Raw genomic sequence first — 116,597 nt, forward strand, 5'->3', positions numbered from 1 at the left:
TTCTAATCTGTTCCTGGCAAAAGCATCACACAGACAGACAGAACCCTTTGTTTCCCCCTCTCCAGATTTGAAAGTATCTTGTCCCCTCATTGGTCATTTTGATCAGGTGCCAGTGAGGTTACCTGAACTTCTTAACCCTTTACAGGTGAAAGGGTCTTGCCTCTGGCCAGGAGAGATTTAAAAGCACGGTATACAGAAGGTGGTTACCCTTCCCTTTATATTTATGACACAGGTTAATGAATGTTTCAGATCTTACCCAAATACATGATACAGCCAATTCTTATTAACTAAACTAAAATTTATTAAAAAACAAAAGAGAGAGAGAGTATGTTTAAAATATCAATATACATACAAGCGGCAAAGAGTCCTGTGGCACCTTATAGACTAACAGACGTATTGGAGCATAAGCTTTCGTGGGTGAATACCCACTTCGTCGGATGCATGTAGTGGAAATTTCCAGAGGCAGGTATAAATATGCAAGCAAGAATCAGGCTAGGGATAATGAGGTTAGTTCAATCAGGGAGGATGAGGCCCTCTTCTAGCAGTTGAGGTGTGAACAGCAAGGGAGAAGAAACTGCTTTTGTAGCTGGCGAGCCATTCACAGTCTTTGCTTAATCCTGAGCTGATGGTGTCAAATTTGCAAATGAACTGAAGCTCAGCAGTTTCTCTTTGAAGCCTGGTCCTGAAGTTTTTTTTGCTGCAGGATGGCTACCTTTAAATCTGCTCTTGTGTGACCAGGGAGGTTGAAGTGTTCTCCTACAGGTTTTTGTATATTGCCATTCCTAATATCTGATTTGTGTTCATTTATCCTTTTACGTAGGGACTGTGCAGTTTGGCCGATGTACATAGCAGAGGGGCATTGCTGGCACATGATGGCGTATATTACATTGGTGGACGTGCAGGTGAATGAACCGGTGATGGTGTGGCTGATCTGGTTAGGTCCTGTGATGGTGTTGCTGGTGTAGCTATGTGGGCAGAGTTGGCATCGAGGTTTGTTGCATGGATTGGTTCTTGAGTTAGAGTTACTATGTTGTGGTGTATAGTTGCTGGTGAGAATATGCTTCAGGTTGGCGGGTTGTCTGTGGGCGAGGACTGGCCTGCCTCCCAAGGCCTGTGAAAGTGAGGGGTCGTTGTCCAGGATGGGTTGTAGATCACTGATGATGCGTTGGAGAGGTTTTAGCTGAGGACTGTATGTGATGGCCAGTGGAGTTCTGTTGGTTTCTTTCTTGGGCTTGTCTTGCAGCAGAAGGCTTCTGGATACATGTCTGGCTCTTTTGATCTGTTTCCTTATTTCCTCGTGTGGGTATCGTAGGAGAACACTTCAAACTCCCTGGACACTTCAACCTCCCTGGACACACAAGAGCAGATTTAAAGGTAGCCATCCTGCAGCAAAAAAACTTCAGGACCAGACTTCAAAGAGAAACTGCTGAGCTTCAGTTCATTTGCAAATTTGACACCATCAGCTCAGGATTAAGCAAAGTCTGTGAACGGCTCGCCAGCTACAAAAGCAGTTTCTCCTCCCTTGGTGTTCACACCTCAACTGCTAGAAGAGGGCCTCCTCCTCCCTGATTGAACTAACCTCGTTATCCCTAGCCTGATTCTTGCTTGTATATTTATACCTGCCTCTGGAAATTTCCACTACATGCATCCGACGAAGTGGGTATTCACCCACGAAAGCTTATGCTCCAATACATCTGTTAGTCTATAAGGTGCCACAGGACTCTTTGCCGCTTTTAGACATCCAGACTAACACTGCTACCCCTCTGATACAATATACATGCAGACATGAGTTCAATTCATTGAGGTGCAGATTCATAGTAGAGATGGTGAGCTTTGCAGTTGCAAAGAGTTCCTTTAGAATTCAGTTCATAGGTCACAGTCCAATGTCCAAATCTCATTCAGGGCATACCAGCATAACTGGGACCTCAGTCTTGGGACTCAAATTTCCCCTGATGAAGTCTAAGCAGATCTGAGATGACAGAATCAGGACCCGGGATCTTTTACAATTTCATGTCTTTTTGACAAGTTGGAATTCCTCAGGGAACAAAAGGTAATTAGGATGACTTTGAAGGAGGACCATCACCAGTACTTAGCTATATGAATTAACATAAGGCCATTTGCTTGTTTCTCCACCATTCACAGTATATTTCAAAGAGAGATGAATACTGAGATATCCCATGTTTACAATTCATTTACATGATGATGTTCTTTTGACGTCTGAATTATCAGAATACAGCATAGACAGGGACTATTGATTACATTGTCCACCCTACTGATAATGTTTGTGGTTTTATGTATTTACATATGTATCTCCCCACATGTCTTTTGAGGATTATTTATTTTGCAGGATGTTTAACCCTTTCTAGCCACAAGTCACAGCCCCAATGTGAGACTGGTGCGGAAGGGCGAAATTAAAGCTCCTGGATACACCTTAAGTACCTTCCAACATAGATATGAGCTGTGTTTATATTGAATTCTTTGTAAGGCCAAATTATTGATGCATGCTTTGGCCCCAGCCAAAACTTAGTACATACTTTGTGAAACACTTCAGTGATTCCAGGGTTTGGTCTATGTGTTAACTTAACATAGCCATTAACATTCTTCAGAGAGTACTTACTCTGGCATTCAGCCATAAAGGCTGTGAGGTGTTGTACCTCAGTTTCCCTTTGTGCACAGCAGTTTAAGCTTGTATTGGTTTTTCTGCTGTGGAAAGTTTTGGAAATATGTCTATTCATCAGCTGTGAAGCCTCAACATCATTAGGCTTTTTAACACAAAGTGTGTTCTTGTTGAACCAAACAGCATAATCATAAGGGTTTCTATTATGTACCACTCTTAACATGTTCAAGTACTTTTCCAAAACACCATGCACATTGTACATTTTTACAGTTCTTGGTATCAGCAACAAATTAGTTTCAATCATTAGCAATAACATTAACATCAGTTCTATCACAAGTGTACATTTACAATTATTTTTGTCATGCCAAGCCTTTGGTTCAGACAAATCATTCTTTAGGTCAGCTTCTTCAATATCCCTTTTGAATCTTTGTAGCTTTTTCTTGACCTCAGGGTCTTCCTTAACAAAGGCTTTCAGTTTAACCCCTTCCTTGGTGTTTTGGTATTTTAGAGTTAACATGTGGTTTTTATTTGCAAGGGTTAATCCTTCCCTTCCTCCCTTTCCAGTAGGATCAAAATCTGAACTCGTTTGTGTAACAGAATCCTTTGACTGGCTAGGTGCATCCTCTTTGCTAACAGCTACAGGCAAGTCTTTCTCCCCACAGTGAGTCAGGTAATTTGCATCAACACAAACACGAGCTTGTTTACTAGTTTTCAAATCCTCAAGCTTTACCAATTCCAAGCCTGTCTTAAAGAGATACCATCCATTTTCACTACCATGTTAGACTCAAGGTTCTTTTGTCCTTCCATTACCAACCTCTGCTTCTACATGGAATCAGATGTCAACAGGGGTGGCAGGTTTGTAGAAATGGTGGTGCCCAGAACCCGCCCCTGCCCAAACTCCACCCCCCCAACTCTGTCCCCCACCTGCCCAAGGTGCTGGAAGGGAGTTTGGGTGGGGGAGGAGGTCTGGGGTGCAGGCCCTAGGCTGGGGCAGGGGATTGGGGTGCAGGGTTCAGGCTCTGGGAGGGAATTTGGGGATGGGAGGGGGTGCAGAGGGAGGGGGTGCAGGTTCTGGGAGGGAGTGTGGGGATGGGAGGGGGTACAGAGGGAGGGGGTGCAGGGGTGAGAACTGTGGGGTGAGGGCTGTGGGGTGTGGCTGCAGATGAGGGGTTTGGGGTATGGGAGGGGCTCAGGGAAAGAGTAGGGGTGTAGAGGGTGAGGGCTCTGTCTGGGGCTGGGAATGAGGGGATTGGGGTGTGGGAGGGACTCAGGGTGAGAGTAGGAGTGTGGGGGGTGAGGGCTGTCTGGGGATGGGGGGCTTGGGGGTTAGAGAGGCTCAGGGCTGGGGCAGAGGGTTGGGGTGTGGGGGGATGAGGGCTCTGTCTGGGGCTGGAGATGAGGGGTTTGTGGTGTTGGAGGGGGCTCAGGGCTGGGGCAGAGGGATGAGGGCTCTGGCTGGGACTGGGGATAAGGTGTTTGGGGTGTTGGAGGGGCTCAGGGCTAGGGTAGAGGGTTGAGGGTGTGGTGGGGGGTTGAAAGCTCTGGCTGGGGGTGTGGGCTCTGGGGTGGAGGCAGGCTGCTCCGGGACAGGGGCCAGAGAAGAGGACTCCCCCCAGCCTTTCCCTGCCAGCAGCAGCGAGCTCTGGGGGACGAGGACCCCCTTTCCTGCCCCCCCCCAGCAGCACACTCACCCCCACCACTGTCACTGCACATGCTCCTAAGGCCCGTCTCAGGTCCAGGAATCTCCCTCGCCTCCCCCATGGTGGGTGCCGGGGAGTGCTTCATGCGCCTCCTCCCCTGCTGTTGCCCCTGACTGTAGCCTCACTGTGGGTGAGGGATGGGGCTGCCCCTTGCCCAGCATGGGGCAGGAGAGGTGACTGCAGGCAGGGGGGGCCCCTGTGCTGGTGGAGGGTCCTGCCGGAAAAGGGGAGGGTCTGAGGTGGAAGGGCAGGCTCAGTCAGTCTGCCCTGGCAGTCGAGATGGGAGGCACTAGGACCCTGCGGCAGCAGTTGCTGCAGGGAGGCAGCATGGAGCTGCACGGAAGAGGCAGAGGCAGGGATGCTCTGCTCCGGGGCCTGGGGGAGGAATGGGGGGGGGGGCGGCAGGTGGGGCCAGGGGGGACACCCGGCCCCAAATATTGGTGGAGCTGGGCTCCTGGGCTCTGAATATTGCTGGTGTAAGGCACCACGTGGAGATATAACTCACCGCCCCTGGATGTCAAGTCCACTAAGAGACTACAAATCATTTCCAAAATATCTAGAGATTAGAGTTTGCCTGCTCTCGCCTGCATCCTTGTAACCCAGTAACCTAATCTTTCCTCAGTACCTGAGTCAAAGACTGCTTACTTAAAGAATCAACATGGAGACATTCATGTTCCAACAACATTGTCTCCCCAACAAACTGGTTAAGTTTACAGGGCTGTTTAAATTCCCTAACAATTTTTATTTTGTTTGAAACCTTCTCAAAGCTATCCACACTAGGTCTTTCTAAAGCAAAGTCAGTGGATCTATACACATCAGAAAGACTCTGGCAGTTAGGAACTGGAACAAGTCTTCCAAACAAACTCTTGCTTTCTCTATGCAGTGATTCACCCTGATTGAGTTAATCAGATCACTTCCACACCCATCAGTTGCTGCAAACTGCTTGCAAAAATTACCCTGAAGATTTTTCTCTTCAGGAATCTTTCTAATCAACAACCTATTTTTCACAGAAATTCTTCCCTTACCCTTTTCACCTAGGGCTTGCTCTAAAGGAACATTTTCCTGAGCAACAACAGACTCTTTCTGGGTTTCATTTAAATCCAGAATCACCTCTGTCCCATCAGGAGGATTTTCACAAAACTCCCCTTCAGGTAAACTGCTAGACTTCATAGTCACACGATTAGAAACATTCTCTTTCTTGTTACAAGTTTCCACATTGTCAGTGAGTAACAGTCAAATCACCTTCATGCTTTCCTTGAGCCCTGGCTATGATATCACCCTGATCAGACAAGGTTGTCATATCTTTACCCAGCAACATACTAGCAACAGGCAAAATAGAAGCACCACAATCGCTTGGTCTCTGGGAACTATTTATGACATTGACTGAATGCAACCAAGTTACAATGTCATCATCCCTAGCCGACACAAATTTAGAACAACTTCCTTCCTGGGCTTTAGTTGTATCCAGAATCAACTCTGGGTCAACTGATAAATTTTCATCCATCATAGGCTGACAGGCTTTTTCTGTCTGCTCTACCAGACAGGCACTCAGAAATTTCTTCCACATATGCACTACTTCTTTGCACAGCTATCTTCCTCATACAAACATTTGGAGAAACCCTCCATAGGCAAATCCTTGGCCCTAGTAGACATAGGTTCAGGATTATTTCTTTCCTGTGACTGGTTTATGTCATCAACTTGACTGAACAAAGTTTTAATATCATCCCCAATCAAAAGATCCTTAGGCAATAACTTCCTTACACCAGCTATACCTTTATGTTTAACACCATTCCATTCAAGATGGATTCTGGCTAAAGGCACACTTACGGTAAAGTAAACTCATAAAGGATTGTGACGTTCCTGCCTGGTGTTGTCTGAACCAGTGATCTGTTAGGCCACTCCAATCCTTGACTCCGGTAGCCAGCCTTACCCTGCTCGGCTGCCAGAACCCCCACACCTGGGCTGTTCACGCACAGCCCCTGTCTTGTAAGCTGCTCCCAGCTATTTGCAACCAAATGACACTAGCCAATATCTCCGGTCCCAGACACAACCCTAGGAACCTCCATCTTGTAGTGTCCAGTTATACCTGCTGGATGCTGCAAGCTTATATAAGTTCATCAATTTAACAAAGAAATTGATATGTACCAGGCTTGTTATCCCAAGGGGAGTCTCTGACACAATTCAAACCAAATGCACTGCTTTAGGTAGAATAAACAAACACATTTATTAACTACAAAGGTAGATTAAGTGATTATAAGTCAAAGCATAACAAGTCAGATTTGGTCAAATGAAATAAAAGAAAAATGCATTCTAAACTGATCTTAACACGTTTAGTGCCCTTACAAACTTAGATGCTTCTCACCACAGGCTGGCTGGTTGCTCTTCAGCCAGGCTCTCCCCTTTGTTCAGCACTTCAGTTGCCTGGTGGTAATGTCTGTAGATGGAGGTGGAAGAGAGAGAGCATGGCAAACTTCTCTCCCTTTTATCATATTCTTTCTTCCCTCTTGGCTTTGCACCCCCCCCCTTCAGAGTCAGATGAGCATTACCTCATCACAGTCCCAATCTGACCAAAGGAAGGGGAGTGACTCACTTGAGAGTCAAACAGATCATTTTGTTGCTACCGAGGCCAGCGTCCTTTGTTCCTGTGAGGCTGGGCTGGGTTTGTCACATACATGCCCTGATGAGGTGAGAACTGCGTCTCTGCTCTTGGAGAGTTTTTGCCTGGGTTTATTTTAAGCCATGAAGACACATTTTCAGCCTCATAACTATATACATGAATTTATAACCTATCACATCACTATAACAATGCTCAGTGCATCATGAGCCTTCTGAAGACACCTGACATGACAAACTTTGTACTGGATATCACACAATCATTTTACAAGGATGAACAGGGGGGTGCTGGGTGTTCCCCTGAGGTACAGAGCTTCACAAGGATTAAAATATTCATACTCTGATTTGATGAATAAATCTTCCTCTTTGACAAAAATCTGCTTTAACAAGAGTGATGTTAGAAGCTGTAATTTGCCCTAAACAGCTTTTACCATTGACTTTTACATTCTCTGCATAAGTTATGGGGTTACCTTCACCTGAGCTCACAGTAAAAGCATTTACATAAAATGTGGCACTGTTGGGGTAAATTTTGTTACACACAGACAACTGCTTAGGGCTTGGCTACACTTGCAAGTTACAGCGCTTTAGAGGAGCCCCGAGTGCACTAGCTCACTACCTGTCTACACTGGCAAGGCACGTAGAGCGCTCTGACTCTGCAGCTGGTCTGCTTCTGGTACTCCACGTCAGCGAGTGAAATAATGTTCTGTGCGCCCTCGCTGGAGCACTGCGGCACCAGTGTGGACACCCTGGTCTGTTAGTGTGCTCTGATCAGCCTCCAGAAGTGTCCCACAATGCCTGTTCTAGCCACTCTCGTCATCACTGTGAACTCTACTGCCCTGCCTTCAGGTGACCAACTGTCAGACCCATCCTTTAAATTCTCTGGGAATTTTGAAAATCCCCTTCCTATTTGCTCAGCCAGACATGGAGTGCTCTCAGCAAATCTTTCCAGGTGACCATGCCTCCTCATGTGAGGTGATCCCCAGTATGGAGCAGTGGCGAGGTGCTGGACCTCATCAGCGTTTGAGGGGAGGAAGCTGTCCAGTCCCAGTTGTGCTCCAGCCGTAGGAATTATGATACCTTCGGGCAGATATCAAGGGACATGATGGAAAGGGGCCATGACCGGAACGCACTGCAGCGCAGGATTAAAGTGAAGGAGCTGCAGAATGCCTACCGCAAAGCCCGCGAGGCAAACAGCTGCTTTGGTTCTGCTCCTGCAACCTGCCTTTCTACAAAGAGCTGGACATGATACTTGGGGCCTACCCCACCTCCACTCCGAGTACCACCATGGACATTTCAGTGCCCAGTTCAACAAGGCAGGAGGAGCAGCAAAGCAGGAGCGAAGGTGCTGAGGCGGAGGAAGACACCCCAGAATCCCTAGATGCATGCAGCCAGGAGCTGTTCTCAAGCCAGGAGGAAGGTAGCCAGTCGCGGCAGCCAGTGCTAAGGGAAGGACAAACACCAGAGGAGGTTCCCGGTAAGCGGCTTTTATTTTGGGAAGGAGGTTATTCGGTACGGACTCTTGGGGTGAGGAGGGTATGCACTGCATCCATGCCTAGATGCGGAATAGGGCGTTGATGTGCTCTCTCACATCGCGGTAATCGGCCTCAGTGATCTCTTCAGAGGTCTCATCCAGAACTTGGGCAATTCGCTTGCGCAGGTTTCTCAGGAGAGCCACTGTGTTCCTTGTCCCAGTAAGGCTAACGTGTCCACGCCACTGTGCCTTGAGGGGCGGGAAGACCATTGCTGCACACAGGCAAGCTGCATATGGGTCACGGCAGAATCTGCATTGCGGTAGAAGACCCTCCCTTGCTTCCCAGGTCACCCTCAGCAGCGAGATATCTTCCAGGACGAACTCCTGTGGAAAATGTAGGGACAGTGTTCAGTATAGGGGCCCCCTGCCGCTGTTGGCTCTCCCCAAGGCACAGAAACCCAGAGGACAGTACAGCCGTGAAACAATCAGTTACGCTTGACCCTGTGCTTACTCACCATTTTGGGGCTCCCGTGGGTTATGTGCGCTCGCTTTGGGACGGGCAAATTATGCTATTGTGTAGACTGTGCTTGCCCTTAAGTACGGGGGAATCATTGCTCTGTCTGGTGTGAACAATGCTGCCTCTGTTAAGTGTTGCATTTTGCCTTTACAGATGCAACCTTGAGATCTCAGCCGTCCATGTTATCACCGGCCGAAAGACCCCAAAGAATCAGAAAGAGGCCACGTAGAAGCAAGGAAGACATGTTGCATGAAGTAATGCAGCATTCAAGTAATGAAAATTGAAAAGTGCAGGAGTGGCGGAACAGTGAAAGGAGGATCCGCCCGCAGAAGGAGGAGCGCCGGCACAAGAGCGTGGTGCTCCAGCAGCAAAGCATGGATCGGATGATAAGCATAATTGAGTGCCAAGTGGACTCGATCCAGGCACTTGTAGCCATGCAGGTGGAGCACTACCGTACCCGAGCCCCCCTGCAGCCCTTGTCCCAACACTCTTTCCCTTGTGCCCCCATGTCACCTGAACCCACTTTCCCCAACATCTGGGTTCTTACCGCCACCAGCTGCCTCCAACACCTGTAGCTTCACCACCCAGCCCTGGAAACTACGGCCCTTACCCACTGCACTCAACCCCCATCACCACGCAGTATAGCCATCCTGAAGTGCAGCACTCATTGCACAGCACTCCAGACAGGAAGGCTGAGTATGACAACAGGACATACGCAAATCTGTGATTGTACCATTCCCCATCCCACCCCCTTGCCCTTTCTGTTTCCCAAGCAGTTATGTTTCTTTTCAATAAAAGGATTTTTTGGCTTTGAAAACATTCTTTATTATTGCATAAAGTAAAAGATACCTTAGCCCAGGAAAGAAACAGGCACTGCAAGTCAGCATAGCAAACACAGATTCCTACTAACATTGGAACCATTGCACTTCACTCCCGTGCAGGGAACCAGACATTACTGGTGGCTTTCAGCCTCAAATTGCTCCCTCAAGGCATCCCTAATCCTTGCAGCCCCGTGCTGGGCCCCTCTAATAGCCCTGCTCTCTGGCTGTTCAAATTCAGCCTCCAGGTGTTGAACCTCCGAGTTCCATGCCTGAGTGAATCATTCACCCTTCCTTTCACAAATGTTATGGAGGGTACAGCACGCGGCTATAACCGCAGGGATGCCATCATCAGCCAGGTCCAGCTTCCCATACAGAGAGCACCAGCAGCCCTTTAAACAGCCAAAAGCACACTCCACAGTCTTTCTGCACCGGCTCAGCCTGTTGTTGAACGACTCCTTGCTGTTGTCAAGGCTCCCTGTGTAGGGTTTCATGAGCATTAAAGGGTAAGCGGGGTCTTCAAGGATCACAGTGGGCATTTTGACTTCCCCTATGGTGATCTTCTGCTCTGGGAAAAAAGTCCCGGCTTGCAGCTTCCTGAACAGGCCAGTGTTCCAAAAGATGCGTGCGTCATGCACCTTTCCAGGCCAGCCTGTGTTAATGTCAATGAAACACCCATGGTGATCCACAAGCGCCTGGAAAACCATAGAGAAATACCCCTTCCAATTAACATACTCTGAGGCTATGTGGGCTGGTGCCAGAATTGGAATATATGTGCCATCTATCGCCTCTCCGCAGCTGGGGAAACCCATTTGTGCAAAGCCATCCACAATGTCATGCACGTTATCCGGAGTCATGGTTCTTCTGAGCAGGATGCGATTAATGGCCCTGCAAACTTGCATCAAACACAATTCCAGCTGTCGACTTCCCCACTCCAAACTGGTTAGCGACCAATTGGTAGCTGTCTGGAGTTGCCAGCTTCCAGATTGCAATAGCCACCTGCTTCTCCACCTTCAGGGCAGCTTTCAATCTCGTGTCCTGGCGCCACAGGGCTGGGGCGAGCACCTCACACAGTCCCATGAATGTGGCTTTTCTCATCCGAAAGTTCTGCAGTCACTGCTCATCATCCCAGACGTGCATCACGATGTGATCCCACCACTCAGTGCTTGTTTCCCGAGCCCAAAAGCAGCGTTCCACGGTGGTGAGCATGTCTGTGAATGCCACAAGCAAACTCATGTCATATGCGTTATTCAAGTCAATATCATCGTCGGAGCCCTCACTGTCACTTTGGATCATAAGGAATAACTCGACTGTCAAATGTGATGTGCTGGCGAGACTCACCATCATACTCCTCAGCAGTTCAGACTCCATTCCCGCAGACCGAAAGGGAAGCCAGAGCACGCAGTACAAGAAACATTGAAAGATGGCGCCAAATGTTAATGGAAGCACAGGGATTGCTGGGATGCGAACCGATGCATCATGGGGTGTTGGGACAGGACCCAGAATGCCCCGCAGCCCCCGCCCCCTTCTCACAAGCCACAGCGCCAGAATGGGAAGAGGTGCTCTGTGGAATAGCTGCCCATAATGCACCGTTCCCAATGCCGCTGCAAGTGTCGCAAATGTGGCAATGCCAGTGCGCTTGTTCCTGTCAGTGTGGACAGATTGCAGCGCTTTCCCTACTGCGCTCTCCGAAGGTGGGTTTAACTCAAAGTGCTCTACATCTGTAAGTGTAGCCATGCCCTTAGAGTCAAACAACATACCAACATTGTTACAACCTAGATAGATTTTATCTCCATCTTTGCTGTTGAGAGGAGCTGGTTTTTCAGGATGATACAGTTCCTGTTGTTCCTTTATTCTCTTGAGTTGGAACTTAAGTCTGTGCACTTTTGCATTAGCTTCTAGTTCCTGCAATCAAATATATGCCATTCTTTGTTCATGTTCAAAACACAGGGGTTCTCTTTCAGCAGCTTCTCCTTCCATATCAGCTATCTTTTGCTTTTGTTCAAATTCTAGCTGCTGATTTCTCACTGCAAGCATTTTCGCTGGGTCTGCTTCCTTATCACTGGCAATTAGATTTTTCAGTTCCTGCTCTGGGGCGTTTTTCTTAAAAGACAACCCCTTCTGTGAGCACAATTCTTCCAGGCTTTTTGTCAGGATCTTGATCATGGGTCACTCACTGTAACTGATTTTTAACCCTTAAACTCTCCAATATGAAAATTAAATTTTGACAAGTGTGTGGTTCTGATACAAAAACCCAGTTACCTGTGGTAATGTGTATCCAAGCACAACTACACCACTGTGACCGGGGTCCTAGTGGGGAGCCAGCTGTGATCACTCAATTAGGGTGAACTGCAAAGAATGGGACAGACAAACCCTCAAAAGCTGGTGGATATTCCAATACTTAGATTCACCAAGCCAGCGTAAAACAGCTTCTTTATTATCTTACTGGTTACTCAGAAACCCAAACAACACAGTTCCCTTAAAGTGATCCAGCCTCAGGCCTCCATCCAGGTACCCACGTCAAATGTGATGAAAATTTCTGTAAACCTTATTTCATCATATAAAAGAAAAGGTTGTACCAATCCCAAAGGATCGGATACATGACCTCCCAGGTCAATGACAGTTTCAGATCTTACCCAAATACATGCTACAGCCAATTCTTATTAACTAAACTAAAATTTATTAAAAAACAAGAGAGAGAGAGTATGGTTAAAATATCAATATACCTACAGACATGAGTTCAATTCACTGAGGTGCAGATTCATAGTAGAGATGGTGAGCTTTGCAGTTGCAAAGAGTTCATTTAGAATTCAGTTCACAGGTGACAGTCCAATGTCCAAATCTCATATTCAGGGCGTACCAGCATAACTGGGACCTCAGTCTTGAGACTCAAACTTCCCCTGATGAAGTCTAAGCAGATTGGAGATGACAGAATCAGGACCCAAGGATCTTTTATACAGTTTCATGTCTTTTGACAAGTTGGAATTCCTCAGGGAACAAAAGGTAATTAGGATGACTTTGAAGGAGGTCCATCACCGGTACTTAGCTATATGAATTAACATAAGACCATTTGCTCATTCCTCCACCATTCACAGTACATTTCAAAGTGAGATGAATACTAAGATATCCCTTGTTTACAATTCATTTACATGATGATGTTCTTTTGACGTCTGAATTATCAGAATACAGCATAGACAGGAACTGTTGATTACATTGTCCACTCTACTCACACATATGTAAACATCCAAAACCACAAACATTATCTCCCCACATGTCTTTTGAGGGTTACTTATTCTGCAGGATGTTTAACCCTTTCTAGCCATGTGTCACAGTCTCTCACGCAGCGCCACTCAGCTGTTCGGCAGCATGGGGGAGGTGCTGGGGGGAGGGAGAGGAGTGGGCAGAAAGAGGTGGGGCAGGGGTGGGGCCTTGGGGGAAGGGGTGGAGTGGGGGCAGGGCCTCAGGGCCAAGCAGGGATGGAGCACCCCTGGGGAAAGCTGAAAGTCAGCGCCTGTGAATGGGGACAAAAAAAACCCCACAAAAACAACCTTTACTTTGTTTCAAGACTGAGCTTGATAAGTTCCTGGAGGGGGTGGCATGTGCCCCATCCTACAATGGCATGTGCACCATCCACAATTGCTATTACAAATGTCTCCAACAGCTGGAGATAAGACATTAGAGGGGGTGGGCTCTGAGTTACTATAGAGAATTCTTACCCAGGTGTCTGGCTGGGGGGTCTTGCCCACATGCTGAGAGTCTAACTGATTGCCATATTTGGAGTCTGGAAGGAATTTTCCCCTAAGTCAGATTGGCAGAGATCCCAGGGAGGTTTCACCTTCCTCTGCGGCATGTGGCACAGGTCACTTGCAGATCTGAACTAGTGTAAACGGTGGATTCTCTGTAACTTTATGGTTTGAGGACTAGAGGTACTCAGCCAGAGGGTTGGAGCTATTACAGGAGGGGTGGATGCAAGGGTGGCGAATTTTATAAGCCCGTGGTGCCTGGGCACTAGGAATATTCCTGGCCCACAGGGCTCCAGCAATATTTGAGGCCGGGTCTCTCCCTCAGCCCTGCCTTCCGCCCCTGGGCTCTGCCCCTCCCCCCCACGCATCTCCCAGGTGATTTAAAACGACCTGGGGCCCCTACCCACCTCCAGCAGCACAGCGGAGCTGAGCGGCTTCCTGCCTGCTTGCTCCACATGGCTGCTGGCACCTCCCTGCGGCCCCTGGGCAGGGTGGGTCTGTGTCTATGCACGCTGCTTCCGCCCCGAGCGCCTCTGCGGCCAATAGGAAGCTGCGGGGGCAGTGCATGGGGGTAGCTCCGTGCAGAGGCCCCCCGGCCTGCCCTGCCTAGGAGCCACAGGTAAGTGCTGCACCTCCACACCCCCTCTCAGAGCCTGCACCCCCACCTCCTTTCCACACATCCCCCTTGCCCCCTGTCAAGGTTCCTTCCCCACTCTGAACTATAGGGTACAGATGTGGGGACCTGCATGAAAGACCCCCTAGCTTATTCTTACCAGCTTAGGTTAAAAACTTCCCCAAGGTATGAACTTTGCCTTGTCCTTGAACCCTATGCTGCCACCACCAAGAGTTTTAAACAAAGAACAGTGAAAGAGCCCACTTGGAGATGTCTTCCCCCAAAATATCCCCCAAACCCTACACCCCCTTTCCTGGGGAAGACTTGATAATAATCCTCACCATTTGGTATAGGTGAACACAGACCCAAACCCTTGGATCTTAAGAACAATGAAAAATCAATCAGGTTCTTAAAAGAAGAATTTTAATTAAAGAAAAGGTAAAAGAATCACCTCTGTAAAATCAGGATGGAAAATACCTTACAAGGTAATCAGATTCAAAACACAGAGAATCCCTTTAGGCAAAACCTTAAGTTACAAAAAGACACAAAAACAGGAATATACATTCCCTCCAGCACAGCTTATTTTACCAGCCATTAAACAAAAGGAAATCTAATGCATTTTCTAGCTAGATTACTTACTAACTTAACAGGAGTTGGAAGGCTTGCATTTCTGATCTGTTCCTGGCAAAAGCATCACACAGACAGACAGAACCCTTTGTCCCCTCCAACCCCTCCAGATTTGAAAGTATCTTGTCCCCTCATTGGTCATTTTGGGTCAGGTGGAGGCAAGGTTACCTTAGCTTCTTAACCCTTTACAGGTGAAAGGGTTTTGCCTCTGGCCAGGAGGGATTTTATAGCACTGTATACAGAAAGGTAGTTACCCTTCCCTTTACATTTATGACACCCCCAAACTCCTTCCCAGAGCCTGCACTGCCTCCCTCTGCACCCCCTCCCATCCCCAAACTCCCTCCCAGAGCCTGTAGCCCCAGCCCAGATCCTGCACCCCTCACCCCCTCCTGCACCCCCAGCCCCTGACCCAGCCCAGAGCCTGCACCCAGCACCCAAACTCCATCCCATATCCTGCATCCCAAACCCTTTCCCTCACCCAAATTCCCTCCCAGAGCCCAACCTCTCACCCTTTCTGCACCCAAACTCCCTCCCAGAGCCTGCACCCCTCCTACACCCCAATCCCCTGCCCCAGCCCAGGGCCTGCACCCCAGACATCCTTCCCACACCCAAACTCCCTCCCAGAGTCTTGGGCAGGTGGGGGGGGGGGTGGAGTTTGTGTGGGGCAGGCTCTGGGCATTCTGGGCACCACCAAAATTTCTACAGACCTGCCACCCCTGGGTGGGTGAGATTCTCTGGCCTGAGACGTGCCCAGGATAATCATGATGGTCCCTTTTGACCTTAAAGTCTGTGAAATTTGTTCACAGGACTGGGAAGTAATTCAACTAGACTGACAATATTCTCAGCTAGCAGATGGAGTTCCTAGGCAAAGGGAGATGCAAACCAGAAAACAGCCCCACAGTACCCCCACCAGAAAACCCTGCCCCTGTGCCTGCCTAACAACGGTGACACGTATAGGGAAAGAAAGAGACACATCACAACTTCATTTCATTCAGTCCCACAAGCCCCTCACCTGTCCACTGCATAGGTGTCCATGACACCTATTACACAGGCAGGCAGGCATATTAGCCTTGTGTCCGACCATCTTCACAGTATTTCACCACAGGGGCCGCGTGAGATTTCTGCCGAAAGCTACGAAGTAGCTGATTGTCATGGTTATTGTGAGATGTTTGTATGTGAAACAAGTTAAGAGCTATGTAACATGTAGGATATTCTGTTCCTCATCTATTGGGAGGGAAACCTGAGGAGGGAGAGTTGAGAGCTGACCCAATCAACATAAGAACAATGAACATCCTCAGAGACACCCTAAGTTTACTGTTTGGACTAGATGCAGACTGGAGATTTACAAAGACAAACAAACCCCAGCAGAGTTCTCAGAAGAGGGGGCCCCCTGGGCTAAGAGACAGTCGCTTGTGACTGCATAAGAGGAGAAGAAATAGCCCAAATGGTTATCCATTACAGAGGAGTGACTGCCAGTGGGGGTGTCTCATGAACAGTGGATCCCAACTCTCTAAACTGGACAAGAGCTGCAAGAACTAACCAGCGGGTGAGAAATGCCTTATTCGACTTGTTAATAAGTACAGGCCATAGAGAGCATTTTATGCTTTTCTTTTACCTCTAACCTTAGGTCTCCAAATCCTTTTACCTGAATCTTTATCTCAACCTCCTGCTGTGTCTACACTGCCACATTCAGTGCTAAAACTTTAGTCATTCAGGGGTGTGAAAAAACACCCCCCAAGCGACAAAAGTTTTAGCACTGAAAAGCACCAATATAGACTACCACCACTCGTTCGGGGTGGTTATTTTTTAATCGCTGGGAGAGCTCTCCCCCGGTGACAAAGAGTGACTACACAGCCCACGTCACAGCGCAGCCGTGCTATAATGTGGGCAATTCGGTTTTACTATAAACCCGCCTAAGGTCATGTCTACACTGGCAGAGTTACAGCACTGGGAGTCACAGTGCCGCTGAGAGAGCGCTGAAGGGAAACACTGTGTGTTCACACTATCAGCTGCCTGCGCAATAGCGTGTTCACACTTGTGGCACTTGCAGCGCTATTCGGAGCGTTGCACTCTGGGCAGCTATCCCACCAAGCCCCTCTTTCTCTTCCGCCACTAAGAGTTGCAGGAAGAGGGAGGGAGTCGTGGGACATCCTGGGTCCTGTCCCAATGCCCTGTGATGCATTGCTTCGCATCCCAGAAATCCCTGTGCTTCTGTCTGTATTTGGCGCCATCTTTCAATGGTTTGTGTACTGCGCGCCCTGCCCTGCCTCTTCAGGCTGCAGGAATGGATCCCGAGCTGCTGACCAGAATGCTGCTCGCTCTGACTAACATCACAGGTGGCAGTGGAGTTATTCCTTACACTACAAAGGCAAGAGGAGTGAGACATTGATCTTGCCACGCGTACAAGCTACAACACGAGATTGCTTGTGGCATTCACGCAGGTGCTGACCACAGTGGAACACCGCTTTTGGGCTCGGGAAACAAGCACTGAGTGGTGGGATCACATCGTGATGCATGTCTGGGATGACGAGCAGTGGCTGCAGAACTTTCGGATGAGGAAAGCCACATTCATGGGACTGTGTGATGAGCTCGCCCCAGCCCTGCGGCGCAAGGACACGAGAATGAGAGCTGCCCTGCCGTTGTAGAAGCGCATGGCGATTGCATCATGGAAGCTGGCTACTCCAGACTGCTACGGATCGGTCACTAACCAGTTCGGAGTGGGAAAGTCGACTGTTGGACTCGCGTTGATGGAAGTCTGCAGGGCCATTAATTGCATCCTGCTCCAAAAGACTGTGACTCTGGGCAACGTGTGTGACATTGTGGATGGCTTTGCACAAATGGGCTTCCCTAACTGCAGAGGGGTGATAGATGGCACACATATTCCAATTCTGGCACCAGACCACCTCGCCACTGAGTACATTAATTGCAAGGGGTATTTCTCAATGGTTCTCCAGGTGCTTGTGGATCACTGTGGGCGTTTCACAGACATTAACGCAGGCTGGTCTGGAAAGGTGCATGATTCATGCATCTTTCGAAACACTGGCCTGTTCAGGAAGCTGCAAGCAGGGATTTTCTTCCCGGAACAGAAGATCACTATAGGAGAAGTCAAAATGTCCATTGTGATCCTGGGAGACCCTGCCTACCCCTTAATGCCGTGACTTATGAAGCCATACACAGGGCAACTTGACAGCAGCAAGGAGCTGTTCAACAACAGGCTGAACAAGTGCAGAATGACTATTGCGTGTGCTTTTGGCCGTTTAAAGGCCCGCTGGTGATGCCTTGATGGGAAGCTGGACCTGGTCGATGACAATATTCCTATGCTTATAGCCGTGTGCTGTACACTCCATAATATTTGTGAAGGGAAGGGTGAAAGCTTCACTCAGGGCTGGACCACAGAGGCTCAGCGCCTGGAGGCTGAGTTTGAACAGCCAGAGACCAGGGCTATTAGAGGGACGCAGCGCAGGGCCATAAGGATTAGGGATGCCTTGAGGCAGGAATTTGAAGCTGAAGGCCATGAATATTTGTTGCTATGCTCAGGAGTGCAGTGCTTGTAATGCTAGGAGGTGATTGATGCAGACAGTGCAATATGAATGCTTAACAATTGTCTGTTGCTTTTCAGGGCTCTGTTTGCTTTCAATTAATAGAATAAAGATTGCTTTCAAACCAGCACAATTCTTTTATTAAAAAACAACAACCAGAGGAGAGAGTCTGCTTTGCGCTCCATAACGTTTAAGAGCCACTCTAGCTTCATTCTGGTGTGCCATGTTCTCCTTTTGGTCCCTCTTCTCGCTGTCCCACTGATAAAGAGGGAGGCTAGGCTCCCAAGGTCTTCTCTATGAAGTTTAAACGCAACATTTTACAGAAGCAGTATTGTTTGCAACACACAGAACACTGATTCAGTGATTTAAAACACAGCCAGTACTCAGACACCTGTCACTAACTGGCTGACCCCACATGAGCCACAAGCCCCCGAAAATGGTGAGTAGCCACAGAGGCAGCGTAAATCAGTCTTCCCAAACCCTACTGTACACTGGGCATGTGGCTGTTGGGGAGAGCCAGCACTGTAGGGGGGCCTGATAATCATTCCTGTCCCCACACTTTCAACAGGATGTAATCATTATGGAAGATCTCGCTGCTGAGGTTGAGCAGGAATCAAGGGAGGGTCTTCTCCAAGCCTGCAGCTTCTGCCCTGGCTCCTGTGTGGCTCACCTGTGTGCAGCAATGATTCCCCCCATGCCTCCGTGACGGCACAGTGGTGCGGGAAATTTATTGTTAATGGGGCAAGAAACAAAGCTGCTCTGCCAAAGAATCTGCAGCAGTGGATTGCCCAATATCTCCATGACAGTTTCCTGGAGATCTGAGGCAGATTCCCATGAAGTGAGGGAGTCAATCAACAGCCTGCTCCGCTGCTCAGACTCGGCATGCGGTGGGACACAACCCTGCTTTCTGCAACCCTCCTGCCCCCAACAACTCGCTTCAGCAATTCCCCAAATCAAATCCACTTATCTGCGCCTCCTCCCCTGTTTGCACTTTGCCAACATCCGACAGCTGTGACTGGCTAGCCTCCTCCGGGGTAGAGAAGAGGTCCTGGCTGAATGCATCTCTGACCTCCGAGTCATCCTCTGCCTCTGTGTCCCCCTCCCCCTCCCCCTCCTCATCCAAGTTTTCCTCCTCCTGGCTCGGTCCACTCTCAACTGGCACGCAAGCCACCAAAGTATCCACAGTGGTCTTTGCAGTGGAGGTGGGGTTGCCGCTGAGTATCACGTCCAGCTCTTTGTAGAAGCGGCAACTCATGGGTGCAGCATCGGAGTGGCAATTTGCCTTGTGGTAGGCGTTCTGCAGCTCCTTCACTTTGACCCTGCACTGCAATGTGTCCTGGTCATGGCCCCTTTCTGTCATGCATCGTGAAATCTGTCCGTAGGTATCATAATTCCTATGACTGGAGCACAGCTGGGACTGGACAGCCTCCTCTCCCCAAATGCCGATGAGGTCCAGCAGCTCAGCATTGCTCCAAGCGGGGGATCGCCTGGTGCATGGAGCAGGCATGGCCACCTGGAAAGATGTGCTGAGACCACTGCATGCATCACTGAGCAAACAAGAAGGGGACTTTCAAAATTCCAAAGGAATGTATGGGGTGGGGATGATGGTTGGTCACCTGAGGGCAGGGCAATAGAGTTCAAGCCAATTACCAGACAGGCGAGAACAGGCATTGTGGGACACCTCCCGGAGGCCAGTCGCAGTGCTGTAATCAACCAGGGTGTCTACACTGTGCTGTAGCCCCGGTGCAGAAAGCTGCACACCTCTTGTCAGGGTGGTTTTTTTTACAGCGCTGCAACTGCACAGTTTCTGCGCACTAAGTGGCTTGGCAGTGTGTGCACCTCGGGAGTCACAGCGCAGACAGCTGCTTTACTGCGCAGAAACTTGTCAGTGTAGACAGCGCCTAAGTGTCGTGCTGTCATAAATATAAAGGGAAGGGTAAACACCTTTAAAATCCCTCCTGGCCAGAGGAAAAACCCTTTCATCTGTAAAGGGTTAAGAAGCTAGGATAACCTCGCTGGCACCTGACCACAATGACCAATGAGGAGACAAGAGACTTTCAAAGCTGGAGCGGGGGAGAAACAAAGGGTCTGGGTCTGTCTGTGTGATGCTTTTGCCGGGGACAGAACAGGAATGGAGTCTTAGAACTTAGTAAGTAATCTAGCTAGAGATGTGTCAGATTCTGTTTGTTTAAATGGCTGAGAAAATAAGCTGTGCTGAATGGAATGGATATTCCTGTTTTTGTGTCTTTTTGTAACTTAAGGTTTTGCTTAGAGGGATTCTCTGTGTTTTGAATCTAATTACCCTGTAAGGTATTTACCATCCTGATTTTACAGAGGTGATTCTTTTTTACTTTTTCTTCTATTAAAATTCTTCTTTTAAGAAACTGAATGCTTTTTTCATTGTTCTTAAGATCCAAGGGTTTGGGTCTGTGGTCACCTATGCAAATTGGTGAGGATTTTTATCAAACCTTCCCCAGAAAAAAAGGGGTAAGATTTGGGAGGATTTTGGGGGGAAAGACGTTTCCAAACGAACTCTTTCCTAATAATGATAATACCAGTGTTAGACGTTTGGTGGTGGCAGCGAAAGTCCAAGGGCAAAGGGTAAAATAGTTTGTACCTTGGGGAAGTTTTAACCTAAGCTGGTAAAAGTAAGCTTAGGAGGTTTTCATGCAGGTCCCCACATCTGTACCCAAGCATTCAGAGTGGGGAAGGAACCTTGACATGTGTCATGGAGAGCGTTGGAATGAGGGGAAACCAGTGAATTGATGCAGTGGCTCAGTGGACACAGCAGGTGTCCAGAAGACAGAGGCCTGGGTGCTTGGAGTGTAACCACGTGAGGTGTGTACATAGCTAGCCTGCAAAGGCAAACTGTGGTGGCTTGAAGCTGAGCACCTCTGTGGCCAGTAGCTGGTGGCAGGGGAGAGTTTCCCCTGCAGGGGCATAGACAGGGCTCTCTTGCTATAAGCAGCTGGTACTAATTCACTCCAGACACCTCCGGTAACCCCCAAAACAATGTCACAACACTACACTGTGTTTATCCAACTGCCAGACTGGATCTTTTTCCAACCCCCACTTGCCACAGCTTGTGCAACATGGCTCAATGTGGGGGAGAGGCCAGACAGCAGGGACAGGGACAGTAACAATTTTTTAATCTTCCAAGGGAGAAAGGACAGATGTGACTAACTTTTCCTCAGAACTGAAGTGCTCCCTTCCCCTTCCCCTTCCCCCCTCCCCTCTTCCTGGACCTAAATTCCTCTTCTCTCCGCCTCCCATCCCTCCTCTCCTCTCAGTAAGATCGCTGGGGTGGGGAGAGGGAAAGAATCACTGAATTGCATAACCTTCCAAGGAACAAGAGACAGCTATTACTAACTTTAGACAAAACTATAAAAAACTTTTCTTCAGCTGTGCCATCCCCAGCTGGGGCCTTTCTAAACCCATCCCCTCCCTTCCTCCCGTCTGCGTGGCCATGGGACCATCACTGCCAGCCGGACAATAAATGCAAACAGAGGGGTGGAGATTGCTTGGTGATCTGTTTTATAGCCTCTGCCAGATGCATAATAGTGGCTCATCAGAAATTAATAAAAAACATTGATTTATAGCCATGCCTTGCTCAGAAGCCATTTAAGGGCTGAAATGGAGCAGGGGCTGGCTGAAAACCAGGGATGTGGCACTGGAGGAGTGAGATTGGCAGGTAGGGTGGGGTTTCATTGTAATTTACCATCCTGGAGTTCCGGTTCCTGCTGAGGCTCAGGGTCCTCGGGTTTGTCAAGGAGGCTTCTGCAACCACTGCTCTGGGCAGAGGTGCAGAATTACATGCTTCTCATTTTCTGGGTCTTCTGGGGCATCTCCATGGTCCCTGCTGCATCCTCACACTGGTCTTCATTGGCTTCCCATTGGACAATCAGGCCAGTCGGGTTGAGGAGGAGGATATGAACCACTCCAGGCTCTGTGCTGGGAGCACTTGGCAGCACCCAATCCAGCTCATCACAGAATGGGCATGTACAATGAGCCCTCCTGGAGCAACTGTTTGAGTCTTTGGCCTTCTTGTGCAGGAGCCTCAAGTGCTTGATGCATTTCCAGCATTGGACTGGAGTCTGCTCCAAGCTTGCCTGCTCCAGCTTCCATGACATTTCCCAGTAGAGGTGAATGGTCCTGTGACCCCACACACTGATCAGCACCTGGCTGTGGTCAGCAGGCCAAGCAGCTGGCCTGCCTCATCTGGCTCCTGCAGCAGTGTCACATCTTAAACTGGGGGAAGTGGCCAAAGAGAGCAAATAGATCAGGTTCTGCCCTTCGTAGTGTAACTCCCAAGGAGCTCACCTAGTTCCTGGGGCTTTGTGTGGGTGTAACTCAGGGAGGGGCACTGTCCCTGGGACGAAGGGGCCAAAGGCAGACTCAGAGTCTGCTGGGCAGCCAAGCTCCCCTCACCCCCCATCCCACCTCCACCTCCTCCCCCTCCCCTGAACACACCACGTCCCCGCTCCTCCACCTACCTCCCAAGTGTATCCCGCCCAGATGCCGCCAAACAGCTGTTTGGCAGCATTAGCATGCTCTGGGAGGGAATGGGGGAGGAGCGGGAACCTGGCATGCTCGGGGGAGGAAGCGGGGAACAGGTGGGGCCGGGGCAGGGATTTGTTGAAGGAGTTGGAATAGGGGCAGGGAGGGGGTGGAGTTGGGGCAGGGACTCTGGGGAAGGGGTGGAGTGGGGGCGGGGCCGGGGCAGAGGTGGGCGTCAAGCACCCACTGGAAAGAGGGGAAGTCAGCACCTATGCTTAGGACGGAAGAATCCTACGCACTGCTACAGGCTGTGGACCAACTGGCTAAGCGGCAGTTCTGTAGAAAAGCACCTGGGGGTTACAGTGGATAAGAAGCTGGATATGAGTCCGCAGTGTGCCCTTGTTGCCAAGAAGGCCAATGGCATATTGGGCTGTATTAGTAGGAGCATTGCCAGCAAATTGAGGGAAGTGATTATTCCCCTCTATTCGACACTGGTGAGGCCACATCTGGAGTATTGCATCCAGTTTTGGGCCCCCCACTACAGAAAGGATGTGGACAAATTGGAGAGAGTCCAGTGGAGGGCAACAAAAATTATTAGGGGGCTGGAGCACATGATTTATGAGGAGAGGCGGAGGGAACTGGGCTTATTTAGTCTGCAGAAGAGAAGAGTGAGGGGGGATTTGATAACAGCCTTCAACTACCTGAAGGGGGCTTCCAAAGAGGATGGAGCTCAGCTGTTCTCAGTGGTGGCAGATGACAGAACAAGCAGCAATGGTCTCAAGTTGCAGTGGGGGAGGTTGAGGTTCAATATTAGGAAACACTTTTTCACTAGGGTGGTGAAGCACTGGAATGGGTTACATAGAGAGATGGTGGAATCTCCATCCTTAGAGGTTTTTAAGGCCCTGAGGTATCTTCCAATCCTAATCTTCTATGATCTAGGAGAGACACTGTTCAGAGTGACAGGGTCCCCTTGGCATGGGGAGGATCGCAGGGCACCTGTTCCAGGAAGGGGCAGTGCCTGAGAGAAAGGAGGGAACAGAACCTAATGACTGACAAGGGAAAGCCTGAGAAGAAGAGCTAGTCTGACCAATAGGGAGTAAGATGCCTGCCTTGGGAGCTCCGGAGAGGGGAGAAGTCAGTCTGGAGGAGCTGGAGCCAGCCCCAGAAAGCGCACGGGCAGAGCTGGCTGTGGGGGCTGGTGAGGCCCAGGCTTGCCTGCAGGGTCCCCCTGGGAACCAGCCTCTGGGGCCCGGCAGCAACATCCCTCAGCTTGGACCCTTCCCTCTCCAAGGCGACTCCCAGTTTGTGAAGCCTTGTTGGGAAAACTTCCCCTGCCCAGCCCGGCTGGATTAGCCCTGCAGCTCCCTAGGCGAGACCAGTCACCACATGGCGATCTCTGCTCTGGCTGCGAGTGTCTGAGCGCTGGGGTAGGAGACTAATGCTAGGATTTTAGTAGAGTTTTGTAACCTGCACCCTGAGCCCTGCACCGCTTTGTGGGGAGGGGAAATGCTGGCACCAGAAGCAGCCTGACTCCTGCCAGCAGAGATCAGCCCCTCTGCAGTGACTGAGGAGCCCAGAGCCATCTCTGAACCTGAGGATCGTTCGCTGAGTTGTGACTCACCATCCTTCAGCTAGATAGTCCGAGAGATTGTTCGGGAGACCCCCACACCTTGAACTTTGTTCTCAAGCCAGGGGTGAGGGTTTGGGGATTTTGTTACCTGCTGCTTATTAAACTTGTGGAGGAACTGACCACCTTATCCCCCGTTTGAGTCTATTGTGCTGTACTGAACCCAGTCAGCCATATCGTTAACTGCTGCACATGTAAGGGGACTGTTGGCCCCTTACTAAAACTCAGTGGAGGTGTTTTGTTTGGCTAGCTCCCAGTACCAAAAGAAAGGGGAAGGGTCGATGGGAAACCAGGACCCTGAGACTGACAGTCCCCAGGAACAACGGGGAGAGGCCAATGCTCTGGGTCAGCCTGATTGACAGGGTGGGCAGGCTAATGAGGGAGTCAGGAGGTTGGGGAGGGGGGCGTGTCCCATCCTCGGTAGGAGCTGGAATTGCCTGGGTCAGACAAAGTGGGGCCAAGCTAAGGAGACAGCAGGGGTCTGGAACTGAGCTGGGGGGCAGGGCCGTGCCAGCCAGAGAGAGCCAGAGAAGCAGCCTAGGGAGCAGGTCAGTGCTGGGAGCAGAGTTAGAGGCAGCCCACAGAGCAGACCTGTGCTGGGAGCAGAGCTGCAGCAATCAGAGCCAGAGGGGCCAGAGAAGCAGCCCAGGGAGCTGGGGGCAGAGCAGCAGCCGTGCTGAGCCAGAGTGGAGCTGGAGCTGAGGCAGAATGGCGTGGGCCCAGCACAGGGAGACGCCCCAGCCAAGACGCCTGGCAGGCCAGACATGGAGGGGGATCGTAACCCTGACACGGGGGGCTGATGCTGGGAAGAAGTCACCCCATGCCACCTAGAGCCTGAGGGCATGTGGCCACCGCCAGAGCAAGTGTTCAACCCGCAGCATCCCTGCAGCACAGCCAGGGCCTGAGAAGGAGGCCTGGGACTTGTGAGGAACAGACTGAACTTCCCTTACATTCCAGAGACGCTGGTTGTGATGTCCCCATGCTGCAAAGCAGGGTTATGTGTTTTCCTTTAACCTTTCCCATTTTTTCCTTTTTTTAATTGATTGCTGTTTTATAAATTGTATTTGCTTTGAATTGTCTGTAATGATCACTGGGTCAGGGAAGTGTCCAGTGCGGAGAGAGCACCCTGGTGTGGGGACACCCTAGCCCAGCCTTGTTGGGGTTACGAGGACTCTGCCACACAGGCGAGTGGAAGGGGAGCCCTTGAGGTCAGGCAGGCCTCTGGGTAAAGGAAGTGGGAGTGAGGATTCAGATCCTTTCGCTAGCCCATTTCGCCAGGATAGTGTATAAGCCAGAAGAGTTCCCCACAATAGCGGGACCATTCCCCTGCTTACACACAAAAGATTCATGGCCACAGACCATCAAAGGGCCCCCTACAAAGTGAATGTACCAGCAGGACACTAATGGTATGTTTGCTATATCAGGTCATGTGACTGGGGAACTTCACAGGTATTATCAGCGTGGGCACCGGTAACCCTGAGAGTAGTGTTTTACCCAGTTATATTTATCTCCTGTTTAAAATAATGACTGTGTTTAATATATTGTGTGTGTCGGTTATTTCTTGGGAGTCTCCAACTATCCAGCAAGTTAAGTGGGGGTTACCCTATGGTCAGAATTTTCCTCCCCAGCTGCCCTGGTGACACTGCCAGGAAGGAGCAAGGGGGGTGGAGTACTGCCACATAAATTCATGTGGGAGGAAAATAAGGAAGTTACACCTTGCGGAGAGGGAGGCAGGATCCAGAAGAACCCGTAAGGAGATTGGTGCTAAAGGAGGTAATTCAGTGGATAGCGGGTGCTACAATGGCCATCCAATCCCTCAATCAGGTGTGTCCCTAGGAGCCTCAACACATACGGGAGTCCTACCAAGTGACTCCATTGCTAGGCAACCTCTCCCCTGCTAAGCAAGGGTCCTTTGGGAAGAGACCAGAAGGGACCTTTTTTCTGGAGTGATTACATTCCAGTGGTCAGACACTTAAGCTAACACCCCTCCATCACTAACCCTTTGCCACCCACCTCTGGATTCCAGTCCAACAGGGAGGCACACAGACAATGCAGAAGGCAAAGGGGCTGCACATTTGAAATGGAGGTTGCATCTTAGTAAAGATACATACAGAGAATTCATAATCTCATCCAAGATTCATGGATTGTCCAAGCAGATTCCCCAAGCTTTCACATGTGGCCACAAGGAACTGTACAGGTGCTCTCCTGTGCCCTTCACAAGCCCATGCAGTCTTTGGCCCTGTGGTGTCTTACCCCTTGAGCCCAGCCATCACTAACTATGCAACACAAAAGGACAGTGATATGAAATGCCTGCCTTGCTTTGTGATTGTTCCATCCCAGGTGTCAAGATCCCAACAAGGGCAGTCAGGGCCAAAGGTCAGACTAGGGGCAAACCTGATTCTGGGAGTAGCAGAGGAGTTCATAATCAGGGTTGATGCCAAGGTCCAAGTCAGATTTCATGGTCTGGGTCAGGAGGCAATGTCAAAGCCAGGAGTTCAAGAGCAGGCATAGTCATGGCTGCTACAGGATAGTCACACAGTTGCCCAGACACTTCCTGGAATACTCCTGGGGTTTATATAGGGAGGGGAGCCAATCAGGAGCTAGGAGGCTGCTACCTGTAAGACCCCTTGAAGCGGGACTTCCCCTGGTTAGTGTCCACAGCAGATCATAAGCAGTGGAGCACAAACAGCTCCTTCTGGATGGCAGCCTGGTGATGTCAGATGTCTAGCAGCTCTGCAGGCCTGGGTTCTAGACCTGCAGGGCCTTACATTACACCCTTCCCCAGGAGTGCCCCCTGCCAGCCTGGGTTTGTTTGGATGGATTGCATAGAAGGCTACCATGAGATTAGGTGCATAGACTTGGGACACAGGCTCCCATGTTTACTCTTCGTAGCCCTCCCAGTCAATGAGGTACAAGAGGGAGTCACATCTGATTTTTGAGTCCAGTATCTCGTGGACCTCATACTCATCCTTGGATCCACACCAGAAGAGGCAGTGGTTGAGCCCAGTGAGCTAAGGGGCCATTGATGTAGGGTTTTAGCAAGGGTACGTGAAACACTGGGTGTATTTTGAGGAATCTGGTTAACCAAAGCTTTCTGGTCACTGGGTTGATTACCGAACTGATGGAATATGGCCAAGGTATAAGTAGTCCAGTTTACAATATGGGCAGTTGGTGTAAAGGTTTTGGGCTGAAAGCCACACTTTTTGCCAGATGGTGAATGCCAGGCCTTCCTGGCACCAGCAGTTGGCACACCATGTGTAGTCCTCCTTATCCTTGTCCAAATGGGGCTTGAGTTCTTCTTGGACTTCGTGGATCTGCTGCTCCCAATTAGCAGCCATGGGATTGGTGGAAATGACAAGTATGGCTGGGTGGAAGCCACAGGTTTCATAGAACAGACTGCCCAGGGAGGATGTGGTTGGTGTTGTAAGCAAACTCTGCTTGGGGTAGGAGGCTCGACCAGTTGTCCTGGTGGAAATTCTTGAAGCAGCACAAGTACTGTTGTAACACTTGATTTGCTCGTTCCGACCAACCGTCAGTTTGTGGGTGATGTGCGATGGATGTGTAAGTCCAGACCCCAAACAATCATAGGGTTCATGCCAAAACTGCAACACAAACTGTGAACTCCAATCAGTTGTGACTTGCTGTGGGAGTCCATGGAGATAGGTGACATGAGTCACCAGGAGCTGGGCCATTTCTTCCGCACAGGGCAGGTGTGCAATGGGCATGAATTGAGCAATTTTTGTCTACTGGTCAACCACAGTGAGCACTAGAATGTGCCAGTGAGAGATGGGAAGCTTGTCTATGGAGTCTAGGGTAATGGCCATTCAGGGTCTAGATTGGGTTTTGGAATGCATTAGGGTGCTCAGGGGTTTCAAGCACAGTCTATTGGTGTAGGTGCATGTCTTACAGGAATCAGCATCTGAGTGCATGGTCATGCGCATTTGGGGCCACCAGAAGGAGCAGATGGCCAAACAGAAGGTCTTGAGGTGCCCAGATGGCCTGCTAATGGTGAGTCATGACAGAGCTGTAGTATCTCTAACTGTGGGGGTCCTGGCAGAACATACAAGGGGCCTTTGACACAGAGCAAGCCATCCTGGACCTCCAGATAGTGGCATCACTCTTTAAAGGCCACTTTGATGGCTAGAAGCTCCTTATTTAGAATTTCATAATTCTGTTCAACTGGAGTGAACGTCTGTGAATAGTAGGCACAAGGGTGGAGGTGCTGTTGAGAACCATGCCTTTGAGAGAGTATGGCCGCAATTGCCACATTGGCAGCATCGGTCTCGACAATGAAAGGTCGTGCTGGGTCAAGATGGACCAGGATTTGGGCACTGGTAAAGGTCATCTTGAGCTGGCTGAATGTTTATTGGGCCTCCGGAGACCAGGTGAAGGTGGCGTTTTTGCAGAGAAGCTCTGTAAATGGGGAGATTTGGCCTGACAACCCTGAGATGAAGTGTCTATAAAAATTAGCAAACCCCAGGAAGCATTGTAGCTCCTTGATGTTTTGGGGGGACACCGAGGTCAGTATCGCTTCCACCTTCTTGGGGTCCATTCAGAGGCCATCGGGGGACAGGATATAGCCCAGGAACATGATGGACACTGGTCAAAGCTGTGCTTTTCCAGCTTTGCCTACAGGCCATGTTGACAGAGCCATTCTAAGACCAACCGGACATGCTGAGTATGTTGTTTGGGATCCTCAGAAAAGATGAGGATATTACAGGTAGACTGTACTGGTCTAGGATGCTATAGAAGACCTCATTCGCAAAATGCTGGAATGTTGCAGGTATCATTGTAAGGCCTAATGGCATTACCAGGTATTGGTTGTGGCTGTACCAGGTTTGAAAAGCCATCTTCCACTTGTCCCCAGCTCAGATCTGAACCAGATTGTAGGGCCCCTGCATGTCGAGTTTTGTGAATACCTAGGCCAATCATACACAGTCCAGTAGCTCCAGGATTAGTGGAAATGGGTGTTGATTCCTGATGCTAACCTCATTGAGGGCCCAGTAATCCATGCACATAGGCACAAGATTCCATCTTTCTATTTTAATGAACAGAACTGGGGCCCCAGCAGGAGAGGCAGATGGCCGTATGAAACCCTTGGGCAGATTCTCCTGGGATAGGAACGCAGGGCTACCAGCTCTGGTTCTAACTTTGCCAAATATGGCCAAACAACACATATGGCCAAACAGCACCCTGGCCCCTTGTTGCAGCTCAGTTGGGCAGTCATAATCATGGTGTGGTGATAGAGTCTCAGCATTCTTCTTTTTAACGATATCACTGTACTCTCTGTACTGGAGGGAGAAGTGCTGGAGTCAAGTCTAGTGACTGCCCACCTGACCCATGGCCAGGACCACGGGGGCGTATCTTGGTTCTCGGGTTCATCAGACAGTGCAAGTAGGCAGACTTGCTGGCAGAACTTGGAGCAGAAGCTAACCTCATGCTCATGCCAAAGGATGTGTGGATCATCAGTCACCAGTCATGAAATGCCAATGATTTTGGGGAAGTGTGGTGAGCAGATCATTCCGAACTGAAGGACCTCCTGATGGTCCTGAACAGCAACTCCCAGAGGAACCATTTCCTGTGTAACTGGCACTGATGACAGGAGAGAGCTATCTACAGTCTCCATTAGTTTGGGGACAATCTTTGGTTGAACCAGAATACCAGGGCTTGGGCCATATCGGCATCTATGAAGTTGTCCACTGCCCCAGAATCTACCAGTGCCCACTGTGGGGCAATTCAGCAAGGCTCCCCGGAACATGCAGTCAGACCAGGACTTGAAGGTGCAGGAAGTGCTCACCATACATGGCATGCCTTGGTGAGGATTAGGGGGGCATTATCTTGGGGCTCACCCAGGCCAACCTCCTGTACCGGGCCTGGGCATGGTGATTTCCTGTGCCAGAGCTCCTGTGCTAGAGGTGGCCAGTTGGCAAGAGTATGGCCGGACCCTACACAGTAGAAACACAGCCCATGGGGCCACATGGCGGCGGGCTCTATCTGGCTACATGGGTTTGAGGTCTGGGTTGAAGACAAGTATTGAGGGGCACTGGCCAGGTGGTAACACAGACCCCTTACTTTCCTCGCATTGTTCACTAAGCCTATTGTCAAATGCATATGACAAGGTAGACAAAGGCATCTAGGTGGGTCAGGGCCTCCACACGAGCTTAATCTCCTTGTGTAGTCCCCACTGGAACTGGTAGAGCTGGGCTGCTTCAGTGCACTGTGTCGGAGACTAGTCACTAAAAGTAGGCAGCGTAAGAGGAGATCCACACCACAGACACCAACTTTCATTTTTCCGGTGGGTGCTCCACCTCTGCTCCACCCTGAGGCCCCGCCTCCACTCCCCCCTCCCCTCCAGAGCCCACCCTTGCTCCGCCTCTTCCCACCCCTACTCCACCCCTTCTCTCCCACACTGCCAAACAACTGATCCTCAGGGCCCTCCGAACAGCTGATTGGTGGGTGGCTGGTAGGTGCTGAGCACCCACTATTTTTTTTCTGTGGGTGCTCCAGCCCCAGAGCACCCATGGAGTGGGCACCTATGAGCCACACAGTTTCCTGGGACACTTTCTGGATTGCCCCTGGGATTTATATAGGGCAGGGAGCCAATCAGGAGCCATGAGGCTGCTGCCTGTCAGACTCCTTGAGGCGGGATTTCCCATGTCTGTGTCCACAGCAGTGGAGTGCAAATTGGCTACAGCTGCTGCTGAGTGTCTGCTGCCTGGCAGCTCTGCAGGCCTGGGTGCTAGACCTTACACCAGCTGCCCCACTCTTGGCATGGATGAGACCACTGCAGGAGTCCTGAGGGCAGGATGACTGCAAGGCAGGACACGTGCTCTGAATCACTGCCCCTTCCATGCACAGTGGCCCTAGAGGAGTGTGTGCAGGAGGCACTCCAACTGTGCAAGGAACAGAGCCGCACACTGGGGATGGCCAAAACGGCACTGTGCAGAACACGGGGGGGATTATCTGCATTCATGTCTATGAATGTTCTATAGCTGTGAGGCAGGTGGTTATTGTTTCACAGGCTGAAAGGTGACTAAGGTTAAACCCTGCAAGAACCCAAGCAATGGTTGTGGACAGAATTCAACTGCCTGGTGCTCATGTGGACAATACCAGGAATGCACTGCGTGAAGGCTACCTCCAGCCCCTCTGGAGAAATGTATAAACCAGTTTGGAGCCAGTTCAGGGGAGGTACCCCCCAGAGGGATCTGTGCAGCCAGTGGTGGGGAATGCACTGGTCATGAACATCTTTAGCAGTGTCTGCTGAGAGGGCACGCAAAGGATCCTCTGTGTCCAGGCACGTGGGCAGTGCCCTCCCTGGCACACAGGACACCGGGTTCCATGGCAGGGAGACTGTTCCCCAGCTACTTCCTTCTTCCTCCCCCAGCACCAGCTGCCCCGGAGCAGCAATTGCCGTAAGTGCAACTCATGTGACGCCACGGCTTCCTGTGTATTTCCCAGTGTCTACCTCGGCTGCGGGTGCAGTAAGCGACACGCCGGGTGCTGTGCTCCTGGGCTCAGCCTTCCCCTTGCTTGTTGTGTGCCAGCCTTTCTGGAGAGAGCACCATGCTGCGCCGCAAGCCATCCAACGCCAGCGACAAGGAGCAGGCGCAGAAGAAGAAGGTGAGTGTGAGAAGCGCCCTTGCCCACTCCAGCAAAGGGCGGCCCACAGCTCAGCTGTGACGAGCCCACCAGGTGCAGGCTCTCTCAGTCTCTCCCCTCCCCCAGGTCCCAGCTCTGAGCAGCTCCATGCTGCCTTCTGGTTCATGGCCCAGACACTAGATGCTGGCAGAGCTGACTGATCCAGCCAGTTCCACAGAGGGATGGTCTCTCATCAGGCCCTGATAGGGTGGACAGCGCCAGCCTGCGCCCCCCCCAGAAGGACTGTGCTGAGAGCAGACCTCCCCCATGATGGTGGGTGGGAGGGTGACTAGTCTGGACAGAGACCCTGTACCATGTCTGGGGCTGGCAGTGTATTGTGGAGCTACAGGAATTAGAAATGGCAAAGTCCTCTCGGCCCTTGGTGCCACTCATCCCACTTCCTGGGCGCTGCAGGAATGTCGAGAGTTTGGTCCAGCCTAGACTGCTTAGTGGTAAGCCATGGCCCCCATCACCTCTCTGGGGGAACGACACTATTCCAGTGCCAGCAAAATGTTCCTGATATTCAGCCTACGTTTCCTCTGCTTGTGTCTCTCCATTGCGTCTACTTAGCTGCTCTCCGCGCATCTCCCTAGATCCCCCTCCCCCACCCTTCCCTTCCCCATCAGGTAGCACTCAGCTGCACTGTGTGTCTCCTTGGCCACCACTCCCGATTTCCCAACCCCACCTGATCACTGGGGTTGCTCTTCTCTGAGCTCACTTTCATTTTCCAAGACCTGCATGGGGCTGAAGAGATCAGAACTGACAACAGTGCGGGGTGAAAATCCGATGCTTGGCTTCTTGCTCCAGGGGCCAGTGACCTGGCATTGGGATCCCACAGTGACAGTGATGCAGGAGGATGAATCCTGCTGCTGGGGCCCTAGATTGTGGAGTTTGCCTTCACTTGCTGGTCGGAGGTGGCCACTGGCACCAGATGAGCTGGGAAGGTGAATCGTACAACGAGTTGGAGCTGGGAGTTAGCAGATCCCAGCACTAGTGCATTGCACTGTAGGCACTGCCACATTTCAAGGCTGGGGGGGCCAACTTCAGCTGCCTAATGTCGCTGATGTCCACGGAGATCCCCTGGGTTTGCAGGGTGAGTGAGAGCAGAGTCCAGTCCTGGAACGATCCTGGCAAGAGTGCATTGGAATGTGGCTCCGGCCCAGCACTGAGTACAGGGGTGTAAAACCCCCTGCTTGTGCATTTATGGGTGGGGGTGATGGCACTTGTCATTTCCTTCCTGTGAGGGTGCTGAAAGGCTGGGCTGCGTCTGCAGAGAGCAATAGCTGCTCCGCTCTCAGGCTGGTGAGAAACTTGTACAGAAACATCACCAGGGTTTTAGCTCATGGATCAAAGCCCTTCAAGGTGTTTGTGGTTCAAGCAATTCTAGGCTGAGCTGATCACGTGCTGCTAACCACTTCCTCTGGCAGCCTGCAAGGACTGGCTCCAGCAAGCACTCAACACCAGCTACTAGCACTGAGCAACCTTAGGCAAGAGGAGGCTGAAGGAGACCGGACTCCTGGCTCTGGCCATTGATAGGCACCTGGACCCCTCCCCCAACACTTCAGGGTCAAGCAGCAGAGTCCCACGGGGTGCAGTGGCCATGCTAGGCCGGTCATGAGGACAGGCCAGGGGGCCTGTTGTGCAGCCAGCACAGGCCTTTCATATTGGCTCCAGGGCCTGCCTAGAGCACATACACAGCACCAGACCCATCTCCATAAGGGGCGGCTACAAGCATCGCCACAAGCCATTAGAGTGATACAAAGGATTTTCCCCAGTACACACCTCCCCAGTGTTGTTCATGACCTACACACAGAGAAGTTAGATAAAGACATTAAATACTCCTGCTGGAAGGGTGCAGTGTAGCACTACTTTTACTCTTAGATGCCAGAAGGATCTCACACAGTAATCAAAACCAGAGAGAAAGAAACCAGGATGCTCCCTAAGGCAGGAGGCACTACTTACCCCACCTTGTTCTAAGCTGGCTTTTTCCAGAGTGACTCTGATCACAGGCTTCCCTAGAGAGCCCATTAGACTACAAGCAATAGCAAGAAAACCTCCACTCTTAAAGTGATCATTTGAAATTCCAACACAGTCCTCAATACACCACAGCTAACTCCAGGATTAACCTTCCCAGGAACCTGCCCCCGATTAACTTCCCCAGGAACCTGTCCCCTACCTAATCTCCCCAGACACACTGCCCCGAACTGCACTTCCCAGGAACCCCAAACCCTGACTAACCTCCCCAGAAACCCTCCCCCAATTAACTTCCCCAGGAACCTGTCCTCTATCTAACCTCCACAGCAGTGGTTCTCAAACTATTGTACTGGTGACCCCTTTCACACAGCAAGCCTCTGAGTGCAACCCCCCCCCCTTATAAATTAAAAACACTTGTTTATATATTTAACAGGATTATAAATACTGGAGGCAAAGCGGGGTTTAGAGTGGAGGCTGACCGCTTGCGACCCCCCATGTAATAACCTCGTGACTCCCTGAGGGGTCCTGACCCCCAGTTTGAGAACCCCTGCTCCACAGGAACCTGGCCCTGATAAACTTCTCCAGGAACCCAGCACATATCTAATTGCCCTAGGAACCCACCCCCTAAGTATCTTCCCCAGGAACCCAACCAGCCAATTAACCTCCCCAGGAGCCCCACCTGTATCTAATCTCCCCGGGCACCCTGACTCCGACTATGCTTCCCAGGAACCCCAAACCCCAACCAACCTCCCCAGGAACCGCACCCCCACCAAGGTGTAATCTCCCTCAGTCTTCCTCCTACTCCCCACACCTCCAATTTCTTAATGCATTCCCCCTTCCTGGCTGCAATCACAGGCTCATTCCTGGCACCTCCATATTTTTATATCTCCTGTCTGGCCCTCGTTGAGGGTCTACCATCTTCTCTGAGGGCAGCCTGGCTTCAGCTCCATTGGAAACAATGGGGGATAGTGGCCATCTTTACTAGGGGAAGTCCAGGGCTAGCATTAGGCTGGTTCATAGTACTGCAGTGTGTCCATCTTCCCCAGTCTTCCCTCTTGTTCTTCAGAGTCTCAGCTTTCAATTTAAACAACAGTGCCTTTCTAGCAATTATGGTTGTGACATAAAAATTGACCTGAACAAAACCAATGCAGCCATGTCTGCCGGAGTCTGCAGAGAGCCTGAGACAGTAGCTCTGAAGTATGATCTGACCCACTTATTTCAGCGGGTGCTAAGTCAGATGTCAGCGTCAACACTGAACTATTTCAGTGCCCATGCAAGGAGAGCAGCCAGTCCAGTATGGAGACTTGTGCAGCATGATAGCTCATTCTGGCTCTAGGAGCAGGTGGGGTTCATAGATCATAGAATATCAGGGTTGGAAGGGACCTCAGGAGATCATCTAGTCCAACCCCCTTCTCAAAGCAGAACCAATCCCTAATTTTTGCCCCAGATCCCTAAATGGTCCCCTTAAGGATTGGGCTCACAACCCTGGGTTTAGCAGGCCAATGCTCAAACCACTGAGCTATCCCTCCCCCACTTGGGTTGGGAGATACCACCACTTCTTGTTTCCTCCTGCCACAAGGGAGCCCAGCACAAGGGTCCCATGGAGTGCAGAGAGCTCACATTATAACCTTTTGGTAGCGTCTGAGAGCAGCGTCTCATTCTGGCATCGTGAGTGGGTGGGGCTTATTGTATGGGCAGAGCTTGGTAGAATACCCACTACATCCACCTCCTCCCTGTAACCCCTGTAGGAGCCTCTCTGTCATCGGCAAAGACGGTAAGGAAACGGCAGCTATCTTGGCTGAGGGGAGCTTGGCTTCAGTCCCATTGAGAGGAATAGAAGAAGGCGGCCATTTTGGATAAGGGCAACATTTCACAAGTTTGAAGACAACAAATCAGGAGCTAATGAGAACCCAAATCTGTCCTCCCCCAACATTGTGAGAGTGGGCAGCTCTGCCAGGGAGAGGATGAGGAAGAGGAAGCCACTAACCGTGGTGACCTCAGCCAGCTGAATGTGGGCATCGCCCCACTTTGGAGGTGATATATTGAGGACATGCGGTGGGCTCAGGGGTGTCTGTGAAGGGCTGAATGAGGGTTTGGTTTCCACATGGCATGGGAGGTTACAAGCCTTGTGCAATCAGCAGCCCTTGGAAATATGTGTCCCCCCACTGCTGTCCTGGCCCAGGAATGACAACCCACCCCTGCATGTGCTAGACTCCCCTGCTACCTCTGGGGCGCTCTGTTCCTCCAGTCTGACGTAGCAGGCCCTTGCAACAGTTCTGCACAGAGTGAATGAGACATTGGGAAGTACCACATCCTTCCTCCTCTCACCATGGAAACAGGCCGTCTCTGAGGAAGGCAGGGCAGGCCAAGGCAGCATTATAGCAGCAGACCTCGCTGGGCATCCCCTCCCTACTCACTGCCCCACCCTCCACTCTCACTTCCCCTCCTCTCTGGGGCCTGGGCTCTTAGTCCTCCGGCCCTACTTTCCTTCTCTAGCTCTTGACACCCTGCGTTCCACCACCCCCGCCCAGCCTCTCACTGACGCTAGTCAGTCACTTTCCATTTCCCCATTGCTACTGGCATTGAAACTCCTGCCTGACCCGTCTTTACTTCCAGTGAGCGCCAACTCCTGCCAAGGCTTTCTCCAGCTGCTTTCCCCATAGTTAGGGACTATGACGTGATTGGAATAACAGAGACTTGGTGGGATAACTCACATGACTGGAGTACAGTCATGGATGGTTATAAACTGTTCAGGAAGGACAGGCAGGGCAGAAAAGGTGGGGGAGTAGCACTGTATGTAAGGGAGCAGTATGACTGCTCAGAGCTCCGGTACAAAACTGTGGAAAAACCTGAGTGTCTCTGGATTAAGTTTAGAAGTGTGTGCAACAAGAGTGATGTAGTGGTGGGAGTCTGCTATAGACCACCGGACCAGGGGGATGAGGTGGATGAGGCTTTCTTCCGGCAACTCACGGAAGCTACTAGATCGCATGCCCTGATTCTCATGGGTGACTTTAATTTTCCTGATATCTGCTGGGAGAGCAATACAGCGGTGCATAGACAATCCAGGAAGTTTTTGGAAAGCGTAGGGGACAATTTCCTGGCGCAAGTGCTAGGGGAGCCAACTAGGGGGGGCGCTTTTCTTGACCTGCTGCTCACAAACCGGGTAGAATTAGTGGGGGAAGCAAAAGTGGATGGGAATCTGGGAGGCAGTGACCATGAGTTGGTTGAGTTCAGGATCCTGACGCAGGGAAGAAAGGTAAGCAGCAGGATACGGACCCTGGACTTCAGGAAAGCAGACTTCGACTCCCTCAGGGAACAGATGGCCAGGATCCCCTGGGGGACTAACATGAAGGGGAAGGGAGTCCAGGAGAGCTGGCTGTATTTCAAGGAATCCCTGTTGAGGTTACAGGGACAAACCATCCCGATGAGTCGAAAGAATAGTAAACATGGCAAGCGACCAGCTTGGCTTAATGGTGAAATCCTAGCGGATCTTAAACATAAAAAAGAAGCTTACAAGAAGTGGAAGGTTGGACATATGACCAGGGAAGAGTATAAAAATATTGCTCGGGCATGTAGGAAAGATATCAGGAGGGCCAAATCGCACCTGGAGCTGCAGCTAGCAAGAGATGTCAAGAGTAACAAGAAGGGTTTCTTCAGGTATGTTGGCAACAAGAAGAAAGCCAAGGAAAGTGTGGGCCCCTTACTGAATGAGGGAGGCAACCTAGTGACAGAGGATGTGGAAAAAGCTAATGTACTCAATGCTTTTTTTGCCTCTGTTTTCACTAACAAGGTCAGCTCCCAGACTGCTGCGCTGGGCATCACAGAATGGGGAAGAGATGGCCAGCCCTCTGTGGAGATAGAGGTGGTTAGGGACTATTTAGAAAAGCTGGACGTGCACAAGTCCATGGGGCCGGACGAGTTACATCCGAGAGTGCTGAAGGAATTGGCGGCTGTGATTGCAGAGCCCTTGGCCATTATCTTTGAAAACTCGTGGCGAACGGGGGAAGTCCCGGATGACTGGAAAAAGGCTAATGTAGTGCCAATCTTTAAAAAAGGGAAGAAGGAGGATCCTGGGAACTACAGGCCAGTCAGCCTCACCTCAGTCCCTGGAAAAATCATGGAGCAGGTCCTCAAAGAATCAATCCTGAAGCACTTACACGAGAGGAAAGTGATCAGGAACAGTCAGCATGGATTCACCAAGGGAAGGTCATGCCTGACTAATCTAATCGCCTTTTATGATGAGATTACTGGTTCTGTGGATGAAGGGAAAGCAGTGGATGTATTGTTTCTTGACTTTAGCAAAGCTTTTGACACGGTCTCCCACAGTATTCTTGTCAGCAAGTTAAGGAAGTATGGGCTAGATGAATGCACTATAAGGTGGGTAGAAAGCTGGCTAGATTGTCGGGCTCAACGGGTAGTGATCAATGGCTCCATGTCTAGTTGGCAGCCGGTGTCAAGTGGAGTGCCCCAGGGGTCGGTCCTGGGGCCGGTTTTGTTCAATATCTTCATAAATGATCTGGAGGATGGTGTGGATTGCACTCTCAGCAAATTTGCAGATGATACTAAACTGGGAGGAGTGGTAGATACGCTGGAGGGGAGGGATAGGATACAGAAGGACCTAGACAAATTGGAGGATTGGGCCAAAAGAAATCTGATGAGGTTCAATAAGGATAAGTGCAGGGTCCTGCACTTAGGATGGAAGAATCCAATGCACCGCTACAGACTAGGGACCGAATGGCTAGGCAGCAGTTCTGCGGAAAAGGACCTAGGGGTGACAGTGGACGAGAAGCTGGATATGAGTCAACAGTGTGCCCTTGTTGCCAAGAAGGCCAATGGCATTTTGGGATGTATAAGTAGGGGCATAGCGAGCAGATCGAGGGATGTGATCGTTCCCCTCTATTCGACACTGGTGAGGCCTCATCTGGAGTACTGTGTCCAGTTTTGGGCCCCACACTACAAGAAGGATGTGGATAAATTGGAGAGAGTCCAGCGAAGGGCAACAAAAATGATTAGGGGTCTAGAGCACATGACTTATGAAGAGAGGCTGAGGGAGCTGGGATTGTTTAGTCTGCAGAAGAGAAGAATGAGGGGGGATTTGATAGCTGCTTTCAACTACCTGAAAGGGGGTTCCAAAGAGGATGGCTCTAGACTGTTCTCAATGGTAGCAGATGACAGAACGAGGAGTAATGGTCTCAAGTTGCAATGGGGGAGGTTTAGATTGGATATTAGGAAAAACTTTTTCACTAAGAGGGTGGTGAAACACTGGAATGCGTTACCTAGGGAGGTGGTAGAATCTCCTTCCTTAGAGGTTTTTAAGGTCAGGCTTGACAAAGCCCTGGCTGGGATGATTTAACTGGGAATTGGTCCTGCTTCGAGCAGGGGGTTGGACTAGATGACCTTCTGGGGTCCCTTCCACCCCTGATATTCTATGATTCTATGATTCACTTGATATTTCCAGCACCCGCCCCCACACCTCACTCACGGACGGGTAGCCTAGTGCCAGCACCATGTGTCCCCTCCAACTCACTAACAGACTCATCGACCGACGGGTCACCTAGTGCCGACTCCACATGCGTTGCCTCTGACTCAGCGATAGATGGGTCGCCTACCACTGGCCCTGTGCTTGTCCTCTCTGACTCACCAACGGATGGGCTGCCTAACTACTGGTCTACACATGTCTGCTCTGCCTCACTGACAGACACCATCTCCTAGTGCTGTCCTCCTATGTGTCCCCTCCAACTCATTGACAGACACCACCCTGTAGTGCCAGCCCTGCACGCATCCCCTCCAATTCAACAATGGACACTGTCCCCCAGTGCCAGCCCCAGGCACGTCCCATCTGATTCCCTGACAGATGCTGATCCCTAGCGCCGACCCCGTGCGTGTCCCCTTTGACTTGCTGACAGATATGTCACCTGGTGCTGGCCCCACATAGTGCCCAGCTTATAGGGAGCTGCTCAGCCCAAGAGGCTAGACCTTAAACTCTTGTCACCATAATCAAATTGTGGCCTGACCCAACCCTACTCACTCACCACATCCCACAAACAAAGCCAGATGAGGCTGCAGGGCCATGAATTCCCAGGAACTGCTGGTTGCTGGAGGAAGTGCACTCAAAGGAAAATACAGGTTTCAGAGTAACAGCTGTGTTAGTCTGTATTTGCAAAAAGAAAAGGAGTACTTGTGGCACCTTAGAGACTAACCAATTTATTTGAGCATGAGCTTTCGTGAGCTCATGCTCAAATAAATTGGTTAGTCTCTAAGGTGCCACAAGTACTCCTTTTCTTAAAGGAAAATACAGCTACTCACTACGCTGGTTTTCACTTTCTAAGGCTCAGGTTGTTTAGTCCAGTGTGTAAAATGCCCCCAGTGCTCTCGGCACACACAGACTCCTTCCAGCAATGATGGAGAGGCACATTAGCTTGATACTTTTGCTAAAAAGAGGGCTGTAAAATAGCCAATGTGATTGAAATTGTTATCTTCTAGCTTCAGTGTTAAAACCCCATTGAGATGAATGGGGTGATTCCCTCCTCTCAGAGTTCTCATTTAAGACTATCCACAAACTCCAGGAGGCAGCTGTGTGTTAGTGTAACACAGGGATGGTTTTTTTGCAATCAGATAAACTGGAAATGCTATTTGCTGGTCCCCCCCCCCACCACCCATTAGATGCTTAAATTCTACAGAAATGAAGGGCTTACTCCTGGGCTGCAGGGTGGGCCCGACCACCATGCACCCCCACTGTCCCCTTCCCATCTGCTTCTCTCCCAGTGCTAGAGTGTTGTTTGCTCTTGTGCCTGCAGCTGGGCCCTGAGCTGACAGCTCACTCCTCCCTTTTCCCCCCACTCCCCTCTCCAGTGCACCCCAGACACTGTTCCTGGACCAGGTGCTGCACAGCTCCATGCAGCCCAGCTTACAGTGTTATTTATAGTAATACACCAGATGCTTGATAGCACTGTGTGTGAGCCAGGAATATTTCCACACAACTGGAAATACCATGTCACTGGGCGGACCCAGCTAGAGTTTTTTTGGGGGGCGCTGGTGTTAAAAGCAAGTCTCTAGCCTTTATGGTTGCGCTGATCGGGCATGTACCCCACACTGCCCCTGAAAGGGTTAATGAAGGTATGCTAGGCCAGTTATCTGGCTGCACCTGGAGCTGGCCTAGGCTCACACAGGCAGGAAGGTGAGAGTGGAAAGGGGCTGGGGCACTAGAGAGTGAGGAACTCTGCAGTCACTCCATGGGGCCAGTGGGGTGACCTTGGGCTCCTCCCCTGAGGGGGTGAAGCCTGGCAGGAGGCCAGAAGAGAGAGAAAGCAGCCCCTGGGAGTAAAGCAGCCCCAGCAGCAGGATTTGGACAACTAGGGATAGAGCCCTGGGAGGTGCCCAGTGGAGGAATGGCGCAGCAGAGAGGGAGACAAGGCCCAGGAGGGCTGAAATTGGTTTGTATCTGTATGTTTAGTTCGGGATTTTCATTAGGCGACCCAGAGGAGAGCCTTGGGAGTCCTGAGAAGGGATAAACCGTGGCGAAGGTTGTGAGCACCACGCAACCCAGAGTAAGCCAAAGACCCTTCAGTGAGGACATTAGACTGTTGGACTTTCTGTTACTCTAGAAGGAGAGGACTGAATTGTGACCTGGCCGGAGAGCTGAGTGGCAGGAAGAGGCAGAGTATCAGAGGACCAGGGCAGCTGTCTGCAGGGAGGCGTTAGGTAGGGAGAGAACTGCTACACAATGCCCTGCCACGAAGAGGCACTGTAGTGGTGAGGGATCTGAAACCCATGGCCTCCAGGCTGTCTTCACTACCTCCCTGCAGGAGCAAAGTTCAGCGAGAACTGCTGGGTATGCTCCATGGGCTGAGCAAACCCAGGGGTTACAGCACAGCTGTCAGCCAGGAGGCTCACTATACAGCCAGGATCGTCACTCCAGGCTCACCTCCCGCCCCTCATACATGCTGGCAAAGTCTTGTTTTCCGGTACATACACATTACAGAAGGGAACAAGGACCTTTGCTCACACCTGCCGGGGACCGAAGCCCTTTATTGCCGGCTGCCAGGATTGTGGGCTTTTTGATCGCAGCAGCCAGCCCTTGGAGGGGACAGCCCAGCAGATTGGCTTTCCCAGGTGCTCCCAAACAGGCAGGATCGCGGAACATCAGGACAGATCAGGCAGCTTTGGGCATTGTAGATCACCAGTGCAGATATTGTCCAAGGGGTGAGACCAGTAAGTGTGGGCTTACAGCAACCAACTGACTGACTGCGCTGGCACCACACGAACCTGTGGTTTGTGAAGGCAACCACCCTGCGGCCAGGATTTCCACGGGGTCCCCGGGGTCCCTGCCTGCGGAAGTGACAGCAAGTGGGACGGGCCTAAGGCAGCAGCTGTTGCACCAGCCTCTTTGGAAGTGCTTGCGTTTGTGACCAGCCCTTTCCCTGTGCTGAATCTGAACAAAATCACTGTGTTCCCCTGCGGACAGCCTTCCATACTCTGTTGTCGTGCAGAGACGTGGCCTGACACCGGAGTCAGCCCAGCCCTCCCTTTCTCCCCATGGATGTGCCTTCCCCTGCCATTCCCACAGTCTGTTCTGCCAGGTGGGTTCAGTACAGTGCGGGGCTCGCATACAATGCGCTAGAGAACAAGAACTCCCTTGGCAATCCAGTGTCACTTTGCAGGTACAGCCGTTGCAGTGCTGCCAACCCCACGCATTCCAAATCAGGGGGCAAGACCCCAAAATCATGAGATAGGCTTAAAAATCCTGACACTTTTAAAAAATTATGACGTGTATGTCTGTGGTTTTCCCTTTCTGGTTTGTGGGCCTTTGGGAATCATGTTTTCAAGCTTTTCTCTATAACCAAGAAGGCTAATGGAGCATATGGGAATAGGGTCATACCCCTTTAAATAGTTTTTGCTCTCTACTGTTGCTATGTTCTTGAAACTGCCAGTCACCAGCCAGAGCTGCGAGGCGTGTGTAGGGAGGCCTGGCATGGTGTGGCCATTTGGAGCCCACCATGCCCAGCTGGCTCGTTCTTATGACCAATGTTGTATAAAGAGCACAACCCGCAATGACTGGTGGTGAGGATGGGACCCTAATCCAGGAACACAGGGCACTAGGGGCTGAGTGACAGTGAAATTGCAGCTACTGTGACTGTGAGTGACCGGCTCATTTAGGGGTTAAAGGCTATTTGGGGAAAATTGACTTGTTTGGGAGCTCAGCAAAGTCCTGGTCCACCTATAATGAGAGATTGGAACAGCCTAGCATAGCTCATGGGATAACTGATGAAACAAGGTGGGGGTTTCACTGAGTGCAATGGGGCCAAAACATATCACATGCTGCATAGCCTAACAGCTCTGCTTAAGCCTGCAGCCAAAGCAGTGGTTGAGATTCTACAAGATCCCCCGTTCCCCAAAGCCACTGGGCATTGCAGAGTGTCTCTGCTTTTATTAACAGAATCAAAAGGGGAAGGAAATAATTCCAGATTCCGTGGCTGAATAAAGGCTATTAACAGCATTGCTGCTTTGGAGCGAGTTTCAATGATGCATTAAGGGGCTGGCTAGTGTGTGGGATGCACAATGAAGCAATCTGAGAACAGCTATTGACGGAGACTGAATTGACGCTAAAACCTGCAGTAAAAGTTACTGTATGAATGGGCACAGCTACAAGGATGCCAAGAAGCTGCTACAGCCTCATATCATCTATGCAGCAACTAAAGTGGGGGACAAGGAGGACGTACAACCTGAAGAGCACCCAGACCCTATTATTTCTTTGCGTGAAAGAGTCTTTCAGTGACTGTTGGGTCAAGAACAAACCTTGCAAAAACTGCAACAAATTGGGCTCCACAGAGAAAATATGCAGGTCAACACAACAGCTCCCTCCTGAGGGCCATGCCAGAGACTTGAACATTCATCAGTTTGCAAATGACCGCCTGGAGTCCAGTGAGAACGCTATAGCATCACTACAGCTGTTAAATGTGGAAGACCATAACGGATAGATTCCTTTACAAGTGGAAGGAATAGGACTCGAAATGGAGCTTGGTACAGGGGTCTGCGGTGTCTAATTTTAGAGCAGGATTATTAGTGACAATTTAAAGAGGTGAAGTTGTAGGAAATCTCGGTGCTACTAAAAACACACAGGGGGAAATCCTCATTTCTTGGATGTTATTAAAGTGAAGGTAACAGCTTACTGTAAACAGCATCCGCTAAACTGCCGAGTTTAGGAGGAGGTCCTGCGCTGTATGCCTGACAGAGCAACAACCCCTAAGTGCACTCTGACACAATGGACAGAGAAGGTGCTGGTCCCCAGACTGCCCCACAGCTTTTGATGAGGCCATAAAGCTTTTAGTATCCAAAGGGCCCTTCCATAGTGGTGTGCATCGTTGCCTGTAAAATCAGCTGGTGACGCTTCCCTACACAAAAGAGGAGAAGGGATTTCTCATTTGAGAGAAGATCAGAGGGGGCGGAGCAGGGGCGGGAAGAGGCAGAGCGAGAGCAGGGCCTCAATGGAGGGGGCGGAGCGGGGTCTCGGGTTGGCGAGGGGGCACAGCATCCACTGGTGAAAAAAAACTCAGCGACTGTGGTTCACACTGGCCATTGGAAGTTGCAGGTAGGGATAACGAACTGAACCAGACAGTTGGTATGTTCTATATAGCACAAAGTGAAACCTTGCCTGCAACAAATGCCAGGGTACAGCAGGAAAGTGTCTGACATTACAATGGGTAGATGGACTCATGCACAAAAACATCTGTGTCCAGCTTTCTTTGCTCGCAGGGAACAGTTAAGGGTATCTCAAGGTTGCCTAATGTGTGGCACCAGAGTGTTATTCCTACAAAGCTCAGGGCCTGTGTCATAAATATAAAGGGAAGGGTAAACCCCTTTAAAATCCCTCCTGGCCAGAGGAAATCTCCTCTCACCTGTAAAGGGTTAAGAAGCTAAAGGTAACCTCGCTGGCACCTGACCAAAATGACCAATGAGGAGACAAGATACTTTCAAAAGCTGGGAGGAGGGAGAGAAACAAAGTGTATGTGTGTCTGTCTATATTTTGTCTTTGCCGGGGATAGACCAGGAATGAAGCCTTAGAACTTTTAGTAAGTAATCTAGCTAGGTACGTGTTAGATTATGATTTCTTTAAATGGCTGAGAAAAGAATTGTGCTGAATAGAATAACTATTTCTGTCTGTGTATCTTTTTTGTAACTTAAGGTTTTTGCCTAGAGGGGTTCTCTATGTTTTGAATCTAATTACCCTGTGAGGTATCTACCATCCTGACTTTACAGGGGGGATTTTTTTTTTATTTCTATTTACTTCTATTTCTATTAAAAGTCTTTTTGTAAGAAAACTGAATGCTTTTTCATTGTTCTCAGATCCAAGGGTTTGGGTCTGTGGTCACCTATGCAAATTGGTGAGGCTTTTTATCCAACATTTCCCTGGAAAGGGGGGGGTGCAAGTGTTGGGAGGATTGTTCATTGTTCTTAAGATCCAAGGGTCTGGGTCTGTAGTCACCTAGGCAAATTGGTGAGGCTTTTTACCAAACCTTGTCCAGGAAGTGGGGTGCAAGGTTTTTGGGAAGTATTTTGGGGGGAAAGACGTGTCCAAACAGCTCTTCCCCAGTAACCAGTATTTGTTTGGTGGTGGTAGCGGCCAATCCAAGGACAAAAGGGTGGAATATTTTGTACCTTGGGGAAGTTTTGACCTAAGCTGGTAAAGATAAGCTTAGGAGGTTTTTCATGCAGGTCCCCACATCTGTACCCTAGAGTTCAGAGTGGGGGAGGGACCTTGACAGCCTGTGTATTCCAAGAATTACACGAGGCCATTTAGGACTGTAAGGAGAGTCTTGGCCAGGAGTGTGTGGTGGCTGGGAATTGATGCACAGAAAGAGGAAATGGCAACACGGCGAGATGTCTAAACATGCTCCATTGCATCCTTGGAAGTCGTCAGCTATGCCATGGCAGTGATTCCATGTTGACTATGCTGGATCACTTATAGAGCATACGTTTGCGATTGCAGTAAATCACGTCATCTTCTAACCTTAGTTCTTTCTATATGGGGTCAGTTCTTTGATCCTTCTTCTCTATTTCAGCCTGCCTTGAAGCAGTTCCTCGGAAACTCCACCGTTAATCAAATCATTTTGTAGAATGTTCATCCATCTAGTCTTGGGTCTTTCAACCCTTCTCCAACCTCCACTTCTCAGTTTAATACCCTGTTTCCTATATATTCTTCTTGTCACATGCCCAAACCACCTAAGTCTGGATTCCCTCAGCTTTTCTATAACTGGGATCACCTTCACACTTCCCCTAATTACATAAGAACAGCCATACTGTGTCAGACCAAAGGTCCATCTAGTCCAGTATCCTGTCTTCTGACAGTGGCCAATGCCAAGTGCCCCAGAGGGAATGAACTGAACCGGTAATCATCAAGTGATCACCCCTGTCACCCATTCCCAGCTTCTGGCAAACAGAGGCTAGGGACACCATCCCTGCCCATCCTGGCTAATAGCCATTGATAGACCTATCTTCCATGAATTTATCTAGTTCTTTTTTGAACACTGTTATAGTCTTGGCCTTCACAATATCCGCTGGCAATGAGTTCCACAGGTTGACTGCATTGTGTGAAAAAATACTTCCTTTTTTTTGTTTTAAACCTGCTGCCTATTAATTTCATTTGGTGACCCCTAGTTCTTGTATTATAAGGAGTAAATAACACTTCCTTATTTACTTTCTCCACACCACTCATGATTTTATAGACCTCTATCATATCCCCCCTTAGTCATCTTTTTTCCAAGCTAAAAAGTCCCAGTCTTATTAATCTCTCCTCATATGGCAGATGCTCCATACCCCTAAATATTTTGTTGCTCTTTTCCAATTCCAATATATCTTTTTTGAGATAGGGCGACCACATCTGCACGCAGTATTCAAGGTGTGGGCATACCATGGATTTATATAGAGGCAATATGATATTTTCTGTATTATTATCTATCCCTTTCTTAATGATTCCCAACTTTCTGTTCGCCTTTTTGACTGCCACTGCACATTGAGTGCAGTAATTAGTTCGTTCCAAACACACCATCCTTGTAAATTCCAAGCATCCATCTTAACATTTTCATTCCCACTGTCTTCAAGATCCTTTTGCAGTGATTGCAGTAAAGATGCCCATCCTAAATGGCCAGACATATCCTGTATGAATCCAAGTAGTTCAGCACAGATGGTGGACGTGTTAAAACTCTTGTTTTCAGCTACAGGAGTTCCCAAGCAGTTTGTAACTGACAACAGAACTCAGTTCATAGACAGAGTTTGAGTTTTTCCCCCCAAAGAAATGGTATCAGACTTGTCACATCAATTCATCACCATCCTGCCATAAACGGGTTAGTGGGAAGGTTTATCCAGACACTCAAATAACTGCGTCATGCTATGCCCCTGTATAAAGGTCGCTGACAAAACAAAGATTATGAATTTCCTGTTGTTCTGTAGGAACGCAGCTGATGCTGTTAAAATCAGACATCAGCAATGTTGTTTATGGGGCATAATTTATGCCCTAGCCTGGACTTCTTAAAGTCCAATCTACAGACAAACATTCCTAAGGAATAGGGTGATCAAATGGGCACACATAGTCACACCCTACAGCTCAGTTTTCACATGGGAGAAAAAAATCTCCATAAAGAAACACCTATAATAATTGATGGAGACTTGAAGTGACACATCACAGATTGATCCTCTGCCTTGTCTGGTAGATGTGACTCAGAGCATGCCCTGGAGTTGACATGTAAACCAGCTCTTGAGCACACATTCTGCAGGACATACCACACCAGTGATACCTGTTGAAAATACAGAGCTACAACACAGCTCCAGTAACTTGTGACTGCCCCAGTGTGTAAGGGACCAGGTATAAGCAGTCTGGCCTAGCGGTCACAGCTGGGAAGCAGTGATCAGCCAGGGTAGAGAGGCTGAGGCTGAAGGGACAGCAGAATTGACATTAACTGTATTGTACTGTGCAGCCACGAGGTGGCACCATGGCACATGCCGTATCTGAGCACACTACCGCTGCACCTGGCCGCGCCTTGCGGGCTGGCCTGGAAGACAGTGCCTCTGCCCTCCAATAAAGGGAGCGCTGAGGCCAGGTTGAATCTGGTACCAGTCAGACCAGCCAATTATGGCCCTGCTACCCCCATGTCTGAGCAGTTCCTGCGGGAAGGGAAAGCCCTCCAGCCAGGGTGGGACCAGGAAGGGGAGGGACGACATGCCAGAGGTGGGAAAGGGCCTTGCATGATGGGGACAGATCTGCTGAGCTCTGGTCTGTTCCTGCCCTGTGCTGGGGGCCAGGCTCCAGAGAAAGGGCAGAGTGTAAAGGAGGGGGAGGCCCCTGCCCAGTGTCATGCCAGGGCGGGCGGGCCCTAGCCAGCAGGCGGCTCTCAGTGGGATGGGGCTTGCTGGCTCATGCTGTCCCTGCTTCCCCACAGCTCTCCCTGCAGCGCTCCAGCAGCTTTAAGGATTTCGCCAAGTCCAAGCCCAGCTCCCCCGTGGTGAGCGAGAAGGAGTTTAACCTGGAGGAGAACGTGAGTATCTGCACACTGCACCGCAGGGAGCAACTGACTGCACTCACGGGCTGCTGCTCCCACCCTAGCCATACGGCGTGCCCACTCCCTGCCCTCAGGGAAACCCCTTTAGCCCCACTCACACAGGGGGACTAGCTCCTGCCCAGTCCCAGCTCCACATCAGTCTGTGCCTGACCCAGGCCCATATAGCCCCAGTCCGGCCTCACCCCACCCACAACCCACTCGCCCCTTGGGCTCCTACAGCCCCAGCTCCACCCACCGCTCCACACTCAGATGTGTATGGTCCATACACTGCACCCCTGTTCTAGGTAGACAGCTTCTCAGAAGAGTCGGAGGTGCCCATGACACTGACTGCTCTCTGCGTGGCACTGTTCCCCAGGCTGGCACTCACCTGCCGGCGCACCCCCATCATCTCTCAGCTCAACACAGGGACAGTGTGTGGCACAGGTGGACTCCTGGTGTTCACCGAAGACATGCCTCTTCCCCACAATCAAGTGCTTGGGCTCGCCCGTGTGGGGCAACTGCGGTTTCCCTGCAGAGAGTTCTGCTCAGGGCATCTTCCCAACCCCCATGCGGCAGCCCAGCTGGCTCATCCTCCCTTGGTTTGAGGGGCAGAGAGAAGTGCAGGGCACTTGCTTCTCTGGCTCTGTCCCCCCCCACACTTCCAACTGGCTGTGACTGTACCTGCAGATTCCTGAGGATGACCCAGCCATTGCACCTCCTGATGACACTGGGAAAAGCAGTGGCATGAAGCTGGGCAAGAAGTGGAGAGCCGTCATCTCCCGCACCATGAACAGGAAGATGGGCAAGATGGTGGTGAAGGCGCTGGCCGAGGGGAAGGTAAGGAGCAGGGTGCCAAGTCTCTGTGCTCAGATCCCAGGGTGTCAGCACAGGACAAAGGCCTGGAACTCAGAGAATCCACAGAACAGAAAGGACCAGTGCCCAGAGCGAGCTAAGATGGAGCTGGTGCCAGCTTGGCTGCCAGCCCAGCTCTTCCCTGGTGGCTCCTGTACAATCGAGGTTTTCATTTCCCAAAGCAGAGTTCCCAGCCCTTCTGATTGCAAAGAAAATCTTGTGAACATGACCTGATGCGCTAGGGCCTGCCTGAGCCTGCAGGGGGGGGCAGCCCACCCAGCAACTCCCTCCCCAAGGGTAGTTAACTCTGGTGCCTACCGGTGACAGTGTGATGGCAACACTTTCACTGCTGCTCCTTTTAGGAATTGTGGGATCCTGAGCGAGACTTGAGTATGAACGTTCTTGCCTGTCTGACCTCTAAACCCCTGCGGGGTGGGGTTCCTCTCTTAGTTATGCCTCTAGTGCAGGCATATGGAAATAAACGCCTGCCCTGCCCTGGTGCATGAGAACAAATAGCACCCGAATGCAGGTGGTGGTGGGCGGGGGACTCCCCGCTGGCTCAGGCTACACAGTTATCCTGTAGTTGGGGCAGAGGGTGCTCCAGCCAGCCTGTATCTCACCATTCCTGAACCAGTGTCCCATTCATTCACCCCACCAGCTCCTCTGAGGCAGGGCACGGGCTGGTGGCTGCATGGCAACGGGGTAGCTGTTCCCGGGGTCTGACTCTCCCCTTCCAGAGAGAGTGCAACAGTTTATTTGATCACTCAGGTTCTGCTGCTTGCCACCCTTCACTGGACAAGCACCCGTCAGATGAGCTGGCTTTCCCCCCTCCCCTCCTCTGGCTCGCCTGACTGGCTTAGGGTTAGCAGGTTCCCCATGTGGGGTGGGAACCTCTGCCCCCACCTCTGGAGCTTGTTTCATGCCAGCCCCTTTTTACCTTTGTCCTCTGCCCCGGGCTGGCTTCCTGCAGCTCTGTGCCCAGCTTTGGATCAGGTTGGGGTTCCGCTCGCTAAGCCATTCTTCCAACTCTGAGAGCAGTCTCTACATCCTGGAGCGTGCACTCCCCATACCAGCCATCCCCACCCTGAGATACTCGCCCAGCTCATTGCAACTTTAGACTAGTTCTTATCAGGCCTTCTCTGAGCCCCTCGCTGTCCCTTTCCATAAGCAACAAGGGTGAGCTCAAACTTCTGTAGCAAAGTGATTTTAAACTTACCCCAGCACTCTTCATCTCCCGCATGACTGGCACGTGTCCACTGAAGGCTGGGTGGACAGTGTGAAGCAGCCAGGCCACAGCAATCCGAACAAAGGCAGAGGAAATGGAATGACTAGACGAGAAGGCGGGGAAGGGGAGCTGACAGCTCTAGGTGGACACTTCCCATCCACTGACCTAGACCCCCCCCTCCAAGCAAGTGAAACAGGAAAGTGAGCCCCTGGCCCCTCTTTACTCCACCACTCAGCATCACTTGCTGCCAGGAGAACCCCCCTCTGATATACCTGGACCCAGTTTTCAGACCCAGGAGTCCCAGGTCTGTGGATTCCAGATGGTGATCATGCTTGGAGCTCTCCCATTGCTCCTTTCTGTAGCAGCTAACCCATGTGCTCAAGGCGGCACCCAGCATCTGTGCCCACTGGACACAGACAGCCAAGCTCAGGCCCTTGTTACATTGCTTTTGTGACTGTCTGAGTACCAGCCCCTCTGACACAGCCATGCTGCAGCCTTGCAGCCCCTCTGCCCCAGCCTGCACTAATTGCCTTGGCCTCTGCCTGCAGGGAGAACTGGGGGAGGAGGGGTCCATGTCCCCCATGTTTCTGGACAGCAGCCTGGAGGAGCCAAGCCTCGAGAAGATGCCCTTGTCGTACGTGGAGCTGGAAGAGGACGTGCACATGCCGCTCAGCCGCCAGACATCCAGTGGTGAGCGCAGGGGCCGTGCTGCTCAGTGGGAGCGGGCGGGGAGGGGCATTTTCACATGCCACCATCCTCCCAGCTCCCCTCCCAGGGCCAGCTCTCTCCAGGCACCTCTGGAGACAGGAGAGGGCCCACCCCCAGCAGGAAGGGCAGAGGCTGGAGCAGTGTCAGCCTAGCCCACATGGACACAGCACCCTGTCACCCTCTGGCGTTGCCACTTGACTGTGCTCCCAACCCAGGAGGCGTGAATCCTCTTGACTGTTCTTCCCCCCTTTCCCTGCCAGCTCAGAGGGCAGCCCCAGGCCCCTGCTGCTAGGATGACCAGATGTCCTGATTTTATAGGGACAGTCCAGATTTTTGGGTCTTTTTCTTATATAGGCTCCTATTACCCCTCACCCTCTGTCCCGATCTTTCACATTTTGCTGTCTGGTCACCCTACCTGCTGCCTGCCCCAGGGACAGTGCGGCACAAGGGCCGACAGGGCTTCGGTGATTGCCAGCACCTCTGCCACACTTTGGCCTCAGCCTCCTTGGGGCAGAGCCCTGGCCAGGGAGATGCCCCAGGCGAAGGTGGGAGAAGCCACCTTCACACTACCATGGCTGCAGGGGCTTGGGGCTGGCTCAGTTCATCTGGACAGAGTGCATCTCCCATGCGTTTAACCTGCTGTAACCAGGCTCAGAGCCACACGCTCAGGCTCGCATTTAGACCTTGCGGCTCCCTCACCACCGCCAGGCTGCAGCGCCCTGGCTGCAGCCGGCACCCGTCCATGCAAACAGGTGGCCTTAGAGCTGTGTGCAGAGCCGGGCTCAGACTTGGTGGCACGGGTTTGTAAATGCAGCACGTGTACATGCACTTTGGGTTGCCAGGTGTCTGGTTTCAACCAGAACGCCCGGTTGAAAAGGGACTCTCGTGGCTCCAGTCGGAGCTGCGGGGGATGGCGCCTGCAGGAGCAAAGGCAAAGCTGACTGGCTGCCCATGTGCCTAGAGGCTGCAGGGACCTGGTGAGCATTTCCTCAGAGCCACAGTAAGCGCTGCCGGGACCCCGCATCCCTTCCTGTACCCCAACCCCCTGCCCCAGCCCAGAGTCCCCTCCCACACTCCAAACCCCTCATCCCCCACCCTACCCCACCCCACCCCAGAGCCCACATCCCCAGCTGGAGCCCTCACCCTCCTCCGCATTCCAAACCCCTGGCCCAGCCTGGAGCCCGGAGCCCCCTCCCGCACCCCAAACCCCTCATCCCCGGCCCCACCTCCAGGCAAAGCCCTCACCCCCAACCCCAACCCCCTGCCCCAGCCTGGAGCCCCCTCCCCCACCCCAAACCCTTCATCCCTAGCCCCACCCCAGAGCCCACCCCCCAGCTCAAAGCTCTTACCCCATCCTGCACCTCAACCCCCTACCCCAGCCTGGTGAAAGTGAGCGAGGGTGGGGAAGAGCGAGCGATGGAAGGAGGGGGATGGAGCTAGCGACGGAAGGAGGGGGCCTCGGAGAAGGGGCGGGGCTTCAGAGAAGGGGCAGGGTGTTCGGTTTTGTGCGATTAGAAAGTTGGCTACCCTACGTGCCCTACACACTGTTCATGGGGTTGTGGGGGAGATGTCGGGCAGCAGAACCTCACCTCAGGCCCTCAGCAGCCTCGTCCTGCCTCCTGACCCGGTGTGGCGAGAAGTAGCTGCGCGTTCCTTCACAGTGCAGAGAACAGGCAGCAGCAGTGCCCCGGCGGTGACGGTCCCCTGCGGAGCAGGGGGAGCCAGCTCTGCCCACCGTGGGGGAGGGGCACCCCTGAGCCTGTGTTAGGTGCGGATCTCACACGTGTCACTGGGGCTCTTGCTCGTTGGCAGCTGGAGGGTTGTGGCAGGCGCAGCGGAAACAAACTCCTCAGCCCAATGCAAAGGACAGAGGCACAGTCACTTACCCAGTCACAGGCTGCCCTTGGGTGGGGCCAGCTCTCAGGAAAGGGAAGCAAAACCCCTGGCCTGGCTGGCACAGCGGGAGAGGCTGACATCTTGCCCCTGCTGCAGGAAGTGAATTGGGCTGCACCAGCCCCTGCACCACAGGCAGCAACCGCGACAGCATGAGGCTGGAGGAGCCCAGCCTGCCCTACAGCGGTCCTTTCTGCGGGAGAGCCCGGGTCCATACGGACTTCACACCCAGCCCCTACGACAGGGACTCGTTGAAGCTGCGGGTGAGTAAGGCCTGACCGGCTGGGGCAGGAGGAAGGCGGGTGCAGAGAGAACGATCTATTACTGAACACACACCACCGGGTCCACACGCGCTTGGCCTCAGCTCTCCCCCGGCTCTCCCTGGCTCAGCTTGAGGAGCTACTGGGTTTGCTGGCAGCTCAGCTGAGTGGGTGGGGGCTGGGCCTTTACCATAGCTGGCCATTCTCCTTGTGCGAATGGAAACAGAGTACAGGAAGGGCCCAAGACTCCTTTGGCAGTGCTTCGTGTGTCATTCCCGCGAGACATGACTCCCATGCTGCACAGGTGTAGGTCATGCCACAAGGCGCCAGGCGGCGTGAACTGGGACTAACACCCCCTTCCCGGCTCAGCTGCTCTCCGGGGCCTGGCCCAGTGCATAGACACCCCATGGCTCAGGGGCTGGACAGGCCCAGCTTCTAGGAGAGCCTTCTCCAGCCTCACCGGGGCCTGCATTGCAGCAAGCAGGATCACCCCCCAGGCCCACTGTAGCCATCACAAAGGCACAAGCCCAGGCTGTCCCCCGTGGCAGGCCCCTCCTGGCAGCTCCCTGGGCAGAGCAGAACTCCACTGCTGGGAGGCTGGCTCTGGTGCTGGCTCTGCTGCCCCCACCAGTCCAGAGCCCCACCAGCCACCACCACTGGCTAACAGGCTATAGAAAGCTCAGCCTTGTAGACTGGGGCCAGCAGCCCCAGCACCCAGCCCTGTGCCCTGCAGCCAGGCCCCGCTATGTCAATCCTGCAGCACAACGGAGTCAGAGAACAGCTGGCTCCCCAAGCACACAGGGTCCCAGAGCAGCACAGAGCCTCTGAAATTACCCTAGCCTCTCCCCCTTCCTCCCAGTGCCCAGAATAAGGGGGGAGGGGCTGGGTCAGGGGCACACCTTACTCTGCCCCCTTTCATCACAGCACCTGAGCATCATGGGTTTAGGCCTCATGGGTTTCTCCTCCCACCCTCCAGGCAGCAGGGCCATAGCCCCAGTGTACATGGGGGGATCAAAGCCCAGAGAGGCTAATGGGCCTGTCCTAGGTCACACAGGGCCTCTGTGGCAGATCAGGGAATTGAACCAGGGGCTCCCAGTTCCTAGGCCAGCCTAGTCCAGGGTGCTGCATGGACTCTTGGGAACACTGCAGCCTTGGCATCAGGGCAAGCAGCCCCAAACCAGTCTCTCACTCCCAGAGGCAGAGAAGAGGCTTAGAGCCACCTCCCACCCATGGATACCGGGCCTCAGCAAGACTCTTCTGCTTCAGTCTCTGCTGTGTGCTCTCACTGGCTTAGCTCCTCAGGTCTCCCCTGGCGCTCCCACCCCCCTGAGCAGCTGGCTGGTAGGGTACTAAAATGCCAGCACCTGGCTGAGCCCCATCCGGCACTAGAGGAGCTGACCCAGCAGGTGCCAGTAGGGAAAATGTGGGGCAAAAAAGCTTGGCAAAGGCAGCCCCAGCCCTCGCCTTCCTCACTGCAGGGGTAGGAGAGAGGACGACACCCACCCCCAACCGTGGGAACGGCTACAGACGGGCTCCAGGGAACAAATGCCAGTGCCTTTGCCTGGCTGTCCCCCGCAGCACATCAGCTGTCCTGTGGGGGGCCAGGCTCCCACCCAACTCCTACCAGTGCCACTGCTAGGGGAGCCCATGGGCACAGACCCAGCAACAACAGCGCAGGTGGGACAAGTGCAGCCCTGTCCCACCTGCCAGGGGTAGAGATTCTCAAAGGGATTCCTCTTTGTGTCTGGCCCAGAAAGGGGACATCATCGGGATCATAGAGAAGCCCCCCGTGGGCACCTGGACGGGGGTGCTAAACAACAGAGTGGGCTCCTTCAAGTTCATCTACGTGGACATCATCCCCGAGGAGCCAGTGCCAGCCCGCAAAAGCCGGGGGCAGAGCAAGAGCAAGCGGCCCAAGCCCAAGACCTTACACGAGCTGCTGGAGCGCATAAACCTGGAGGTGAGAGCCTGGCCACGGGCTCTGGGGAAGGGGAGGACAGGCGACCTGCACAGACAGGCACCAGCGGTAGGGTGACCATACTCATAGACAGACTCATAGATATTAAGGTCAAAAGGGACCATTATGATCATCTAGTCTGACCTCCTGCACAATGCAGGCCACAGAATCTCTCCCACCCACTCCTGTAATAAACCTCTCACCTATTTCTGAGCTATTGAAGTCCTCAAATCATGGTTTAAAGACTTTAAGGTGCAGAGAATCCTCCAGCAAGTGACCCATGCCCCATGCTACAGAGGAAGGCGAAAAACCCCCAGGGCCTCTTCCACTCTGCCCTGGAAGAAAATTCCTTCCTGACCCCAAATATGGCGATCAGTTGAACCCTGAGCATGTGGGCAAGATTCACCAGCCAGATACCCAGGAAAGAATTCTCTGTAATAACTCAGATCCCACCCCATCTAACATCCCATCACAGGCCATTGGGCCTATTTACCATGGATAGTTAAAGATCAATTAATTGCCAAAATCATGTTATTCCATCATACCGTATCCTCCATAAACTTATAGAGTTTAATCTTGAAGCCAGATAGGTCTTTTGCCCCCACTGCTTCCCTTGGAAGGCTATTCCAGAACTTCACTCCTCTGATGGTTAGAAACCTTCGTCTAATTTCAAGTCTAAACTTCCTGATGGCCAGTTTATATCCATTTGTTCTTGTGTCCACATTGGTACTGAGCTTAAATAATTCCTCTCCCTCTCTGGTATTTATCCCTCTGATATATTTAGAGAGAGCAATCATATCTCCCCTCAGCCTTCTTTGGTTAGGCTAAACAAGCCAAGATCCTCGAGTCTCCTTTCATAAGACAGGTTTTCCATTCCTCGGATCATCCTAGTAGCCCTTCTCTGTACCTGTTCCAGTTTGAATTCATCCTTCTTAAACATGGGAGACCAGAACAGCGCACAGTATTCCAGATGAGGTCTCACCAGTGCCTTGTATAACGGTACTAACACCTCTTTATCTCTACTGGAAATACCTCGCCTGATGCATCCCAAGACCACATTAGCTTTTTTCACGGCCATATCACATTGGCGGCTCATAGTCATCCTGTGGTCAACCAATACTCCAAGGTCCTTCTCCTCCTCCGTTACTTCTAATTGATGCGTCCCCAGCTTATAACTAAAATTCTTGTTATTAATCGCTAAATGCATGACCTTACACTTCTCACTATTAAATTTCATCCTATTACTATTACTCCAGTTTACAAGGTCATCCAGATCCTCCTGTATGATATCCCGGTCCTTCTCTAAATTGGCAATACCTCCCAGCTTTGTATCATCCGCAAACTTTATTAGCACGCTCCCACTTTTTGTGCTGAGGTCAGTAATAAAAAGATTAAATAAGATTGGTCCCAAAACCGATCCCTGAGGAACTCCACTGGTAACCTCCCTCCAGCCTGACAGTTCACCTGTCAGTATGACCCGCTGTAGTCTCCCCTTTAACCAATTCCTTATCCACCTTTCAATTTTCATACTGATCCCCATCTTTTCCAATTTAACTAATAATTCCCAATGTCGCACCATATCAAACGCCTTATGGAAATCTAGGTAAATTAGATCCACTGCGTTTCCTTTGTCTAAAAATTCTGTTACTTTCTCAAAGAAGGAGATCAGGTTGGTTTGGCACGATCTACCTTTTGTAAAACCATGTTGTATTTTGTCCCATTTACCATTGACCTCAATGTCCTTAACTACTTTTTCCTTCAAATTTTTTCCCCAAGATCTTGCATACTAGAGATGTCAAACTAACAGGCCTGTAGTTACCCTGATCACTTTTTTCCCCCTTTCTTAAAAATAGGAACTATGTTCGCAATTCTCTAGTCATACAGTACAACCCCTGAGTTTACAGATTCATTAAAAATTCTTGCTAATGGGCTTGCAATTTCATGTGCCAATTCCTTTAATATTCTTGGATGAAGATTATCTGGGCCCCCCGATTTAGTCCCATTAAGCTGTTCGAGTTTCGCTTCTACCTCAGATATGGTAATATCTACCTCCATATCCTCATTCCTATTTGTCATGCTACCATTATCCCTAAGCTCCTCATTAAAGACTGAGGCAAAGTATTTGTTTAGATATTGGGCCATGCCTAGATTATCCTTAACCTCCACTCCATCCTCAGTGTTTAGCGGTCCCACTTCTTCTTTCTTTGTTTTCTTCTTATTTATATGGCTATAGAACCTTTTACTATTGGTTTTAATTCCCTTTGCAAGGTCCAACTCTACTTGACTTTTAGCCTTTCTCACTTTATCCGTACATGTTCTGACCTCAATAAGGTAGCTTTCCTTGCTGATCCCTCCCATCTTCCACTCCCTGTAGGCTTTCTGCTTTTTCTTAATCACCTCTCTGAGATGCTTTCTCATCCAGCTTGGTCTACATCTCCTGCCTATGAGTTTTTTCCCCTTTCTTGGGATGCAGGCTTCTGCAGCTTTGACTTGAAGTAATCCCAGGCCTCCTCTGCCTTTAGATCCATAAGTTCTTCAGTCCAATCCACTTCCCTAACTAATTTCCTTAATTTTTGAAAGTCAGCCCTTTTGAAATCAAAAACTCTAGTCGCCGATTTATTTTTGTTAATCCTTCCGTTCAGTTTGAACTGAATTAGCTCACGATCACTTGAACCAAGGTTGTCACCTACAACCATTTCTTCTATGAGGTCCTCACTATTCACCAAAACCAAATCTAAAATGGCATCCTCTCTAGTCGGTTCAGCAACTACTTGGTGAAGGAATCCATCAGCTATCGCATCTAGGAAAATCTGAACCCTATTATTATTACTAGCACTTGTCTTCCAGTCTATATCTGGGAAGTTAAAGTCTCCCATGATCACGCAGTTCCCATTAGTATTTACTTCATTAAACACATTAAAGAGGTCTCTATCCATATCCAAATTAGATCCCGGCGGTCTACAGCACACCCCAAGCACTATCCCAGGGGAGGCTCTAGTAGTTTTCTTCCCCAATGTAATTTTTGTCCAGACAGACTCGGTCTTATCCATTCCATCGCCTCTTATTTCTTTACATTCTACCTCATCATTAACATACAATGCTACTCCATCACCTTTACTTCTGTTTTTCCTGAATAGCATATACCCTTCAATACCTGTACTCCAGTCATGGCTACTATTCCACCATGGTTCTGTTATCCCTATAATATCTGGTTTCACTTCCTGCACCAGTAGCTCTAGTTCCTCCATTTTGTTACCGAGGCTCCTCGCACTGCGGTACAAACATCTTAACTTTTGCTGTTTGGCCTCGTTCACATTCTTTTCCCGATTAGGCACGGACATTCTACAGCCAGTATGACCTATTAGACTGGTATCCACACTGCCCTTCCTCCTTATGTCCATTCTCCCACCCACGACTGTATCCTTTCTTACTTTGTTTTCTTCCCTCTCAGTGCTAAAATCCAGCGTGGAGATTACGTCCTGTTTTGGCTGGGACAGTCTCTTTTTTTTAAGCCCTGTCCCAGCCAACCTGACTTTTTTTGGCAAAAGCAGGGAGCGCAGGAACAGGGCGGGCAAGCGGGTATGCCAGCCCCGCCCAGGGAGGGAGGCAGGGCTCAAGGGAGCAGCGATACTGACACCAGCCCCAGCCTCGTTCATCTCTCATATCAGTGACAGCTCTGCCAACCTGCTCCATAGGATCCCTGCACCATTCAGTGCAGCCACACCAAACACGGGGAATGAAGCTGCAGTGCAAGGCATCAAAATGCTGCAGTTCTTATCTATAGACCACAATACAAACTATGGCACGTCTACTTAATCATTTGTTCCTCATTATTATCATCACACACACCCCATTACTGAACCCTTCTCAGTGGATATTGCCAGCTCCAGGGAGCAGAGTTAAGGTGGCCTGGGGTGGTGTGGGGGGCGGTGTACCTTTAATTTTGTATTTCCTGATTTTCAGAGGTTTAAGTTTGTGTTACCTTAACTCTTCATTTGCTGGTTTATAGAGGTTTCAATTTAACCATTATTGATATACTGCGGGGGACACTAGGCAGCCTCACCTCTGCATTAACTGATTAAGTAGTTTATTTAGTGTGTAGATTAAATTCAGTTTTCACCTGCCCCCACATTTTCAGCTCTCAAGCTGCCACCAGATATTAGATTGATAGTGAGTAACAATGCAGTAGAAACTGCTAGGAGATAGCTGGAGGTTTGGGTAGCCAGGCAGAGACAGCTGGAAATTCTGGCACCTGAGAAAGAATGGGAGGCAGTTGGGATTGTGGAATAAACACATCAGCTTGATCTATAATATATAACTAATGGAAGAAAGGGGAAGTTGATAGAAATGAATTTAAATAAGAAGTTACACGTTGTAGAAAACTGATAAGGGAAGCAAAGGGACACAAGGTGAACTCAATTGCCTTCAGAATTAAGGACAATAAGGAGTTTTTCAAATACATTAGGAACAAAAAGAATCCTGATAATAGTATTGGTCCATACTAGATGGAAATGGTAGAATTATCAATAATAATGTATAAAAGGCAAAAGGTTTCATTATCTAAGGAAAAATAATGATATAGTCTCATCATATTGTGACAATAGCGCTCTTTCCATTCCAGTAGTATCTCTGGAGGATATTAAATAGAAGCTATTAAAGTCAGACATTTTAAAATCAGCACGTACAGATAACTTGCATCCAAGAGTTTTAAAAGAACTGGCTGAGGAGCTCACTGGATGTTAATGTTGATTGTAATAAGTCTTAGAGCACTGGGGAAGTTCTAGAAGACTGGAAGAAAGCTAATGTTCCAATTTTTAAAAAAGAAAAATGGAATGACCTGGGTAATTATAGGCCTGTCAGCCTGACATCGATCCCACCAAGATAATGGAGTGGCTGATACAGGACTTGATTAATAGAAATTTAAAGTAGGGTAATGCAAATCAACATGGCTTTATGGAAAATAGATCCTGTCAAACTAACGATATCTTTTTTTGATGAGATTACAAGTTTATTGGTCAAGATAATAGTGTTGATGTAATAGACTTCTGTAAGGGATTTGACTTGGTACCACACATTTTTATTTTAAAAAAAGCCCTAGAATATCATCAAATTAACATGGCACACATTAAATGGATTAAAAACTGGCTAACTGATAGGCCTCAAAATGTAACTGTAAACAGGGAATCGTCATTGAGCAGGTGTGTTTCCTATCTGACCTTTTTATCAATGACATGGAAAACAAGTATAAAAATCACTGAAAAAGTTTGCGGATGACACAAAAATAGGGGTAGTAGTAAATAATGAAGAGGAAGGGTCACTGATTCAGAGTGACCTGAATTGCTTGGTAAACTGCGCACAAGCAAACAATACATGTTATATTCATCTGGGAACAGAGTGTGTCAGCCATACTTACAGATGGGGGACTCTGGCCTGGGAAGCAGGGATTCTGAAGGAGATTTGGAGTTGTGGCAGCTAATCAGCTAAACACAAGCTCCCATGATGATGCTGTGGCCAAAGGAGCTAATGTGATCCTGGGATGTATGAACAGGGAATCTCAAGTAGGAGCAGAGAGGTGATTTTTCCTCTGTATTTGGCACTAGTGCGACCGCTGCTAGAATCCTGTGTCCAGTTTTAGTGTCCACAGTTCAGGAAGGATGTTGGAAAACTGGAGAAGGTTTAGAGAAGAGCCACAAGAATGACTAAGGATATAGCTACACTGCGCTAAAAGACCCATGGCACCATGTCTCAGAGCCCGGCCAATTGACTGGGGCTGTGGGGCTAAAAAGAGGAAGGTAGATGCCTCCCCAGCTCCCAAGTCTACTCTGCTATTTTTAGCCCTGTGTGCCCGAGTCAATTGAGCCAGGCTCTGGGATTTAGTGCCATGGGGTATTTTATTGCAGTGTAGACATACCCTAAAAGCTTAGAAAACCTGCCTTAGAGTCACAGATTCAGAGAGCTCCATCTGTTTAGATTAACAAAGAGAAGGTTAAGGAGTAACTTGATCCCAGTCTGAGTATCTCCATGGGGAACAAATCTTTATAATAGGCTCTTCAGTCTCACAGAGAAAGGTCTAACACGATCCAATGGCTGGAAGTTGAAGCTAAACAAATTCAAGCTAGAAATAAGTTGTAAATTTTAACTGTGAGAGTAATTAACCATTGGAACAATTTAGCAAGGGTCATGGTGGATTCTCCATCATTGACCATTTTTAAATCAAGACTGGATGTTTTTCTAAAAGATCTGCCCTAGGAATTATTCTGGGGCAGTTCTCTGGTCTGTGCTGTACAGGAAGACAGACTAGATGATCACTGTCAGGGTTCCCTCCCCACTCTGAACTCTGGGGTACAGATGTGGGGACCCGCATGAAAGACCCCCTAAGCTTAATTCTACCAGCTTAGGTTAAAAACTTCCCCAAGGCACAAATCCTTTCCTTGTCCTTGGACGGTATTGCTGCCACCACCAAGTGATTTAGACAAAGATTCAGGAAAAGGGCCACTTGGATTTCCTATTTCCCCAAAATATCCCCCCAAGCCCCTTCATCCCCTTTCCTGGGGAGGCTTGAGAATAATATACCAACCAATAGGTTAACAAAGTGAGCACAGACCAGACCCTGGGGTTTTTAGGACACTAAAAACCAATCAGGTTCTTAAAAGAAGAACTTTATTATAAAGAAAAAAGTAAAAGAAGCACCTCTGTAAAATCAGGATGGAAAGCAATTTTACAGGATAATAAAAAGATTTAAAACACAGAGGATTCCCCTCTAGGCTCAACTTCAAAGTTACAAGAACAGGAATAAACCTCCCTCTTAGCATAGGGAAAATGCACGAGCTAAAACAAAAGATAATCTAACGCATTTCCTTGCTATTACTTACAATTTCTGTAATTTTAAATGTATCATTTCAGTAGGAGCTGGGTTACCTGTGCTTGGTCTCTCTCTTTGTCCCGAGAGGGAACAACAAAGAGAGCACAAACAAAACCTCACCCCCCCCAGATTTGAAAGTATCTTCTTTTCTTATTGGTCCTTTTTGTCAGGTGCCAACCAGGTGATTTGAGCTTCTTACCCCCTTTCAGGTAAAGGAGGGATTTTATGCTACCCTTAGCTGTATGTTTAGGACAATCACAGTGGGCCCCTCTGGCCTTGGAACCTACATCTGTTCCTGTTAATCAAATTGGCAACAAAATAGTTAATACTGACAAGGGTTAAAGGCCATGATAAGACTAGCATCAGCCCTTGGAGTAAGAGGGCCATTCAATACCCAGCTGGCAGATCTCACTGCAGTGGTCACACTGTTCCTCTTTGCACAGGGATTTTTGCAACCTCATGTGCTAGGAACAGGGTTTTTAAATGAAAGTTGAGATCCTGGAGCCCGAGTCTGCCCAGGGTGAAGCTCTCGGCTGAGGGATACAAAGGCTAGATGAGCGTCTCCAAGGATATATGCTCTACAGGCTTAGCTGTGGTGTGAGGTTGATTGTCTCTGTCCCCAGGAGCACATCTCCACCTTGCTACTGAATGGCTACCAGACCCTGGATGACTTCAAGGAGCTGCGGGAGACCCACCTGAATGAGCTAAACATCATGGACCCCCAGCATCGTGCTAAGTTGCTCACAGCTGCTGACCTGCTGCTGGACTATGACGGTAAGAGGCAAACACCCGCTCTGCTACCTTCCTGCACCCAGAGACCTCTCCCCTGTGGGCAGTTGCTCTATAACAGCCAGTAAGCTCCAGGCCAGGTCTGGCCCTTCCCTGGAATCCACCTGCTGCTATGGGCACAGACATCCACCGTTCAAGGGCATGGGAAGCAGAGGAGTCTGCAGGTGGGCTGTATCCACTGACTCTTAGCCACTAGGACAGACTTTCCCTACAGGGCCCCAGCTGGCAGCCAGAGCCAGGAGTGCCCTGCATTTTACCACAGCCAGTGTTCAAATTACATCCCACATGGCAACTGCTCTGCCAAGGAGCCACCCCAGTGCCAAGCAAGGGCGAGCCACCAGGAGACATCCCAGCTGCAAGCTGCTCTGTGCGCCTGGGGGAGAAGCAGCACAAGTGACAGAATAAGCCAGGGGGCCTCACCCAGTGCAGCTGGCTAGACTTACAGCAAGTCATATCTCATTACCCAGAATGCCTCTGCACAGCCCCTGAGCATGCAGGGAGCAGCCTCACCCTCCCACCCCCAGCTTGGCCCAGCCAAGGGCAGGCTGGGCCCCGCTCAGAGCTCCCTGGGAAGCAGCCCATGCCCTTTAGCCTCTAACGCTTTGGCTTCTCTCCCCCCTGCAGCAGCCAGTGAGGCTGAGGAAGGAGAGAGCTCGGAGCCGCAACCTTCCACCTCAGACCCGAAAGGAGACATTCCCCGCGACTCGGGCTGCTTCGAAGGATCTGAGACACTGGAGAGTGGCCGGGATGAGATGGAGCTGAACAGCACAGAGGAGCAACTTCAGACCCTCTCTCTAGAATAGTCCTCCTGAGCCTGCCCCCTCCCTGCCCCAGCACTGTCCTCCCAGCACTACACCACATCAGGGACTGAGCCTGCAGAGCAGGGAGGACAGGACACGACACCCCAGGGGCACACTCTACCCCGACCAACATCTGGGGAGATTCCTGGACCACAGGTGACCACCGCCACGCTGGGAACACTCATGTGAGCCCTGCAGGGGAAGACACTGGGGCTATTTTATGGTTCCATGGGGCAGCTGCCTAGGTCCCCACCCCAGGATACATCTCCCCTTTGGGAGCTGCACGGGACCCCTCTCTGCGCTCCTATCAAAGACAAAGGACCTGCTTCTGCAAATAGCTCAGCCCTCATCCTCCAGCATCTCCGTTAGAAACTCCAGCCTCAGAGCCTGTGGATTAGCCATGAACAGGTGTTTTCCTGTCCCTCTGCCTGGCACCCACTGTGGTCTGCCCACACCCTCTGCCTGGCCTTACCAAATGGCCAAGGCCTCAGTCAGCAGGACACCCTTTGAATGGGAAGGATCCAGGAAGCTCCTGGGCAATGCAAAGCCACACAGTTTATCCAAGAGGGTGTCTGAGACTATGCAATGGGAGATGCCCACTTGCAGCTGAAGCTCTCTGGCGTCAGAGGCTCTTTGCAAGGGAGGCTACAGGTAACCTAGGAGCTGGTGCTAACAGGGTGAGGGAGCCGGGAACTGAACAAGAAGTGAGACCATTGTGTTTCTAATGCAACTCTCAGGGTGGTGGAGGGGGACAGACAGCAGAGCAGGGCGATGGGTGCCACGCAGGATCCTCGCCATCAAGGCTCAGCAAGCGCTGGGAGCAGAAGTCTGTAGCCTCCCAAGCTGGCATTCCTCAGAAAGGGGCGAGTCCCTTGCAAGGCAGAGCCTAGCCATGTGGCGACCAGCTTGGCCAGAAAGCAGAGGGTTTGGCTCCAGGGGCTTTGCCATTCCTCATCACAGGACATTGAGTTATTAGAAATATGGCCAGGCTGCAGCAGCTCCCCCAGCCAAAGGCGCGGGCCAGCTCACTGCAGCAACAGACCAGACCATCACTCCAGCCTGCCACACATGCCCACTGAGGCCGACCTGGCTCAGGCCAGCAGAGACTTGTTTGGGAAGCTGGTAGGAAAGACAGCACCTTGTGTCGGAAAGGCCCTGCATTGTGCTCGCAACATTCCCCAGTGTGTGGCCATTCTGCCTTCGTGTGGGCAGAGTCCTCGCTTTGCAGCAGGCGCTGTGCATCGGAACAGCTGCCTTGGGAGGGCACACACTGAGTGTGCACCGAGGAAGCCGATACTGAGTTGGTTTGTTTGAAGCGATCCTTGGTGCTCAGTCCCTGGGCCCACAACTGCTCAAGAGCCCCCTGTGCAGCAGAGAATGGGGGCACCCCCAATGTGAATTCATGTGTTCCCTACAGAGCTCACACCCCTGTTCAGGGCTGTCCCTGACAGACTAACACTGCAGCGTTGGGGCACGTCGATTACGGATGCAGCTGATGGATGCAAGAGGGTGCTGCATTAAGAGCAGCAAGAGCCCACCTAGCTTTAGAAAGCAAGCAGGTTGGGTTCTATTGGGGCTTGTCCCAGGGCAAAAGGGCTGGGCCAGCTTTGGCACAATGTGGCTGCACCAAGAGTTCTTCGGTTAGCTTATGTTAAAAGGGCAGGAAATAGTCTTGCACTGGAGCTGCACCCATATGCTGTTACCCACAGAATATGCTGAGTGACTGGGTAATGGGCCAATTCCAGTCCTGGAGTAAGGGCTAGAACACCCACTAATGCTGATGGGAGATACATCTGCTTACAGCAGAGTCACCTTTGGCCCCATGTCTGTGGCAAGCTTAGCCCTGAATTCCAGGACTCCTGTGCCCGTAAAATCTCTGCCTTTCTGTTGCAGTAATGTAGGTTTGGGTGTTGAATTCACTCCCTTGTGCTTGACCCCAATAAAACGTGCTCTAACCTGCAACTCTGTGTGTCGGCCTCCTGCCTGCACCACAGGCTTAGTGAAAGGGCTTGGGACCCTTGGGATCTCCCCTCTCTCAGGGGGAAGTTAGTACAAGGCCATTTTTCCTTGTGCTTCAGCCAGTTGGAAGACAGACCCCAGGTGGAGAGGATGCTGCCTCCCTCCTATCCCCCAGCATGCAAGTTTTTCTTGGCAAAAGGGCTCCCCACTTCTACAGCAGGTCCAGGAGCCTTTGTTCTTCCTCTCTTCAGAACAGGTTTTTTTTTTTTTTAAACCTGCTCCATTTTCTCCCCCACAATCCCACCATGTGCAGCTAGCACAAGATCATTCTCAATCCCTACCCCACAAGCTCAGCCCAACCAGCTGACTTTCCCTTCAGTCACGTATTGCCAAGAGCTCCCACAAGGGTCCGGAGCTGCCCCAATGACATTAAAACACACTGAGTAAAATCTGAAAATATGGTTCTTTACAAACAGGGCCCAGTCCCTCTGGCTCTCCGGAGTAAGGGATGCCTCAGGAAAGAGAGTTGACAGACAGACATACACAGGAAGAGACCACAGCTCAGAGGCTTTCAAACTGATTAGGATTCCTTCATTTGTTTAAAAAATCCAAAAAACAAAAAAAACTTCCTTCATTGAGAAACTTAACGGATCAGACAAGGAGCCACCGTGCAAGAGGTACCAGAGGGCCCCCCCAGTAGGCAGAGTTTGACACAGTACATCAGAAAATAGATTAGTAAAAACAAAAATACATTTTTTGCAACAAGTTTGAGATTTGGTCGGTAGCATGTTGGGGGCAGGTGGAAAAGTTTGGCTGTAGCCTCCAACACAGTCCCCAGCAGGCAGGGGGCACTAGCATGGGCAGGGAGTGGAGCACCACTGGAGTGGCAGAGCGCTGAGCCTATGCAGCCGGGACAAGTCCCACCCACAGGACTAAGTCTTCCGTGGGGAGGGATGTGGAGAGCCCAGAACCTGGCACGGGGTGGGTGAACTCAGAGGGGCCAGCCAGACTCAAGGCTCCTCCTCTGTGCTCTCCCAGCAGGGGAAGAGGGGACAGTTCTCGAGGGGACAACACACTCCAGCTGAAGCTAAGGGAGACAGCAATTTTGAACTGTGCTCAACTATAGAGATGAGGGGGAAAGTGGGAATGCCTCTGTGCCTTCTACCCTGGCCATCCCACTTGCATCAAGCCAGCATAGAGTGGGAGCTTTAAGGCTGAATGGGACAAGAAGCCGGGCCACACAGCCAAGGGAGGAACAGGAAGGATCCTGCCCCCAGATCTCAACAGTGCTGCCCTCAAGCCAGAGAGGTAGGGAAGCTCCAACCTTCCCTCTACTCTGCAGAGCACTGCCCTTCAGGACTCTCAGCACACACCTGCTGTACGGGGAATGCTGGGAGACAGGGCACAATGCAGGTGTCTCATGCTAGGATCACCTCCAATGCCAGCTGAGACAGACCGTTCTCAGAACTAGTTACTAACAGGCCAGTAAATGTGGGTCAAGATGGGGGGGCTCCTGCCTCAAGCTTGGGGGGAAGCAGGTCAGACGCCTCAGTGACCCCAATTCCTCCCTCCCTCCACACCAGGGTCTCACCCTAGGACATACCACAAGTGGCGCGGAGTAAGAGAATAAGAGTGCCCTCTTGAGCAGAATCAGGCATTCCCCCTAAGCAGAGATGGGGAATTACAACAGACAGACGGGCAAGGGACACCCCTCCCCCAGGGGCACATGGGGGGTGCCACAGAAGGGCTCCTCCTTTTAGCCCCACCCAACATCTCTTGGTGGCAGACAGGGAGGGAAGATGGCACAAAGGAGATGGCTAAGCTGCCTCACAGCAGCCCTCGAGCTGAGACTGGGAGCCCCCAGGAGCCTGGCTCATGCAGACAGAAGGAGAAAGGAGTCAGACTCCATAGAGTTCCTTCTCCCAAGGCAACAGCCCCCGTGAACGGCCCGCCTGTCCCCTGCCCCAGCTGGCGGAACCCCTTGCAGCCAGAGCTGCTCCAGGTGGAAAAGAACGTGGGGGCCCTGGAATACTGCAGTGAGGCCTAGGCTCCTCCTGACAAAGGGAGTTCAGAGCCAACCGGGGCAGAGAGAGGGAAAGAGCTTTTCACCATTTAGTTCAATGGGGGCACAGCCTCCCCAGTCAAGGGGTGGAAGCCCCACTGCCTGGGGCAGCAAACACAAGAGTTGACAAGGCACTAGGGAACAAATCCTACCCTGGCCCCAGGAACAGAGTGCAAATGACCCAAGAGGGCTCTTCCCTCATGATTCCCTGGTGCAACTGCTCGGCAGCTGGTGCAGGGTCAAGAGAGTAGCGAGCTCTGCCCCTGGCATTGCTCTCCCCCGACACTCCTGCAGTGAAAGGTGCACTCCCCAAAGGGCAAAGGAGGCTGCCCACTCCATGATTGTTCAAGGACCTCTAATGCCTGCTAGTCACTAATGGGGAAGTTTGGGAAGGAAGCTACAGAAAACCATCTCCAGGTGGAATGCCTGCCCAGGTGTTTCTGGCCCTGTTGGCACCAAGACAGTATTTCCTGGCCACCCCACCACCTTAAACAATAAAATAATGCCAGAGACGGAGGGAGAAGGGGGAGGGAGAGAGACGAACACTGCCATGGTCACAGTCACCTTCCCATCATGATTCCTCAATCCTGCCACTCCACTGCAGGGCAGCTGCCGACGTCAGAGATGACTGCTGGGGCAGAAAGAGAGGGCCATGGCCAGGCTAGCATTTAGCACTAAGGACCAACTGCAGAGTGAGAAGTCCTACTTCAGCCTGTTCCGAGACCAGCTGCAAGGGTAAAGGTCTGTACCAATGACTGACATGCTCTGCTCACTCTTTGAATCCATTGGCAATGACTTGGGCCAGGCGCACTCCTGTCCACAATCAAGGTGAATAAAGACTAAAGCAAAATGGCCATGAGGAATCGCCTGCCAGCCAGCCCATCTGCTCCCCTCGGTGAGGGGTGGTCTGCTTGCCTGCCAGCCAGCCGGCCTTCTCCGCCTGGCAATCACTTCTGGCATTGATTGGACAGAACAAACAATGTTCTCCTTTTGAGCAGAGGTTAGTGCTCAGTTGGCCCATCGTCCCGGGTCTGTGCTGGGAGCTCCACAGCAGAAGGTTGAGTCTCCTCTGGCATCCCAGTGGGGCTCAGCGGCAGCATGGGGACCTGGGAAGAGGAGAGAGTAATGGGATGGAGCAGACACTCCCAAACCCACAGTGTGTCTTTCCCTCCAAAACCACAGGCAACAGCAGTCTGCCTTCGACAACCCCGCCCATTGAGGTCAAGCAGGGATGGGAACAGGGGACGGGAAGGGCCCTCCTGCATCACTCAGTTCAGTCCCAGCTATTGCAGGCCATTCTGTCATGTAATCCTATTCGATTTATCAGGCTGGGCTGTTTGCCCCACTGCTCCTACTGAGAGACTGTTGCAGAGTCTCCTTCCTCTGCTTGTTAAACTCAGTTTGTTCAAGAACAATTTATCCCTATTTGTTCCTGCCCCAACATTGTCCTATAGCTTCAACACCTCTTCTCTCTCCCTGCTGCTTCCGCCATGGCCAGCAATGGCTTCAGGCTCCTGCTTGCCTTTCTTCACCTGCAGGCCAAGGTTAGAGGGGCCGGGTGAAGAGTGGAAGAGGGAACTCTCTATTTGCCCCTGCCTACCCCCCTCCTTCCAACGAGCCCAGCAGCCCCTTCGGCCACTGTTCTCTCTCATGAAGTTACACTCCCAGTTCAGGTTTGGCACCACTGAGTGCTGCTGTAGGGCGAGTGGAGGAGCCGGATCAGAGAGGGGGAAAGGGGCCCAGGGAACCGGGAGCAAGTGGATTATTCAAGCTTCCAAGAGATAGAGCTGCCCTGCAGAAACAGGTGCTGCCATAACACCCTCACCCAGAGACGGAAACATGGGGAGGAAAAAGGGCTCCAGAGCGAGTGATAAATCAGGCCGGGGCCCAGCCTTCTGGGCCCCCTGCTCACTCACCACAGCTTCCTCCTACTGCAGTGAGTGCCCGGATCTGGGCCAGCTACTGCCAACACTGGCAGGCGGTGATTCCCAGGATGATAGCCCCCAGCTGACCACACCTGCCTTCAGGGTGCCACAAGAGAGTGCAAAGGAGCCCAGCTGCTTGGAAGATGCTTTGCAGCTGCCCTGCTCTCCCCCTCTCACAGACACCCCCCCTGCCAGCATCATCTCTGCAGCAAGACTCCTTCCAGGAGATCCCTCAGCTCAGGACCTAGCTTTACTCCAATGACAGCTGCCTCACTCTCCCTATTGCAGGTTGTTCTCAGCCCTGTCTGTCCTCCTGGCTAGAGCTGGAGCTTATGGCTACCATCACCAGCCGGAGAGGAGTGCAGGGCATCTGGCCACATGGGGAAGAGGGTCACTTACTGCACTTTGACGCGTGGGGCTGCTGCTGCCCTCCCGAGTGCTGCCCACTGCCTGCGCACTGAGTACCTGAGTAGCACCGGGCTCCTGAGTGCTGCTCTTCTCCGGTGCACCGGGCTCCTGAGTGCTGCTCTTCTCCGGTGCGCCGGGCTCCTGAGTGCTGCTCTTCTCCGGTGCGCCGGGCTCCTGAGTGCTGGGCCCCCGCGTGCTGCTGTCCCCCTGCGCACCACTCTCCTCCTGCTGCAAGATGCCCCGTCTGTCCAGCACACTGCAAGGAACAGAGTGGGGAGGCTGAGGGCACAGCCCTCCCTCACCCGAGGCAGGCCTGGGGAGGGGGTGGCGGGGGAGGGCCTGAGAGCACAGCCCGGCCTCGCCCAAGGCAATCCCTGCTGCGAGGACAGGAACAAGGCGGCTGCCAGGGGAGGGGCACTGATGCGGCAAACGCCACAGGCATGTGTCTGTTCTGGCTGCATGGCTCACAGAAACAGAAGCTCCTCTGCTCCCCGGTCAGCACCAGAGCCCCACGTGAGACAGTGCACCGAACTCCTGAGCAAAGGCCTGAAACCTCGAGGTAAGGCTGGGAGGCCAGGAGCAAAGGCCAGTTCCCCGGGACAAAGTCTCTTGCCAGGCCGACGCCCGTAGGGAGAGGAGCTGCCCCTTGGCTAAGGAAGGATGAAGGGCAGCACAAGCTTGCCTCGCTACAAGCGCATACAGAAGGCCCCCTCTCCCTCAGGTTTTGAGTACAGACACCACTCCCCTTTCACCTAGAGGAAGCCATGCATGGCTGAACAGCCCCCCACTGTGTAATGGGCTGGCAAGGCAAGGGCTTATGCCACAGACACCTGCATCTGTAACCCAGTGCCCCTCCAGCCCCACGTGCCATGCAAGCCTGCAATTGCTCCCCAGCTCTTACCTGGGGGGCAGTGGCCCACACAGCACTTCACAGCAGTTCTTCACAATGTTCCCATGGCTATAGGGATTCTGCACCCGGTTCTTCCCAGTCCACGCCCCCTTAATCTGCAAGCAGAGAATACCCCAAAGAGACTGGGTATGAGCTCCCTGCCAGACCAGGGTTCTCGAGCATTCAGCTCCACTGACTGATGCACTGGGGCACTGCACAGGTGCCCCTCATCGCGGTTACACACCGCATGAGCTCTGGCTGCCTCTCAGAGCAGGGCTTGGATCCTGTTATTTCCATTGCTGACACATGGAGACCATCAGCCCTAGCACGAACCTAGCCCCCTGGGGACTGAAAGTGGGGTCCCAGACTCCTTGTGCATCCACTGGCTCGGCAGAGGCTGAAGAGAGGGGATTTGGGCCCTCCCCATTCTTGAGCAGCAGGCCCAAGGAGGCCTCAGAATAAGCTTGGGTTGACCTAAATTGCATTTCTGGGGCCTGTGGCAGCATTGAACCCGTGTGCTGCCCTGGATGTATGCCCTCCCTCCACCCCAGCCTGCGCCTGGGGTTTGGCCTTGCTGTGTGTGAGGGGAATTCACCCAGTGATGAACTGATGAGAAGTGGGGGGCGGGGAGGAGATGGCTCTGAAGAGGAGCTGGGGAGGGGCAAGCACACAGATAGGAGAGAGTGGGGAACATCACTCACGTCTTCGTTGGTCGTCTGGTTCAGAGCCACCAAGAAGGTGTGGAATCCGGTTAATCCCACCACTGACCAGAGGGTGAAGAAACAGATAAGCACCTCCAGGACTGTGAGCAGCTGGTTAAGGATTCAGAACCCCATGGCACAGCACCTATCTTCCACTGACCCTGTTTCATGACATTCTGTGTCGCTCCCCTCTGCTCCCCCTAAACACATGGGCCCGCTCCTCTCCCATCACCCCACAGCCTATAGCCACTCCCACCCCCCAATTAAAAAGAAAGCCTCCAGAAAGCCTGTGGGGAGACTCTACACACAAGTCACACACCTCCCTCCCCCACCAGGGCAGGTATGCTCCATGCGGCAGGGAAAGATATGTTCCAGGGGTCTCTTTCAACGTGTTCAGGAAGCCAATCTTCAGGGACTCTGGGCAACACAAATGAGAGAGGTTAATGTACAGCGCTGTCCAAGAAGACAGGTCTCGTGCCTCCTCCAATCTATTGATTTCTGTGCTGATCTTGACCCAACCCCCACCCCGACAGCACAGCTCCCCACGCTGATCCCCCCACCGGCAGGACTCACTGAGCGCCACGTAGACGATGTTGAAGGTGAAGATGTAGATGGTGAGGAGTGAGAGCGAGAGGATGAAGAGGTAGAAGTAGCGGTAGTTCCTCTTCCCCACGCAGTTCCCAACCCAGGGGCAGTGATGGTCAAAGCGCTCTGGGGGAGCAAGAGAAGGACGTCAGCACACCTGCAGCGTGGGGTGAGGCAGGGGCACCCAAGCCCTGCTAACACATCCCACCAGCACAGCTGGGGAAGGCCTAGCCCAAGCCCAAGGCAAGGGGCTTCCATTTCCTGTGCCTCCATCAGCAGAAAGCGCTCCCAGATTGTACCAGGCTAAGTCTCCAGGGGGAAGGATCTTGTGGGAAGAACACTTCCTACCCTGCTCCTCTGCACAGGAAACACTCCCCCATGCTGCAGCCCTGGAAGAGGAAGGCCTCTAGTGTGGAGATACCTGGCCTTTTCCAGACCAACACCCCATGCCACAACTGAAGAGTTTGAGGACCCCCTCCATCTACCACAAGGACAGAGAGCGTGGTTGATACGTGGGCCTGAACGTGTCCCCAGGTAGAGACCCCATCCTCCTACAGAACCAAGCAAAGGGGCTAGCAAAGCTCCTCCATTGAGCAGAGTGCTCCTGAAGCACTGAGGTCACTTCTAGTGGGGTATTCAGCTCTATGGGAAGTATACTGAGCACTGCTGTTCCTGCTCCCAGAGTGCACTGCTGTTTGTTTCTGGTATTAGATATAACCCACTCAGCCCCATTAACCTAGTGTCTATTTCAGTTACAAAAATCAGCAACTGCTCCCCTTCATCCTCTTAGCTTCCCACAGTGTGCAGCTCACAGCTGTTGCAGATAAAGGTGGAGGATATATTTATTAATTACACACACAACTTTAGAAGAACGTTATTAAGGTTGCAAAGTCAAACACTCAAAAGTTAGGAAATGCCAGAATTAAGCTTTCCCATGCAACCTTAATTTGCCTCCTGTATGCCACATATTATGACAGTCTTTAATTCCATGATCACATATTATTTCTTCCCCCAACAGAACATCTGCTTCATTTTAAAGAGTCATTATTAAGGGTACAAGAGCAAACCATCTCAATGCATAGGAAAGATGGGAAACATGTAGGGGATGACTTTGGCTTAACCAGGAGATCTTCGAACCCAAAAAACAGTGATACAAGTAGAAACTAAGTCAAATTATTAAATTATTATGAATATTAAAAAAAGCATGTCGGGGCAAAATTAGAAAGGCCAAGACAAAAAACAAGATAAAACTAGGTAGGGACACAAAAGGTAACAAGAAAACATTTTACAAATACGTGAGAAGCAAGAGGAAGACCAAAGACAGGGTAGGCCCATTACTCAATGAGGAAAGAAAGACAGTAATGGCTTCAGCATTAAATGCCTTTTTTGTTTCAATTTTCACCAAAAAAGTTAACAGTGACTGGATAACAAACAGTGAACATCAGTGTAAACGGGGTAGGATCTGAGGCAGATCAAATCCACCTGGATTTCAGTAAGGCATTTGATACAGTTCCACATGGAAATAATTAGTTAAATTGGAGAAGATGGGGATTAATATGAGAATTTAAATGTGGACAAGGAATTGGTTAGTGGGGAGACTGCATACTGAAAGGTGAACTGTCAGGCCAGAGGGAGGTTACTACTGGAGTTCCTCAGGGATTGGTCTTCAAATCGATTGTATTTAACATTTTTATTAATGGCCTTCACACAAAAGTGGGTGTGTGCTAATAAAATTTGCAGATGACACAAAGTTGAGAGGTGTTGCTAATAGAGAGGAGGACCAGAATACCACACAAGAAGATTTGGACAATCTTGAAAACTGGAGTAATAGAAATGGGATGGAATTTAATAGTACAAGGGCATGCACTTAGTGACTAAGAACAAGATTCTTTGCTACAAACTGGGGACTTATCAGTTGGAAGGGACAGAGGAGGAGGAGAAAGAAATGGTGCATTGATTGATCACAGAATGACTATGAGTTGCCAGTGTGATGTGGCCATGAAAAAGGCTAATGCAGTCCTCGGATGCATCAGCCGAGGTATTTCCAGTGAAGACAAGGAGGTGTTAGTAACGTCATACAAGGCACTGGTGAGACCTCATCTGGAACAGTGTGTGCAGTGCTGGTCTCTTATGATTAAGAAAGATTAATTCAAACTGGAACAAGTTCAGAAAAGGGCTATCAAGATGATCTGAGGAATAGAGAACCTACCTTATGAGAGGAGACAAAGAGCTTGGCTTGTTTAGCCTAACCAAAAGAAGGCCGAGGGGCGATATGATTGCTCTCTACAAATACATCAGAGGAATAAATACTATGTAGGGAGAGAAGTTAAGTGCCAATATGGACACAAGAACAAATGGATATAAACTGGTCATCAACAAGTTTAGGCTTGAAATTAGACCAAGATTTCTAACCATCAGAGGAGTGAAGTTCTGCGACAGCCTTCCAAGGGGAGCAGTGGGGAAAAAAAAACCTAACTGGCTTCAGGACTGAGCATGATAAGTGTATGGAGGCAATGGTAGCACTACACTACCTACAATGGCATGTAGCCCATCTGCGACTGCCAGCAGCAAATATCTCCAACGGCCAGTGATGGACACAAGAAGGGGAGGGCTCTGTGTTACTACAGAGAATTCTTTCCCAGGTGTCTGGCTGGTGGGTCTTGCCCACATGCTCAGGGTCTAACTGATTTCCATATTTGGGGTTGGGAAGGAATTCCCCCTGGGTCAGCTTGGCAAAGACCCCAGGGGCTTTTCATCTTCCTCTGCAGCATGGGTCAGGGGTCACTTGCAGCTTTAAACTAGTGTAAATGGTGGATTCTCTGTAGCTTGACGTCTTTAAATAAAGGTTTGAGGACTTCAGTACCTCAGCCAGAGGTTCTGGGTCTGTTACAGGAGTGGGTGGGTGAGATTTTGTGGCCTGCGATGTGCACAAGGTCAGACTAAATGAGCATGATGGTCCCTTTCAGCCTTCAAGTCTATGAATCTATGAGACTTTATGTATAATCTTTGTAAATAAACAAGATTTTCCCTCCTAGTGGGAAAAACCCACAGGGCCCCAAAGTTTGACTAGCCACTCCGGTCAAAAGGAGGTAACAATAAAAAGTGCAGTGCTAAATACTTGGCAAAAATCAGGCCCTAGATGTCTCAGATTGGGTACCCAAAATTAGCCGACACCTTTGACCTTGATCTTTCTGTGCCTCAGCCACATCTGTAAAATGAGGATAATCCCACCCCTTCACTTCATGGGGTGTGGGGAAGTCAAACCAGTGGTTGCAAAACACTCCGATATTGTAGTGATGAGTGCAACAGAAAAGCCCACACAAAAATTAGTAATTCTGTCTCCAAAGCAGAGTTTGAATAGCATCCAATAAAAAAAGACAGGGGACACTCACTGTGCAATGAGAAAAACTACTGAATAGCTGCCCATGAAGCGAGCATACATCCATCCTGTGCACTGAATGAGGCAGGGATCCTGCACCCAAAATAGTATTAAAAACTACCATAATGCATACACACAGGTGACCTAAATTGTGGCATTTCCTATCTTTCAACTGCTTGACTTTGCAAACTTAATGTTCTTTTAACACAGTTGTGTGTATAATTTCCTAGGTTTTTTTAAAAAGCAATCTGAAAATAAGTTCCATCATATTGACACCTACATGGGTTTTCAACAGGGTTGGAAGCTTTAAATCCATCCCCCAGACCTTTGCTGCTTGAGCTAATGGAGTAACTGATAGCAATAGTAGGTTGTTATCCTCTATTTGGCCCACCACTAGATGGGGAAGAAAACAAATATGCACTTTGCAAGTGAGTTTCACAGATATTTGCTGACAGCAGCAGAATGGTGAGACTCAGGAATGTTGGGTTCTACTCCAGAAACAGGAGGAGAGCGCACTCTAGCGGGCACAGAGTCTTCTGCCCACTCCTCACCAGCTTGCCGCCTTCTGCCCTGTCCTCCGCAACCTGTCTCTGTCACAGTCCTGTCTCTTCCCCATGCCTGGCACCTTGTTCCAGTCCCATTCTCCACTCCTCAGGCTTCTCAGCTGAGTTCCAGTCTCCTTGCCCAGCCACCAGTCCCATTTCCCCTTCCCGCACTTCATCCGATCTGTTTCCCCCCGCCCCCGACACACACACACAAAATAGCTCCCAGTCCTAGCCTCCGTCACTGGGCTCGACATCCAATCTCAAATTCAAAACCGATAGAAGGAAATACTTTGTGCAACACAAACTGTGGAACTCATTGCCACAAAAAGTTGTTGGCTAAGAATTTAGCAAGACTCAAAGAGGGACTGAGCAATTACATGGATAACAAGAATATCCAGAGCTAAAATAGTTAATGCTTAAAAAAATGTATTGGAAGGGAGATAAAGCCTCCAGCTTCAGATTTTAAACCAATCTCTGACTATTTAGGATTAGAATGAGGCCTTCATAGGGGACAGATTATCCCCCATCTGCTGTTGTGGGGTTTTCCTTCAAAGCAGCTGGGATTGGCCACTGGTGGAGACAGGATACAGGACTAAATGTACGCTCGATCCGATCCCATCTCGCAGTTCCTATGTCCCAGATGCTACCGTGTGAGGCATGAGTGCTGGATTGAGGTCTCCCCCATGGCAAGGGCATCGTGCTGTCTTAACTCACCCACACAATTGTCGCAGATGCTGCAGTGCGAGGCACGGGGAGGCCGGAAGATCTTGCACGTATAACAGTACTTCAGCTTCACTATCTGGTTGTTGATCTGGAAGTTTTTAATACGTGGAGGCGGGCGCTGACCCTGAGGCACAGTTCCATTGGTGGCCTCTGAAAGCAATAGCCAATCAGACACCAGAATTGTTAATCCAACTCCACTGCATTTCAGCAATAACTGCTTGTTCCATCTCATTAACACCAAGACCAGGAGAGCCTGCAATTCTCAGAGCCATCGGCAGCAGCTCTGTTCACAGCTCTAAGAACTTGGGGCCAGGTGAAGAGACGCCAAGGACTCTGCTGAGTGAAGGAACAGGGGCAAACCATTGCTAGGATGTACCTGCGCCCGACATCACCTGCCAGAAAGGGAGAGAACGACCCAGACTGCTCCCATTCCCAATCATGGTCTTGCGTGAGAGTGAGTGGGGTGTTGGGGAGAGAGAGGGGAATTCCCTAGGTAAACCCAGCACTGCAGGAGGAGAAAGAACTCATGTGAGCTAATGGATGGGTACTTTGGGGGGGGCGGGGCACCTTCCAGAGCTGAGGGACATGCAGGGCACCACCGCCACTCTCCAGGCACACTCAGTCCTCTCACAGAGTCAGTAGGGAAGATATGCTCCCCAGCAAACTCCCCACACCAACCCAGGCTCTAGCGCACACTCACACTCCTTCACAGAAGGCCTCAGGGAAGGTACTCTGGCATAGATTCTGTTGACAAGAGCCTCTTCACTCACCAATCTCCATTTCAATGAAGGCTGCCTCATCAGGCAGGGCTCTGGGGATCACACCAGGATCACTGAAACTTGTCCGCAGGAGCATGGCCATCGCGAATAGGAAAAGAACTACTGCAAAGACAGGGATGGCTGGAGACAGCTGAACTGCCAGGTAGCGACACCTACAGAGGGAGAGAAACAAGGAGGTGCTGAATCAAACCAAACAATGGCCCGGGCAAAACTCTCTCTTCAAAGCCTGGCAAGGTCTCAGAGCCCAGACGCAGCCATGCCGGAGTTCTCCAATGGATCACATCTGGAGAGACTGCCTGATGTTCATCTCCCATCCCAATCACCAGGGCATAACACTTTTGGGGCAGCTACAGCGAGTGTTACCACGGAAAGTATAACCAGGGAAGCGTGATAACGTATTCTTAGTCAGTTTTAATGCAGTAAATACGTCCATCTCTTCTCTCAGCTGGAACCAAAGACAACCAGAACCCTGTGACCAGCCAGCTCCTTACCAATCAGCCTGGGAATTTCTCCTGTGAAGGAGTGCAATGCAATCAGAAGGCACTGGCTGTCCAGAAAGAGTATGACTAAAATGAGAGAAATATTAAAGAGAACTGTTCCTTGGGCCCTGTCCCTTTAAGAGGCGGGTGAAACAGTGGAGCCCAAAAGTTTCAGGACAGAATGGGCAAGGTTGGAGGTGACTGGCTTCACTGAACTCTCCTGCTTACCACCCAGAGAGTTTATTCCAAACCTTGAAAAGTAACTGCAATAATATTCCCAAGCCCTGCACTCCTTATCGGAAGAGTCACTTACAAAGGAATTTGTTAGGGCTGTTGCTGCACAACAGGGCCTTCTGCTCCCCCGTACCTTTTTGAGACACGGGACATCAGGCTCCATACTCAAACAAGAGAAAAGCAGGAAAGACTCTGTTCACATCTCCTTACAATCCCCCCCCGAAGATTGCAATTTCTTGTCAAACACACAAGCCACAAGCTTACGAAAACCAGGAGTGGCACAGTTAAGGTTGTGAAGTATGTGGAGTAACATCTTAACTCTCCCCTTGTTGGGATGCCACCACCTGCTACTGGATTTTGGAGTAGGCAGTGTCTGCCTAAGCTGCAGGAAACTAAGGCTTTGTCTACATGACAATTGGCACCAGAGTCATACCATCAATTTAGTTACACCAGTGCAAGCTCCCCATGTAGACAGGCTATACTGAAACATAGCAGGATTTAGTCAAGTGTAGCTGCTCAGTAATGATGCAGTTACTCAGCTACAAGTTCTCTCAATGCAGACATGGCCTAATTGTAGGACACCCCCCTCCACACACGTTAGCCTCTGTATTTAGGATCATGCAGCTAGAAACCAAGGAGAGGGTGCTCACTGAATCCAGGGTCATATCTGGTAGCTGGCTGCAAGTACTTCCCGTATCAATGCTGCTGCACAGGCCACACTGAAGACCCAGCTGGACCCTGTGAATAGGAGTCTGGTTTATCATTGCATTGGGTACAGCGGAAATAACATTTGTTTCTGGTTAGAGTGGGATAAGGTACTATGATGCCCCCAGTTCCTATTGCCATCTCTAGGGGGTGCCAAGAAAGACTAGTGTTCACCCAAAGCATCAAAATGGCCTAAGTCTCATGGAGAGTTGGCTCTTTTTAGCCTCCTAAGGCTCAGAAGGGCTGGTGAATCCCCAATGAGTGCAAGGCTGGAGGGTTGGGGTGGCCCCCAATTGTTCACAAAAGGGGCGAATGATCTAACTAGGAACTTATATGGCCTCCCTCAGCACAGTATCGGAGTGCTTCACAGATATTAGTGAACTTACACCACTTGTGAGGTGGAATGTATGATCCACTTTTACAGATGGGGAAACTGAGGCACCGAATAAATAAGGAAAAATTAGCGGCCACCTCCATGTATTCTAGTGTCAGTGACCTGGCACGATAGGAAGCATAGGAAGCCTGTGGCAGGAGTCGGTACAGAACCTAGCTCTGAGTGCTAGCCCAATGCCTTGACCATCCTTTTTCTTCCTGCAGTTCCCGTCTTTCCCTACACACACGTCATCACATGCAACTCTTTGTTAGACATTCTCACCTGTGTGTCTCAGAGTGCTTTGCAGACGCAGGAGTAGCCCATTTGTACAGTTTAGCTAACACACACGTTTGGCCTAAGCAATGCTGCCTCTCCGAAAGCTAAGCGGACAATAGTTTGTTCTGATATGAGGGACCTGAACTCTATTTGTAGCTCTGCCTGAAGTGATAATCTGGCATCTGTGTCAAGCCCCTGACCTACCAATGTTAAGGTTGATCTGACTTTTGGGGGAAGACTTTAAAAAGAAGTTTCATTGCAACTTTAACTGAACTGGAAAGACAGAAATTATCTGATATGGAACCACAACGTTCCCAACATGGTTTGACAGCACGATTTGACATGGAACGTTCAGCTCTACACCACAGACTCTCTTACCACTTGGGCTAAATGTACTCTACAAGTGCATTACATAACTATTTGCTAGACCGCAGTAGAAGATTGAGATTCCAGACCCCTAAACCTGACTTTGGAAGAAAAGGGTGGTCTGCTGGTTAGACAGACAGACAGACTAGCCAAGCACAGATTTGGCACATTCAGTCCAAAAGGCAGTGTGGCTGAAACACCAGTCTGCCGCACTAGACCTGGGTCCTTGCACTAAACTGATTACATTGACCATGCCTGGACAGAGAAGCCATCAGGGTTTGTAGTCTTGAAAGTTTCACACCAACTGGATGGGTCAAGGGGATAAGCAGCAGTGCTTCAAACCTGACCCACACAGCCAGTGTCAATTCAAGCCCCAAGTTGGGCAAAAGGTTCGAGGACATATTACTAAAAACTCTCTGGCAAGGTTTTTGTTTGTTTTGGGGGGGGCACGTAATCAAAGTGTTTTTGTGAAAAAAATTAAATGTGAATGCTTGCTGGGAGGGGAGTGACTTTAGGGGCCAGAGGAGTGGGAGGGAATGGGGTAAGAGGCATATGGGGCTGAAATGAGGGGAAAAAATAAGGATAGGTGGTAAGGGAGGTAAAGAGGGGTTGGGGAGGGACATTGGGAGGGGACAAGGGATTAAGTGGCAGGGGAACTGGGGGAGAATAGGGGCAAGGGGTGCTTCAGCCCGACATTCTCTACAGTGTGCAAGCCAAAATCTGGGGCTCCGAAGTCTTTGTGTATATGCCAGGATCTGGGGTGGCCCTGCCATCTTTGAGTTCTGACCCACCCCCATGGCCGCCCTTCATGTGCGCCGGTTCTGGAGGGGCTTGCCTTTTTGGACTGGACTGGTCTGAACTCTCTCCATACCCCCATGTGAGCTGGGATCTGGGGAAGCCCTACCTGCTGGGTGGGGAGCTGAGCTCAGACATATTTGGAACATGCACAAGCACAGGGTTTCTCAACCTGTGGGCTGGGACCCATAATTGGGTCACCAGAATGTTTTAAAGGGTGGCATGGCAGCTACTGTCCCATGGACCTGGCTGGGCTCGCCTCCCTGCTCCAGACACTGCAACCTTTGGGGTCCCAGCACCACTCAGGTTTGGCCCTGCCACCATGATGACGGGAGTCCAGGTAGGCTGGATTTCAGTGAGTGGCCCTGCAATCTCATGGGCCAGGTCACAACTCCACTCACACAAATTTGGTCCAGTCGGGGAGGGGTGGAACCTAGCGATGCAGCAACCCTAGAGGTTGCAACTCCCGGAGCAGAGACATAAGCCCAGCCAGGAGCTGCCAATGTTGGGTGAGTGCCGGGCAGGACCCAAGCGAAACCACTCTAGGGCCTCCAACCCCAGACTATTTACTGGGTCAAGACAGGCTGTAAACATTTACAAATGGGTCCTGACCCCTACAAGTCTGAGAATCACTGCTGGGGTGAGGAGTTAAGAATGGAGCAGTTCACACATCTCAGAGCTACTGTTTCAGGCTATAGGGAGTGTTCTCATTCAGCTGAGACCATCACATTTAGGTGAATGGGCTATGTCACATCTCTGAGACTCCTATGCTTTCAGGATTATTCTGGGCTGGGGCTTTGGCTATAGCAAAGCAGTTGCTGATTAATTTCATAAATATTATAGCAGAACAACCTCTCTGCTTCAGTTAACGTGGTGGGATCTTTCTGTTTAAAGGAACTTTTTCTAAGTGTTCTAAAATCTGCATGCTTACCTGGCTATTCTTGAAATTTGCTGTGCTTTGTGGTGGTGCAGGGTAGGCTTAGTGATCCAAATCGGAGGTCATTTGAGCAAGAGGTACCTATGATACAGCCCCCCCCCCCCCCCCAAACCCTCACTGCCCCAAAACAGCTTTTCTTGAAGTTCATAGATTCCACCAACTTTTTTGTGCACATAGCTTCTAAAATGCTAATGGCTTAATGGGCTGGGAAGGAGAGGCTGAACTGGATGAGAGAGTGAGTCTTCTCTCACATGCTTAAAAGTTACTGTAACCACCAGTAATGAAACTGTCAAGTTCTTGGGACACACACCCCATGCCTGAGATTTCCCACAGACTCGGTTATCAACTACACACTCCAAAAGCACAACCACTATCCCCATCCCACTACAACTAGGGCTTGATATCTACAATTAAAAGCTAGGCTGAGATAGCTACATTGGGGAGGGGTGGGACACACCACACCCCTGGCCCTGACACACAGTCTATGCCACAAGCTAGGTCCGCATAGCTGCTTACATCGACCTAGATAACTTCATTCAACACTGTTGGAAAAACCCCTTCCAGCGGTATAGGCTGCATCTATGCTAAGGGGTTAGGGCAGCATAGCAATGCCAGTATAGTCTCCATAGTGTAGCCATACACCCGGGAGATTAGGGGGCACTTAAGAATCACATAGCAGCAGTGTGACTTAGTGGAGAGAACATTGGACTGGGACTCCTAAAACCTGGGCTCTATTCCCAGCTTTGACACTGGCTGTCAGGAAGCAGGGCCTGCAGCAGCGCCAGTCACCAGGCAACCCAAGGAGGGCAGCTGGCCTGTAGTAGGCTGCCCGATTGGTGGGAAGAGTCAGCAGACCAGCTCTTAAGCCCAGCAGCAGCAGCAATTTGGCGGGTGCTCAAAGCATTCCTCCACAACTGCAAAAGCTCCTGTGCCAGCTTGTTCCCAGTACAGCTCCTGCCTAGTTCCAGCCCTGCTTCTGCCCCATGCCAGGTAACCTGGCTCTGATATCTGGCATCCACTGGTGATCAGGCACAGTATACTTTGACTCCCCGTCTTGCTGATAATCCTGTTTGCCAAGAGCCAAGCTGGGACCAGCAACCCTTTGCAGTTTACACAATCCTCCAAAGAATTCAGAGACACAAAGACAATATAAAGGGGATCCTAGCAAACCTGTTAAATATCAACATTATGTTGACAGGTTTGACAATAAAAAAAAACCTGACACTCTACCACCCCATTGCAGCTACATCTACCCCACTGACCTCTAGCCAGGAGCAGAGGTTCCCTGGGTGCATTCACTCCCTCTCCAAACTCAAACTTACTGTCACTCGTGGAGCGATCTGCAGGAAAACTTGCAAAAGAGATCCATTCACTCTTCCACAACCCGAGCAGGGGCCTCAAACTTCTTTGTGGTGAAGACACCTCCCTCCAGCTTTGTGTGGGTTACAGAGCTCTGAACAAGATTACAATCCCAAAACCAATACTCCTGACCACTTATTACTGAACTGTTCTAAAGACTCTGTTCTTCACAAAGATGAACCTCTGCGGAGCTTATAACCTGGTAAAGGAGAAGATGATGAATGGACCAGGTATGACCACCTGGAATATTCAGTTATGCTGTTTGGGTTGTGTAATGCCCTGGCGACCTTCCATCATTTCCTAAATGACATCTTTTGGGACATGCTGGATCAATTTGTTGTCATTTAGCTGGATGATGTCCCCATTTTCTCTGCATCTCCACAATCATCATGTTTGCATGGTCTTGGAGAGACTTTGCCAAAACCATACCTATGTGAAGCTTAAGAAATACAAGTCTGATAAGGACACAGTGGAATGCATGGGTTATCTCATCATGCCTGAGGGACTCACCATGGACCCGCATAAGGTGGCTGCAATATCCGACTGGGCCTCATCAAGGATGTACATGGGGTGCAGCAATTCCTGGGATTTGCCAATTTCTACAGGCGAGTCTCTAACCTGGTTGCACCCATAATGACATCCCTGCAAAAGGGGGACCAGTTCACCCGGTGCACAGTAGCTCAGTCAGCCTATGACTGGCTGAAGACTATGTTCACCTCAGCATCAATCCTGATTCACCCAGATCCAACTAAACCATTTAGGATCGAAGCAGAAGCCTCAAATTTTGCCATTGGTGCAGTTTTATCTATCATGAGGGCCCCCACAACCAACTCCACCCCTGAGACTTTTATTCTTGGAAGCTAACCCCAGGAGGAAAAAAAATTATGACATTTGGGACCAGGAGCTACTGGCTATCAAGGTGACTTTCAAGGAATGGAGTTACCTACTACAGGGAGCCCAATTCCCAGTCCAAACTCCTGACAGCTCACAAGAACCTGGAATGCCTATAAACTACTAAACACCTTCACCAACACCAGACTAGCTCGCTTTGACTTTGCAGTAACCTTTCGCCCAGGAACAAGAAACAGGACGGCAGATGCTCTACCCCACAAAGAGAAAGATCTCAAACCTGGTGAAGAACCCTCTTCCACTATGCTCAAGGTGTCCAACTTTGTCAACTGGATGATCAACAGCACTCTGACATCCTCCTTCCATTCCCTGGTGACCCATTCGTAACCCAGATCCGCCAGACCCTGAATTATGCAGGTACCAGACCTAATGCCAAGTTCCAACAACAGAACTGCCCCCTCTGTCGCAACTGTTGTATTTATGTTCTGGAGGGACAACCCAGGCTTCAGGTAGGGAAGCCATACTATGATTTGCCACTTGTGAGCCATTTTGGCCAATTCTAGACCTGGAATCTGATCTCAAGTTGCTTCTAGTGGCCAGGCCAATGATCTTACATGAAGGATTATATAAAAAGTCCTGCAGCCTCTGTGCCTGTACCAAGACTGCACCAACAAAACCCCATGGTCCCCATGGACTTCACTGTAGAACTGCCACACTCCCAGGGACATACAGTAATCCTGGTTGCCACTGACCTCCTACTAAAGATGGCACACTTTCATTCCATACCATTACTGTTCATACCACATAGGAGACGGCTTGGCTCTTCCTGGAAAATGTCTTCTGCAACCACAGGTTACCAGCAGATATTGTATAGGACTGGGAACCCCAGTTCATTTCCTGATTCTTGGTGGAATTCTGACTTTTTGGTATTGAATCCCTTGCCTCATCCACTTATCACCCACAGACTCATGGGCAAACAGAGAGAGTCAAATCTTGGCACAGTATCCTTGCTGCTTTCTGAGTTACCACCAGGACAACTGGTTCCCCCTACCGTGCTACACCAAATTTGCTTGTTAACAATGAAATCCACACCTCAGTCCAACATAGCCCATTCTTTGCAAACTATGGCTTTCACCCCCGCTTCCACTCAGACTTAATGGTAAGTTCCCCAGTACCAGCTGCCGTGAACTAGCCTCCATCCTATACCAAGTGACCTATACCAGGAGATCAAGGAATACTTTCAGTCCACCAATGAAGCCTATAAACACCAGGCAGACCAAAACTGTTAGGTTGGCCCCAATCTGGCCATAGGGGACAAGATATGGTTCTCTGCCCATCTGCCAAACTAGACTACCAATACCTGGACACTTTAAAATATTAAAGAATGGGTAAACCCAAAAGCCTTCAGGTTACAGCTGCCAGAGTCCTTGAAAATCTACCCCTTTCACATCTTACCTGTTAAAGCTTTAAAATGGGATCCTATACCCAAACTGATTAACTCACCCCACACAGATCTGCAGACAGCAGGAGTACTTGGTCCACCAAATCCTTGACTCCTGGCGAGTTAGGGGAAGCCTCCACTAACTGGTGGACTGGGGAGACTATGGTCCAGGCAAACAGTCTTGGGAACTGGGAGGGAATATCCATGCCCTGGACATATTTGAGAATTCCACTGGCAGTACCACGAGAAACTGGGTCACGAGGCCCCTAGGAGGCACCCTTCGGTGGGGGGAGTACTGTCAGGAATCAGGTCCTGCAGCAGAGCCAGTCTCTGGGCAACCTAACAAGTGCAGCTAGCCTGTAGTAGGCTGCCTGACTGTCTACACTGCCTGATTGGGTGGAAGTCAGCAAACCAGCTCTCAAGCTCAGAAGCAGTTTGGCAGGTGCCACAAGGACTCCTTGTTGTTTTCACCCATGGCTATGACAGTTCCTGTGCCTGCTTGTTCCCAGCCTTGCTCCCACCTTGTTCCAGCCCTCTTCCTGCACCCGACACAGCCCTGCCCCCAGCCTTGCCTCACTCCGGGTTACCGGCTCTAACCCTGGGCTCAGATTCCTGACTTCATCTCTGACTCTTGGCTCTGACCCCAGCTGCGATCCTGGGCTCTGATTCCTGGCTACCAACTCCTGATCCAACCCCTAGGCACAACCACCCAAGTCCCAGTCTCAGACACTGGCCTGCTGGATGACTTTGGCCAAGTCATTTCATCTCTCTGTGTCTCAGTTCATACATTTCTATAATGAAAATAATGATGTTTCCCTCCGTAATGCTACTAGCCCTAAGTAAGATCTAGGTATTATCATCACCTGGCCACAGAAACATCTGGGCTGCACTCCTACATGATAACTACAGCTGTCTACATGACCACTACCTCCACCCAACCCTTCTCTTTGTTAAAAAAAAATTAGGAAATTAAATGGCAAAATAATTTGTTAATGCAGAGTGAAGGTTGCCCATTGATAGCTCATGCCCTTCCAGAATATCTAGGTCAGTAAAACTCAAACTTATGAAAACCAGGAAGTACAGAGTCAAGGTGCAACCCTTAACTCTACCCTCTTTGAACAATGTCTCAATAAGCCCAGCACACACACACTCACACTCTGCCTTTGCCCTGTACTGAACAGGAGCTTCCTACACTCATACACTTAGTAGATGCGGGGGTCTTTTCATGGAGTAGCCTAAATTATACAACTCCTTCAAATCCTTTACCCTTATGCACATACCATCACACACTGAACTTTCACTTGCTATCATTAAACCCACGGGCCACATATGTTCCCACTAACTGCTGACACCCCCATGGCAAGAAGGCCTGTGCCCTGCTACTGACACAGTGCTGATATGAGACATCCTGGATCTCTCATGGTACAGATGCACCTCTTTCCTTCCGTCACACACACACAGGGGGTCAAGGAGAGGGGCTCAAATATACCCACATAGGGCCACAGACATCCAAATCACCTCATATCACAATCACACCTCTTCCAAGCTGCTCCAACTAATTTCTCTACCATTCATTGCAGCTACACGTGAATGCAGCTGGAGATCATGCAGCTAGTGGCTATCGCCAATTCCAGGAGGGCAGAGTTGCATGGACCTTTACCGTAACTCTGTATTTCCTTGTTTTCACAATGCTTTTTTCAACTTTGAATAACCAGTCACTGAACTGAACTAGTTGAATAAACTGAAATGAAGGAAGCATTCTCTGCACCTGCAGAAGAGACTACTCCTGTCAAAAGCTGGTTTAGCACTTCAGCAAACTCTAGTTTTCAGGTGCTCAGCCAGTAACTTCCACTAATTCAGTGCTTTGACTTTCTCTAAAACTTCAGCAGTAATCATGTACTGCTTGATTTATTAAAATTTTACTTAAGTGATTTTAATAGATTATAGTAAGCTTGACTTAACATAGGAGATACATTTTTAAAATGTATGTAAATTTAAAAATATGATTTAAATAAAAACAATTTTTTTAAAAATAAGGATATCCACCCTCTCTATAAACATCCAGTCCCTCTCTGAATCTTACTAAGCTCTTGGCCTCAATGACCTCCTGTAGCAGTGAATGCCCAGTCTACTCACACAGCATGGGACAAAGTCTTTCCTTTTATCAGTTTTGAGCTTGTCACCTTTCAGTTATTTAACATCCCTTTATTCTTGTGCTATGAGACAGGGAGAGCCGACTTTCAGATATCTCTTCTCATGAGTTTTTCCAGACCCCATCTCATTCACATCACTCTTCTCTGAACCCCGGCTAGTTCTGCAGTCTCCTTGTTGAGATGGGGTGACCAGAGCTGCTTATAATAATCCAGATGAGGGTCCACAATTAATTTATAACCACTCTATAATATCTGTATTACTTTTCATCCCATCCCTCGTGCCTCCTAACAGCTTGTTTGTTGTTTTGACCACAGCTGCACATTCAGCAGCAGTCTCCACAGTGATAGCCAGATCCCTTTCCCAAGCTGATACAGTTAATTTAGAACCATGTAAGATGTGAGAGTTCAAAACCACCAAGCAGAGTTTTGAACCTGAAAAGGGAGAAGTGCTAGAGATTCCATGAAGTCCTCTAGGGACTTTGCTTCTGATTTTACACGGAAGGCGCTCAGATACTACAATGACGCACGGAAGTATAAAACAGACATTCTTCCCTCCCATATGCATTACTTTGCACTTATCCATGGTTAACTTCACTTGCCATCGTGTTGCTCTTTCCCCTACCTTGGTTAGGTCCCTCTGAAGTTCCTCATAGTCCTCTCTGGACTTGACTAACCTGAGTAACTTTAGTGTGGTAGCTGTGTTAGTCTGTATCAGCAAAAAGAACGAGGAGTACTTGTGGCACTTTAGAGACTAACAAATTTATTTGAGCATAAGCTTTTGTGGGCTAAAACCCACTTCATCGGATGTATGCAGTGGAAAATACAGAAGGAAGACACACAAACACACACACACACACACCCCATGAAAAAATGGGTGTTGCCATACCCACTAGAACGAGAATGATCATTTAAGCTGAGCTGCTATCAGCAGGAGCAAAAAAAAAAAACCTTTTGTAGTGATCATCAGGATGGCCCACTTCCAACAGTTGACAAGAAGGTGTGAGTAACAGTAGGGGGGGAAAATAAGCATGGGGAAATAGTTTTACTGTGGGTAATGACCCATGCACTCCCAGACTTTATTCAAGCCTGATGTAATGGTGTCCAGTTTGCAAATTAATTCCAATTCGGCAGTCTCTCGTTGGAGTCTGTTTTTGAAGTTTTTGTTGTTGTTGTTGTATTGTGTCTTTTAGGTCTGTAATCGAGTGACCAGGGAGATCAAAGTGTTCTCCGGCTGGTTTTTGAATGTTATAATGCTTGACGTCTGATTTGTGTCCATTTATTCTTTTACGTAGAGGCAATGTACATGCCATGGCCAAACCGGACAGCCTCTACGTAAAAGAATAAATGGACACAAATCGGCCGTCAAGCATTATAACATTCAAAAACCAGCCGGAGAACACTTTGATCTCCCTGGTCACTCGATTACAGACCTAAAAGACACAATACAACAACAACAACAAAAACTTCAAAAACAGACTCCAACGAGAGACTGCCAAATTGGAATTAATTTGCAAACTGGACACCATTACATCAGGCTTGAATAAAGTCTGGGAGTGCATGGGTCATTACCCACAGTAAAACTATTTCCCCATGCTTATTTTCCCCCCCCGTACTGTTACTCACACCTTCTTGTCAACTGTTGGAAGTGGGCCATCCTGATGATCACTACAAAAGGTTTTTTTTTCCTCCTGCTGATAGCAGCTCAGCTTAACTGATCATTCTCGTTCTAGTGGGTATGGCAACACCCATTTTTTCGTGTGTGTGTGTGTGTGTGTGTGTGTGTGTGTGTGTGTGTGTGTGTGTGTGTGTGTGTGTGTGTGTGTGTGTGTGTGTGTGTGTGTGTGTGTGTGTGTGTCTTCCTTCTGTATTTTCCACTGCATACATCCGATGAAGTGGGTTTTAGCCCACAAAAGCTTATGCTCAAATAAATTTGTTAGTCTCTAAGGTGCCACAAGTACTCCTCGTTCTTTTTGCTGAGTAACTTTGTGTCATCTGCAAATTTTGCTACCTCACCGCTCACCCACTGCTTTCCAGATCGTAAATATATTAAACATAGGCTGTAGTATGGAAACTCAAGGCCCCGCTGCTAACCTTTTGCCCTGATGAAAGTTGACCATTTATTCCTACTCTTTACTTCCTGTCTCCCAGATGGTTTTTGACCCATGACAATAGGTGATCTGTCTGCCAGAGTGACCTGTGCTTCTACCATGGCTACCAGCTCCAAATAGCCTACACTGTTGCCATCTAGTGGTTTATTGCTTGAACTGTTTTCCTGAATAAGAGGAAAGGCAGAGAAGGTCTTTAGTATTTGTATGTTACTATCTGTCCCTACTGTCTAAGAGTCCCTTAGAAAGCACTGGAGGGATTCCTAGCTGGTCTGCAATTTGTTTAGACACCTGTTTACTGGCTAGTTGCTGGATTTATATTTTCTCTATTTAGCCAAGCCACCATCTTATTTTGGATTCCCAAAAAGTGACAGCTTGCACAGATGATATGGCTTCATTATGCAGAAACCAGCCTATCAAGGTTTCTATTGAGAATATGGTTCTCATCCCTTGTTGATGCGTGAGCTCTAGAATCGCTAATTCCCCTGCATGATTTCAGTATAGGAATCATGGGTATGTCTAAAGTGCAATCAAGGTGTGATTGGCAGCATGGGTAGACATACCCAAACTAGCTTTAGTCTGTCTAGCTCGGGGTACTGGTAGGTTTGGAGCTGTAGCAGCATAGACTTCAGCACAGACTAGCCACTCAAGTAAGCACCATGGGTCCCAGGCCAGCTTGTGCAGCTCACAATAAAGCCCGTGCTGCTGCAGCATAGTGCTAGTGGTACTTTGCTGAGTGGAAATGCAGTCAGAGCAACAATTGATAGATAAACCACCACAGAAAGGAGATATGATGGAAGAAGCCAAAAGGTAACTACGACATGTGGGACAGAGGTGAATTTGGAGCATGCCCTTCAAAGGCTCCAAAACACCACCTACATAAAAATGCCAAATGAAAGCATTCAGGCACACGGAGAAGTGACGTGCAGAAAGACAGCTACATTTGGAAACAGCTTATTTTAGACCAGATTTTTGTTTGTTGCTTTATAATACTGGTATGATTTCACTTATCTCTCATTGATGGGGGTAAGGGAGAATGGAAACAGGTTATATAGACCTCGCCTCAGCAGGATATGAATTCACTTTGAAATATACCTTATCCACTCAGCTACGCAATCTAATTATTTCACCGGGGAAATTCAGAGGGATTATTTTGCCCACAGGAGGAAGCCCATAGGTTCCTCCCCCCTCACAATAATGCATGACACATGGAGAATGAAACCAAAACCTCAGTAGAAGAGCCAACAAGCTGAAAGTATGATCCCTAAAGTGATCCACATGCAAACTCCACTTATTGTGGCCTGATTCTGCTACAAAAGTGAGAAGCATTTCATCACATTTTGGTTCACCACAAGCCAAGATCCTATCTATATGCACTTTGAGCCTGAAGCAAATCTCCCCACCAGAGATAGGCCTGTGTATCTGTTCTAGGTGTATGGTCAGATGGGTGCAGGAAGAATGAGAGTGTTTGGTAATGGCAGGGCCATTCCCCCCCTCAGGTTTAAAGCAGTACAGCGAGCAATGGGAGAGCTCATCCTCTCATGCAGCCCAGTCACTGTTGCTTCTAATTAAACAGGGCAGAGAGTGCAAGATTCAGAGTATCAGCAAGCAAGAGTGCACTCAGCATTTCCTTTTAACACAGAGCAGACAGAGACACTCTCAGCCAGGTCACCTGGGGAGCAATGCAAGGGAGTATGTGTAATGAAGGGCACCAATACCCACATTACCAACCTCCCCCCGGAGTGACAGACAATATGAACTAGCCTTGTTAGGGTTCTGGTCCTTCAACAGCACCCCCTTGGAGTATTGATGGGGGTGGTATAGTTGCTCAAGTGGGGGTGCCCAGTAGCACCCTAAAAGGGAAGCAGCCTCAGCGCTCTAGCCACTTCCCTCTGGATGCTCAGAAAGCAACTGAGGAGTAGGAAAACAAACAAAAACATGCAGCCAGTTCAAGCTGGGCTGCCGGCTTCTCTTCCTTCAGAGGGGACATGGATGGGCTGCACACTGGTTCAAAGCCCGCTGTGTCAGCAACAGAGGAATATGGTACAGCCTCCTTCATCTCAGAGGTCTTGGCCCTCCTCTTAGGCAGGGGGTAGGCTCTGTCCTCTGCCAGGCTTCTCCCTGAAAGCAGGGAGGCCCAGCACTCTGCCCTGCTCTCAGGCTGCATGTACATTCCGAGATAGGGGCGTGTATGCATATACATTAGCACATACATTTAGCAAGAGTATAAATAGCAGTGTAGCCATGGTAGCACAAGCAGCGGGAAACACAGGTCAGCTGTGCTGAGTACAACCCAGCCTGAAACGGGTGGGTAAGTACTCAGCATGGCTCAGCCATGCCTTTGCTGCTGCTACACGTGCTACCGTGGCTACACTACTCTTTATACTCAGGCTAGTTCAAGCAGCATTAATGTATGTGTACACAAGCAAAGGAATCACATCCCTAGCTCACAGCTTAGACGTACACTCAGAGCTGCTCACTGCTCAGTTGAGCTTCCCCACTCTTGAACTCCTCCATTTTTGACATAACTTGCAGAGCAAGGGGGGCGGGGGGGGGGAAAGAGGGTTGAAGTAGGGCCACGGTGCTGCTAGCTGGTGTTTAGATCTCCACCACATAAAAAAAATTCAGCATTTCGATTCACCTCGCCAGTCCAGTGGACTATTTGGAAGCTATAGGATTGTAGGGACAAGTACCAGCACTTTATCCTTGGACTGGTGTTCTTCATGGTGTTCAACCACCTAAATGGTCTATGATCAGAGAAAAAGGTTCCCCAGCAGACAATACATCGGGGTCCATGGCCCACTTCACTGCCAAGGCCTTTTTCTCAATGACAGAATAGGTTCTCTCTAGGGTACAGCTTTCGACATATGTAGAGCATAGGTGTTCTCCCTCAACTTCTTGACAAAGAGTTGCCCTTAGCCCTACCTCTGAGGCCTGTGTTTGTAGTATAAAACTCTTTTTGAGAAGTCTAGATTATAAAGAACTGGTTCCTGAGCCATACAATTCTTTCGTGTCTTAAAGACCTTGTCGCAGGCCTCAGACCACTGAGCATTTTTTGAACTTCCATCCTTTACAACATGCATGAGCGGAGCTACAACAGTGACAAACACCGCTGATACCATGCCAGGCCCAAGAAGCACCATACTTGTTTATTTGTTGTGGGGCTGGGACAGGCTGCCAAAGCTTGCACCTTGTTGACCAGTGGTTGTACTCGGCCTTCTCCAATAGTATAGCCTAGATATGTGGCATTGCAGTTCCCCACTTTATATTTTGCTGGGTTTGCCATCACACCTGCATCTGTGAGGGACGAAAGGACTGCTGAGACTGGCCTTACATGGCTAACCCAGTCTTGGCTGTAAAATCATCCTAGTGTGTATTGTCTGTATGGCTGCAGAATGTGGTCCATCAGCCTCTGGAAAGTTATTGCTACCCCATGAAGGTCAAAGGGCAGGGATCTTAACTGATATAAACCAAAGAGCATGGAAAAAGAAGGTCCCTCCCACCTCCCTCCAGGATCCTGGTGTCCAGGGTATTTGCTAATATCCTTTTGTGAAATCTAAGGCAATTATATATCTGGCAGCTCCCAGACTTTCCAACAGCTCATCTATCCTTGGCATTGTATGTGTGCCGAATTTTGATACTGCACTGATCTTTCAAAAAAATCGATACAGAAGCATATTGTGCCTTCTGGCTTTGGCACAAGCACAGTGGGGCTTCTCCATGCACTGTGTGACTCTTCGCAGGGTAAGCATAGCCTATGGTTCATCCCAAATTGTGTCCCACATTTTACAGGGGTGCATCCAGGGAGTCTCCCAGGCACATTGTCATGGTGCCATCTCGATATGGTCGATATGCCAAGTTGGCTGGTCCAGGTAAGGATGAGAACACAGTGGGGAATGAGTCAACTAGCTGCTGTACCTCATCTTTTTATCTGGGTTGAAGTATCTCTCCCATCTGTGCAGGTTTAGCTGTTTGGGTCAAGGGTGCCTGGGGTCCTAATTCAGAATCCAAAGGATAACGGGCTATGAAGCCCCTTGAAGACTTTCCAGGCTTTTAAAAAGATTCTGGTGGTATATCTGTGGGTTTTTGGTTTTTTCCTGTCTTTTCTTTGGCTGCTGGACCTTGGGGCCAACCTGTCTCACCACCTCAAATGACCATTGCCATAGGCCCGTAATTTAGATTCTGAGCTAGGCAGCAATAATAGTACCCAATCATTTGGTTTGAACACCACAATCAGGCCCCTCAATTGTAGGCTTTTTTGGGCCTGCTGGGCATTTAGCAGGTTTTCGTTGGGCAAAAGCAGTGGTGGGCAACCTGCGGGCCATCAGGGTAACCTGCTGGCGGGCTCCAGCCGGCATGCCACAGGTTGCACACCACTTCCCTAAAGACTTAAATTTCTCCTAGCTGCTGAACATACTGTACTATGTTCATTGTCTGTGGTCCTTGCTCTTCCCTCAGCCTTGCTCTTCCTATACAGCCAGCTGTATAGGATCTTGAAAGATTGGGGTTGGGGAGGGGAAATCAGTGGAGGCTTGGGGCACCTCCTGTATGGCAAACAGAAGTGAGGAAGCAGCTGGTTCCAGAGACTATGACCAGAGGCTACGAATTTCTTCATCTCCTTCAGCATTTGATGAAATTATTTACCAGCTCATCTGTCCGGGGGCTGTATATTAATTTCCTTGTTGACTTGACTTTTAGTAGATTTCACAGCTCTTTCATCAGATTGCACATGAAGTTAGTTCCCTGACTGGTCAGGATCTCCTGTGGAATTGCTATCTGGACAAAGAGCTACATGAGTTCCACCATGATGGTAGCGGCATTTGTAGAGTGCAAGGGGGTGGCTTTGGGATACTAGGTCACGTAGTCGAAGAGGACCAGAATGTGCCGATACCCCCACAGCATTCTTGTTCAGGGGTCCCATGAAGCCCATCCCTATTATCTCAAAAGGGTCCTCAACTATTGGGAGCACGACAAGAGGTGCTTTGGGAGAATTCTTTAGGTGCTTTGGAAGAATGGCTAATTGGCATGAGGAACAGTAGTCAGACATCTCTGCATACACTGAGCTAGTAGACCTGGACCACTACCCAACTGATGTTTTTTTCCCCCCTCCCCAAGTGTCCTGCAAAGGGAACTGAATGGGCTACTTGTAAGACTTCTTGTCTAACTCCCAGGGGCTAGGAGTTGAGTTTTTACCTCCCATCTGCCCATTTCATTCAAGGCTGTAAATCCATTCATCCCTGACCTCAAAGTGCAGTCACTGCCTTAGCCACTGGGGATGTACCACCAACTCCATTCATCACAGCCCAGCTTAGCATCTGATTAGCTCACTGCTCTTGAACAAAACTGGTGTTTTGGGCCAGAATGTCAGCCTCCAGCAGGAGAGAGCCCCCAAGCTCCTGAGGCTTGGGGAGTTGAAGGTTCCCTGATTTGGCTGGAAGTCCCCTCGCTGGAGTTCTCTTCCTCCCCTATCACCACCAGTTTTGATGGTTCCAAAAGTGCTTCTGTCTGTGAAAGTGAGCTGTTCCATCAGGTAGCCAGCCAGTCAGCCACCCCATTCTTTCAGGATGTCGCCAAACCAACTAATTGGTCCTTCATTAGGATCTGGCTATACCCCAAGTCCACCAGCCCAATGACTGCCTTCCCATCAATCCATTCAATCCATACTGGTTCAAACAGGTTGGCTGGGGCCCTTTTCTGCATCTGGATTTCTGCCCTCCAGACTTGACTATAGCTACAGTTGATAAAGAGGCAATCTCGGTGTAGTTGTCCTGGTTGTGCACATGAAAAGCAGACCCTAGGGACTAGACAAGAGGTATATCCCAAGTTGTGGGTGAGGCTTTTCCCAGTGGGGTGGCCCCTTTTTGATGTCCAGGTGCCCCCAATCTTGATCTGCCCACACAGGTTTGGCCGCAAGTTACCCTAGCTTCTTGAGCACCTCATTCAAGACTTCACTCCTTTACCTATACCCTTCACAGCCCTTGAGGTTAGCCTGGAGTGCCATACTGGAGGGTTATTGCACTTGGGCTGTCCTTCAGTTCAGACTGCACTGGACCTCTGTATTCTGGCTGGTTACCTGCCTGCATCCCTGGAGGGCTATCAGCAGACATATAGTTCTTAATTGTGTTAGCTAACACGGTAATTAATGAGGTAAAAATCCCAGTGAAGATAAGTCAATTTATAGTTTGATTTTACCTCGAGTTAGTTAACTCCTTTTTTCCCTAATGAAGACAATGTTTCCCTAGGCTTTGGCCTCCCTGTGTAACCACAGGAATTGCCAGACTAGAGAGCAATCTAAGCCAGTATCCCACCTCTGAGAAAGGCCATCCTCCAGAGGTAGCTTCAAGGAACCTACACATACAATAAAAAAAAAAAAAAGGATGGACAACTCCAATGGTTGTAAAGAAAAAGAATTCAGCACTCAGAGCATGTGAGACCAAAACCAACAATGGAGCGTTCAACAGAAACCGTCAACGGCTACAGACTGTCCCTCAGAAAGAACAATCAACAGAGCAAACTCTACAGAACAAGAAGTCTCAAGGACTCGAAACCTACCACTGCCAGTTGTTCTAACTAATGGACAGTCCAATGACGAAGTTGTTATGCATTCAGGTAATGTAATTAGAAAACCAGTACAATTTAGAGACACTTAAACTAATCCTACTGAACTTCAAAGATAGTGTAATAGTGCAAATTTTGTAAATGGTAGGAATGTAGAACTTAAAAGGGGAGATGTGATGGAATGTTAAGACTTATTATATTGTTCAGACAGACAGTGGTCCTGTGTGTAACACCTTATTAAGCTAGCCTCAGCCATACCTAGCAGAACATTAAAGGTCCTTATAGTGAATGCCCTTAGTATCTCTCTCTGGGAAGGAAGCTCTGTGGCCAGTCCACAGCTGGTACAGAAGCCTGACCTCCTAGTAGCAGCGTTGCAACCTACCGTGTACAAGAAATATATGACAATCATCAAGACCAGCCTCTGCAGCAGGAGAGTTTGCATTCCTTACACATTTTCCCCTAATGTAACTCTGAATATTCTCAATCTATAGGACAGCAAAATTAACAGAAGAATTTGACTAAATGCATGGCCTCAATGAGTTCCACAGGTTAACAATGTATTGTGTAAAAATCTACATCCTTAACAGTTTTTAAATTACTGCCTATCAATTATGTGGGATGTCCTTTTATTTCTATATTATGAAAAAGGATAAATAAAAGTGCACAATTTATCTTCTCTATCCTATTCATGAGTTTGTATACATCTCATTTCTCCTTTTATTTCTCTCTCTTCTTTATTAAACCGCTCTTTGTTCAGAAGGATTCCCATGCCACCCATCTCTGGACCCCAATTTCTGAATATATTACAATGCCATATCACTCAAAGGGATGGCCTCCAATACTATTATCAGGATCTCAGTCTATCCCTTTCAGCCCAACATTGCTTTTTTCGCCATCCCTACATGGTGAATGGAGATTTTCACAAAGCTGTCTGCAATGACAATCAGGTCATTGCCTGAGGAGTTACAGTGAACACTTACATTGCTTCAGCACAATTTCAAAAGGACACTTTGGGTAGCCCAAATGCCAGTCTCCTATGTCATTCCAGAGAGAACACTCAGGTCCTCAGAGTGGAAGAATGCAAAGAATTTTTGCAACAGGGGTGATGTGTCCCCAAGTCATCTGACCAGAGACACAGCAGCATTTGCGATTTAACCAATCCCAAATTGGGGGTCAGGAGGAAAACACAGACCCGAAAACAGGGAAGTGTTGAAAACATTAACCCACAAGTCAGAAGCATTAATCAGAGCCAAGCTGACGGGTTCAGGTTCTGCCCAGGGACAGCCTGTGCAGGACAAAGTTCACAAGGCACTGCTGGCTCAAAAACTGCATCTGACATTTCCCCATTCCAGGGATTCCAAAGGCTTGTTTACCTCCCAGCTAAGATGTGACCAAACAAATGCTTCAGCTGAATGAAATAAACATTCAAAACATACACACCCCTCATTAGAGTGGGTATGGTCAGGAGATACTAGAAAAGCCACTTCCGCCCATGACATTCATCCCCTCTCTTCAAAAACAATCGGTTGTAACAGATGGAATTTCCTTCAGAAGCTATGGCATTAAGAGAGAAACTCCAAACTACTGCAGAAAAAGAAAAATGCCCCCAGCATCTCTCCAGAGCACAGGAAAGGTTAACGCTGCTAGACTGCCCTGAGCCTCTCACACAAGAGAAAAGGAGTACTAGTGGCACCTTAGAGACTAACCAATTTATCTGAGCATAAGCTTTCGTGAGCTACAGCTCACTTCATCACTTGCATCCGATGAAGTGAGCTGTCGCTCACGAAAGCTTATGCTCAAATAAATTGGTTAGTCTCTAAGGTGCCACTAGTACTCCTTTTCTTTTTGCGAATACAGACTAACACGGCTGCTACTCTGAAACCTCACACAAGAGAGATTATATCTATAGATATAGATAGAGATTTCTCTCTCTCCCCCCCCTTGAGAGGTGTGTCTCATGGATTCTCTTGACAGGGAGGGATTGAAGGGAGCCCTCCAGAGGCCTTTGCTCACCTGAGTGCATGGAGGGGAGGTAATCACACATCTTACACATTTAAAAGTCAAACGCAAGCTTGGTTCAGTAGGCCTCAATACACCATCACCAATAATAATGACTGCCTGCAGACTGTGCGAGGCAGAGTAACATGGCTTGCTCTTCCACTGCTGGCCAGACTCTGCAGGGATCCATCATAATAAGCACTTACACAACAGCAGCACTTTATACACATTCATTCATCCTCACAACACCTTGCGAGGCAGGAAGTCTTAGCCCATTTTACAGGGGAGGAAATGAATAAAGAGAGGTAAGTATCGTTGCCTAGGGACAAGGACTGAGTCAGTGACAGAGCCAATATTAGAACTCAGAAGTCCCGATTCCCAATGTCATGCTTACACTACACCCCTTATACAGAAACAGACAGCGTCAATGAAGCAGAGAAGCCAATTTCACATAGGGTGACTAGATACCAAGTGTGAGAAATCGGGACAGAGGTGGTGGTGGTGGGGGGTAATAGGTGCCTATATAAGACAAAGCCCCGAATATCAGAACTATCCCTACCAAATTGGGACATCTGGTCACCCTAGTTTCACAGGTCCAAGCTTGTCTATGACCTGACAGTCACTTCATTGCTACTGCTAAGACACATGAGACCTGGCAAATCTCTCTATAGGATGTTCCAGAAAGGCCATTCAACACTGAAGGGGTTTCAGCCATATCCTTTATCTAGACGAACGAGCCAGGTTCAGATAAAGTTTTGAGGAAGACGTCAAGAAGATACCTAACTGGGGTGACATTTCTAGAAGGCCAGTGAATGAGCAAGCCATAAATGCCTGGGTTACCAGAGTGGCAATTTTGTTTGCCAAACACCATACATCATCTGCAGCAAACAAGCAGGTTTTAGAAGTGGCAACAGTTGTTTAGTTTGCAGAAAATGGTCTCAAGAGAGGTCCCCTTCCTCTGCTTTCTAATGCATGTACTGGCCCATCAGCTCAGAGACATCTGGAAAGCCGATCATGTTACCCAGAGTATCATTCAGGACAATCAGATACCTGCCAGCATCACAAATGCCCTAAAGGAGGCAAGGCTCAGCAGAGCTGGTCCCCCAGAAAGCAGCTGTAAATAAGTCTTCAAGAGGTGGCAGAGTTGTAACAATCTTGAGACAGTCACAAGCCATTCACAAACTGAGCCCTGTTTCATTAAGTCTCCTTCCCCTGAAGCAGGCCACATAAGATCAACTAACTTTCACTCCATTCACAGTAACCATGACACAGTACACCACACTGGCCAAAGAGGTGGCACCTCCAGCAACCTTCTTCACACCAGACCAGAGTGCCAGTCCACTCCCAACTTGGGAGAGGAGGGAGAAATGCAATGACAACAAATCAAGGCCATGTCTACACATGAAAGTTACACTGGTTTAACCAAGAGAAATTTTTAAACCAGCAAAACTTTTGTGTCTATACTAATCATAAGAGGAGTAGCACAGTAATATGGTGTCATGCACGACCAAAGACACAACCCTGATGAGCCCAAAACCTCATATACTTACTGGTTCTATCTCTCCAATGAATGGTCTCATGCCACAGGCTGAGACTCCCTAAGAGATTTCTAGCTTCCAGAAAGGATTGAGCCGAACCCAGCAGGTTCCCTGCAAAAACTGAATTTTAATCTGGTGAGCTACACCAAAGATCCCAATATACTAGCTAGCCCTAATAAGAACCTGAGGCTGGCAGGAAATTTCTTCTTTCCTTAACCCAAATCCCAACCCACATGCCCCCAGGATGGGGAGGGCAAATTCCTTCCCTGACCCTCAAATTATGGCAATTAGTTCAGCCCCATAAACCCCTCCAAAAGCAGTGATCTCAGCCCACCACGAACTCACTCAAAAGCAAAGAAGAGGGCACAGGTCCCAAGAATTAGGAAGAGTGTCAGGTAGAAGATGCCCTTCTGGCGGGCCATCATGATCCGACCATCGCAACAGAAGGTGTTCCTGCCTGGCAGCTTCTCCCATTTCCGCATCGCCTTCTTCCTCACCACCATCACCGACATGACTGCTCCTTCAGAGGGCGTAGGGCAACCAAGTGAAGTCCAGCTTCTGCTCCACCCTCATTGAAAAACACGGCATCATCAAGAGTCCAGCCACGGCCACTAAAGAGATCAGAGACAAGGACATTACCATGGGCTTGGATGCTATGCAGCAGTGCCCTCCAACAGCACATGGATCAAGGGAGCTGCCCAATTTACAATTAGAGGCACAACATTCTTCCCACCACCTCAAATCCAGCTCATCCACACACAACCAGCTCTCACAGCTTAAGTCATTCTATGCAGGATATCTGCAGCTAACAGGAGTTGTCAGCCTTGCCTAATGGGGAGAGGACAGCCTTTGTAGCTCTGGAGTTCCGCCTTTATATCCACCCTCATGAGGTCATGGCACACAGCATATCTTTGTAGAGAAATCTTAATATCTTGCACTTTGTCTAGGTACTTATATTGCCCCATCACTAGAATACACGTGTCACACAAACATTAGTGAAGTTATATCCAACATCCCTGGGAGGCAGGGATGTATTATCCCCATTTTGCAAACGGGACTGAGTCACAGACTAATTAAGTGACTTGCCCATGGCCATGCAGGAAATTTGTGACAGAGCCAGGAACAGAACCCAGGTCTCCTGAGTCCAAGTCCCATGCCCCTAAACATCAAACCATCCCTTCTCGCTCTTCCCTCTTTCAGCCATGGAACTCACATTACTTAACAAAGGTCACACATATAGTTAGGCTTTTGCAGATGCAGGATTAGAACCCTGGTCTCCTGACTCCCACCTTCTGGACCCTTGACAGCAGACCACAGTACTTACACTTTACAGTCTGGGATGGGGTTTCCTGGTAACATGGGTCCATTATGGCCCCTCTAAGATGACTCAGACCCTGTATCCCCATGCAACACGTTAGACCTAAATTATGTGTTAGAAAACCCTAGATTCATGCAGCAAAGACCCTCCCCAAGTTCTCTTCCCATCACAACTATCCTCCTCAACTGCTAAAGATGCAGGGTGCATAGTGGGAATAAAGACAGGTATGCGCCCCATAGCTAAAGCTACTTTAGTCACAAAGATTTACACGGTGAACTCACAAGGGGTGGAACTGTGGGATTTTCTTTGGTCTATCCATTCTTCCCTCATCTACTGCTTTTCTAATTCTCTGCCAACTACAGCACCCCTGCCACTGCAGACCTCCTGAAGTTTGCAGGAGAGGAGCCTCACATCCAACCACTTTAGAAACATGACCCCTTGGTTTGCAGGGCAGACTGGCGTTGCACCCTGGACACTCTGGGGCAGATTCATACAAATGTACAACTGAGGTTTCTAGTTAATTCAATATGAAAATACAATCAGTATAGCATCCTCCTCCTGTTTCTTAAAAATATATTACTATTTTACATCACCCCCAAGTTTTTAGTTTGCAGCATTATTTTGATATTACCAATAAAAACTGCTTTGTAAAACATGTTTGGGAATGCCTCTAGTATGTGGGAGGAGATGCTGCCCTTCATTCCCTGCCTCTTGTGAGAAAGGTCTGAAAGGAGTAACTCTGAGGGGTTGGAACTTCTAGTTTCTCATCTCAATAATAAGCAGTTTCTGCACTAGACTCCTCCCTACCCAAATATCTTTCACTGCAGCGGACAATCTCGCTAAGTACATTAAGTGGCAGAGAAATAGTTAACAATGTTTACATTTAAGCTGCAATCACTAGGTTTCAGGTCCATCTCCCACCCAGATAAGGGAAGGGAGCACTTCACACCTCTCCTATAGCATCAGAATAACTGTGGGCTGAGGCAGATGTCACTCGCTCATCTTGGGTGGAGAATTTGTTCTTAAATGAAAGCTAAAGATAGAGCACAATTATGTAGCTACATTACACATGGACTCCGACGTGTGCAAATCCAGGATCTGCACAAAGCCCCTTCAGCAAAGAAAAACAGAGAAAGGGAATAAACAAAAACAGCAAAACAAAAACCACAGATTTGGTGGGTGAGACAACAGAGATAGGAGCTCATGAACTGAGGAGAAGAATGTTATCCCCAGCTCACAAGGAGAGACAACCCACCATCCCACAGGGATCTCTGGACTTTTCTTCTGCACCGCCAGACAGGGCAGTACAGAGGCATCTATAGATACCGTATGCCAGGCAAGCTAGATCCAAAGGAGAGCAGGGAGAGTGGCAGCACACACCTCGGCCCTCGCAGAGCCTTTCACCTGAGAAAAGGAGCACAATGGGTGGGGAGCGGAGAGTGGGGGTGGGAGCTAAATACCTTCTCCACTGAAACGGGGAACTCCAGGCCTCACACTAATGGCCTCTAAGCCCTGAGCCAAGGAGTCCGGGGACTGGGGCTCTGCTGCACCCCAGGCCAGGCTGCTCCGTCTAAGGAGCCAAATCGGAACTCCCAGACCCAGCCACAACCAACTGGGTACACTTGGCTATGACCCCCCCCACCTTTCCCCTCCCCCCCGAGCCAAGACCGCCCCCACGCCTCTCCCCTCCCCCCGGGGCCGTGATCCCCCGACTCTGCTTCCCTCCGATCCGTGACCCCCACGCACACCTTTCCCCTCCCCCCAACCCCTCCCACGCCTCTCCCCTCCCCCCCCGAGCCGTGACCCCCCCACACCGCTTCCCCCCACACCTTTCCCCTCCCCCCCGACCCAAGACCCCTCCCACGCCTCGCCCCTCCCCCCCAGAACCGTGACCCCCCACACCTTTCCCCTCCCCCCCGAGCCGTGACCCCCCGACCCGTGACCCCTCCCACACCTTTCCCCTCCCCCCCGACCCGTGACCCCTCCCACGCCTCTCCCCTCCCCCCAGAGCCGTGATCCCCCGACTCTGCTTCCTCCCGAGACGTGACCCCCCCACTTCTCCCCCGCGAGCCGTGACCCGCCCCACGCCTCTCCCCTCCCCCCGGAGCCATGACCCCCGCGACTCCGCTCCTCCCCCGAGCCATAACCCCCCCCCCGAGCCGTGACGCCCCCCACCTCCCCCTACTCCGCTCCCCGCGAGCCGTGACACCTCCCCAGGCACCAGGAGCCGCCCCACCCCGCTGCCGTCCTTCCGGCCCGCTCGGCCCCAGGGTCCCCTCACCTGGCGGCCGGTCACGCTACCGGCTCCGCAAGCCAGGCCAGGCCAGGCCAGGCCGAGGCGAGCCGGGCCGGGCCGCTCACTCCCTCCGGCGTCCGGACTCGGGAGAGGCCACCTCGGTGAGGTGGGGCGCGACAGCGGCTACCATTGGCCCGCCTCGACATGTCGCTCCGCCCCCAACCACTGGAACTCATTCCTATTGGCTGAGACGTGTGTCACTCTCACCTCCGACCCGCTCCTACATCACTGGGTCCTAGAGAGAGAAATGCCTAGAGATGGGGGTGCGGCCCAGGGACTAGGGAGCCTGTGTGCGCGGCCTAAGGGATGGGGGAGCCCAGGACACGGGTCCGGGGGTGCGACCTAGGGACTAGGAAATCGGGGGCACGAGCCAAGGGCCCGCACCCCAGGCAGTACAGCAGAGGGATGGAGCCACGGGCTCAGGGATGGGGGGGCACGGGGCTAGGGGGCACAGGGCCAGGGAGGCACAGCCTAGGGGATGGGGGGGGGGGGGCGCAGGACTGGGCAGTGCAGCGTAGGGCCTGGCGGTACGGGCCTGGTAGGGTAACCAGATGTCCTGATTTTATAGGGACAGTCCCAATACTTGAGACTTTGTCTTATATAGGCACCTATTACCCCCCACACCCATCCCGATTTTTCACACTTGCTGTCTGGTCACCCTAGGCCTGGGTATAGGGGCAAGTGGATGGGGGGGCAGGAGTCTGGGGGTGGGGCATGGGGTCTAAGGACTGGGGCAGGCCTGGGGGCAGAGATTTTGGTCTGCATCTTCAAGGTGTCCAAGAGCCTGGGCCCAAGTTACCTAGCAGGCCCCCAAAGCTCTGGGCTGAGCACCATGCCATGACTCAGGCCCCATGCAGTTCAGAGCCATCAACTCTAGGGCCTGCAGGGAACCCCTGTCTGATAGGCTGCCTTTCCCCATTGCCCTGCCTTATGAAAACAGACAGCCAATCAGAGCTGCTGCCCAGGCTGATGGACAGTCCATTCCCCCAGCAGTTGTAGGAGGCTGAGCTCCCAGCCCTTTCTGTTTCCTCCCGCTTTCCCCATCCCCATGTGTGAGGGGTGGAGATGTTGCCATTCTGTCCCTTCACCGGAGTGCTCAGGGACTGGCCACTGAGGCTCCTATGCAACCCAGCTTCCCTGGGATGGCTGATGTCCCCATTCTCCCATGTGCCCCTGCCTGATGTACTGCCCCCTTTCCCACCTCCCTTCCTTTAGGTGTTGCTGCCACCCTGCCCTTCATCAAACCCCCTGATTCCGGCTCTGTCTTACCCTATGAATCTTCTGGTGGAGCCAGTGGGCTCCTTTCTCCCATCCCCCTGTCTTCAGCACACAGTGAGATTGGAAAGGCTAAGATATGGGACCCCTGCCCTCTGTGGAAAGGACCAAACACCAAGACCACCATCCTGTATAAGACTGGCATGGAGGCAAGGATTCTACTACCCAGCTGAAGTCATACCCTGGCACCTGTGAAAACTCAGCCATAGGGCCTGAAGCTTGGTGACTGTTACAAAAAGGTTGCTGCCAAGCAGTCCTCCCCCAGCACATTCAGGACATCCATCAGTAAGCCTGAGTGACATAAACAAAAAAAGAAGGCCCATTTTCCCCTTTCTGCTTCAGAATTGTCCCCAGTGCCACAGAGAATTTAATAGATCTGAGCTAGCTTATCCACAGAGCAGACGGAAATAAAACCTCACTCTGAGTTGTGCTCACTCAACTGCTCACCACTTGGTATAGGTCACTGGTCCAGATTTTTCAGGAAATGAAGTAACCTTTGTTCTCTGCAAGATGAAATATTGCAGTTTATTCTGCTTACAGCTTCCTTGGGAGAAAACTCAGAAGCTGCAACTAGTGCCAAATGTCCACGTAGGGTTAAAATGAGTGCGATGGCCATGAGCGCACAACTCCTGGGCTCTTTCCTCTGGCTTCCCATCTAGTTCCAGATGCAGTTCCAGGAGCTGATAATTATCTAGAAAGCCCAAAATGGCTTTTTGGGACCTGGCTACCTCGGAGACTGCCTCACTCTCTGTGCATTAATTCCACTCAGCTTATAGACTTTAAGGCCAGAAGGAATCATCATGATCATGGAGTCTGACCTCCTGCACAGAACGTCACCCAGCCACTCTCATAATAAACCCCTAACCCCTGGCTGAGTTACTCTGAAGTCCTCAAATCATGATTTAAAGACGTCAAGTTACAGAGAATCCACCATTTACTCTAGTTCAAACCAGCAAGTGATCCCTGCCCATGTTGCAGAGGAAGACACAAACTCCAGGGTCTCTGCCAATCTGACCTGGGAGAAAATTCCTTCATGACCCCAAATATAGCAATCAGTTAGACCCTGAGCATGTGGGCAAGACCCTGCAGTCAGCCTCCTGGGAAAGAATTATCTGTAGTAACTCAGAGCCCTCTCCATCTAGTATCCCAACAGCAGCTGTTGGAGATCTTTGCTGCTAGCTATTGCAGATCGGCTACACGCTATTGTAGGCAGTCTAGTCATACCAATCCCTCCATAAACTTATCACGCTCAGTCCTGAAGCCAATTAAGGTTTTTGTCCCCACTGCTCCCCAGCTGCAGTGCTCTTGTCGTCTGTGCCCCAGCTAGATGTTATGGGGTGGGCACCAGAGCATTCTTTGTGGCAGCTCCTCAAGCGTGGGATTCATTTGCCTTTCTGATCTGCAAGGATCCTCTTTGGCAGATTTTTCAAATGTGAGGAGAAGTATTTGTTCCCTCTGACATTGTCATAAATTCAGTCTGTACCCACAATGTCCCTACCTTCAGGCTAGGGGGAGGTTTAGCACTGAGGTTAGCTTCAGGGTGGGGGGAATGGTAAGCTTTGGGGTAGGGTTAGCAATAGCTGGTAGGGGACATGGTTGAGAGCTAGTTTAGGAAATTAGAGTCAGGTTAAGGAGTATGGTGAAGGGGAGTGTCAGGCTTACTGTCAGGGTTAGAGTTATGGGATAGAGTTAGATTAAATTTAGGGTTAGATTTAAGCCTAGGGCAAGGTGTAATGACAGGATGAGAGTTACAGTTTAGGGTTAGCATCAAGGGTATAGTGAGGATTAGAATTAGCATCAATATTTAGGGTTATGGCAATTTGCGAGGCAAGAGGCAACAGGTGGGCCATGGGCTGCTGTACAGAGTTTCCGGACTAGGTCAGGAGAGAGAGTGGCTGGGCTCCGGACTAACCCAAATTAACTTTGCTGTAACTTCCTGTTTTCTGTGCTAACAAAGAATTTTCTACACTGTGTTCCAAACAACTCATAAATCCTTTTGTTTTTACAATGCTGGCTGAGAGTTGCTGCTGACTGAGGAAGGGGGGATGCATTGCTCCCCTTTGGGGGTGTGCAAGGCTTTCCCAGGTATTCTATTCAGATGGACTCACTGCAGGGAGCTCCCAGCGTGAAACGGGTGCTGAAGGCGCTGAGGTTGTTCCCAGGAGGTGTTGAAGTCAAGGAGACTTGTCCCACTGAGAGTGAACCCTGAGGGGGTTGTCACGCCGAAGAGGTTCCTGCCAGGGATTACCTCTATGCCAGCTTCACTGTTGGCTATGCTGTCAATGATGTATCGTGATCAGTGGAACTGCTGTTGGAGGGCTAGGATTCCCTGGAAGGACTGTTATCAAGGGGCACCCCTGGAACAGGGAGAGTTAGGCTGGGAGCAGCTCAGCCACATGGACAGATCGGTGCATTGGCACTTATCTCTTGTGTACTTCCCCATTAGCCTCAGAAGCAAACTGATCCTGGAATGACTTCCTGTTCCTTGTCCTTTTCTGTCACTTTCAATCCAATTGCTGCTTAAATCGCTGAAACTTACACTGTTTGTTACACATTGTAACTTCTGCTCACTGTTTGCCATTCCTTATACTTGTCCATATTGTAACTCAAGCTCCATTTTAAAATGCTCATTCCATTTTGTAAACCCTGCTGCAACCTTCATTTTGCAAAACCCTGATGTAATCTTATTAGTATAGTTTAGATGTGTGAATGAGGTATGTATAGATGATGGAATCAACCTCCGGCCCCAGCCTGTCCTGATGAAATAAAGTGTAAACACCAACAGCTGAAGATGCAGACAACAGCCCTGACAAAGTAAGAAGAGTCCACCCTCAAAAGAAAAGGACAAAAGTACAATTGAAGAAACATCAAAGTCGGGTCCTAGGCTGAAAGTCATGTCTGCAATTGACGGGTGATCAATCACACTGAACGCAGAGGCAGCGTGACACAGCAAGACCTATAGACTCTGGATTCAAACTAAAGCCTACGAAAAGGATGGATGAGATGGAAGACTTTGGAGGGTAACATTCTGCTGCCAACATGGAAGGGCATCGGTGCATGCCCAACAGAGACCAAGCTCTTCCTTGTGCCCGGCTTTCTTGGACAGTTAGCTGCAACAAGCTACGAACCCAAGCCACGAACTCAAGCTACATTCAGGACTGGTAACTATCTAGCTGCTGCAGAACCTTGGATGTGTGTGTAAATACATTGGTATTAGATATTAGTTACTGGTCATAAATTAAATTGTGTTATAATAAACGTGACATCTTGTCTTGTGCCCTGAAACGATCCTGTGTGGCTTTGTCTGCATAACAATTGCTGGCACATGATGGCATATATCACATTAGTAGATGTGCAGGTGAATGAGTCCCTGATGGTGTGGCTGTTGTGGTTGGGTCCTATGATGGTGTCGCTAGAGTAGATATGGGGACAGAGTAGGCAACGAGGTTTGTTACAGGGATTGGTTTCTGAGTTAGTGTTTCTGTGGTGTGGTGTGTAGTTGCTGGTGAATATTTGCTTCAGGTTGGGGGGTGTCTGTAAGCGAGGACTAGCCTGCCTCCCAAGGTCTGTGAGAGTGAGGGATCGTTTTCCAGGATAGGTTGTAGATCATTGATGATGTGCTGGAGAGGTTTTAGCTGGGGGCTGTACGTGATGGCCAGTGGTGTTCTGTTATTTTCCTTGTTAGGCCTGTCCTGTAGTAGGTGACTTCTGGGTACCCGTCTCACTCTCTCAATCTGTTTCCTCACTTCCCCAGGTGCCTACTGTTGTTTTAAGAATGCTTGATAAAGATCCTATAGGTGTTTGTCTCTGTCTGAGGGATTGGAGCAAATGCAGTTGTATCTCAGGGCTTGGCTGTAGACAATGGATCGTGTGAAGTGTCCTGGATGGAAGCTGGAGGCATGTAGGTAAGTACAGAAGTCAGTAGGTTTCCGGTATAGGGTGGTGTTTATGTGACCATCACTTATTTGCACTGTCGTGTCCCGGAAGTGGATCTCTTGTATGGACTGGTCCAGGCTGAGGTTTATGGTGGGGTGGAAATTGTTGAAATCCAGGTGGAATTCTTCAAGGGCCTCCTTCCCGTGGGTCCATATAATGAAGATGTCATCAATGTAGTGCAAGTAGAGGAGGGATGCTAGGGGACGAGAGCTGAGGAAGTGTTGTTCTAAGTTAGCCATAAAAATGTTGGCATACTGTGGGGCCATGTGGGTACCCACAGAAGTGCCACTGACTTGAAGGTATAAGTTGTCCCCAAATCTGAAATGGTTGTGGATGTGGACAAAGTCACAAAGCTCAGCCACCAGGTGTGCTGTTGCCTCATCAGGGATACTGTTCTTGACAGCTTGTCAAGATTGTGTGGTATCCAATGCAAAGTTTGTCATGTTGGGTGTCTTCGGAAGGCTCATGATGCACTGAGCATGGTTGTTATAGTGATGTTATAGTAATTGTTACGGTAATGTTACAGTAAGGTTATAATTTCACGTATATAGTTATGAGGCTGAAAATGTATCCTTATGGCTTAAAGCAAGCCCATGCAAAAACTCTCCAAAAACAGAGACAGTTCACACCTCATCAGGGCATGGATGGGACAAACCCAGCTCAGCCTCACAGGAACAATGGACACTGGCTTAGTGTGGCAGTTCAATGACAAGACAGAACACAGCTTTTAGCAAGCAAGCAGGCTGGTCTCTGCTAACAGGCTTCCCCTGTCAGCTTTCCACCTTCCCCTTTATTCTCTCTCTCCCCCCGCACATTACATTCTCCAACAGACAAAAGGAATACACTGGCTTTGTTTAACATTCTTATTTACCAATTTCTATCTACCGCATTCCTTGCTCTCGGGCCTTGAGCCCAGTCCTGAGAGGCTTCCCACGGTTCATGTCGTCTTGGCGAGATTCCAAGGTTGATGCCCTTGAAAGGAGCTGTGTGTGCACAAGTCCAGCACAACACTCTGGGTGTGCCCTGAATGTTGCCAACCGCATAAACCTTGTATGAATCCTACATCCCCTCCTTTTTTGTTTATTTGTGCTCAGCCATCTCATGGTAGCCATCAATTTGCATTTGCAAGCCAATTAACTCCCGGACAGACAAGGTCATAACTCGTGGAGCCTGCCAGGGCGGATCTCGACAAAGCCTTAACAAAGAGGGAATACATTGTACACAGCAGCAGCAAAAAATAAGCTTAAAAAGGTAAAGTGTGATTGGCCGGGCCTCAATTAGCCATGCTAGAGTACTGGGAAGAGAGGTTCGAGTAAGCAGCGAGCATCATCTCATTCCCTGTTTCCTCAGGGTGATGACATACTGAAATAAGGCACGTACCTAACAATTCTTCAGCTGCTACAAAATCAAATAAACAAAAGTGGGTAACATTTGCTATTGAAGCCAATCTTTCCCATAGGTTATATGTCATTCGGGCCCGTAATGGAGGAAGTGCTCCCGAGTCAACTCCTCCAGGAAATAGCAGGCACAAAAGGCATACAATCAGTACAGAATTAGCAGTAATTTGGGCGAGAATTGCCACAAACAAAGTCTCAGGAGTCTCTGGCTGTTGGTTTGCTGCCAGTCTTCGTTGAGCCGCGGCGACCAATGCTTTTACTGCTCCGCATGTCACGGGCTGGCTTGGGATGCTACGTCTCTTCCGTCTCCATCCCGCCGTTGTCAACCCGGGAGGCACCGCGTTCTCCTCCAAGGTCAGCTGAAAATCCGGTATGGGGTTCGACAGCCCCTGGTGCCACGCCATGCTGTTTCAGTGCCGGTCGCACACACCGGCTGGAACACACAACGGTCCTGCAGGGAGAAACACAGCAGCATATCCCCGACCCCAAGTAATTAAAGGCACTGGGCCCAACCATTGTGGATCGGGCAGCTGATGGTAATAGACACACGGTCTTTCCAGTACCTCGGACTTGTGAAAATGCCGATCCGCAGGGGTCTGCTGATCTGCGTTCAGCGTTAAATTATTTAAAGTAAACAAAAGGATATGCATTTGTTGCTGAATGTCTCCTAAGGTTCGGAGACGCAGCTCCCCTTGTTTTAATTGTTTGTCGAGCAGGGTTTTTAGCGTGCGATTTGCACGTTCAACAATAGCTTGGCCTGTGGAATTATAAGGGATCCCGTGTTTGAGACGGACGTCCCATTGGGCACAAAAGGTGAAAAGTGCTGTGGAGCAATAGGCTGGGGCATTATCCATTTTTATCTGGCTCGGGTGACCCATAACAGCAAAACAGGCTAGCAAATGGTGAATAACTTTGGGAGTGGCTTCCCCCCGAATAAGTATCAACGGAAACATGTAAAAACGAATAGGGGCGGAATTGTGGCACGTGAGTGACATCCATTTGCCATAGCTGATTCGCTGCGGTACCTCTGGGGTTAACGGCATAAGAAAAGGTAGGGGCAGCAGCAGCACAGTGGGGGCAGGAACGTACAATGGAACGTGCATGATCAGTAGGAATGTGAAACTGCTGGGCCAAAACAGAGGCAGACTGATGAAAAAAGGAATGGCTTTCAATGGGGTCAGAAAAAAGGGAATTTACCTGACCACGTAACGCGCGATCGGCGCGCGCATTGCCCTCAGTGAGTGTCCCAGGCAGAGGGGTATGACTGCGAATATGAGCAACAAAATAAGGGAAATTACGAGTGGTGATGAGATACTGTAAGGACAGAAACAGGCGAAGGAGGTCCGCATCGACCTGAGGGGTAATGAGGGCAGGGGTAAATGATCAATTACCTGATAAACATAATGCGTGTCCATGATCAAATTAAAGGGACAATCAGCAAAAAGTTGAAAGGCCAAAATAACAGCAGCTAGTTCCAAGGACTAGTGAAGCTCTCCAAGCGCTGTGCATGCAAATATTGTTGTACAAGTGAATGAAGCGCTTTCAGCTTTTCTAGAGGGAGGGGCCACCGGTCAATCCATACGGGCTCTAAGGATTGCCATACCAATGGTAATGCGGATGGCAAGATGGGTGAGGGAGGGTTTTGGGCCATTATATATTAATATCGAGGGTGGTGTCCAGCTTTGTAAGTAAATCACGGCCCCAAATATTGAGGTGGACAGGGAGCACAAAAGGGCGGATTGTAGCAAGGGCCTGGCCTCCTGGTTTAGAGACCGTGACCCAAGACAAACTTTGGCGCCTGGGTTTGCTACCCCCGATCCCCCACAACTCTTTAGAAGGAACTGTTGGCCAACCGACCGGCCACTCCGGATCACGAATCACCGTAACGTCAGCTCCAGTGTCCACCAACCCTGTAAAAGGAACATTATTTAAGAGAAGTGTTAACTGAGGTTTCGAGGGGCGGACCGACATTGTCAGAGCAACAAGTGGAGAGGACGTATTGTGAGACGGCGACTGAGCCAGCGTCGATCCAAAGCCGCCTCCGCCCCGGGTTCGATCCTCTGCGGCTGGCACCTGATAGGGGACTAAAATCAATTGTGCAATTGACCGTCCACGTGGGAGCGACTGCGGAAGATGGGTCCATACCTGAACCTTAATAATGCCAGTGTAATCGGCGTCAATGACCCCTAGAATGACAAAAAAACCCTGTTTCCCAGCGTGTGAGCGAGGGAGAACCAGACCCACAAATCCGGCAGGGAGAGGTCCCGTCACCTGTGTAGGTATGGCGCAAACCTCCCCCGGCAACTGAAAATCAGCGTCCTCCTGCATAATCAAATCAAGCCCTGCACTTCCGGCAGTCGCCGCCCTCATGAAGTCTATGGATTGTAAGGCAGAGGAACAGTTGTCTGAGTGGGAAACACCCCCGTTTGGCCCTGGGTTCGGGGGAGACCCATTGTGCGGTTTCCCGACCCGCTACGACACTGATTAGCCCAGTGATAGCCCTTCCGACACTTGGGCACTTCTTTGAGGGGCGGGCGGGCGCCATCGATGAGCAGCACTCCCGCTGAAAGTGACCCTCTTACCACAGCGGTAACAAGGCTTCCCCTCCTTCCCGCTTTTCCGCAGGGCGGCAGCCATAACCCCAGCTTTATGTGCTTGAGTTCCGATGTTTTGGCACGCCTGCAGCATGTCCGACAGCTCTAAAATGCCAGAGGCTTGTGCAGCCTGGAGAGCACGGTGGCAATCCTCGTTCGCATTTTCAACCGCCATTTTTAACAGGATCTCCTGAGCTGCCGCAGGGTTATCCACCTGTCGGAGGATAGCCTCCTGCAATCTGTTGGTAAAATCCATAAAGGACTCTGATGCACCCTGACGGATACTGGCAAAGCTTTTGGTAGGCCTGCCCGAATCCGGGACCTTCCGGAAAGCATGCTGGGCGCAGGTGGAAATAATGGGGAAGACGGCCTGAGGGAGTTGAGACTGCAGCTGAACAGTAGCAAACTGGCCCTCCCCTGCCAACTGCTCATAAATGATACCTTGCTCTCTATATACCTGGGCTTGGCGTTCCGCCATCTGCCGATACTCACTAAGCCAAATAACATACTGACTGGGCGTCAGCATCATGTGCAACAGCGCCTTCCAATCTTCAGGGATCAGGGAGTACCCACTACCTAGCCCTTCAATGAGACCACGCACATACGTACTAGTGAGGCCGAACTCGCGAATCGCTTTCTTTACCTCTCTGATCACCGAGTAGGGCAAACTGACCCAGTTTGCAACCTGGTTGCCCTGGCCATCATCCCGCCAGGTCACCGGACAAACTGAGACCAGATCAGCCAGCTCCTCTGCTGTAATATCTGAGCGACTCTTCGCTGCGTGAACCATTTGTTGCACCAGCGAAAGCCCTTGAGCAGACGCAGACGACCCCCCGGGGGGCCCCGGAGCATGGGGCCCCACGGGCGGAGGGTGATCACACACCAGCTCCGGTGGGGAAGGCCAGGGAGGCGGTGGTAATAGAGGCACTGGGGGCGAAGCAGGGGGAGGGATGGTTGCAGGAGCGGACGGGGGTGGCGGGATCGGCAGCCCCTCTGTTGGCGCGGGAGAGGGTCTTTCTGAGGCGACACACTGTGTCGCATTGTCAGGAGGGGGGATGGCTGCAGGAGCGGATGGGCGTGGCGAGATCACCAGCCTCGCGAGGGAGGGCCTGTCCGAGGCGACACGCTGTATCGCGTCGCGGCAGAGGTGCCAGGCATGTAAAGCCTGCACGGGCGCCCGAGGCTCTTTGTGCAATGTCTGGCCCAACCGCTCCCAGTCCGCTAGCTTAAGGGTTCCGGCTTCAGGGTACCACGGGCATTGGGCACTCACCTCCTGTAGCAGGAGAGTGAGTTCTCGAGTGGGGCAGTCATGCTGAGCCTTACGCAGCAAATACTGTAGTTCATTGCAGTGTTGCACTTGCAAAGCAGAGAGGGAGCTTCCCATACTTACCACAATGAAAAATACTCACCGGGATCCATGAAGCGGATGAGTGACGCGTCTGAAACCCTTGCCGGGCGAGGTGAGCGCTGAGGGCCCCACGTTGGGCGCCAGTTGTGGCGGTTCAATGACAAGACAGAGCACAGCTTTTAGCAAGCAAGCAGGCTGGTCTCTGCTAACAGGCTTCCCCTGTCAGCTTTCCACCTTCCCCTTTATTCTCTCTCTCCCCCCACGCATTACATTCTCCAACAGATAAAAGGAATACACTGGCTTTGTTTAACATTCTTATTTACCAATTTCTATCTACCGCATTCCTTGCTCTCGGGCCTTGAGCCCAGTCCTGAGAGGCTTCCCACGGTTCATGTCATCTTGGCGAGATTCCAAGGTTGATGCCGTTGAAAGGAGCTGTGTGTGCACAAGTCCAGCACAACACTCTGGGTGTGCCCTGAATGTTGCCAACTGCATAAACCTTGTATGAATCCTACAGCTTAGGCAGCAGCAAAAGAATCTGTTAGACCCTCGAGGGAGTAAACCCCTTCCTTTGGGGAGTTTGGGACTGTGATGAGGTAATGTTCACCTGACTCTGAAGCGGGGGGCAAAGCCAAGAGGAAAGAGAGGACATGATAAAAGGGAGAGACATTTTGCCATGCTCTCTCTCTTCCACCTACATTTTCAGACATCACCACCACCAAGCAACTGAAACGCTGATCAAAGGGGAGACCCTGACTGAAAAGTAACCAGCCAGCCTCTGGTGAGAAGCATCTAAGTTTTTAAGGACATTGAAAGTGTTAAGATCATCTTAGAATGCGTTTTGCTTTTATTTCATTTGACCAAATCTGACTTCTTGTGCTTTGACTTATAATCATTTATATCTACCTTTATAGTTAATAAATCTGTTTGTTTATTCTACCTGAAGCAGTGCGTTTGGTTTGCAGTGTGTCAGAGGCTCCCCTTGGGAGAACAAGCCTGGTACAGATCAATTTCTTTGTTAAATTGATGAACTTATATAAGCTTGCAGGGTCCAGTGGGCACAACTGGACACTGCAAGATGGAGGTTCCTAGGGTTGTTTCTGGGCCCGGAGATATTGGCTAGTGTCATTCACTTGCAGGTAGCTGGGAGCAGCTTACATACCAGAGGCTGTGCGTGAATAGCCCAGGAGTGGGGGCTCTCTCAGCAGAGCAGGGTAAGGCTGGCTCCCAGAGTCAAGGATTGGAGAAGCCTAGCAGACCACGGGTCCAGATAACACCAGAGGGGAACGTCACAACCTCGGCTTGATGACTTTAAGTGGTCTCAAGCTATGCTTAAGAAGGTCTCAGACTCTGCAGATTTCTGGAGAAGAGTCCAGGAACGCACCCCAGGCATCTAAATTTACACACATCCTATATCACCCTTGCTAGTAGTGACAGCTGCTAATGAAAAGTTGCAGCAATACAATAAGACCATACCAATGGAAGAGGAGCCTCAAATGTTGGATTTATTTGGCCATAAATCATGCTCATCAGCTAAATTTGCCGTGCTAAAATTGCAAGTTGTCAGGCCCCCTTGGCCAGGTATGATTTTGTGAGCTCTGAAAAAAAATCAGTGTTTGCGGATAAGGTGCCTCCAGTCCGTGATGAGCTGCCAAAACCTTAACAACCGGTTCCCTCCTCACCCCACGAGGGGGTCGTGGCCCACCCCTTCCCCCGGGGACTCCTGCCCCATCCAACCCCCCGCGTTCCTTGACACCCTCCCCCCCGGAACCCCTGCCCCATCCACCCCCCTCCGCTGACTGCCCCCAGAACCGGGCAGAAGGGTCTCGTGGGCCACCGTAGTGGGTGCCCACCCCACCCCTAAGAGCCAGAGGCACCTGCCGGGGGGCAAGGTGGGGAGTCCCGGAGGTGCTTACCTGGGACGGCTCCCGGGAAGCATCCGGCAGGTCCCTCTGGCTCCTAGGGGTGGGGGAGCATAGCTGGGGGGGAGCAGGGGGAGCGGCCACTCCCCCCACTGATCACATCAAAAGTGGTGCCTAAGGCACCGACTCCATGGGTGCTCCGGGGCTGGACCCCCCACGGGGAAAGTTTGGTGGGTGCAGAGCACCCACCGGCAGCTCCCAGCCCTGCACCCGGCCCCAGCTCACCTCCGCACCGCCTCCGGGGAGGGCTGAGAAGCAGGCGGCGGCTTCGCGCTCAGGCCCAGGGAGGCGGAGGCGAGCTGGGGTGGGAAGCGGTTCCCCTGCGCACCCCCCAGGTTACCTGCTGCGGTGCGGGCGGCCCTCCTCGCACCCCCCTGCCCGCCCCAGTTCACCTCCGCTCCGCCTCCGCCTCCCTGGGCCTTAGCGCGAAGCCACCGCCTGCTTCTCAGCCCCCCCAGCTTCCCGCGCAAACAGCTGATTCGTGGGAAGGCGGGGTGGGGGGGGCGGAGAAGCAGAGCG

The 116,597-nt window shown here is 50.3% G+C and overlaps 2 protein-coding genes across 3 annotated transcripts; one reads left to right on the forward strand and one right to left on the reverse strand.

Annotated features, from left to right (window-relative positions):
• Positions 1-31,876: 31,876 nt before the first annotated feature.
• Positions 31,877-64,618, forward strand: SASH3 (SAM and SH3 domain containing 3). Its single transcript, XM_074964349.1, has 8 exons — positions 31,877-32,002; positions 48,427-48,522; positions 49,213-49,362; positions 51,151-51,292; positions 53,303-53,466; positions 55,217-55,423; positions 62,906-63,056; positions 63,696-64,618. Exons 1-8 carry the CDS (start codon positions 31,946-31,948, stop codon positions 63,872-63,874), a joined length of 1,146 nt encoding a protein of 381 aa, XP_074820450.1. The 5' UTR covers positions 31,877-31,945; the 3' UTR covers positions 63,875-64,618.
• Positions 62,179-103,744, reverse strand: ZDHHC9 (zDHHC palmitoyltransferase 9). 2 transcript variants are annotated; one of them, XM_074964348.1, is made up of 10 exons: positions 102,771-102,908; positions 100,338-100,603; positions 77,818-77,978; positions 77,039-77,197; positions 72,389-72,526; positions 72,183-72,232; positions 71,816-71,917; positions 71,127-71,230; positions 70,283-70,481; positions 62,179-68,998 (listed from the first exon to the last, which is right to left on the reverse strand). In XM_074964348.1, the coding sequence occupies exons 2-10, from the start codon at positions 100,502-100,504 to the stop codon at positions 68,894-68,896; spliced, it is 1,185 nt and encodes a 394-aa protein (XP_074820449.1). In that variant the 5' UTR covers positions 100,505-100,603; positions 102,771-102,908; the 3' UTR covers positions 62,179-68,893. The 2 variants fall into 2 exon arrangements, with proteins under 2 accessions (XP_074820449.1, XP_074820448.1); XM_074964347.1 differs by lacking the exon at positions 102,771-102,908 and adding an exon at positions 103,592-103,744 and having other exon boundaries at positions 62,180-68,998.
• Positions 103,745-116,597: the final 12,853 nt, after the last annotated feature.

The sequence above is a fragment of the Natator depressus genome, chromosome 9, assembly GCF_965152275.1.
Source record: "Natator depressus isolate rNatDep1 chromosome 9, rNatDep2.hap1, whole genome shotgun sequence".
NCBI classification, from domain to species: domain Eukaryota; kingdom Metazoa; phylum Chordata; order Testudines; family Cheloniidae; genus Natator; species Natator depressus.

Coding starts and splice junctions, on each gene's coding strand:
- SASH3 (XM_074964349.1), top strand. CDS start 31,946: ATGCTGCGCCGCAAGCCATCCAACGCCAGCGACAAGGAGCAGGCGCAG. Junction 51,293..53,302: donor CAGCCGCCAGACATCCAGTG/GTGAGCGCAGGG, acceptor CCCCTGCTGCAG/GAAGTGAATTGGGCTGCACC. Junction 55,424..62,905: donor TGGAGCGCATAAACCTGGAG/GTGAGAGCCTGG, acceptor CTCTGTCCCCAG/GAGCACATCTCCACCTTGCT.
- ZDHHC9 (XM_074964348.1), bottom strand. CDS start 100,504: ATGTCGGTGATGGTGGTGAGGAAGAAGGCGATGCGGAAATGGGAGAAG. Junction 77,198..77,817: donor CTTCATTGAAATGGAGATTG/GTGAGTGAAGAG, acceptor TATTGCTTTCAG/AGGCCACCAATGGAACTGTG. Junction 68,999..70,282: donor AGGAGCCCGGTGCTACTCAG/GTACTCAGTGCG, acceptor TCCTCTTCCCAG/GTCCCCATGCTGCCGCTGAG.